Source organism: Salarias fasciatus, chromosome 6 (genome assembly GCF_902148845.1).
Source record: "Salarias fasciatus chromosome 6, fSalaFa1.1, whole genome shotgun sequence".
Taxonomy (NCBI): Eukaryota; Metazoa; Chordata; class Actinopteri; order Blenniiformes; family Blenniidae; genus Salarias; species Salarias fasciatus.
This window is the reverse complement of record NC_043750.1, coordinates 9,595,204-9,737,072: the sequence shown is the minus strand read 5'-3', so window position 1 is coordinate 9,737,072 and position 141,869 is coordinate 9,595,204. Positions and strand designations below refer to the sequence as shown.

The following is a 141,869-nucleotide window of genomic DNA, read 5'->3' as shown; positions in this document are numbered from 1 at the left end:
TCGGTTGACCTATGGCCCAGTTTGTGTGTGTAATGTATCCTCCTCCTGACCATTTCCAACGAATGGGATTTGTAGGATCTCGATAAAGACCGATCCAAGCGACTTTTCCCATTTGTCCCCCTCCAGCTTTCAGGATCTTCTCAGTATCGTTCTGGTCGTTCACAGAAGAAAGATCGGTGTAATATTTTCTACAGTGAGTCTGAGCATCTGTCCAGTTCATCACTACAGAGACATAACAGTGTGTTCCTACTTCTCCTTCAACTGCTGCACAAAAAACAGAAGCAAAAAAGAAGAAGAGTGTCTGTATTTCCATGACTATTACTCAAGACAACACGGTTCTCTGCTGTTGTTTCTGTAATGTTGTCACAGTGTCGGAGCTCTTAAAGGTTTGATTTTGCATGTGTTTTGACTGGTTCAAACAAACCAAACGTGTTTGTCAAACAAATGAGTAGAAAATTAAGTTGATCATTGAAAGAGTGGCTCTGAAACCAGAAGAACCAGTCACCAAGTTGTTGAAAATGAAGACATTTCCATTGCTAGTTACTTCTTTATAAAAAGCTGTAATACTACTTTATCATTCATTTATTTAGATTCAGATTCAGATTCAGAATATTTATTGTCATTGTCATAAAACAACGAAATTGCGCTTGGAGCATCCATACTTTTTATTGCTTTTGAAGCCCGCTCTTCAAGGATGCAGTTGCATGTTTTCTCCTCTCCTGTCTTCTTCTTCTCCAGCCGTCCGAAAAACGGCGGGGAACCTCCCTGGAGGTGAGGTTCCCCGCCGGCTCCATGGACTTGAGCTGACTACACATACCCCCCACCCCCATTAAAAACTTCTGAATACTGTTTTTTCACACCACACTTCAACCCAAACTTTTATTCACGAAGCAGGATGGCAATCATCAGCTTGACACCAGTTTACCGTTAGAGAGAAGTTTGACAATACTTTAATAATACTAATTTTAAAACAGTTCTGAAAAATGCAACCAAGTGTTACAAATCCGAAAGAGTGATCCCTCTGTCTGTTTTCCTCACTGATTCATCACTTCAGTGTGTCGTTATCCTCCTCTGTGTTCTCTCTCAGTTGATTGTGTCCTGTCAGCCTGTGTCCATCAGCCCCGCCTGTTGCCTGTGTTTAGCCCTGCACCCTATCTGGGTCTCCCATCCTCCCCTGCTGTCCGTGTCCCTCCCCGGTTCCCTCTGTCTCTCCTGTGTGTCATTAGCCTGATGTGTATCGCCTGTTGTCTTCTGCCTCGCCTCATGTTCCTTTCGCCTTCCTAAACCAGTCCTCTTTCCCCTGCGCGAGCACGTGTGTTTGTCGTGTACGTTCAAGGGGTGAGGAGCCATTCACGGCTCATAGATTCTGCTCCATCGCTGCTACTGCTGTGTAATGTCTGCTACTCTACACATTCTGATCCCTGTTGAATAAATTAGTAAAAGCAGCTGTCTTTGTACTTCAGTCACAATGCAAAGTCACCCTGTAGGCCCGATGTCTGAGACTCCTGGCACTGAGCATCAGCTGTGAGGCAGAAGGGTGCTGATATTCATTTTGTGTGTCAAGGTCAAGGTCGTGAAGAAATTGTGCCGTTACACCCAGATGCAGAGACCAGAGCAGGGTTGACATTTGAACAGGTTTATGCAGTTCAGGGGAAATCAAACAGGGCTGCTGCCTGGCAGCAGCGTCGCAGGTACTCAGTCCAGTTTGGATGGAGGAGTCTCCTGAACCCGTAGGTGTAGGTGGAAGCTGGAGCACGCAGGCCAGCTCTGAAACCAGCAACAGCAGTTAGCAGGTGATGAGGCTTATGTGCTGGAGACCGTCTGAGTATGGACTGTAGGTGGAGGGAGCTGGATGCAGGGTCTGGAGAACCAAGGCAAGGCAAAATCTCCTTTCTGGCTTGACAGCGCAGCAGAGGTACCTGGAGAAGATAACGATGCAGCAAGGAGCAGGTGGCAGGGGGAGGTTCTATAGGCAGGCAGAGTGGCAGTCCCCAGGTGAAGGCAATCAGCAATCAGAAGGACCCAGGGAGACTGGGACTGCCCGCTGCCTGCCTGAACAGAATCCTGACAAAGAGGACATCAGCCTGAAAACAGGAATAATGAATTTGGCTGTAACTTCAGAAAAAGCCCAGAGGGTTTCTGATTTAGTGGTCGAGGAGGATCTTAGTTTATTTGTCACCCATCACTCCAAGAATAGAGAAAACTGTGTTGTGAGAAAAAGGCTCACCTTCTCACTAATTTAACCTGTTAGTGATGTGAGTGAGTGAGATGTGTGTGATAAGACCAGTTACGTATATATATTGTATGACTCTCACTGTTATGATCTATGTCTGTCAATTTTCTGTGATTCAAAGAAGTGGCAAAAACCATTTCAGAAGGTTTTGAGCTGTTTGTTCAACAAACTACGTTCATCAGGACTGAGACAGTGTTCATACTCTTTGGAATAACTTGAAGATGCAGGAAAGAATCTTCAGACTTTCAAAAAAAGTCCAGAATTATGCTGTTTTTTTAAAAAAATGAAAAGTGCTCTACAAAGAAAGTTTGATTTGATTTGATTTGATTTGATTTGATTTGATTTGAATAAAATTCCTCAGAATAGGGTCTCATCCAAAACATTTGTCAAACTTCATCATTGTTGTACATGTCCTCATAATAAAATAATTGATCACTGATATAAATCCCAATCCCCTCATTCAAAATCTGCCATCCCTTTAATGCAAGATATTGCTGCCAAAATACAGTTTGTCTGGTATGTATGCACAAAGTGTTTTTGAATAAGTACAGTACTTATGAATAAAGTCATTAATTATTGTTATTATTGTTGTTGGTGTTGTTTTGTTGGTTAAGTTAACTAAAGAATATAAATGTAGCTGTATAATATGAAATAACAAAATCTGACTCCCCCATTATAGCAGAATGGCAGCGTCCAAACTGCCTCTGCAGGCACATCTGGATCTCTGCTGCCACTGTGCAAAGTATGAAGTATGAAGCCATTATCGGGGAGAAACCGTGTGGGGAGTCAGATTATGTTGACTGATTAACAAAATCTGAAAAGAGGAATAAGGAAGCTGTGCCATTCTTTTCTTTAATGAAAGTTCCAGGTTTTGCTTTTGTATTACTGACCAACAGCACCTGCTGGTTCAGGAGTCTGTTTTTGATGCATGAGGTCAATCAACTTGTGTTGAAAAATGTTTGGCAAACTGGGAATTGAGTTGGTTGGATGCTACATGGCCAGATTATTACTAAATGATGTTCCATTCAGGTCAAAATTCCCTTCCAGCCTATTTCTTGAGCCTGCAGAATGTTTGAGGTTATGTTATTCCGGACAGTATTTGATGCTATTCTGGATTGTGGCAACAACAATAAACATGCATTTACATAAAATAAACATATTTGTCCATGGCCATTTTCATGAGAGTATTCGGGAATTGAAAATTTTCCCTTTACTGTACATTTATTGTAGATTTAAAAAAAAAAAAGATGTGCGATGAATTTGCGATTAATCGAGAGTTAACTATGGACAATCATGCAAATAATCACGATTTAATTTTCATCGATTGACATCCCTTTAGTCATAACGCAATTAGTAAACATCCAATGAGCAGTGGAAGCACTCAGTAAGTAGTTTTTCCTCACCAGATAAGAAAAAAAGATATTTACCAACACAATAGATGAGTTATTTATTTTTAGGTTTAAACAGATTTGTGAAATAAGATCATCCATGTCAAGAGTACACGAGGATAAGAAAATCATTAGTTAGATATAAATGATCATATTAGATCAGAGTTTACACAAGTTATTGTGGTACTTTATCCTGAAAGAACATGTTTAAAATATTGAGGAGAAATTCACTGACACTCTTGAAAAGTGTTCAAATAAACAAGTCAAACCCTTCGGTCCCTGCCTGAGTTATCATTCACCACATAAGGGACCAAGAATATAAGACTGGAAATGATAAATTCCAATTTTATATTCATATACTTTCTATTTATTAAACATTTTAGGTGTTGTAACAACATTTTGTTGGAATGAGGAAAAATATTTTGAACTTGTTCTCCAGAATGTCTCATTTGCAGAGAAAGTAGCGTTTCTCCTCACAGTTATAGTTTCCCCACAGTCCCTCCACTGTCAGAGCTCCACACCGTCTCTACATTCAACCCTGTCTCCACAAAATTACGTTCTGAGAAAACTAAACTGCATTCTCAAATACGTTTCAGAGGAACCTATTATGTCCCTTATTATGTTTGTCTTCAACATATCTTTTTTTTATTTTTTCATTACGCTCCGCCTGAAGCTGATTTTTTTCCTGCTTTTTCTTCATCGTGTTGGTGGGTAAAAATGAGCCTGTATATTCATCTGGGATGCATTTTACTCTTCTGAAAAGACATTATGTTTATTTAGTCTTTTTTTAGTGATGTTTGAAGGTTCCATGCAGTCTTTTTCAACTTATTCTTGCCGGTAATTATATGCACGCACACCTAGCTCTCACATTGTGTAGTGACGAGGGCTGTTTTGGAGCTAATAATTACCTCCTGATGTATTTCTAACATACCTGTTTTGGGGTTGTTGTTTTTTAAGAGCAGCTCCAACAAGATCTGCCACCAGAGAAGACAGCTGGAGCTTCTCCCACGCTGCACTGCGGGTCTTGATCACCATGGAAACCAAGACGCGGTTCTGCGGTCATCTGAAAGTGATTACAACATTATCGTTCTTCACTGTTGTTTATTTCTGATAAAATAAACGTGTATTTACCCTTACAGCGGTCTGCATGCTCCTCGTTACTTCCACCTGACGACAAGTCCCAATATGAAACGACCGCATTGCTCATTTATGATACAAATATTAATTCATGATCCAAGTTATGACCAAGATCTATATTTTAAAATCAAGTATCTCCTATTGGTCATGTAAATATTATCACGGAGAATCACGGACTGAAAGAGTGTTTTTTTTTTTTTTTTTAACAGATCGCGTTGCTCCGAGAAGTTTGAGCACAAATACAATTCTCTGCATTAAATAATGACTTCAGGTAGACTTTCAAAACATAACAAAATCACTAAAATAGTTTCTGAAACAGATCAGAAGCCACAATATGAAACATTTAAAAAAATGACTATCGAACGGAGAAGTCTCTAAATTATAATTTACACAATGCTTCTCAAGCAATAAATGTACATTTTTATCTTCATAGTTTCCACTCGGTTTATGGATGTGATCTGCAGTGTTTTTGTTTAAATGCGCAATCTGTCTATTTTGTCTTCTAAAATGCCGCCCCGCTGGTTGCTAGGCTGTTGCTATGGACTCTGAACTCTGACCCGGAAGTACGTCACGGACTGATTTTTTTTTTAAACGGAGCGAGTTTTTGATCTTAAACTAATTATATTTGTCTACAAATACGCTTCTGTGCATTATATAACAAGTTCTGTTTAATTTTAAGAGTAATATTTATTTTGAATCAGATGTGTGTTTTCATCTTCATACATTTGCTGAAACAAGTTTGTTATAAATCAAGCAATCATTAAATCGATCACTCTGTCTGCATTTATGTGTTATAACATTAAGATCAAACGTTTTTAACTGTTTTAATAGTATTCCAGTAGATTATGAAGAATTGACGTAACGACAACAAAGAAGAAAAGGGTGACAAATCAACTCATTTCTTTAAGATAGATAGAACTTTATTCATACCTTTGGTGGGACCTGACGATAAAAGTCGATCTAAAAACAGCACAACACCAGCGTCACGTGCGTGTGTGCAGAGAAGAAGTAGCTCCATCATGAAAAATGGACTTTTATGAGCTGTTAACATGGTTAGTGTGTGATTACCTCACGAAAACTTCTTTTGGCTGATGTTTCTCTTCATTCATGCGTATTTGAGTATTCTGTAAGAATAATTAGTGCAAGCTCTAGCTCCCTTCACACGACTGATGTGCAGCATGGTGGCGTACTTCAGCACGAAGGAGAACCTCTCAACACAGAGGTGCTGCACTGGATCCACCAGACGGAGCTGCAGAGGCCTTCTCTCCAACTTCAGTGTAAAATACACACTGCAAGACCTGTTTCTTTCTTTCTTCATGCTGTGAGAGCTGGATTATTGTCAGACAGTCCTTTAGAGGTGCCCCACAAGGTCATTAAACCCTCTGAGGCCTCGCTGAGACATGAAGCCTGTTATGACCTTTGACCTCTGTTGCTCTATTGCTCTTATTTGACCTCCACAGCAGATACAGACCTAAAACTTGAACTGCGAGGCCTCTGGGAGCTATAAAATCATGACCTGTTGGACTTTTTTCATAAGCTCCTCCCAAACAGGAAGTAGCTTCAGGAAGGAAGTGGGGCTTCCAAATTCTACATATGACTTTCTGGCAGAGGTGTGAACACATCCCACAAATCTCAGCTTATTTGGAGCAAATCTGACCAAATGATGATGCTTTATTGATTCTTTTTACTGGACACTGCGGCGCCCTGTATGGGCAGCAGAAAGGACTTGATGGAGTTAAACCACCGCAGATGTGATCCTGAGGGAAGACAGAAGAACATACTAACATTTCAACTTCCTGAGTTGAATGGAAATGACGCTATCAGCTGATGACACTGGGGGAATCAGAGTCTGTGACCTTTACCCTCTCAGAGCCTTTGTGAGCAGTCTGGAGGATCAAATCCAGGTTCTGATATAAAATGTTGCCTTTCTACCCAGAAAATTGAAATTGTAGGAGGGGAGTTTAGGAGAACACTTTGCCAGGGTTTGAGGAGCTGCTTATTGGAGTTGGGGTTTGTCTGAGACAGCGCTCGGGCCTCTGATTTGATCCCGACTCCAGACTGCTTACAAAGGCTCTGACAGGCTTTATCATCAGCTGATGATAAAGCCTAAAGGTTTCGCCAAATAAAGCAAATCTGACCAAGTGATGATGCTTAATTGATTCTTTTAACTGGACACTGTGGCAAACATTTGGGATCAGAACCTGGATTTGATCCTCCAGACTGCTCACAAAGGCTCTGAGAGGGTAAAGGTCACAGACTCTGATTCCCCCAGTGTCATCAGCTGATAGCGTCATTTCCATTCAACTCAGGAAGTTGAAATGTTAGTATGTTCTTCTGTCTTCCCTCAGGATCACATCTGCGGTGGTTTAACTCCATCAAGTCCTTTCTGCTGCCCATACAGGGCGTCGCAGTGTCCAGTAAAAAGAATCAATAAAGCATCATCATTTGGTCAGATTTGCTCCAAATAAGCTGAGATTTGTGGGATGTGTTCACACCTCTGCCAGAAAGTCATATGTAGAATTTGGAAGCCCCACTTCCTTCCTGAAGCTACTTCCTGTTTGGGAGGAGCTTATGAAAAAAGTCCAATAGGTCATGATTTTATAGCTCCCAGAGGCCTCACAGTTCAAGTTTTAGGTCTGTATCTGCTGTGGAGGTCAAATAAGAGCAATAGAGCAACAGAGGTCAAAGGTCATAACAGGCTTCATGTCTCAGCGAGGCCTCAGAGGGTTTAATGACCTTGTGGGGCACCTCTAAAGGACTGTCTGACAATAATCCAGCTCTCACAGCATGAAGAAAGAAAGAAACAGGCCTTGTAGTGTATTTTACACTGAAGTTGGAGAGAAGGCCTCTGCAGCTCCGTCTGGTGGATCCAGTGCAGCACCTCTGTGTTGAGAGGTTCTCCTTCGTGCTGAAGTACGCCACCATGCTGCACATCAGTCGTGTGAAGGGAGCTGGAGCTTGCACTAATTATTCTTACAGAATACTCAAATACGCATGAATGAAGAGAAACATCAGCCAAAAGAAGTTTTCGTGAGGTAATCACACACTAACCATGTTAACAGCTCATAAAAGTCCATTTTTCATGATGGAGCTACTTCTTCTCTGCACACACGCACGTGACGCTGGTGTTGTGCTGTTTTTAGATCGACTTTTATCGTCAGGTCCCACCAAAGGTATGAATAAAGTTCTATCTATCTTAAAGAAATGAGTTGATTTGTCACCCTTTTCTTCTTTGTTGTCGTTACGTCAATTCTTCATAATCTACTGGAATACTATTAAAACAGTTAAAAACGTTTGATCTTAATGTTATAACACATAAATGCAGACAGAGTGATCGATTTAATGATTGCTTGATTTATAACAAACTTGTTTCAGCAAATGTATGAAGATGAAAACACACATCTGATTCAAAATAAATATTACTCTTAAAATTAAACAGAACTTGTTATATAATGCACAGAAGCGTATTTGTAGACAAATATAATTAGTTTAAGATCAAAAACTCGCTCCGTTTAAAAAAAAAATCAGTCCGTGACGTACTTCCGGGTCAGAGTTCAGAGTCCATAGCAACAGCCTAGCAACCGGCGGGGCGGCATTTTAGAAGACAAAATAGACAGATTGCGCATTTAAACAAAAACACTGCAGATCACATCCACAAACCGAGTGGAAACTATGAAGATAAAAATGTACATTTATTGCTTGAGAAGCATTGTGTAAATTATAATTTAGAGACTTCTCCGTTCGATAGTCATTTTTTTTTTTAAATGTTTCATATTGTGGCTTCTGATCTGTTTCAGAAACTATTTTAGTGATTTTGTTATGTTTTGAAAGTCTACCTGAAGTCATTATTTAATGCAGAGAATTGTATTTGTGCTCAAACTTCTCGGAGCAACGCGATCTGTTAAAAAAAAAAAAAAAAACACTCTTTCAGTCCGTGATTCTCCGTGATAATATTTACGTGACCAATAGGAGATACTTGATTTTAAAATATAGATCTTGGTCATAACTTGGATCATGAATTAATATTTGTATCATAAATGAGCAATGCGGTCGTTTCATATTGGGACTTGTCGTCAGGTGGAAGTAACGAGGAGCATGCAGACCGCTGTAAGGGTAAATACACGTTTATTTTATCAGAAATAAACAACAGTGAAGAACGATAATGTTGTAATCACTTTCAGATGACCGCAGAACCGCGTCTTGGTTTCCATGGTGATCAAGACCCGCAGTGCAGCGTGGGAGAAGCTCCAGCTGTCTTCTCTGGTGGCAGATCTTGTTGGAGCTGCTCTTTAAAAAACAACAACCCCAAAACAGGTATGTTAGAAATACATCAGGAGGTAATTATTAGCTCCAAAACAGCCCTTGTCACTACACAATGTGAGAGCTAGGTGTGCGTGCATATAATTACCGGCAAGAATAAGTTGAAAAAGACTGCATGGAACCTTCAAACATCACTAAAAAAAGACTAAATAAACATAATGTCTTTTCAGAAGAGTAAAATGCATCCCAGATGAATATACAGGCTCATTTTTACCCACCAACACGATGAAGAAAAAGCAGGAAAAAAATCAGCTTCAGACGGAGCGTAATGAAAAAATAAAAAAAAGATATGTTGAAGACGAACATAATAAGGGACATAATAGGTTCCTCTGAAACGTATTTGAGAATGCAGTTTAGTTTTCTCAGAACGTAATTTTGTGGAGACAGGGTTGCTACATTGGACACTGGTGGTCCTCGTCTCCTCCTTCGGGCCAGGCTTTGAACGCCATTGTCTTTCCGTCCACCCACAGCCACTGGTCAGCGAGGAAAAGCAGGCCGATCCACACAGGTTCAGTCAAGTCGTTGCGCTGACATTATTCGGTTGACCCTTGGCCCAGTTCGTGTGTGTAATGCATCCTCCTCCTGACCATTTCCAACGAATGGGATTTGTAGGATCTTGTTAAAGACCGATCCAAGTGACTCGTCCCATTTGTCCCCCTCCAGCTTTGAGGATGTTCTCAGTATCTTTCTGGTCGTTCGCAGAAGAAAGATCGGTGTAATATTTTCTAGAGTCTGAGTGTCTTTCCAGTTCATCGCATTGGAAACAAAATAGTGTGTCCCTACTTTCCCTTCAACTTCCACACAAAGAACAGAAGCAAAAAAGAAGAGTGTGTGCATTCCCATGATTATTCCTCTGAAATTCAAACTTCTTTAACAGTGTCATCACAGCGTAAGAGCTCTTAAAGGTTTGAGTTTGCATGTGTTTTGACTGGTCAGCAAACACCAAACGTGTTTGGCAAACAAATGAGTACAAAACAGAGAAGATCATTAGAGTGACAAGGCTCTGAAACCAGAAGAATCAGTCACTGAAGACATTTCAGTTGCTCGTTATTTCTTTACATAGCTGTAAAGTTACTTTATTATTCATTACAAATAAAAATTAACTCCTTAACTGAGATACTATAATTTTCAATATTGAGAAATGTCTTCATCAGGTCTGCCCTACTGAAACACATCACTCTGCCAACAGCTAAACTAATGTTACACATTTGCTTGTTCCCATTAATGAGATAAAGTGCAAAACCAAAAAGCAATCAGAGACGGATTTCATTATTTCAGGGTGCTCCTTCATGGCTGTACTGTATGTGCAGCCTTTCTGTCGGTGTTACTGACCGTCTAACATCTTTTCATTTCCGTCAGGATTGATTTGTGTAATGAAATTATAAATGAACTTCAGAGAGTGATATGGATCAAACTGTTGCTGCATGACAACTGTTTGCCGTGGCCAGTGTTAAACAAACTTAGTCCCAAAAAAGAAATCTGACTCTGGTGAAAAATGTCAACACCAAGTAAATAAAAAAGGTCATCAGTGACGGCCAAAACGCTGTGATGAATGGTTCCAAAATCAAAACAAATGAGGTATTCACAAATAAAGTCTGACCTCATGATGCGTTGACAGTTTTCTGCTGTATGCCAACTAAATGAATTTTATGTGAAAGATTTATGAGGTAAGTCTGTTATCAGGAACGGACATTATTCAAGAGCAACTTCTTCTAGTTTGACCAGTTATTTAAAGAAATACTCCGACAATTTTGGACCCACACCCTTTCCCTATCATTGACAAAGTGAGACAAGCTCATAAACCTTTTTTGTGTCTCTGCGTCCAGTGGCTGGTTCCCAGCTGTTAGTGTTATGGGCCCCAAGCTAGGTTGGGTACCGCACAGCAATAAGATTAAGTTGTTGGATTCAATGCCTGAAAAACAGGTGAAAAGTGCATGAAAATGAGGCACACTGAACCGCGTTGTTCTGCTGCAAAATCCATCTGATTTATTCACAAAATGCATCAATGCATCAATCAATTTATCATTCAATCACTCAATTAATAAGCAAACAAAACAATAAACATTTCCCAAAAACTGCAACAGTGTCTCTTGCATTCGTAAGTCCTTTTTCAGGTCGAAAGTGTGAATGTGTGTGTGTGCATGAATGTATAGGTAAGTATAACAGGTGTATGTGTAAGGTTAAATGTTTACAGTGTGCAGGTGAGTATGGCAAGTAGGTATGGTGTAGTGTGTGTGTGTGTCACAGTTCTTAAACATCTTCAAATGATCATCATCATCATGGATAACAACAGTATTATTGTGAAACACATAAGACAATTTATATCATCATACTGATCCCATGTATCTGCCATTAAGCAATGAAAGTGACTGTGCAATTGATACACTATAATATTCTTAACTCACAATCACAGTGCAGCATGAATCTGGATTCATTAATTTACCGTACTGTAGCTTAAAGCTAGTTTTAGGGCAAGGTTTTAACTGTCTGTCAAAAAAACATATGGAAGCATCATCACATTACAGGGAAATAATAACAATACAGCAGATCCAACAGGACTCAGGCACTTTAAACACAAACAAATGCACTTAAACAATAAATCATTGATTGTAATTTCTCCACATGAACATCACAGCACTTCAGACATATAAAGAATTTCAGAAGAAGACATTAGAAAATGGAATCAGGAATGTCCAGCTGCTCATCACACAATGCTGAAGAAAACTTAGGATCTCTATAAACTCAACAAACTCTTCAACAACGCTATAACTTTCAAGTGCTCAGGAAACAACATTCAGACAGGGATTAATTATAAATTCACACATTTCAAGATGTAGTGCAACAGGAGGCATAGTATGGCCGGCGCCATTACTGACGGTCACAAAACAGCTCCAAATTCGCGGACTTTTTCCATACTCTTAAAACTCGTCATAAAATGCTCAAAACCTTCTTTCAACCATAACACAGCATGCTCACATCGTCTCTACATGTCAGAGCATCTATATTTGTGTGTTTCGTTTCATACTGACCTGAAAAACAGGTGAAAAGTGCATGAAAATGAGGCACACTGAACCGCGTTGTTCTGCTGCAAAATCCATCTGAAGATGGAGGGGCGGTCTCACACCTTAAGAGGAGCATCCAGAAACAACGAACACACCCAAAGGTTCCTACCCTCAATTTAAATGCTACAGTGGCCCTCACTGTAATTCTTCTGGTTTTTAACCCTTTTAACAATTAACACTGGCAACAATAAGTGCAAATAATAAAGGTATTAAGGCATTTGCCTATTTTTAAAATATGAAATAATTCACATTTGTGAGGGGATCACATTAGCATCGTAGTTCGCTTAGCTCAGTTGCTTGAAGTCAATACGAATCAGAGCCGGACTGACGAAAGTGGACAAAATACTCCTTCCAGTGGTCCAGGGGACGGCGTATTAGCACATGAAGTAAATCGGAATGGTTATAAAACATTTTAAAAGACATGTTTTCTTTTCAACCCGTTAAAATAACGTTTCGATACACACAGACCTGCGCTTGCGCAGTGCTCCGCGGAAGGATATACCGGCGCACAGCAGTAGCAGCCGTAAGGAAGAGAAGTATATAAAAGTGCGCCCTGTGAATTTTGTAAACCGGTGACTTTATTGGTGAAAGGAAAAACATCATGCATGTTGGCACAATGCACCTCCGAGGCATGATGTTTTTCCTTTCTCCAAAAAAGTCACTGAAGAAGAAGGAAGAATGAACACAAAAATAATAATAATAAAGAAAATAGAGCCTTCTTTCTAAGCAAGCCATTTCACACTGTAATCGATTTGTGCATGATGTGAAATTGAGGAAGGCCTAACTCCCACCAAATTATTTTATCATCTGAGTGAAAGAAGTATCCTTCAACATCCTACATAGATGTAAAAGTTATCTAAAAAGATGAGTATTGTGCACTTTTTGTGAACGTTCTCCTGAAACAGGGACTCGTTTATTTTGGTCCTGTCCTCTCTCCATAATGTTCAGGCAATATTTCGGTCATTTCATCTGTTGTAAATTATCATCAATTTCAATCTATACTAAAAACGAGTTTTGCTTGGCCTCCACCAGTGGAACAACAACAATTCGACAGAATTCTTAGCTCACTTGCTACTCTCATTAGCTAAATTTCTAATTCATAAAAGCAATTTTTGAAAAATAAAACTCCTGTTTTTAACTTTTTCGGGTGGAGATAATTCATTATTTGGGCTCTATCATTTTGTCTGAAAGTCGGCAGGCCTTGAAATCTTGACAGATCTGTACCCAATATAACATCCTTTGATACTGATTTCCCTGATGTTTTGTGCAAATGAATAACAAAAAAACAAACAAAAAAACCCCCAAAAAAGATGGCATGATAAAGTCCACAAATCAGTCTCATTTGCCAACAAAAATAAGCACAACATATGAGCAAAGTGTTACCTTATAGTAAGAGATTCTCTTTGTGCATTGGGAGCATTGTTTTGTAAAACAGGCAGCACACATTTTATTTTGTTATTTTATTTAGTCACTTTTACAGAAGTTGTAGCATTTCTTTTATTGAAGCTCTGGTCTGAAATAAAACAAGATGAAAACTTTGAGCACTTTCTGTCACGTTGTCTGTTTGCTTATCATAGTGTAGCAGAGTGGAAGCGCGTCTGGTCAGTTTGGATGATAGTAATCTTCTCAGCTTCCCCAGTCACGCAGAAGGACACAGGTTCACCGGTTAACAAAAGGAGGTCAGTGGTTCCCAGTGAAAATAATTTATTCTGTTCTTAGTTGAGTTCGGTTAAATTATCATTTTGAAGTACACAGAGAGACAAGCGAAAAAAAAAACTTAATTTACGGACGAGCGCTCCATTTCAGTCATATGACAGCAGCTCCAGGACGGACAAAGACAAAGAACAAAGACAAAAATACAAAGAACAAAGACAAAAAAACAAAGAACAAAGACAACCGTGGTGTGTCTGCGCTGGAAACGGGGCTCGAACAGGGCAGAACCGCTTCCTACTTCCGTTAGCGGGGCAAATGCTCAGACCAGCACCGGACCATCGGGACCCATGCGCCCGATCTACAGCTGCTGCGGCATGCGCTTGACGCGCTCCCCCCGGAGCCATCGCGATGCTGCCCTCATGGAACACCGCTACCAACCAGCACCAACCCGGAAGTGCAAGAACCAGAGGACAACACAGATGTACAGGGGTTTTTATAGCGCCCCCCAGCCAATAGGTGGAGAACAACAATAAACACACCCATCCTACCACAATAGGAAGTCATGGTACAAAGAAGATTGAGTTACATGTGTCGAGGAGTCAGGGTGAGGTTTGATAGAACTCCACTTCTGGAGTTCTTGGTCTTGAATAAAACAACACACATTCTGAACATCTGGCACCATAATGTTTTTCTAAATTCATGGACTGTGAAGCGATCGCAAACACAACTGACTTTGTACATTTCAGAGTTCATTCATATATCATAAACTTTATGCTTTATAATGCTTTATTGAATAAAGCATTATTGTGTAAGTGGCTTTTAAGCAACGTGTGTGTGAGGAAGGCTGAACTCTAGCTTAGGTTTGAAGATAAACAGTGTCTTAATTACACAGAAAATAAAATCAAATGAGATAAAACAGTAAAAGCATAAAGCACAAAGTGAAGCTCACATTCAGTTTGTTGCTGGAAGACCTCACCATCCTCATGTAACTTTCCACCTTTTCGGAGGTAAACACAACAGGGGGTTGTGGTCCTTCAGGTCCGAGGTCCAGCTTGGCTTCGCACCAGTACAGAGAATTATCATCTGGAAGTTTGGGGACGAACAGCTTGAAGATCTCGGACGCTGACGTCCTGGAACTGTGTTTGGACTTAAGTTCCCCAAGGGTTTGAACAGTGTGGTTCTTCTCTTTATAGAAAGTCACCACGATGTTTTCAAGCGGCGCCACATCATTAACAAAACACCTCACTTCATACCGGGTTCGCTCAGGGGTGTCCTCAATCACTTCCGTCAAGTACAGAAAAATAAACCTTGGAGGCGCTGTGGAGGCAAGCAGGGAGAGATGGAGAGGAAATGAAAGGTTCACATCTGTGCTTTTCGATTGGAACTCAGTCATGATGTCCATTTCCAGCAGCGATGGGCGATTTCGGATCATTGAGGGGCAATGAAATAAAAAAAATCAATCTTTCAGTACTAAAGAGCCAATTTATGTGTCACTTCATGGTCATGGATTCCATGAAAGTTTCATTCCTTTTTTAACATCATGCTGTGATTACAGGGTTGATGAGGTTCAGAAATGAGGTTCTCCTCTTCTGATTACCTATAAAACCATTTTGGAGAGCACAATGAAACTAGTGGTTAGAATGATTTTCAGGCATTATGTGTGAGGGTGTGGATGATTGCTTCTCTGTGAAAACACATGTAGAGGTCAGTAAGTTTTCATTTAAATGCTATAAAGTTGACTGTGGTGTTCCACAAGGCTCTGTTTTAGGGCCTATCTTATTTGTCCTCTACACACTGCCATCAGGAGACACTGTCAGGAGGAACAGCATTAAGTTTCTCAGCTTCGCTGACAACATGCCGCTATATGACGCCATTTCCCTGATGACCCAGGGACAGATGAGCCTCGCTTTGACTGTATTTTACATCTCAGATCCTGGAAGCAAAACGTTTTTCCTACTGCTCAACCAGGGCAAAACAGAAGAAATGATCATCGGTCCAGTGTACCATTTGTTTAATTTCTTCGATATAATATTTTGAACTATAAAGTTACTCACTGTACACAGTTACAGACAGGTGGCTGCAACACCGGGTGCCGTTATGGTCGGTGTTGTAGCACGTTGCAGAAACATCCCATTCAAGCAGCTCCTCCGTTTTCCATAGCATCAGGTTTCCGTCTTTTTTGGGCTGACCGACTGATATATTCATACCGGTGTGTTCATGCTGGCAGGCCTGCTGGCAGGCAGTGCACCTGACGGAGGCCGAGTGACCGTACTGCACCACCAGACTGGGAGGACTGAACACTGGCTTATCTGCACAGTCTTCATCTGGAATGAAGGAAAACACACACAGCTGGTACAGCCGCCCTCTCACATTAAACAGTCTTTGTGCATAATGCTCTCATAATGCCAAATCACATTAGATTTGTTTTTCTTAAAAGTGATGATTCACTGAGTTTATCACTTATATTGTGTCTCTGTTTTGGTTTTGGATTTTCAACAGTTTTTGCATGTCAACTGTTGATATTGTGATTATTCCATAAATCACTAAAAATAATTAATAAAAAAGTTAGAATCTGCTGATTCTACACAAAGAAAACCATCTAAAATTTAAATGTCCAAAAAGATGCATTCGCACTGCAATAAAATATCTCATAAAATAACCAATAAGCATCAAATGAGAGGATTTTCACAGTTTCGTGACCCTCCAGTGTGGCTGCTTCTACACTGTTGATACAAGATGCTTAAAGGTGCATTAAGCAGTTTGCTCATTTTATGCGAAACACTGACCCCTGCATGCCTTGGGCGTCACTGCAGCTTAGTGAAACACTCGTGACTGTGCCTTGCGCCCATGTATGTGCACAGAAGAGGGGAACTCCTTCCTCGCTCTTTTAGTAGCGCTCGAGTAAAATTTAAGTGTCTTTTGCCTGGTGGGGTCTGTGCTGGAGTTGTGGCAGAGCTCGAAGCCGGTCTTTTCTTACTTTCTGGAAGATCCATCCTCAGTACTGCTCAGTTGTTGCTGCTGAGCATCTGGCGGAGTAATGGTGGACAAAACGAAACTTTTTTTTTTTTTTTTTTTTTTTTTTTTCCCTTGTCCTGTTCGGTAGCTGGGGCGTGCAATATTGTATGATTGTAGCCTTTTACTATCCGAACAGATTTTAATATTAGCAGCAGGATGAGACTGAGTCTCCTCCTGCTGCTGCCTTTATTTAAAGCTGGCATCCGGCATGGCTACCGGACAGGACCGGGACGGAAACGCTCAGAGAGCAGGGACAGAAAGAGAGAAAGATAAAGAGAGGGAGAACGGAGGGGGGGGGGGGGGGGGGGGGGGGGGGGGGGGCACACAACCTATGTACAAAGTCACAATACAAAACAGTGTTGTCGACGCACCACACGCAACCTAGAACAATCCCAAACCCCCAATCTAGACAACACCAAAACAGAGCCGACAACCAACACAGAAAATTACAGAACCATACATACAAAACGAAACTTAAAGATATCAGGCCAGCGGGAGCGCGCATTAAGTCAAGCTCAGAGCGATTTGTACCTGAATCACTCATATTGCTGTGTCTTCAGTGCCCTGCACAGGAAAATAGGAGTGACTGTGATCTTTCAGAAATAGCTCTTGCTGCCCATCAGGCAAAGGTGAAAACGTGTGTGGGTGTGAATAATTGATAATTTAACATTTAAAACTGTGCTATGCTCCTTTAAATACTATATATCATCTTCAGGTCACACTTAGAAATCAACATACTGAGAGAGAATCAAAGTATATCGAATCAAATCAACTCAATTTTTATTTATAAAGCACTTTCTATATCTAGAAAACTAAAAACAAAGAAACCAAAAAGACTTTAATTCAGGTAAACTAAACAAAATGAGTCCACAGTTCATAGAAGCAAGGTTTTACTGGGTTTTTTTTTTCTTTTAATTCTTGGTAATATTAAATATTTACTCACCACAGATGAATCCCCGGGATCCACTGATGAAAGTCATTGTAGTTAAACTCAGATGCGATAAAAAGAAAAAAATCATCTTCACTCTGGTATCAAAACAGTCCGGTGTCAAAGCTAGGAAACAGTGATGGGATAATGGGTGTGTGTAACAGACAACACTGTGGATTATATTCCCTTCCCTGTGGTGGTTGTGTAATTTGGGACATGGGGAGTCTCCTCTTGCAGGAAAACCCTCTGTCTGAAAAAAAAAAAAACAATATAAAAAAAAACAAAAAGACGGAAAAAACAATACACCAAATGAAATCCAGATGGATCAACAGAGGTCAGTTCCACTGCATCGGACCGGCTGTGGTGTGATGATGGGTCATGAGCAGCCCATCATTAAAACTCAATGTAAGGATAAAGTTAGGTAGTTTTGGTTCCAAATGATGCAGGATATCTAAATAAAATGCAAATACAAAATATAAAAAAATCTAATTATCTATGTTTGTTTATTTAATCCTGTACAGCAGTGTTTCCAAATCCTGGTCCTCAGGATGTTTTAAATGTTTCCCTCTTAACACATTCTGCAGAGCTTGATGAGGAGCAGATTATTCCATTCAGGTGTGTTGGAGGAAGGAAACATCTGAAACATGTTGGACATGTGACTGAAACTGACATTGGAGCTCTGTTTCAGTGACATGAAGTGTTTGGTTTTTCATTGAGCTTGCATAGACATGCTGTGTCTACCCTGCACTCCAGTCCATCCAGTGTGTGTAACCGATGTTTCATTAAACACACCTGAAGTGTACTTCCTGGACAAGGCGGCAGCTCGTCAGACAGATACAGGACTCATAACTTTCCTCTCAAGAGACGCGGCTGGTTTAGGTAGCGACAATAGATAGATAACGACAATAAACAGCAGTGAAAGCCTGTTTCCATCATCTCACTAAAATTCATGTAATCCTCACAGCACAGGATGGAGGAGTGCAGGGAAAACATGTCCTCCTCCAGCCGCTCACAGCTGCCTTTCTGTCCCCCGGTGGAGAACAGTGTTGATGCTGTGCCACTTTTTGAGGGACGGGTGGAGTCATTTTATCATCGCAGCAGCAGCTCATAGTGAAGCGCTGATTCTAAAAAGTAGAGTCACATTATTCAAAACTTGTTTTATTTTTTTATGGAGGACTAAAAGGGCAAAAATTAAATAAATAAATACATCATGAAATGCTCCTAAAGAGCTAAGGACGCTCCTTCACGGCTATACTGTATGTGCAGAGTTTCTGTCGATGTTACTTACGCCTAACATCTTTTCATTTCTGTCAGGATTGATTTGTTTAATGCAATTTTAAATGAACTTCAGAGAGTGGATATGGATCAAAGTGTTGCTGTATGACACTGTTTGCCATGGCCTGTGTTAAATAAACTTAGTCAATTTGAAGGAATCTGACTCTGGTGAAAAATCTCAACACCAAGTAAATAAAAAAAGTCATCAGTGACGGCCAAAACGCCGTGATGAATGGTTCCAAAATCAAAACAAATGAGGTATTCAAATATAAAGTCTGACCTCATGATGTGTTGACACAAGTTTAATAATAATAATAATAATAATAATAATAATAATAATAATACATTTTATTTCATAGTGCCTTTCTTGATGTGGCATTACGTGGTTGGAGGTGGGATTTCAATTGAGGGCCTGGGCCCTCATTGGCCGCTTGCGCCAGCTGGTGATCCATAAAAGTGCCGTTTCTTGGTCTGCCCCTTTGACGTCACGCATCTGCCCGCCTACCGGCGTTTCACTTCCGTGTTCTTCGGTGCCTCACGGCAGGTAAGAGGAGCTCCGCTCTTCTTGGAAATTTGTAAAAATCTCTTTCTAATTAGAGCATCTATTTGTAGCACGGACAGTCACGCACATAGACGCGGACCTATGCCTCTCGCGGCACGATCGCTGGTAAGCGTGTTTTTCATTTGTGGGGTGCAGGGCTCCTGCAGCTAAGTTAGCTTAGCTTTAGCCTAACTTAGCTTCTGTATTGTCATTAGGCAACCGGTGTAGCTCTCGGCTCGAGCCTCTCCCTTTTGAGGAGCTTCATTTCAGCTCAAAAGTGGTAAGGAATGTCTGTTATTGTGGTGGTTGAGCTCCAATATTCCAACCTAATATTTCTTCTCCACTTTTACTTCAGACGTGTTGCTGTTTTGCCCTGCCTCGATCCTCCGCGGCCAATTATCTGTTGCTTGTTGCTTTCGTACTCCGCTGTTGCTGCTTGCTGCTGTGCAGACTTGTCCTGTCGCAGCCTGAACTGCTCGTAACCTCTCCCTGCGCTCAGTGTGGCCGCCGCTAGGACAGCGCCTCGTTCAACTACAGGGAGGGTTTGACGTATGCTGCTGCAGTCTCGCCGAAGGAAGGCTGCGCGATCGGGACACTGTTTATCCCCCCCCCCTTCATTGTGGGAAGACTGAAATTCATTTTTCTTTATATAAATTGTAATATTTGTTTTGTTCTTTTCTAGGAGCTGGTGGTGGAGTCAAGTGGTGGTGGTGGTGGATTCCCCCTGGTGGTGGTCGTCCCGTTTAGTTTGTGGTGCACTTCCTTCTTTTGGTTTGCTGTGTTGAGTCTTTGTGTTTTTTTTCCCTTAGTTTAAGGTTTCTACCCCCCTTTGGTTCTCCCCCTCCCCAGTCACGGTTGAGCCCCAGCTCCTAGTCCCCTTTTTCACCGTAAGTGTGTGTGTGTGTGTGTGTGTGTGTGTGTGTGTGTGATAAGAAGCTTCATTATTTTAGATTCTTGGCCTTTTAAAAAGAGACTGTTATAATAAAGTATGGTCATACATATTTTTTTCGTTCTGTAAATAAAATTTCTTAAAACCAACTGACTAGTCTCCGCCTCTCAGTAAAGTTCCGAACCTGTGTGCTCTAAGTTAATTCTCCAGGTGCAATTCCTGGGGTGGCGTTGTTGGCTTTGTTTAGATAGAGGAATCGACAAACTCCATTACCACTCCGTGTCACATTTGGCGTTGTCGGCAGGACTTACTGTGTCGAGGTGGAGGCTTGTTTTGTTGAGTGTGTGCATTGTATTGTTACTGTGTGTCCCAAGCAGCATTAATAATTTTCTTCTGTCTTTTGTTATTGGAAGGGCAAAACAGCAGCCATCACTCTGAGCATCTCATTGTAAAGAGCGTCTGTAGCCATGGAGGACGAGCTACAGCAGCTAAGGGATTTGGTTGCTCAGCTTCAAGCCGACAATGAGAGGCTGCGCATGGATCGCGCCCCTGCTTCAGCCAGCTCCAGCGCCGGGACCTCGGCAGCCTCTGTTGCTCCTAACCCACCTGCCGCCCCAGTTACGGAAAGGTTAGTTTTTATACCTAGGGACCGTAAATGTCCCATGTTTAGGGGAAGGACCGGGATCAGCATCGGCGAGTGGGTAGAGGAGGCACAGGCCTGCATGAGGGCTCGGCACCTGTCACCCGCAGAACAGGCATTCTTTTTATTCGATCACTTGGAGGGAGAGGCACGGGATGAGATTAAATACCGTTCTACTACGGAAAGAGGGGACCCTGCCCAGATTGTTTCTATCCTCCAAGAGCTTTATGGCTGTACTGAGTCCTACGTTGCGTTGCAGGAGGCCTTCTTCTCCAGGAGACAGCAAGAAGGGGAGACTCTTGTGGAGTTTTCTCTCGCTTTGCTTGGTCTCATGGAGAGGGTTAAACAACAGGCCCCTGGGGATGTTCCAAACGCTGAAGCACTATTGCGCGATCAGTTCATTGAACATGTATTGGATGGTTCTTTGCGTCGCGAATTAAAAAAATATGCGCGCCAACACCCGCGGGCAACGATGCTTGAGGTCAGGGGGGAGGCAATGAGATGGGAACTGGAAGGGTTACCAGCTGGTATGCGGGGCCGGAGTAACTCGGTGCCCTCAGCACTTGGCATACAGTACGCTATGCGTAGTGGCCACCAGATGGAGACTACTCCCACACGATCGGAGGTAAGCGAGATGAAAGAGCTGCTGAAAAACCAACAGGAACAGTTGGACCTGTTAACTCGGAGCATTGCGCTCTTACAAACCTCTGCTCCGCAGCGCAGTCGCTCACCCCGTCGGGGTCCCATCATATGTCAGCGATGCCAGCAGCCTGGTCATTATGCCAGAGACTGTGATGGCCCTCGGGTTCCCCGCTCTGTGCAGGCCCGCCCCCAGCAGCCGCCGGAAAACTAGCACCCACCGCGCTTCAGAGCCAAAGCTCGGGTGGGGCACATTTGGGCTCAACCAACACTGTTCACGAACTAGTGGACGTCCCCAAATTGATTTCGTCCTGCCCACACGTTGATGTTGATATGGCAGGTGTAAAGGTGCAATGCCTGGTGGACACGGGATCAATGGTTTCCACTATTACGGAGAGTTTCTTTTACGCGCACTTTGAGCCTTGGGGAGAAGAACGCTTGAAAGCCTGTCATTGGCTACAGCTAAGAGCGGCCAATGGCCTGGCAATTCCTTATATTGGTTATTTGGAGCTGACGATTGAGCTTTGTGGCTCGGTGATGCCCCACTGTGGAGTGTTAGTCGTTAAAGACCCTCCCAGTGGTACTCCGCAGGTTCCTGGTGTTTTGGGGATGAATGTTCTCCGTAAGTGTTATCTACAGCTCTTTGGACAGTATGGGGCTGCGTTGTTCGATACAGCCCCTGTCACTGAGTCCCCTACCCCGTTATTGGATGCCTTCCAGAAATGTCATGCCGCTGACGTTCGACCTCTTCGAGAGGACCCAGGTAAAGTCAGGGTCAGAGGGAAAGGGGCAGTCCGGGTTCCAGCAGGTGCAATTAAAATAATACCAGCTACTTGCTCTGAACAGTACTCGGGGACTACTGTCCTGTTTGAACCGCTGGACTCGGGTTTGCCTGCTGGATTGTTGGCCTCGCCGGCCCTGGTTCAGGTGGTTCGAGGAACGGCTTTTGTTCCCGTAGTGAACGTCGGGGACAATGACGTCCTCCTTTATCCCCGTACCTTGGTGGGCACATTGGACACCGTGAATGTAGTTAGTCTCCCTGCCGGTGTAACTGAGCTTCCATCAGTCGCTGTCACGGTTGCTTCTCAGACATCGGCAGCTCCGGCACCTGATCCGATCGACACCTTAAACCTGTCTGCTCTATCCACCTGCGAACAGGAACAGGTGCGATCCTTGTTGAGGAAGCATATTTCCGTGTTTGCTACTCATGATCAGGATTTGGGGTGTACCAACCTGATCACTCATGACATCCCCCTTCTTGATGATGTGCCTGTGCGGCAGCGATACCGCCGCATCCCGCCTTCAGAGTATGAACTAGTGAAGGAACACATTAACCAGTTGCTCAGGGCACAGATCATCAGGGAGAGTTCAAGCCCGTACGCGTCCCCTATCGTGTTAGTCCGCAAGAAAGACGGCAGTTTGCGTCTCTGCGTTGACTATCGCCAGCTTAATGCCAAGACACGGAAGGACGCGTTTCCCCTTCCCCGAATCGAAGAGTCCCTTGATTCGCTGAGCGGAGCCTGCTGGTTTTCGACAATGGATTTGGCCAGTGGGTATAATCAAGTTCCAGTTACGGAGGCCGATCGCGCTAAGACAGCTTTTTGCACCCCATTCGGCCTTTTCGAATGGAATCGTATGCCATTTGGGCTATGCAATGCACCCAGCACCTTCCAAAGACTAATGCAAAGAATCTTTGGTGACCAACAGGGCCAGTCGTTGCTCCTTTACCTAGATGACATTGTGGTGTTTTCGTCTAGTATTGAACAGCATCTGGAGAGGCTAGATCAGGTGTTGGGTAGGCTACACAATGAAGGGCTGAAAGTTAAGCTTGCAAAGTGCAGCTTTTTCCAGCGTCAAGTTAGTTACTTGGGCCATGTAATTTCTTGCGAGGGCGTGGCCCCCGACCCTGGGAAAATTGAGGCGGTTGCAAACTGGCCAGTCCCCACCAATGTCTCTGAGCTTCGCTCGTTTCTGGGGTTTGCAAGCTATTACCGACGATTTGTTGATGGATTCGCGAAACTGGCTGCCCCATTGCACCGCAGGGTTGCTGAGCATTCTGGGAAGTCTAAAAAGAAATCCCCTCTGGGCAGTGTTGATTTCTGGGGTGATGACTGCCAGGAAAGCTTTGACGCCCTAAAGGCAAAGCTCATCAGCACCCCGGTCCTCGCGTATGCTGACTTTTCATTGCCCTTCATCTTGGAGGTAGACGCAAGTCACCTCGGCCTGGGGGCGGTGCTCTCTCAAGAGCAGGCAGGCAAGGTGAGACCCATTGCCTATGCCAGTCGTGGTCTCAGGCCCCCTGAGCGCAATATGTCCAACTATAGTTCTATGAAATTAGAACTGTTGGCCCTCAAGTGGGCCATGACAGACAAGTTTAGGGAATACTTGCTTGGTCAAAAGTGTGTTGTCTTCACTGATAATAATCCGTTAAGCCATCTGGCCACTGCAAAACTCGGGGCGGTTGAGCAACGCTGGGTGTCCCAGTTAGCTTCCTTTGATTTTGAGCTGAGATACAGATCAGGAAAGTCTAACAAGAATGCGGATGCCTTGTCCCGTCAACCCCGGCCCACTATCCAGGGTAGTACCCTCGATGTCCCAGGCACCCCTTTGCCCTTGTCGTTGCAGCAAGCGCTGCAAGCTACCAGGCTTCAGGTGACGCAGTCTGTGATGACTGTCTTCCCCGCACTTGCCCCAGCTGACCTTTATGCCTTACAGCAGGCTGATCCTGTTATTCAGGAGATCTGGCCCTTCTGGAAGCAGCAGCGGAAGCCCACTCCTGAGGAGCGGAAAACTCTTTCCCAACCCGCCCTTGTTCTGTTCAGTCAATGGGATCGGCTTGTTGAGTTTGGCCGGTTGTTGTATCGGCAGGTGTTTCGCCCTGATGGTGGTGGGGCCTTGTGTCAAGTGCTCCTGCCCAGGGCTCTGGTTGGGGAGGTCTTAAACCAGGTCCATCAGGAACACGGGCACCAAGGAGTGGAGAGGACTTTAGCTTTGTTGCGTTCCCGCTGTTATTGGCCGAGTATGACCCGTGAGGTCACCGAGTGGTGTAGGACGTGCGAACGGTGCCAGTTCAGTAAGGACAACAACCCCACTGCCCCTGCTTTTCTGGGCCATTTACTGGCTTCGAAGCCAAACGAGATTTTGGCGGTCGACTTTACCTTGCTGGAACCAACCCCAGCAGGCTTGGAGAATGTTCTGGTAATGACGGACGTCTTCAGCAAGTACACCTTGGCGGTCCCAACCCGCAACCAGCTGGCCTCCACTGTGGCACAGGTCCTGGTTACAGAGTGGTTCGCAAAGTTTGGCGTCCCTGCACGCCTCCATTCTGACCAGGGCCGTAACTTTGAGAGTGCACTCATCCAGCAGTTGTGCAACATGTATGGGATTGTGAAGTCTCGCACTACGCCGTATCATCCTGCTGGCAATGGCCAGTGCGAACGTTTCAACCGGACGCTTCATAATTTGCTGCGTGCACTGCCCACATCCCGTAAGAGGGACTGGTGTTCATGCCTGCCTCAGGTGCTCTACGCGTATAATACGACTCCTCACCAGTCAACAGGCGAGTCGCCATTTTTCCTAATGTTTGGGCAGGAACCACGTCTTCCGATTGACTTCCTGCTGGGTCAAGTGCCAGACCCGGTGGAGGGAAGCATTCATGAGTGGGTGCGGGAGCACCAAGCTCGCCTTCAAATGGCCTTTGACGGAGCGCAAGAGAAGTTGCGTTTAGCTGCTGCCCGCAGAAAGGCCAACCATGATCAGCATGTGCGAGAAGCCCCTCTTAAGGAGGGCCAGCTTGTGCTGTTGCGCAATTACGGCATCAGAGGCCGTCAAAAGACCCATGACCTGTGGTGTCCGGAGACCCATGTGGTTGTTCAAATCCCATCTGAGGATGGGACCGTGTACGCTGTGGCCCCAGTGGGTCAAGAGAACAAAGTTAAAAAGGTGCATCGTTCTCTGCTGAAGGCCCTGGTTTGCGACAAAGCACCAGCTTCAGCTCCGGTCGTATGTCCCTCAATCTTGCCCGCAGTTCCCGTAGTGGAGGATGAACCCCCTCTCGAGGGTGATTTGTTTTTGAGATTGCAGGCTCCACAGCCAACAGCTTCGGGTCCATCATCCCCGCCGGTCACTGTTGCTCCACCACCTGTTCAGGTGAGGCCGGAACCATCAGAGGGTGGCCCGAGTACCTCCTCTGCAGCGCCACCACTGGTGGAAGATCCTGCTGACACTTCTGCTCCTTCTGGCGGATCATTGCGTAGGTCTACACGGCCAACCGCTGGTCAACACCAAAATCCCTTTAATCTCCCGAGGCCGGTCGTCCAACCGCCATCACGTCAGGGCTCGTAAGCTCCTTTTCGTTGCTCGGAGGCATCGACGGGCCGCCGATGCAAAATGGGGGGGGATGGATGTGGCATTACGTGGTTGGAGGTGGGATTTCAATTGAGGGCCTGGGCCCTCATTGGCCGCTTGCGCCAGCTGGTGATCCATAAAAGTGCCGTTTCTTGGTCTGCCCCTTTGACGTCACGCATCTGCCCGCCTACCGGCGTTTCACTTCCGTGTTCTTCGGTGCCTCACGGCAGGTAAGAGGAGCTCCGCTCTTCTTGGAAATTTGTAAAAATCTCTTTCTAATTAGAGCATCTATTTGTAGCACGGACAGTCACGCACATAGACGCGGACCTATGCCTCTCGCGGCACGATCGCTGGTAAGCGTGTTTTTCATTTGTGGGGTGCAGGGCTCCTGCAGCTAAGTTAGCTTAGCTTTAGCCTAACTTAGCTTCTGTATTGTCATTAGGCAACCGGTGTAGCTCTCGGCTCGAGCCTCTCCCTTTTGAGGAGCTTCATTTCAGCTCAAAAGTGGTAAGGAATGTCTGTTATTGTGGTGGTTGAGCTCCAATATTCCAACCTAATATTTCTTCTCCACTTTTACTTCAGACGTGTTGCTGTTTTGCCCTGCCTCGATCCTCCGCGGCCAATTATCTGTTGCTTGTTGCTTTCGTACTCCGCTGTTGCTGCTTGCTGCTGTGCAGACTTGTCCTGTCGCAGCCTGAACTGCTCGTAACCTCTCCCTGCGCTCAGTGTGGCCGCCGCTAGGACAGCGCCTCGTTCAACTACAGGGAGGGTTTGACGTATGCTGCTGCAGTCTCGCCGAAGGAAGGCTGCGCGATCGGGACACTGTTTATCCCCCCCCCCCTTCATTGTGGGAAGACTGAAATTCATTTTTCTTTATATAAATTGTAATATTTGTTTTGTTCTTTTCTAGGAGCTGGTGGTGGAGTCAAGTGGTGGTGGTGGTGGATTCCCCCTGGTGGTGGTCGTCCCGTTTAGTTTGTGGTGCACTTCCTTCTTTTGGTTTGCTGTGTTGAGTCTTTGTGTTTTTTTCCCTTAGTTTAAGGTTTCTACCCCCCTTTGGTTCTCCCCCTCCCCAGTCACGGTTGAGCCCCAGCTCCTAGTCCCCTTTTTCACCGTAAGTGTGTGTGTGTGTGTGTGTGTGTGTGTGTGTGTGTGATAAGAAGCTTCATTATTTTAGATTCTTGGCCTTTTAAAAAGAGACTGTTATAATAAAGTATGGTCATACATATTTTTTTCGTTCTGTAAATAAAATTTCTTAAAACCAACTGACTAGTCTCCGCCTCTCAGTAAAGTTCCGAACCTGTGTGCTCTAAGTTAATTCTCCAGGTGCAATTCCTGGGGTGGCGTTGTTGGCTTTGTTTAGATAGAGGAATCGACAAACTCCATTACCACTCCGTGTCACATTGACACTCAAGGTCGCTTTACAAAAGGATTAAAAACACATTACAAATAAATAAAACAACAGATCAGATAACAAAACGAGTTAAAAGAAAAAAAAAGATTGAAGTTACAAATGATAGGCAGACTGAAACAGAAGGGTTTTGAGTCTGAATTTGAATTGAGAAAGAGATTCGATGTTGCGGATGTCAGGTGGGAGAGAGTTCCAGAGTTGGAGAGCAGAGCGGCTGAATGCTCTGCTCCCCATGGTGCTGAGGCGGGCGGCGGGCACAGAGAGGTGGAGAGAGGAGGAAGACCTGAGGGAATGTGAGGGGGTGGCAACATGTATGAGATCAGACAGATAGGGGAGGACGAGATTATGGATGGCTTTAAATGTAAACAGAAGTATCTTGAAAATGATCCGGACTTTGACAGGGAGCCAAAGGAGTTGCTGGAGGACGGGGGTGATGTGGTGAGAGGAAGGGGTTTTGGTGATGATGCGAGCTGCTGAGTTTTGGACCAGTTGGAGCTTATGGAGGGATTTGTGGGGGACACCAAAGATGAGTGAGTTGCAGTCATCGAGGCGGGAGGTGACGATTCTGTGTTCCAGGATGGCAGTGGTGTGAGGGGTGAGAGAGGGGCAGAGGTGGTTTATATTGCGTAGGTGGAAGCATGCAGACTGAGAGATGTTAGTAATGTGGGAGTGGAAAGAAAGTGAGCTGTCAAAGATGACACCCAGACTCTTAACCTGAGGGGAGGGGTACACTGTGGAGCTGTCAATAGTGAGGGAAAACCTGTTAGATTTGGAGAGTGAGGACTTGGTACCAACAACAAGGAGTTCAGTTTTATCGCTGTTTAATTTAAGGAAATTTGAGGTGAACCAGGATTTGATTTCAGAGATGCAGTGGGTGAGGGAGGAGGGTGGGAGAGTAGAGTCAGGTTTGCTGGAGAGACAGAGCTGGGTGTCATCCGCGTAGCAGTGAAAATGAATACCAAATTTCCGGAAAATGTTACAGAGGGGAAGGAGATATATGATGAAGAGGAGGGGCCCCAGGACGGAGCCCTGGGGCACGCCATTAGTGACAGGGGAGGGCTGAGAAATGAAACACATGAAATGGATGAACTGAGTGCGGCCAGTGAGGTAAGAGTGAAACCAGAGAAGGGGGTTGTGTGTGATGCCAATGGAGGAGAGTCCATTGAGCAGGATGGAGTGAGAAACAGTGTAGAAGGCCGCGCTCAGATCGAGGAGGATGAGAATGGAGATGAGACCGGAGTCAGCTGCCATTAGAAGGTCATCAGTGATCTTTATGAGTGCTGTTTCAGTGCTGTGGCGGGGACGGAAACCGGACTGGAATCGTTAATAAAGGCTGTTGTGGGTGAGATGGGAGTGGAGTTGAGAGACAACAATTTTCTCTTGGATTTTGGAGATGAAGGGAAGGTGAGAAATGGGGAGGAGGTTATTGAAGTTGTTGGGATCTGAACCAGGTTTCTTCAGGATAGGACTGACAGCTGCAGTTTTAAAAAGAGCGGGAACAGTTCCACAGGACAGCCAGAAGTGAATGATGGCTGATATGAGGGGGAGTAGAGAGGGGAGGCAGGTTTTAACTAGTTTCTACTGTATGCCTACTAAATGAAATTTATGTGAAAGATATACAACTAACCCAAACCCACTTCCACAGGAACAGGTGCAGGACCTGCTGGCGGGGCAACTGCAAGAGCAGGGGGCACTCTGGTGGCAGCTGATTTGAGGGGACGCCCCAGCCTCGGAGGCTGCACCACCTCCACCGGCTCCTCCATCAGAACGTGCACAGGCTTCAAGCGATCCACCAAAACCCGAACCTGCTTCGCTCCAATGTCCAAAAGAAAGTTCTTGGGCTGACCCAGGACGAGCTCTGCAGAGGATGCCTGCAGATCCTCCTTCTGGGGTGAACGCAGGCCCAGCATGACCCACGGCAGCCGGTCCACCCAGTTGCAGTCTTTGAGGGTGGCACAGAGGGCAGCCTTCATGGTGCGGTGGAAACGCTCGCACAGCCCATTAGCCTGAGGGTTGAACACCGTGGTGCGGTGCAGTTTCACCCCAAGGTTCATCACAGTCCAGAGCTCGGAGGTGAACTGGGGCCTCTGTCTGATGGCACATCCAGTGGCATGCCGAAACGGCCACCCAGGTGGATATGGAAGGCCCGTGCCACCTCTGCCGATGTCGTTGACACCAGCGGGACCATCTGTGGCCATCTGGTGGTCTGGTCCACCATCGTGAGGAGGTGAGTAAAGCCCTGGGAGGGGGGCACCGGACCAACCAAGTTCAGATGGATGTTGTCGAATCTCCGTTCAGAAACAAAAAAATGGCTCCGTCCCTCAAGCAGGAACCAAAAATGACACACGGCAAGGAAAAGGGTCAAAAGCTCTTGGTCAAACATGCTGTATTTCCTCTCGTTGTCACGCAGCTGCCCCACTGCATAGTCCGAGGCATCAGTCGTGAGCGCGACCGGCGCTGTCGGTGACGGGTGTGCCAACATGACAGTATTGGACAGCGCAGCCTTGGCCTTCTCAAATGCCAGGATCCTCTCTGGGGACTAGACCACACCCTGCTTAGCTTTTCTGCCATTCAAAGCTTTGTACAGGGGGCGCACCAGATGAGCTGGGTGCTCGATGAAGCGGTTGTAAAAGTTCACCATACCAAGAGACTCCTGCAGCGACCTGACGGTGCAAGGATGAGGAAAAGTAGTGATCGCCTCCACCTTAGCAGGGAAAGGAACCACCCCACGAGAAGAGATGCGGTGGCCCAGAAACTTGATCTCCGAGAGCCCAAACTGTCATTTGGCAACGTTAACAATCAGTCCATGCTTGTTAAGCCTCTCAAAGAGCTGTCACAGGTGTAACAGGTGCTCTTCAACTGAGACACTGGCCACTAGGATGTCATCTAGGTACACAAACAGGTAAGACAGTTCCTTCAACACCGAGTCCATTAACTGCTGGAACGTTTACGCCGCATCTTTAAGTCCAAACGGCATCCGCAAGAACTCAAATAATCCAAACGGCGTGATCAATGCAGTCTTAGCTATGTCCGGGGGGTGGACCGGGACCTAGTGGTAGCCCCTCACTAAATCTACCTTAGAAAAAAATAACTGTACCCGCCAGGTGGACCGAGAAGTCCAGGATATGAGTAATGGGAAATTGATCATGCTTGGTGACATCGTTAAGGTGCCAAAAATCAGCAAACGGGCTCCGTCTACCATCCGACTTCAGGACCATGCGCAGGGGTGAGGCCCACGGGCTGTGAGAGTGCCGCACAATCCCAGTCGCTCCATAGTGGCAAACTCCTCCTTGGTGATCGCCAGCTTTGCCACATCCAGCCAGAGAGGGAAGGCAAAAACTGGCAGCCCGACTGTGGGAATGTGGAGTTTCACCCTGTGTTTAACGAGAGAGGCTGAGAAGGTGGGGACTGTCAGATTGGGGAACTCTGTCAGAAGCCACTGATACACATCTCCAGTGGACAGAATGTCGTCGAGGGATAACGACCCCCCCTTGCCCAAGATGCACGAATACGTGGAAAAAGAGAGCTCGTCCACCATGTGGCGATTCACCATGTCCATCAATAATCCAAAGAAGGAATAGTGAATCAGCCCCAAGGATCGGCACAGATACAGCAGCCAATGGACTCCATGCACAACTTCACCACTTCCTGAACTTCAGGAGGCTCCCTGTTTCCTGTCTTTCATGATAGGACGAGCTGATTAATCCAGGTGTCCCTGACCTCTGTAATGACAACAGTAACGGTCAGACACACCTGCATTGATCAGCTTGTCCTATCATGAAAGGCAGGAAGCAAAGGAGCCTCCTGAAGTTCAGGAAGTGGTGAAGTTGTGCATAGAGCGAATACAAAGTCTCAACCAAATCGCCGACCTTCAATACACACAGTCACGAACCTGGTGCCGAATGTGCAGATCGGAGTTCCATTGGCAGCATCTAGCCGTGGGCCTTACTCACCGCTGGCTCTGTTGATGTTGGAAGCCGGTAGAATGCTTCGCTGTGCGCCAGTGTCCTCGAGGAAATGCCTCCTGGACACAGTGTCTTTATCAAACAGCAGCTTGTTACCGTCCCTAGCGCTCACAGCCGCTACTGAGCACTGGGTCTGCCTTTTCCCTGCCCCAGGAATGCGCATGGTGGTGTGCAGCGCCTCGCTTGGGAGCTGAATCGCTGGTGAAAAAAAACACAGCATGCTGCAGCAGGTGCGTCCTCTTCTTTTTTTTTTTTTTTTTTTTTTTTTTTTTTTCCCTTGTCCTGTTCGGCAGCTGGGGCGTGCAATATTGTATGATTGTAGCCTTTCACTATCCGAACAGATTTTAATATTAGCAGCAGGAGGAGACTGAGTCTCCTCCTGCTGCTGCCTTTATTTAAAGCTGGCATCCGGCATGGCTGCCGGACAGGACCGGGACGGAAATGCTCAGAGAGCAGGGACAGAAAGAGAGAAAGATAAAGAGAGGGAGAACGGAAGGGGGCACAACCTATGTACAAAGTCACAATACAAAACAGTGTTGTCGACGCACCACACGCAACCTAGAACAATCCCAAACCCCCAGTCTAGACAACACCAAAACAGAGCCGACAACCAACACAGAAAATTACAGAACCATACATACATTTTTTTTTTGTTTTGTTTTTTTTCCGAACCATATTAATGAACAGACCAGGGCACAAAAATAAAAGGAGGTGTAGGGGAGGAAGGAAATGCAAGGACACCACAAACCCTTTTTTTTTTTTTTTTTTTTTTGAATATAGCTAGTCGTAACTAGTAGTAAGTGCGCCAGTGTCCTCGAGGAAATGCCTCCTGGACACAGTGTCTTTATCAAACAGCAGCTTGTTAACGTCCCTAGCGCTCACAGCCGCTACTGAGCACTGGGTCTGCCTTTTCCCTGCCCCAGGAATGCGCATGGTGGTGTGCAGCGCCTCGCTTGGGAGCTGAATCGCTGGTGAAAAAAAACACAGCATGCTGCAGCAGGTGCGTCCTCTTCTGGCTGGTACTGTTGCTCCAGCGGCCATGCAGCATGGACACTGAGCTGGCATGAGGCGAGCAGGATCCTGTTGGCCTCCTCCTCCAGACCCCGACAGTCCTTTGTTCGAAACAGCGGCGAAGTGGCCAAAGCGGTGCGCACCGGGGCCGGCAGCTGATGCAGGAACAGGTGGACGAAGAGGAAAGATGTGTCACCTGATCCCAGCCAGCTCCTTCGGTTTGTTGTCTCCCAAGCTGTTAACGGATGACAGCCGTTCCCCCCGGTCCGCCCGCTCTGCATCCAACAGCTGAAACAGACGGAGGAGCTGTGCTTTCAGGGCAGTATACTTGTCCTGGGCCGGCAGATCCCGCAAGAACCCCATCACACGGCGGGTTGTGGACAAATCCAGAGCTGCCACCACGTAGTAGTACCGCGTGTCGTCATCCGTGATGCCTCTCAGCGAGAACTGGGCCTCAATGTGCTGAAACCAGGGCTCTCGATTGTATTGCCAAAAGTCCGGCAGCTTGAGCGCAGCGGTGTACACGGCGGCAGCAGCCTGCGCTCCCGCACCGTCACCCTACTCGACAGACATGACGCTCGAACGTCCAGGGTCACCAATGTGGAGATCGCAGAAGGCGGAGACAGACAAGGGAAACGGTTCAAGTGCATTTTATTCTTCACACACAGCAGCGACAGCTGTCATCCCAGGAACCTCCCCACGTCAGCAAGCCCCGCCCCTTCTAATGTGAAAATTTCCTGCTACACAGACACCACAATGTCATTTTCAGTGCTGACTAATTATGGTCACCCCCCACCCCCCCCCCCCCCCCACCAAAAAAAAAAAAAAAAAGAAAGAAATTAACAAACAAGCAACAAATCTTCAACCATTCGCAGCTCATAGATTCTGCTGCTTCGCTGCCTCTCTCGGCTTGAGTGTTACTGCTGTGTAATGTCGATCTGCTGCTCTACTAAACTTTCTGATCACTGTTGAATAAATTAGAAAAGTGGTTCTTTGTCTTTATGCTTCAATTGCCATGCAAAGTCACCGGCCTGATGTCTGAGATTCCTGGCATTGACTCATTTGTTTGGAATCAAGTTTAAATCTGAATGAAGCAGCTGGTTCATTTGCCTTTGGAAGTGGGCTTGCATGTAAGGCACGACATTTTCACTCTTGTTTTGTAAGAGAGCTTCTGAGCATCTGTTTATTCTATTAACGTAATGTGACCTGCAGACCAGAGGCACTCAGCCCGGGTCCTGCTGCGCTGCAGTCCTGCATGTTTAGGGTTGATTTTCCCCCTGTGAACGTATAATGATGTGACTGTGCTATGAAAGTGTTTATGAAGAACAAAATACGAGTTCAGGAAAAGAAGTTTGGGACGGAAACAGGCAGAGAAATAAGAATTTTTACCTCAGTGACTTACTGTTCTTGACCTTTCATGGTGACTGAAGAGTTTTCTCATGAAAGGCAGTTCAAAACTGGGAGGAATTAACAATTCAAGATGGACAAAACAGACTTGAAGAATAATGTTTAATATGAATAGATACGTTGATACACATTTATTTTGACTATGACTGAGTTAATACACTTCTGGAGTTCTTGGTCTTGAATAAAACAACACACATCCTGAACATCTGGCACCATAATGTTTTTCTAAATTCATGGATTGTCAAGCGATCGCAAACACAACTCATTTTGTTCACTTCAGAATTGCTCTGAAGTGCTTGAATATTCATATATCAAGAAAGTATTTTTGTGTAAGTGGTTTTTAGGTTTGAAGATAAACAGTGTCTTAATCACACAGAAAATAAAATCAAATGAGAGAAAACAGTAAAAGCATAAAGCACAAAGTGAAGCTCACATTCAGTTTGCTGCTGGAAGACATAGTCATCCTCATGTGACTATGCACCTTTTCGGAGGTAAACACAACAGGGGGTTGTGGTCCTTCAGGTCCGAGGTCCAGCTTGGCTTCGCACCAGTACAGAGAATTATCATCTGGAAGTTTGGGGACGAACAGCGTGAAGACCTCGGACGCTGGCGTCCTTGAACTGTGTTTGGACTTAAGTTCCCCAAGGGTTTGAACAGTGTGGTTCTTCTCTTTATAGAAAGTCACCACGGTGTTTTCAAGCGGCGCCGCATCAATGACAGAACACTCCACTTCATACCGGGTTCGCTCAGGGGTGTCCTCAATCACTTCCGTCAAGTACAGAAAAATAAACCTTGGAGATGCTGTGGAGGCAAGCAGGGAGAGATGGTGAGGAAACGAATTGTTCACACTCTTGAATCTGTGCTTTCTGATTGGAACTCAGTCATGATGTCCATTTCCAGCAGCGATGGGCGATTTCGGATCATTGAGGGGCAATGAAATAAAAAAAAAAATCAGTCTTTCAGTACTAAAGAGCCAATTTATGTGTCACTTCATGGTCATGGATTCCATGAAAGTTTCATTCCTTTTTTAACATCATGCTGTGATTACAGGGTTGATGAGGTTCAGAAATGAGGTTCTCCTCTTCTGATTACCTATAAAACCATTTTGGAGAGCACAATGAAACTAGTGGTTAGAATGATTTTCAGGCATTATGTGTGAGTGTGTGGATGCTTGCTTCTCTGTGAAAACACATGTAGGGGTCAGTAAGTTTACATTTAGATGCTATAAAGTTGACTGTGGTGTTCCACAGGGTTCTGTTTTAGTCCCCATATCTTATTTGTCCTCTACACACTGCCATCAGGAGACACCGTCAGGAGGAACAGCATTAAGTTTCTCAGCTTCGCTGAAAACATGCCGCTATATGACGCCATTTCCCTGATGACCCAGGGACAGATGAGCCTCACTTTGACTGTATTTTACATCTCAGATCCTGGAAGCAAAACGTTTTTCCTACTGCTCAACCAGGGCTAAACAGAAGAAATGATCATCGGTCCAGTGTACCATTTGTTTCATTTCTTTGATGTTATATTTTGAACTATAAAGTTACTCACTGTACACAGTTACAGGCAGGTGGCTGCAACACCGGGTGCCGTTATGGTCGGTGTTGTAGCACGTTGCAGAAACATCCCATTCAAGCAGCTCCTCGGTTTTCCATAGCATCAGGTTTCCGTCTTTTTTGGGCTGACCGACTGATATATTCATACCGGTGTGTTCATGCTGGCAGGCCTGCTGGCAGGCAGTGCACCTGACGGAGGCCGAGTGACCGTACTGCACCACCAGACTGGGAGGACTGAACACTGGCTTATCTGCACAGTCTTCATCTGGAATGAAGGAAAACACACACAGCTGGTACAGCCGCCCTCTCACATTAAACAGTCTTTGTGCATAATGCTCTCATAATGCCAAATCACATTAGATTTTTGGTAACACTTTATTTGAAGCCCCCCTGCATAACACATTATAAGTACATTTATAAAGCATTATAATGCCAACACGTGTAGCTATAGTTATAAACATTCATAGATGATCACAATGCCAGGACCTAACCCTAACCCTAATCCTATGCTGTATAGTGAGTTACAAAGCGTTGTGATCATTTATGAGTGCTTATAACTACTTATAAACACTTATAAAGTGTTATACCGGGTGCTTCAAGTAAAGCGTTACCAGATTTACAAGATTTACAAGACAAGATGCTTAAATACTGTATATCATGCTCAGGTCACAGAACTCAACATATTGAGAGAGAATCCAAGTAAATCAAATCATATCAACTCAGATTTTATTTATAAAGCACTTTTTATATCTAGAAAACTAAAAACAAACAAACCAAAAGGACTTTAAGTCAGGTAAACTAAACAAAATGAGTCCACAGTCCATAGAAGCAAGGTTTTACAGGTTTTTTTTTTTAATTGTTGGTAACATTAAATTTTTACTCACCACAGATGAATCCATTGGATCCACTGATGAAAGTCATTGCAGTTAAACTCAGAAGGGATAAGTAGAAAAAAATCATCTTCACTCTGGTATCAAAACGATCCAGTCAAAGCTGTGAAACAATGATGGGATAATGGGTGTGTGTAACAGACAACACTGTGGATTATATTCCCTTCCCTGTGGCGGTTGTGCAATTTGCTCTCAGTCTCAAAAAAAATAAAAAATAAAAGGGGGGGGGGGGGGGGGGGGGGGGGGCGGGGTCACGAGCAGCTCATCCTTAAAACTCAAAGAAAGGATGAAGTTAGGTAGTTTTGGTTCCAAATGATACAGCGAATCTAAATAAAATACAAACACAAAACACAAAAAAAATCTAATTATCTAGCATTGTTTCCATATCCTGGTCCTCAGGATGTTTCAGATGTTTCCCTCTTAACACATTCCGCAGCGCTTGATGAGGAGCAGATCATTCTGTTCAGGTGTGTTGGAAGAAGAAAACATCTGAAACATGTTGGACATGTGACTGAAACTGACAGAGGAGCTCTGTTTCAGTGGCATGAAGTGTTTGGTTTTTCATTGAGCTTGCATAGACATGCTGTGTCTACCCTGCACTCCAGTCCATCCAGTGTGTGGAACCGATGTTTCATTAAACACACCTGAAGTGTACTTCCTGGACAAGGCGGCAGCTCGTCAGACAGATACAGGAGACAGGGCTGGTTTGAGGAGCATTCATAAATAGTGACAGTAAACGACAATGAAAGCCTGTTTCCATCATCTCACTAAAATTCATGTAATCCTCACAGCACAGGATGGAGGAGTGCAGGGAAAACATGTCCTCCTCCAGCCGCTCACAGCTGCCTTTCTGTCCCCCGGTGGAGAACAGTGTTGATGCTGTGCCACTTTTTGAGGGACGGGTGGAGTCATTTTATCATCGCAGCAGCAGCTCATAGTGAAGCACTGATTCTAAAATGTAGAGTCACATTATTCAAAACTTGTTTTATTTTTGACAAAATAAATGAAAATCCTATTTTTTCCACATGAGATCTGCTGTCATTTTTGAGGAGGTGCCTCAGATATAAATCTAAACTCAGTGGGAGTTTCTGAACTATGCATTTATTTCTCAGATGTTCTTCCTTTTATTAAAATTAATGATATCACAGTCGTACAACACCGCAAACAGATTTGCACGTTTTTCCACAGGCTAAAAACAAAGCTAACCTGCAATGTGGCACACTCCTCTCCATGACAGTGTAACCAGGCCGATCACATTTTCTTAACTTCGTGTCTCTAATATCATCAAATCTGCCACCACCATGCTTTTTTGTGGCATAGTGAAATAAGCAAGCAGCAAGGAGGCTATTTAATTACCCTGAAGAGAAGAACGGCTTATCTAAGACTTATGGATTGCAGACATGTGGGAATTTAAACGTCTGCTGTTCCAACACACAGCTGCAGGAGGGACTTTTCCACTTGTGTGTCCTTTCATAACCTCTAACTTTTTATATTTCTGCTGGCATTTACAAATTGAAGTCATGTTTTCTCTTTCATTGCATATTTTTCCATTATTTCATGGTTTTCCTCTTAAAGACACTGAGAATATAAATTGAGCACCGCTAATTCAACTTTTGAATTTGAAATCTTCACTTTGAAGACATGCACACTAACCAGTATGTAGACTTTTTACAAGGAGGAATTAGGCATGGATGGATGCAGTGGGACAACGTTCATGTTTCTGTCATGAGCTCAGAAGCTCTAAATTTGGTAGACAGGAGTTTAATGAAATCGTGACGGGAATTGACCTTTCGTAAACCCCGCCCTCAAACGGGCTGTGACAGGCTACTGCCTTCGAAACCAAAAACTGAATGCAAGGTGGAAACGAAGTTTATTTATATGGTAATTCGCTTGGAAACACGAGGAACACATTGAAATAAAGTGAATAAGAAAGGTGCGAAAAAGAGAATCGAGCAATGTAATACTGATACGATTAGTAAAGTCGTGGCATAATGTCGTGTAATGAACTGCATGCGTTAAGATGCTGTTGTTGTATTTTTACATGAAGAATATAGAAGTTACTGACATGACAACTTTCAGTTATCCTTCTGTCATATTTGTAATTATACCGAAAACCACGATGCACAAATCTACCGGTCCCCTGAACTTTGGACTATGAAGGGTGGGGGGCGGTGATCCCTCCTGATTTTAGAGGCATATTTCAGAACGGTGGCCGGCCCTTCAGGCCCCAGACGGAGGTTGGCTTCACACCAGTACCCCGACCCATCGCTTTCCTCCAGCGACCGGACCGTCAACGTGTAGCTCCCGCTCTCTGGGCTCACGGACGAGTCGCTGAACTGGTGGTGAAAGACCGGCAGGAATGAGGAGTAGAAGATCAGCTGGACGTTTCCGATCGGAGCGACGTCCTCGACGCTGCACTGCACTTTGGACTCGTAGCCGCTGTAGTACTCCTCCTGCTTAAAGCTCAGCGACACTCGCGTCGGAGGCTCTGCGGAGAGAAACACACACGCAGAGCGATCAGTGCACCGTGGCTTCTTCACACTCCAGACAGATTCTGAATTCTAAACTCAAGGCCACTCACTGTACACAGTTATAGGCAGACGGCTGCAACACCGGCTCCCATCATCCTTTGCGTAGAAGCACGTGGCAGACAGATTGAACTCCGCCACGCTGTCGACCGTCCACAGAACGGCGGTGTCGTTCCTCGCCGTCTCTCCGGCAGATGCGTCCATGCCGGCCTGGTCCTGCCGGCAGCCGTGTTGGCAGGGCGTGCAGCTGACCGAGGCGGCGGCGCCGTACTCCACCACCAGCTGGGACGGCGTGAAGACCGGCTTGTCCGCACAGTCCTCGTCTGGTGGAGAAGAAACCAGCCACATTTACTGCACCCACTCTGCCTCTAACCCTGCCAGAGAATCTCCTTTTCCATATACTTCCTTTCTGATTGAGATCTTTTCATTGATTGTAAATATAACTTTCTACGCTGTGTGATAAAGATTTACAGTATGTGTGTGTGTCACAGGCTGGTTTGAAGCTGGTACATTTTTGAGGTTTTGGAGAATGAACTGATCAATAAATATGTAACTATACAAAGTAATCTGTTAGATTTAAAAGCACAGACTTTATACATTTACATGTTTCTTTACAGAAATAAACATGCTCTCTGTCACAGTTATAATTCTGTTTGTAATATTCAGGATTACTCACCACAGCTGGACTGGTGTGAACTGCAAGCAAAAGTAATCAGATTTGCACTCAAAAGTACCACGTGTAAAAAAATCATCTTGGCTTTGAGGTTTTCAGCAGACGTCCAGACTGGTCGTCACAGAGTTTGAGTTGGGATCACGAAGCCTTTCGCTCAGTAGAAGTCTGGTCCGGGACAGGAGGGAGGAGCGGCGGAGCCGAAAACATCTGGAGAGGCCTGAAGCTTCGCTCCACAGCTGCTGTGTTTTCACCCACAACTGCACGAAAACAAGGTTCTGCACATCCATCAGCCTGTTCCAAACTCCTTTTGCATCATCCTCACATCACATGCTGAAGAAATGTGACCGCCTCGGAAAACACACAGCTGCTCCTTCCAATGTTGCTCAAAATCCCAAAAAGACCTGCCAATTTATTCGAATATTTACCTTTTACAACCTCTAAATACTGACTGAAACGCCAGTATTACTCTGTGAGAGCAGAAGCTGACAGGAGTTTCAGATTGAATATAGACTGATTTACCTCTTATTTTCAAACATCTGAATAAAGAATACAGAGTTTAACATGTCATTAAAACACGTTTAATCAGTAAAAGCTACAAATTTACTGATTCTCATACAACAGATTTCTCATTTTTAAGTAAAAAAAAAAAAAAATGAAAATAACATTGTAGCTGAATGAAGTGACTATTTAGAGAATTAGGATTTTATATGTTGGTTAATATTTGCAATAATACAGACAACAGCAGAAGATGGGTTTCTTTAAATAGATCATTTTGTGGTTTAATCACATACTTTGTATATTTTTACAGTATGAACATGGCGATATTCAATTAGGAAAGAGTTATGACTTAGTATTACAAAGCTTAATTAAAAAACACAGTGACAGAGTCGGTGTTTGTCTGTCAGGGTTCTTATTGTTAAAGACAGAGAAATAAGATTATGAAATCAATAAATGGAGGTTTGCAGAAACTGAAACATGGAATCAAGCATTTATAAAACATTTCACATATGTGTGTGTATATATATATATATATATATATATATATATATATATATATATATATATATATATATATATATATATATATATATATATATATATGTATATTATCCATTTACTGAGCAGGAAATGGAGCAGGAAATGGATAAAACTTAAAGTTCTGAAAGCAAACAGCTTGGATCATTGCTTCTGAGCTCAGTTCAAAACAGACAGAAAAGGCAAAAAACACAGAACACACCAGTGAATTAATGCATACGAGGCGCCGCTGTTCGGCTCAGGCTTTGTGGTAGAGGCCTTGCCTGCAGTCGTTTCTTTTGGCGGCTGTTGAGTTGAAATCGACTCCAAACCTGTAAAAACAGATTATTCTGATTATTATCTCAGTATGAAGCCAAACATTTGAGGTAAAAGACATAAATTAAGTTCCATAGTGAGTTTAATCATCTTTAAATATCTTGTTTTCTTAAATTCCATACATTAATCTATTTATTTCTTCCTTTCTCTTCCTGTTCGTGGGATTTAGGAATCAACCACCACCTGCTCACAGTCGTTATCAGCCTCAGTTTGATTGTTTCATGTAAAAGTAGATTTCTTTTTTTTTTTTTTGTCTCACAGTTGGTTGGAGCAGCGATGCTGTAAGATGTGACCACTGGAGGGGGCCGCGGGCCCTCGGGGCCCAGCTGGAGCTCAGCCTCACACCGGATCAGGGCTCCGGAGTCGTCCCTGCTGTGGTTCACTTTCAGAGAGAAGGTCTCAGTGACCGGTTTCTTCTCTGTGCTGTTGGACGTGAGCCGGCCCAGAACCGTCTGACCTCTGTAGAAGGTCACGACGAGCCTGCCGATGGGAGCGACGTTGTGTGTGACGCAATGCAGAGTGTACTGGCCGCACGCCGCCGCCGGATCGGCGTCCTCTACCAGAACGAGGGACACGTCTTCTGGAGGCTCTGCGGAGACGGTGGAAAGACAAAGCTCCAGACTCCACCAACAACAAAAGAGAACATAGAAAGGAGTGTGTGCTCACGGTAGACGGTCACAGGCAGGACGGTGACACACTGCCCATCACTGCGATGGTTATAGTAGCACATGGCCGACGTTTCCCACTCAGTCATATTGTCCACCTCCCACTGCAGCGTGGTTCCGTATACTTTTTTCACTCCCAGAGGGATTTCCAACCCAAAGAGAGTGCCGTTGCATTCCGTCCTGCACACGGCGCATGCTGCCGAGGCGTTAGCCCCGTACTGCACCACCAGCGAGGACGGCGTGAACACGGGTGCGTCCGCACAGCTCTGGCCTGGATACGGGGAAAATAAGCCGCTGTGTCGTTACGAACCAAGCAGGAAGCGTCTAAAATGATCAAAACAGATATAAACTCACCAGAGCTGCACACGAAACGGACAAACAGAGCGGCGAGCAAAGGAACGGCCCGGAAACTGAAGTGGAACAGCATGGCTCGCAGGACGTCGGCTGGACTGACTCAGAATTTAGACATGGCATCGAGGGGCGGTCAGCGAGCGAACGCTTCCCCCCGTCTCCCCGTCTCAAGAGGAAGAACAATGTTGGCAACGCCATCCGTTTGCACAAATCACATCCTGTTTGCGTTCCACCGCTGCAACTTCCTCCAAAAGTGAAAGTGGGAACACCCAGGCAGATACTACCGTTAGAGACAGAACAGGGGTGTCAGGCACATTTCAGTCCAGGGAACACGCCGCTGAAGGCTGGACCGGTAAAATGATGCCATAGTAACATTTAAACTTTAAAAATTTTTCTTTCCTCCACATCTTACACGTGCCGCACAGCCAGCAGCTCAAACCACACTGAAATAAAACCATACAGAAACATCAACACACTGTCTGTCCTCTGGTTTCCTCCTCTGTTATTTCATTACTGCACTTTGGTCAAAGTTCAAACTACAGACTCAAACAAGATCTTCATCCTTGGTTTTGAGGATCACTGACTACGGAAAGTGTCGAGTTTTTTAACGGAGGTCATATTTGGGATGTTTTTCAATCTTGAGGCTAAACCTTCATGATACCTTGTAGCAGGCATCACAAAAATATAGTAACGGGCAATAAGGGAGTAAATATAGCCATTTTAAATACAATATTAACACATTTGACCCAAAATATTTTGCAATTATCTGTTAAGTTTGGCATGATTAAGAATACATATGAGGAAGCTTCCTCTTTTAAGTATGTTGGTAAGAAAATAAAGCTTTACTGGAAAATTGTTACTTTACTGTTTTTATCACGTTAACATTTGGAAAAATTATGACAACTGGTCAGTTTCTGCACTTTATATCCTCAGATTAGACAGTATGTTGCCTCTCTAAAATTTGGCAAAGATGAAAAGACGAACATGAGAAACTAAATTTGACTGGTGCAACATTTAATCCAGGGAATGCACCTTTTGTGAAGCTACAATATAATAATATATGTTGTAAATTAAATACAATAATGGTCATAAAATAAGACTTTTTCAGTTTTATTCAACATTTGTATTAAAGAACAGATCAGAAAAAGTAGCCAAAAACAAATGAATGCCTAAAAACAAAACAAAAAATGGTGTGTTTCAGTCTTTGAGGTTTCTGCAGAGAAAAGCCGGATCCCGAGCGTCCGGAGGATCCGGCTGAGAGCCGATCGGCTCACGGCACGCAGGAGTTCCAGTGTCGCTCGTTGGGCAGCACCCTGCAGAGCCGCAGGCCGCAGCTCAGGGTGGGCTCGTAGAAGACGGCGTCCGGTTCCTCCGGGTCCGTCTCCTCGGTCCGGCCTCCCGCCGGCGGCGTGGGGCGGCTGAACAGCGACGGCCTGCGACCTTTGACCAGCGTCCTCCTGGTGACGCTGCCCAGGTCGATGAGAACCTGCGGAAGCAACCAGACGGCGTGACATCGTCGTCACATCGGAGCGGAGCTACCGCCGACGTGTTGGCGACTCACCTGCACCAGCTCCAGCACCGCCACGGGCTGCAGCAGGTCTTTGTAGTGCTCCAGCAGCGCCCGCTGCGTGAGCCCGGGGCGGGACATGACGTGGCAGAGCACGGCCTCCAGCATGCCCTTGCAGACCTGGCGGTTGAGCTTGCCGTCCACCATGCGCCACGGCCGGCTGACGAAGCTCATGTTCTCGCTGCGCGGAGACGACGGAGAGGTCAGAGCGAGGAGAAAGGAAGGAGGAGGAGAGAGAGAGAGAGGCGGGACTTACTGCTCATCGGACGGGGGCGGGGAGGACGGCTCCGCGTTCAGACTGTCGTCTCCGTCCGGCTGCTCCGTCTTCTCGTCCTCCGTCATCGGACTTCCTGCTTCCTCCTCCTCCTCCGGGTGCGGGGGCTTCTCTGTCCTCGCCGTCCGGTCTTCCTCGCCGGACGCCGGGACTCCGTCCTCCTTATCGGAGCCGTCCTCTGCGTCCACGCGCTGCCGCTTGGCGGGGGGCTCCCTCGCCGCCGTGCCCCTCGGCCTCACGCTCTTCTTGCGCATGAAGGGGACGTTGTGCTGCCGGGTCATGTAGCTGAGGCGGCTGGACGTGAGGCGGGTGTGAGACCACTGCTTGGTGTTGAGGGTGAGCAGCCACGGCTCGGCGTGCTGCAGCAGCACCCAGCGGGGGCCCAGGCTCCCCACCAGGACCACCTGCTGCATCTCCTCCAGATCCTGAAGGGGAGGAGAGACGGCGGCGCTCAGACATGCGTGTCTGGAAGGAGAGGAAGCGTCGTCCTCCGCTCTACCTGCATGTACTGCTGCAGGCTGCGGGTGCGTCCGGGCCGCGGCCGCTGCAGGTCCGCGTGCGCCCGGCGGAAGTCGCGCGCGTCCACGCCGTTCCGCCCGGCTTCGTTCAGGCTCCTCCTCAGCGCGGCGCACGCCTCCACGTCCTGGCGGGTGTACCGCCTCTGCTCGGCCAGCCGCCCGTCGCACTCCTCCGCCGAGGCCACGGCGGAGGAGTGGATGCAGCGGGTGAGCGAGGGCGGCAGCAGGGAGGGGCCGCACTGGGTCAGGTCCAGCGGGGGCAGGTCTGCAACGGGTGAAGAGGAGAGCTGAATTTTAACGGCATTTCTGCGTGCATACAGAGCGTATCGACACTGACCTTCCTCGCTGAAGACGTGGTGCGCCGGCGTGTCGCGCAGCTGCAGCCGCATCCTGCACGGCTCCACCACGATGCTGTCGCTGGTGTTCAGGTTCCGCAGCTTGACTGCGAACAGGGAAGAAAACAGACGATATAACCATGAAACAGAAAGAAGGCGTAAAGGAGAAATGGATAGCACGTGTAATCATCAACCACTGCAGGAAAAGTATAACCACAGCTCTTATTAACATTAAGATCATCGAAATCATGTTAATAACAATAAAAACACTGCTGACATCTTCCTTTTCCTTCATATTTTTATTTCTATCTCCACTAACTAGAGTTTGAAACTAGTATCTGTCTGTAATAGAAGAAAAAAAATTTCACAACACAATAAAATGTCTTGTTTCCAACAAACGTGGCGAAACGTGAATCTGCAGCAGATTCGGGAGCAAAGCTTGATGCTTACCGATGCCCGGGGCGCAGTATCCTCTCATCATCAGGTACTTGGTGTGTGACGCCTTCTGCGTTTTCACTTCAAACTTCTTCTTCCTCTCGCACTCGTCTCCGTCTTCCTCATCGTCGTCGTCTTCGTCCAGGACGGTCATGCTGGAGAGAAAACAGCGTGAGGCTCTGAAGTCCAGCTGTCGGCTCAAAAATTAAAAATCTGCAGCTTTTAACAGACTAAAAACGTCTGATTATAGTTCATATGTGGAAGATTAGTGATTTATTTATTTATTTATTTTATTGTGGCAAATCAAACGGAGCTTCTTCGGCTGCGTCGGGTTCTAAAAGCCGACGGTTTGATTCCGCCTCACCTCCTCACCACCTCGCTGTCCACCATGTTGGTGTCCACCACCACCAGCTGCTTGGGGATGGACATGTGCACGCTGAGCAGGCCCAGAGACATGAGGCTGAGCGACACCATGCAGGCGCCCCCACCGAGTTCAGGGAGAACTGCAGCATGTCCAACACGTCCGGCAGCTCGTCCGGAGCCGCTGCAGCTTTGTCGGGAGTGACCGATGGCGCCTCAAGAGAAGCGTCCCGCGCCCCCCGTTCACGGTCCGTCTCCTCGGTGTTCTCACTGCTCCCTGCCACCTCCACCTCCTCCACCTCCTCCTTCCCTCCAGCTTTGTCTGCGTCCTTCCCGTCGGTCTGCTCCTCTGCTTCGATCACCGGACCACTATCGTCTTTCCCGGCACTTTGTTTTCTGTCTTTTTCGACGACCCTCTTCTCTCCAGCGGGTCCTCCCCGGTCACCGACCGGACTTCGGGCTCGTGGTAGAAAGCCGTGGCCGGCCGGCCGTCTCCGGTCGGGTTGTTGATCAGAGTCTTCAGGAAGCAGAAGGCGTCGGTGCAGAGCGAGTGAGGGAAACGCCACGAGAAGCACCTGCAGTGACGGGAGGGGGTGGGGGGGGGGGGGGGGGGGGGGGGGGGGGGGGGATGAGGCGAGGCCGTTAGCAACGATGACGTCTGACGGCGGGGAGGAGTGATCCGAGAGGCTCGCACCTGTAGTAGGACTGGGACAGCTGGTAGGACATGGGCAGCATGGGCAACGCGCGGTTCTTCTTGGGCCCGAACGACTTGCTGACGCGGCGGCGGTTGACCAGGCCCCGCTTCCTGCACTGGATGAAGACTTGGCACAGCAGCTCCTGGTCGTACTTACTGTATATATGGAAGGTCTGCGAGAGAAAGGTGATTAACAGCCACTTGACGAAGTGGGTCAAATAAAAGAATCCGGGAGTCCGTACCTGAAAGGACCTGGAGGACTTCATCTGGCTGTTGGTCATGGCCAGGGTGCTTTGGATGAAGTTGTGCAACACGATGGCGTGAATGTCTTCAGGGCTGTGAAGGAAACGGACACAAACCATAAAAAAAAAAAAAAAAAAAACTGCATTCAGCTAAAGCAACACTAGACGTGTTACCGTCACTCACCAGGTGAGCTTGTCTTCAAATGACATGTCTTTCGTACAGTCGATAGCTGCGACCTTAAATCTGTAAAGAGATGCAGAAGGAATAATTCGACCCTGAGCCGATCGGTCCGAGGTCAACAGATGAAATGGTCCCGTCGTCTCACCGCGAGAAGAGCTCCTGCCTGGAGTCGGGTATGACGGAGTCCCCGGGGCTCATGACGGAGCTGAACTTCTGTCTGAGCAGCCTGGTGTACTCAGAAAACGACTTGGCGCAGTCCTGGCGCAACACAGACAGAAACAGATGAACTGCACTGAGAGACGGGGCTGAAAGCGCTGCGGTCTGCAACGCTGAGCCGAGAAAAACCCAACCTCGGGGTTCTCCGGATCGGCCGGCTTGAGCTCCTCCAGCACCTTCATCAGGGCTTTGTCCTGGCAAACCTCGGCCACGCAGATCCTGCAGCACGGAGCAAAAAAACTTCCCCGGTGACTCGGGCGTCTGCCGCGGAGACGCTCTGACCGGAGCAAGGAGAACCGACCTGTAGTTGAGGAGCGTCTGGGGATTTTTCAGGATGTAGCGAGAGCGCCCGCCCGACCGACACGGACGTTTTGTCCACCGACACCTCGAACTCCGAATGGAGCAGGTCTCGCACCACACAGTGAGGCACAAACGGCCTTTTCAACTGCAGCGCGGGGAAAAGAAGCAGGTTTTATTCCAAAAGGGAGGCGCACGCGTCCGTACACACACACACTTCATTCATTTCAGAAAGCGCCACCTTGCTGTTGAGCAGGTGAGTGGCCACGCAGCACAGCATCATCAGAGAGTCTTCCTGCACAGACCAGTACACCCTCTGCCTGGTCATCATCTTCAGGGCCTTGTGGTCCTTCTCGTCGTGGGCTTTAGAGCGTTTCTTCGGTTCTGTGAAGCAAAAACACGCAAAAAAAAAAATAAAAAATAAAGTGAGTTTTCCATCCTGAATCCGTCGCCAACCAAGAAGCGTTTCGGGGTCATGATTACGAGCTTTCTTCCTCTTCTTTGGCACTTTGACAGCAGCTTCTTTTTTGGGCCTCCTTCTTTTCTGCTTCTTCCCGCCGACCACCTGCTGGTTCCTGGAAGCCGGTTCGATTCCCACCTGGCGTTAAAGAAGGGGAGGACAAAATGATACTAGAAACAATATTACACAGAACCTTCAGGTTTATTGAATCACAGCAGCCAAAATCGTTAAAGAAGTGAAATCCGCCTCTCGATTTCCCAGAACGACGACCATGTCACACTGATGGAGTGTGTATTCCATGAAGCAGGACGTGAGGAAGTCGTACCTCGACAGGGACTGATGACAGCGGTCGCTTTGTGGTCACATAATGTCTGGCCGACTCTGCTGTGGCAGAGGGACGGTGGCAGGTTACAGGAGGGTTTCAGAAAGAATGACGCTGGTCCTGGACATCAGAAGTGCCGAGGACTAAAGAACTGATTTAACTCGTGCAGCTTACCGGCCAGCGACACGTGAGAGCGTCTCGGGTGAGGAGGCTCTTCAGCCTGGTCTGGGTGGGCTGCGACTCCAAAGCATTTTGAGCTCTTGAAGAGAGAGAGAGAAACGTGTCAGAAACACGTTGGAGATGAATTCCCTCAGTGTGTGTGCGGCGTGATTACCCCTCCAACGCTGAGCAGGTGATTGGTCCACAGCCAGTTGCGTTTAAGATGGCCGAAGAATTCCGAGTGCAGACCTGCGGCTCCTTTCCCGTCTCCCGGTATCGAGCCGTCGTCACAGGCCTCCGCGCTGCCCCTGCGCGCGAGGGACGGGCGCACACACATTGTTTAATAAGAAGAAAAAAAGGAAGCAGAGAACTTTAAATTTTTATTTCTGAACATAAACTTGCAGAAAAATGTGTGAAAAAGTTTTTGATTTATGTGTTCGTATTTCCAGCCTGACGTGCGAGCACGCCGACTCCACTGAGAACGCTCCACGTACCTGAGGAGGTACGCCAACGCCACGAACAGGTAGCGCTCGGGCACGAAGGAAGGAGCCCCTTCGTCCTTGGAGCGTCTCTTACCACGAATCACACCTTCGGAAACACAAAGGGTCACGTCTTCAGATCGTGAAACTGGAGGCTGGACAGACAGTGAGCCGTGCGCGTGTGTGTGTGTGTGTGTGTGTGTACCCAGCGGCGTGTTGAGGCAGACACACATCAGGTCGAACCAGTAGCTCTCCACGTCGCTGTAGCTGCTGAACGTGTAGCGGCGGCGCTGGAACGGCTTGTCGGGCGACTCGGTGATCAGCCAGTAGTGCGGCTCTGCCGTGGTGGTGTCCACGATGGTGGCGTTTCGCTTCAGGTGTATGAACACCTGCCGGCGGGGAAAGATGAAGTCTGACTGTCCAGCACGAGGGCTTCGGAGCGGCGGGGTCAGAGGTCGCGGCGTACCTGCTCTTTATCCTGAAACTTCTCAACCGGGCCGAACTGCAGCAGACCCATGTAAGCCAGCTTCTGCAGGTTCTCATAAATAGCCGTGAAGTATTTCCTAAAAATAAAACAAGCCAGTTTAAATAGGAAATTAGAAAAATGATTAAAATTAAGGAAATTATGACGTGACTGAGTTCACCGTTTGAACAGCAGCTGCCGTTTGGTCCGCGCCGGCAGCATCCGGATGAGGTAGTGCTGCTTCACCGGGTCGTTGAGGAAGTCCTCCAGTCCGTCCACCTGCGGGACGAGTTTCCCATCAGCCCACACCGAACGTAGCGGCACCACTCTGAATTAACTGGAGGGTTCAGAGTGAGCCCAAAAAAACAAAACAAAACAAAAAAAAACTCACCTTGTACATGACCTGTATGACCTGAACGTAGATGGAGAGAGGCAGGCAGAGGAGCAGGTCGCCCACCATGGCCCAGCCCTGAGCGTAGTCCATGTGCACGTGCACGGGAGGGACGAACCTCTTCCACGACTCTTCGTCGACGTACACTGTAGGAAACACAAACTTATTTCAGACTCAACTTTCAAGAAATGGATCAAGCGAGGAAACAAGCCGACTTCCTCACCCTTCGGTTCACTCTGAGACTGAGAGTGCGCCGAGGCGTCCTTCGGCTCCTCCCCTTCGTCGTCGGACATCACATCCAGGTTGGACCGGCCGCCGTTTGCAGCTTTCTGCTCCGCTGTGGCGGCGTCGGACTTCGGATCCCACTTGATCTTGGGCTTGCCGCTCTCGTCGGCGGCGGCGGACGTCTGCAGCAGCGGGTGGCCGTAGATGATGTACCAGAGGAACTTGTGGACGGCGCTCAGGCGGTGCATCTTGGGCTGGAAGCCCAACGCCTTACTCAACCCGGGAACTTTGAAAACAGACACGCCGGTCAGAGGAGTGAGTGTGAAAATAGATGTGTAGTAAAAATAAATGAATAAATAAATAAAAAAATCAAGAAAAATTAACTTTTTATCGCTGCAAAGTGTAAAAATGAACCGATAAATCCAGCTTTCTGAGCGTGTGAGTGTGTTCACGGAATTAAAAAAAAATGACAAAATAAAATTGAAAGACATGAAATCGAGTGTTCTTCCTTGCGTTTCGACACCATACTGACCTGGCACGGGCTTGAAGTCGTCGTCTTTGAGAAACCGCCTCCTCCTCTCAGCTTTGCTCTTCAGTGCCTTGGTGGGCGCTCGTCTCCTGCTGGTCCTTCTGCAGCTCTCTCTCTCTTTCCTCAGCCTGCTGGTTGCTGAGGGACAGAAGAGGAGGAACGAAACGACTGAGCTCGCGAAATATGAGGAACAGAAGAACTTGACGTTAAACACAGGAGGCCATTTAAAGTTTCAGTTTAATTTCAACATTCAGTATTTTATTTTACTTAGCGAAGTGTCGTACTCACCGTGCAGTTATGTAAGAGTTGGACATCTTAAAGCGGACCTGCTCAATGACTTGATGCACAATTTTATCGTTGGGCTGAATGGACGATGGACGATCATGTCAACCTGCAAGAGGACAGCGGAGTGTGATTTTAACGGAGTCATCCTTTAGAGCATGGCGCTGCTTTTTCACAAAGTGTGTGTGCGCGCGCCTTCTTGGTGACCCCGTCCTGGACGACGGAGGTCGTGTAAAGCTTGAGCAAGCCTTTCTTCGACAGGCCCTGGACGAGACGGAGGACGGTTTTTCTTGCAGCACTTTGAACTGACGCCTTCCTGCTTCTCCTGCTCGATGATCATCTTCTGCAGCCTGGAGGAAAAGAAAAACAGCAGTTGGTGTTCTGATCACCCTCTTTCTGAGATTTATCTCTGATGGCTGAGGATGAACTGACGGGAAGAAACCCTCGATGATCCTGAGGTTGTTGATGGCCTCCACGATCAGGTTCTTCCTCTTCAGCAGGCGGTACGTCTCCCGAGACCGCTGCACGAATGAGGGACCTGCAGGAGGAGAGCCGTGAGCGCCGATCCTCCGACACGACGCCGAACGGCCGAGCGACCGGGCCTACCTCCAGCAGGCTAACGACGCTACAGCCGCTCACGGGTTCGTCTCTGCTGCCGGCGGCGTCCTCTGCTGCGCTCGAAGCCTCAGTGCGAGTTGGAGAGGAGGCGGGAGCTGAGCTGGACGGCTCCTCCGGAGCTGCGAACCACACAGAGGAAGATATAATTAGTAGAATTAACAGGAACCAACAGCCAGGGTGATTCTGAAATATTACAGTCTAAACGGCGATGGGAGGAAAACTTACAAACAAGAGAAAAAAAAAAATGTGTGAAAAGTAGAAAAATAGTTGCGTTTGGCTGATTAGTTCTGACTGAATAAAAGCAATAAATCTTTTGCATCTTGTGAAGTTTGATTGTATTCCTTTAAAACGGGATGATCAGAATATGTGAGCTGCAGAAGCTTTTTTTTTTTTTTTTTACATTAACAGACGCCTGCAGCTGCTCTCGGCCGTATTTTAGTTGTTTTTTTTGGTTTGTTTTGTATTTTCTGAGTAACCTCGCCAACTCTAACATGAAACCTGTGCCATGCGACAGAAAGGTAGACAGACACACTAGCTGGTGAAAAACTAACGACCGTGCACCTGATTAACAAAGTATTTAAGAAATTGACAATGAATGACAGTGACCAGCTGCAGTTGTTTTTTCTTTTAAACATGCAAAAAATCAATACAGACTTCAAACCTTGGGGAGCCAGTGAGGTGTCAGAGATAAAACTGGACATTCAGCAGAGTTTATTTGCATCGCTGAGGAGTTACCTGCTGCAGAAACCGTCTCCGCCTCAGGAGGCAGAGGTTCGTCGCAGGATGCAGCTTCGTCTGAGAAATGTGAAACAAGACCGCTGTAATTCAGCACAATCCGGTCTGAACATGCAGAGTTTTAATGATCTCTCACCTCCGGCTGGAGGCTGCGTGACAGGAGCTTCGGGTTCTCCGTCCTCTGCCGTCGGCTGTTTTTTTTCCTTTGGTCTTTTTGCTTCCTTTTGCTTTACATCCTTTGCCCTTTGACCTCTTGCCCCCTGTGCTCTCATCACCAGCCTGCCCTTCATCCTCCTCCTCCTCCTCTTCTTGGTTTCCTTTCCCCGTTTTCTTTTTCTTGGCAGGAGGAGTTTGCCGTCGTCTCGTGCCGTCGGTGTTTCGGAGGAGGGCCGCCGCTTTGGCGCCCGGCGTGGCAAGCAGCAGCTTGTTCTTTCCTTCTCTTTAGCAAACATCTGCAGCTGATCACTGACGCCCACACACCTGTTGGACCAGAGCAGAGCAACGCTCGAGCCAAGCGGAGCGACGCCACGCCAACTCAACTGCCTGTTCACATCTCTAGGTACAAACCGATGGCTGATGAACTTGGCGGTCCTCTGACGACCTTCGTCCTCCATGAACGCCTGCAAGAAGCGCGGCGGCACAACAACACCAGCTCAAAGTGAAACAACAGCCTCAAACTTAGATATTAGACATTAATCTGACAAGAGAAGCGACAACTGATAACAAAAACCACATCGAACATGAATTATGAAACAACATGAAAGGAAAGATGCAAATTAGAGTAACTAGAATGGAAACGACGACCAAATTCAAGGGAAATTCAATTTTTCATTAATTAAAAGGTAAATATCTACATTTGAAGGTTTCTTTTAAATGTAACTGCAGCTGCTCTGGGATCCTCAGCTCAGTATACTTCAGTGTATTTATGTTTTTTATGTGTTGTTGGGCGATTGTCACCGGTGATGGAAATGTACATAAAAAAACCTCCACATGCTCTGTTATTACACTTTACATACTACATCTGAGTTTTGTGCCAGTAAGTCACCATTAAATGCATTTATAGTTTCCTCTGGACCGTTTCCTCTGAATACCCTGCACACACTGAGCTCACTGACATTACTTGTGAATAAACACACAGTGTTGTTTTCAGTGTCTGTTGATGCGTTGTTGATTAATGTGGAACAGTGAGGTGAGATTCTGCTGCTTCTGGTTATTTCTGAAACAGACCTTCTATCAGGCTTCATGAGCATCCGCTGCTCATCGGAGAGGAAGTGTTGTCTGTGCAACGGCTGACCTCTGGCGGATGTCAGTGGGAGGGAAACCCAAACATCCCGGCTTCACTGTGTCTGCCTGCCTGTTACCAGCCCACAAACTGACTGCTCTGTGTTTTCAAACAAAACTTTTTCTTTTTAGAGGGAATAAACGTTTTGGTGGGTTAAAAACGGTGACCCTTACCGTGATCACGCCGTCGTTTCCAGCTTCTTGCACACCAGCCGCGAGTCCAGCTTCCCCACGTTCAATCTGACGCCTATAGCTCTCTGGAGATTCCCTTTGTGCCACAGGACAGCACTGCGTTGGGAGGAAGGAGACAAAAGCTCCAATTTATCCCAAACATCACAGTTTCCAAAGCTTGCAGATGTTGGTTTTTGCCTTTAAAAACATCAGAACAGATCCTCATGGTGCCATCATGCAATGAAGCTCCTGTAACTTTGAGGCGAGAGCTTCTGCGTTAAATCATTCTCAAATGTAGCTTTGTTTTCAGACTCACAGTGAGGATAGCGTAGGTTTGCAAAACAGTTAGGGCGGGTTCTGTGTCGAGTGAAACGTTACACATGGAGAAGACTTAAGTGTGAGTTAACTGTGTGTTAGTGTGTAGATTTCCCAGCAGACAGACAGCCGGAGGAATGATCAGACATACCGATGCCGTAGGCCTGTGAGAGGTAGTCCTTCTCCAAGAGCCGCCCCTCCGACGGCAAATCCCTGTTTCTGTCACAGTCTTCATCATCGTCGTCGTCGTCATCAGCATCAGTGAAGCCCTTCTTCACAAACGGCTTCAGCAGCTTTATACAACGTACATGCACTTTATTACCTGGAATAAAGAAAAAAAAACACGCAAAACAACAATCACAAAATTTAATTTCCTCTCTTCATAAAGACACAAATTGCTTGACTTTAATGTCTTTTTATGTGCGTATTAAGAAAATATGTCTGATGCGAAATTAATCTACAATTCATCAGAAGTGGGTTTGCTTGTTGTTTCTGATTTCAGTGTATCTGAACTTAATTTATTGTGGACTGAAGGCGTAGTTTTGAAGATACGTCACCCTTTTTGTTGAGACAGGGTTTGGTGCTGGGATCCAAGTCCTCCAGGGGATACTGGAAGAACTGCACCAGCTTGGCAACGTTCAAGTGCTTCAGTACACGCTTAAAGACGCACTCCTCATATTCTACCAAAAAAAAAAAAAAAAAAGCAAACGACTGGTTATAAAGAGAAAGGTGAAAAGACAAAGCAGCACAACGCACGATCACTGAAGGAATGCACACCATCGTGTTTCTGAGCTGCATCACAGAGCTGAACTGATCAGGCAACTGCTGCAGGAAGTTGGTCACAAACTCCATCATGGGTCGTACTGAGTCCTCCTGGAAGGGCACACGGAGGGAAGAGAAACGTATTCAGTCAGGAAATGTAAAACAAATGCATTATTACAGTGAAAAGTCAATGGAAAAGCCAACAGTAAAGGACAAGACACATCAGAAGACCACAGACCTGTAGACATGGAAGCGTTTGAGCATCAGTAGGATGGAGTGCTGCTGCAGCCCGGACGGCAGACGCTTGATATACGACTGCAGGGTGACCAGCTGATGTCTGACAAGAGATTTCCTCAAGTAGTGGAACTTCCGGGCATCTACCCTGTACGGACAGAGCAGAAGCTGTTTACTCAGAAGCAAACCGCCGCGTCACCGAGTTAGACCAGAGGCCACGCGTCTCCTACTTGAAGCGTTCTTGTGCAGATCGGTCCTGAATCTCCCCCTGCCACCGCCCACGGGCCACTTTTTCCAGCACGCAGTAAGAGTCATCGCTGAGTTTCAAATCCGGATCGCTCTCGCTGCCGATCAGTGCTCTGAATCGGCTCACTTGGGAAGCCACAACCACCAGTTTTTCGGCCATATCTGAGACGAAGAGAAACTGTGAGAAAAACACTGATTCATTGTAACTGTAAAAATCAACATAACATCAAAGCATCTGAACAGACCTTTCCATGGCCTCCTCCAAAGTAAGCAACAAAGTGAGGGTTTTTAGAGCGAACACTGCTTCGTGATGTCGTTCCTCTGCTTAAAAAAAGCACAGGACCCTGAATGTCCATCCGTGTTTTCGAAATGACATGGAGGGGGTAGACATCTTCGCTTGGCCCAGCAAACGAGTCAGTTAATTGCATGCCAGACTCTGGATCAACTTCCTCAAAACCTGGAAACACACAAAAACAGCACAAAATCTGAGAACATATGGAGAAAGAAAACAAAACTGACAGGTCTTCTGGGATTCATGGACAATATTAAAAACAAAGCTATTATCTGGGAAAAAGGATTGCTTGTTAAATGTGTTGTTGTTGGTTTAATTCTTTGGCAATTAACTTATATTTGGTACTTCTCCATTTCTTTCTGTTTCTTTGAGGACACTCATGAACAAGCATGATCTTCTCATAGTGAGGCCAGAGCACAACCACTGCTCCACTGAGCCCTCCAGTCGGTCCATTTAATTCATAATTCAGCACTGAACTTAAAAACATAGTTAACAAACTACAAAAAAACTGGACTTCAGTAAAAACTGCGCACACAGTCAGTATAAATCCTACTTTCCTTGAATTATGTTTCGATTATATTAGAAAACAACGAGTGCACTGTCAATCTGTTTCATAAATCAGATGATAAATATATCACATTTAAGTGTTTTAAAAGCTAGAAAATTAAAATACCTTTGATATTGATCGAACAATATTTCTCACTTCATTTCATTATGCGGAAACGACACACAAAAGCTTTTTAAAATTGACTAAACTACAACACTCATGTGTGGGACGTTTCAACGACTTTTTAAAAAGAATAAGAAAGTTGTCTTTTCATGACCCCAGCCAGATAAAGAGCTCACCTGTCGACCAGCACCACGTCCTGTCTCTCCACGGGCAGCTCGTAGAAGCGAAGTCTTCATTGCAGGCTACAGACGCCCAGATGTGACCCTTGGTGCAGTCGTCGATTTTGAGGGGGAACTTGGGCTTTGTGCTCTCGAGTCGTATCCAGAGAGTAGGGAGCGTGATCCCGTCCCAAACCTCCAGAGCGACTTTCATCTGCCACGATTGCTCAGAGGATCCATGGCATGAGTCCTCTGACTGCGGCTAGCGCTGTCGGCTAGCTAGCATGCTAATACTTTAACGGCCACAATTTCATTTAACGCTCATAAACTAACCACATTAGAGTGTACGAGAGTTGCTTTCAAACGCGCTTTGATCTTAGACCCTCACACCAAAAGTATTCTTCAAATTTTGAGGCTAAAAAAAAGACAATTTGTGAAGCCTTTCCAAAGTTTAGATGCGGAGCTGCTGTTTGTTTTAGCCCTGTGCGTCATGACGTCATATTTCATCATGAACCCCACGTTTTGCGTCAATGTCAAAAATCCACCAGCAGGTGGCGGTCAAGACCAGAAACCGCAACTGTTCAATTACTAACAAGGTTTAGATTCTTCTTCATGAATACAATCTTAGGATAAAAACAAGTTTATGCAAATAGAGATTTAATATAATTAATATGAAAACTGTATTCATATAATTGATGCAAGTATTTTATTAAATAGGGAAAAGGTCTGCCAGTCATGTCACTGTTACGTAAAATGCACTGAAATGCAAGTAAATGATGTTTCCTGATTTATTTTTGTGGAATGTTTTCATTACTTAGGGCCACTTTGCTAAGATACAGTTTTACAATTTATTATGTACAAAATACAATGCTTCAGGATGTTTCTGCAGTTACACCTGCCCAAACAAACTTCTTTATGATTACACAAAAACAGTGTATTGTATCTGTGAAACTACAATTGCTGCAGTTGATTCTGATGCGGGACAACATCCATCCATCCATCCATCTCATCCACCGACTGGTGGACGAGGGGTGTTCAACACATTATTTTAGTTTATGAGGGCCACATTCAGCCAATTTTCATCTTGAGAGGACAAGATTGGTAAAATACTTCCATAATAGCCTTTAAATTTAACTTGACAGTTTTTCTTTGCAGTGTAGATTATACGTGATGGAAGTGTCATATTTGCACAAAAACCAAACAATTACAAGGGAAAATGACTATTTTGTCCATACAAAGCCATTGTAAATGGTACAATCTTGTTCACAATACAGTGAAATATTTAAATACTTCCCCTCAAGCTCTTGCATTATATTTTCTCAAATTCTCACACATCACAGCTTCGAGGCTAGCCTGATAGTAACCATGTAGTTTATCTTCATGGCAGCATCCTCAGTGTCTCAGCTTGGGTCTCAGTGTTGTGTTGTCGATAATGTGTGAGAAAACTTTGACAGTTTGCTTGGTGGGCCAGATTCGAGCCTCTTGCGTACCAGTTTTGGTCCACGGGCCTTATGTTTGAGACCCCTGCCAAATGAGTTTGGGCTCGCGCTGGGCATTTTGTCTTTTCTAACCACGGAGCACCAAGGAGCCATTGTATAGATATTAAACACAACTTTCAGACTAAAAAAAAAGGCTAAACGGTAGCAGGCAGTGTTCTATTTATGCAAGCTTTGTTTATTGAGCATAAATTAAAAAAAATAATAAAAACAAGCAGAACAAGCCTTTATTCAACATCTTTATTATGAAGTACCTTTTTAAAAGAAATGTACAAGTGGAACCAGCACAGTGACATCTTGGCGTTGGAAAACAGAAACACCATGGACATGTGGTGCAGGTCTGAAGACACGTATGAAATGATAATGTACATATTTACAGCAGAGGGTGATCAGAACAGACGTGAGAAGAAAATAATAAAACGTGGCTGCAGGCTAAAAAAAAAAAAAAAAAAAAAAAAAAAAAAGACAACGGGGACCGACTGGAAACACAACCGTACATTAGAAAGCATGGGATTGGTTCAATAACATTTCAAAAGGATAACATGATAAAGGCACTGTGTTTCACACAAATCGACGACGCATACGGGACGCACTCGTTCGCTTTGTCCATCAAAACCACAATAAAGACGACTCGAAAACAAACGCCGTCATTCAAACTGTCCCTGGGTGTTCGTTCCAAACCGAAACAGACAGCGTGTGATCAGCGGGCCGCGGCGGTTCTCACAGACATTACAACAAAATAGATAATTCAACTCATCTGGAGAGAGAGAAAAAAAAAAAAACATTCCTTATAAAGAACATGCTCCGTGATTTTAAAATTACAATTTATTCTTTTTATAAACAAATACATATCTAAAATTTAAAATTTCATACTGAAGGCATAATGGGTTGGAGTAAGGATGTTTTCTCTGATCCTACGCAGGACATTCCTGAAGACCTCTTAGTTTGATGAACACATTCAATGTGACGACCAGCATGAGATGACACGCAGCGCTCCACGGGCACCGGAGACGGGACTCGGGTTTGATTCCCCGCCGAGTCGCGACAGAAGGTGAAGGAAAAGCAGGATTACATTCGGCTCACGTGGACGCTGTGGCTTCAAGGCCTTCGCTGCAGTGAGGGACTGTGAAAAAAAAACTAGATCAACGCGGTGGAAAACGGTCTGTGACATTCCTGTACAATAAATATGAAGCGGCAGCTGGACCCGCTCCTCCACCGAGCCTGCTTTTCTGACACGTAGGTCCGTTTTCTCAGGCTAAAGCAGAAACACCTCAGTCTGGTTCGAGCCCAAAGACTCCCGTTTTTCACAACATGAGATCCGACTGAGCGTCGGCACGGACCCTTCATCAGGAGCAGCTCTTATTGTGCTCCTTAGAAGTTCTTAATTTAAAAAAATATCGAAACATTGCCTTTTAATCAATCATTAATTTGTTTCTATTAGTTAAAATCAATCATATTAATTTGCGTTTCATTAAATTCTGTTATCACAATTTCAACGTGTGCCCACACTGACGTAAACTATCGTAATTTTTTTTTTAACTGCATTTAAAATTTGGAATAACGTCTGAAAATTAACGTCCATGTTGGCCTCCATGAGCTTGAGCAGTTAAATAGATAAAACGTGAAATTTTGACAGCAGAAGGGATTTTCTTTTTCCAGCAAGGAGACGGAGGTTGGAGGCCGAGACCTCCGGTTCATTTGAATCACATCTGACGCGTCGCGTGTAAGTGAACACATCCCGCCTTCCTCCCCAGCAGCGCAGAGCACGTCCAGCCGCCATCACTCCTCAAGCACAGACACCCAACGCGCTCAGCTGTCCAAGCGTGACTTTTCACAGAATTACGGAGGAAATAAGCATCTCGGATGATCCCCGCCTCGATCAGAAAGGGAGCTGGACCGGAGTCGGGGCTCCTGAAGCAAAGCGAGCAGCGCCGGGATTAGCTTCATGATTCACGTTCAGATCTGACAAGTCGCTACAAAGTTCGAGGTGTGGAAGCGGCACACAGAACGGCATTCCCTTCAGCTCCTGATGAAAAAACAATCTGACACTTGTGGACTGCACGGACACACACACACACTCAATGCTCTTTGGCTGAGTTCACGCACACATGACAAAACACAAACGCGGGCTTGCACGCTTCAGAACACGGACCGGAGGATGTAATGGCACTGGCGCACTCAGGCTTCAGACAGAGCAGGCGAGCTCAGAGTGACGCAGAGGGACAGTGCTGCCTGTTAGAAAACATCAGTGTGGTCTCCCCCCCCTTTACCCCAAAGTGTGACAAAACTTATTCCTCTACTTTAAAATCCATTTTGCGTGAGAACAAGTGCACGCTCAAACGTAAACAGCACAGAACGGAGGTGCAGTGACGTGGTATCGTGAAAAGGAAAACAAAAGAAAAAGAAAGGAAAGACTGCCCTGAAATGACATAATGAGCTAGCTTCAAAACATACACGATATACGACGTTAAGTTGAGATATGACGAAATTAGGCTGCAATAATAAGTAATAGTACCTGCCTTGTACATACACAATTCAATAAAATGAAAAACAAGTAGCTAGGATACTTGTCGTTATCAAAATATGTAGCTTTGGTAAACGAGTGATGCAGAGAACTGTTCTGAACGTGTTGATGTGAGAGATCACGACGTGACGTCTGGAAATCGGGGGTGAGCACGTTTCTCTGTCTTGAGGATATGAAGTCAACGAGAGGAGAAGCAGGCCGACGAGTTCCGCTCCCCGAAAAAATCCTCCGTCCTCTCCTCTTGTCGCCAGCTGATGAGGAACACAGACGAGGAGGGGGGGGGATACTTAAAAAAAAAAAAAAAAAAAAAGGCAGCTCGACTCCCGACGGGAACAAAACTGCTTCCTTTGTCCCGAGCACCGATTGAAGAGTTTCCGTGGTAATGTAGCAGCATCGTAATGGTCTGCGGAGGACAGACTCCCTCCAGAGCAGAAGTGGAAGACTACTTGATCCTCCCTCACTCCAGCAGTCCCCCTCCTTCCCTCTCTCGCCCTTTTCCGTCCAGCGCAGTAGAAGTGGAAGACTGGTCAGACATCATATTTAAAACAGCTTTCTTGAATATCCACAGTGGAGACAGGACAGGTGAAAAAAAAAAAAAAAAGTATGCTTCCTCTGCTCCTGCAACATCTGGCCGAGCTTCTTTGCTTTATGTGGGTTTGATCCTGGTGTTGACGCAGACATCCTCTAATAATCTCCGCCTTCTGATCTGCAGCTCGATCTCCCTCCTGTCACACATGGCTCCGTCCCTCTTTCTACTTTCGGTCAGTCTTTCCGCGCAGGCGAACTTCCTCGTCCAACCCGATTCCTCTTCTTGCCGACGGTCTTTCCTGTCTCGTTCTCCTTTGTTCCCACGCTTCAGTCAACCTTTTCCACCTTCCCGACGATCTTCTCCTCAAAGATGGGCAGGATGGCGTCGTCGTCGCGGACCTCCTCGAACACCACGCCGCAGTCGAACTCGTCACTCACCTTCTTGAAATAAAATCTGCAAACCGGAACAAGTCAGAGTCACACGTAAGGAGCATAAAGCAGAACGCATCAATGAATATTTAGATTCTATATAGTTGACAGATCAATGTTTAAATCAGACAACTCATCTAAATTTCACTGCATTTTTTTTCTTCCATAAATGTAGTCAGTTTTGACAGTGATACTAAACATCTCTTTTATTCAGAGTGAACCAAAAGTCACTGGTTCCTCCTGCTCTCTCACCTGTAGTGGCCCTTTTTGGTAAGCAGCTCCTTGAACTGGCCCAAGGTCACAACGCGACCTTTGACTGATGTTCGGTATGGGATCGGCTCTCCACAGAAGTAGTAAGCGACCGTCATGTTCTCGCACGCCTGACGCTTCCCGGACTTGTGCCTTTGAAAGGAGGGTCGAGGTCAAAAAGACGAGCAACAGAGGAGGGAAAACAGGCGGGGGCGTGGCCCGGCGTACCTCTGCTTGGCCTGCTGTAGTGCGGTCCTCCTCCTCTCCTCCTCCAGCCGCCGCCTGGCCTCCTCCAGCTGGGTGAGCGGGTTGGGGGCCGGGTTGGGGGGCATGGCCGGGTCCTGGATGAACGGGTGCGAGGGCTGGACCTGCGCGGACGACGAGCCGGGGATGGCGCCGGACATGGACGACGGGTTGTTGCGGAGCTGCGCCGACACCCAGGGGTGCACGGCGCCCGGCCGCTCCACCGAGGTGGGCCGCGGCGACTCGCTGCTGGCCCCCGTCCGCCTGGAGCTGCTGGTGCTGCCGCTGGACAACAATGGCGGACTTTTAAACACAATCACAAGGTGGAGAACTGAGGATTTCCTGACATGAGGAGTCAGTGAGTATGATCACCTGCATCCAGGAAGCTGTCAGGTCATTGGGAGCGTGCATTAGTGCTAAACCTGCTGTGACTCACCCGTGGGAGCTCTTCCTCTGTCGGTCTCCCTCCATCATCCACTGGAAGATCTTCTGGTTCCTCTCCAAGTCCTCCAGCGGTACCTGCGCCTCCATGCCGCGCCCGCTCTCGTCGCCCTTCCCTGACGTCTCCGGCGTCTTCTTACAGCCTCGCCGCGACAGCGTGCTGCCTTTACTGCTGCAGAGCGCGGCGGCGGCAGAGATGGGGTGAGGACGGGAATCCGCGGTGGCGTTTTTCCCGCCGACTCCATGTTTCAGGCGCTTACCTGTAGCCCATCCCCTCCAGCGTACTGGCTCCGGCGCCGTCGGCGTAGTTACGACTCCTGCCCGAGAACTGGCTCGCCGGGTCGCCGTTCCAGAGGAAGTTGGACTGAGACCGACCGCCCGCCTCCTCCTGGCCCTCTCTTGGCCGGTGGTGGTACAGCTGCTTGTGGTGGTGCATGCCTGGGAGCGAGACCAGGGAGAAACTCAGCACTGACAAACTGGCTTCATTTAACTTTAAAATCCCCCCCAAAAGGAGATCAGCCACACAAGCAACATGTTTATGACCACCGATGGTTTGGATTCAAAGTCCTAAAACAACGAAACATTGAAACAACATTCCCAATTAACGTCTTTTTGCTCAATTTAGCCGCTTTTCACTCCAAAATCAGCCGAGTTGTTTACATCCATTGTTTTCCTACCACAACGGTCATTAGCACATCAAACTCACATTCCTAACAGATGAAACCTGCGGCAGTTAAAGTAATTATTTCCAGGTCTATTGGGTAAAAAAACTGCATGATCAGACTGATGGAGAGGAACAAAATGTCTTTGCGACTTTACCACTTATTTCTAAACAGCGTTATACTCAGTCTAGTGCTGATTCTTATTATTCTGATTACAGCAGGAACATACATTGAAGACATGGAAGACAGAAATCCCGAGAGCGGTTTAAATTTGATGACAGTTACTAACAGAAGTTAAGTTGGCTCAAACCACAAAAAAGCGGCGACGTGAACAGCAGCTCTGACGTGAGGCCGGCCTCTGGGCCGTGTTGTTGTGGCTGGCGAGGTTTTGGAAACATCCCTCCGTCTGATCCCATCATGCATTCTGTCAATCCCCCCCATCAGCCACTCACCTTTGACCCCGGCAGCGGGCAGGCTGTGACCTCCCCCTCGGTGCGGCGGGTAGTGAGGCGGCGCGATCCCCCCATCGGGCGAGCGCGATGATTTGGGAGGAGTGTGTCGGCCCCCCCCTCCTAAGGTGCTGTTGGTTGCCCCCGGCGACTGGCAGCCCGGTGTCTTCATCACCCGCTGTACGTGCTCGTCCAAGATAGACTCGGGGTCGTCGTCGTGGGAGTCCTCCATGGCGACCAGGCCGCCGTAGGTGTTACCAGTGGCGTTAGCAGTGGTCTCTGAGTAACGGGCGCCGTAAAGAGGTGAAAACGATGAGGGGAGGGGGAGTGGTATGCTGTGAGAAGACATGGAGGTCGCCACAGAGATGTCAGCATCATCCCCTCTTCTTCCTGTTTCACAAAACACAACAGGCACGTTACTGACGACAGACCAGGACTCAGATCCCCGCGTTTATAGGGCCGCGTTTAGAAAGCCCAAAGCATTTCACACGGCTCAGCGGTTAATACCGTGAACTGTGTGACATGGAAAGCACGTGCGCAGCTGGACGCTCACCAGTCGTACTCTCTTCAGCCTCTCTTCAAGTCTTTCCTGAGCCTCTCTCTCTCTGAGAACCGTCTCCAGCCTGCTGATCAGCTCTGCTGCGAACCTCTCAGGCTCTACGTGGATGTCCTTTGGCATGCGATACGTGCGCTGTGTACAGACGATTCATAAAGCATTACGACACACCAATCACACGCTGCAGGGAGAAACGGCAGTGGCACATACGTATGTTACAATGAAGCCAAGATCGTTCAAACTGTGAAAGCACAAATACAGAAAAACACAAATCAGAAGATGACAGAATGAGCCTCACTCCATCGGAATTATAATTCTTCACGAGGACTTTTCATTTAAAATAGTTTTCACTCCAGCAAATTAAGACGGCTAATTTAATCAACGGTGTACGAGCACTGGGTGGCTTCAGTTTTACACATCACCCATGAGGACTCCCAGTCAGCTTCCATTAAAACTGAGCTCGTCTTCGTGCAGTTGTTTCAGTCAAGACAGCAGAATGAATTTTGGTGGGAATATATACCTCATATGTCAACTGTCACAGGTTCACATCGTGGACTGTAATTCTCAAAGAAAACCTTGCTGGTGTACGATCGGTAAGATACAGCCTAGATTTTTCTTTTACATTGATACCATGTCATGCTAGCGGCAGAATCGTATTAAAAACAAAAAATATTTTCAAGAAAGCCAAGGTGAGACTCTTCTGACTCCACCACGACCAAAGTGACTTGGTGAGAAATCTCTCCACAGCTCTCTCTCCCTCCTCTGCTTTAACAGTTCAGCACCAGTTCTGCTAAAAATTTTCTCCCATGATCTCCTCACTCCTCAGTATTGGCCTTCTTTCAACTGACAATGGGTGTGTGAGCGCTATGACAGACGTGATCAGGCCTTGTCAACATACTCAGGGTCGGACTTGCTACCAGCTGAGAGTGTGTTGTGTGTGTGTGTGTGTGTGTGTGGTGTGTACTCACAGGTATATGAAGGTAGGGGCACACGTCCATTGGCTTTGGCACTTTCATGCATCTCTTTACGATGCTGCTTTCGATATCTGTACGGAGGAATACCATCTCTGCAAAGACACGCGACCAACAATCAGGTTCAAACCCGAGAGCAGCGCACTGCGTATTTCACAGCTGCCGTGCTGAAAACCACCGGTGGTACTTACACACTGCTGTCGGTCAGTGACAGTGTGTCTGCGTCACTCGACATGCTCTGCTGCTCACTGTCATTGGCACTGGTTGCTGGCGCTCGAGCGTAGCCCATGTTTGCGTAGTAAGGGTTTACCGGCTCCCTCCACGGTCTGAGAGGGAACAAAGGAAATCCAGACCACTGTCATTCAATCACTTGTTGCAATCAATAAATAATTAGACTGGTTAATATGACAGAACTCACACATGGTGAACATATACACAACAAAAAAAACAAAAAACAGGACTTTAACAAACATTTCATCTCAACCTTTACGCTGCATGCTGGGCTGAACTGCCTGGGATGATTGGTATTTTTATCAGCTTAGAGCTCATGGCAGCTTCTAAATGTAAGAAGTGATTATAACCAGTGACGATATGCTGCGGGGGACACCGTTCCCGACTCCTGTCACATCCGCTTCGGTTCGTTTAGATGTCGGCTGCGATCACTCTTCAAATTGAGAAGCAAACCAATTTATCATGAAGCCTCCATCATCCGGTGAGCATGAGAGCTGTTCCAGGCACCGGCGTTGTAAAGTTTAAGTATGTTGGCAGGCCCAACATGGTCCATTCATCTCTTTAAGAACAGTTAGATTTACCAAAACTCGTAAATAACAGGGGATTCGTTCATCTCTCGTGTTTAAAACAAGACCAGCGTCAACAGAAAACAGTCTGCTTGAAATCGATTAAAATTACATCAAAATGTGAAAAGGATTTGTTTCACATGTTAAAAATACATGACTGACTACATGTCACCTCTTTCATCAACGCCAGAGTGAACCAGACATATCAACGGGGAAAAAAATGATTTCAGCTGAAAGTTCTGTGGGCCTCTGGGCCAACAGGACCCCGAAAGCTGAAGGTTTTAAAGCGATTTCTTTATTTTGTACTAAAACAACATAATAAGGAGACCTGGAATAAATCTTACATATTTAAAGAAAATAACTTATACCGTCTTTCTGACTGATGCCGAAGCTTCTTGGTCTCGTGCTGTAAAATTTATATTTCCTCTGTGCGGAAAACATAGATAACAATCTCCAGTCTACCAAGCTGTGCGCTATATGACTAACGAAGAGTGAAATGAAACGGGCATTCTCAGCCAATCACTCACTGTTTACTAATTCTGTGAATAAGATACGATTCATTTGCTATTTCTAGCGAGACAGTAGCAGAACATCTGGATCTGCTTCGATCCAACGCTAATCTAACCTCATCCTTGATTGCAATAAAAATCCCAGCACCTCACCACCTGTAAACATTTCTCCAATGGAGTGGCGACTTCACAATAATGACCAATTTGAATTCCAACTCCGCGTAAAATTGTCATCCTTGGTGAACAGACGTCTGCACAGCTGTTAGACACAGAGACGTTTCTGCTTTAGAAACATTTTTACAAAGCAAATCGGACTATTATTTGGTACATACCAAGCTCACAAACCACTGGTCTTATTTGTAATAACTGGTCTCAAGTGTTTCATTTCATTCCGTTTCCTCTGATCGCCGATAAACACTGAAACCATTAGAACCCGAGGTAAGATTTCCGCTGATTCCTTTGTGATCTAATCCAATCAGGGACGGCGAAGACGTGTTTTCACCCCACGCATGTTTCCACAAATGAATTTCGTCCAAGGACTCTAAAACCATGACAACGTCACTGGAAACCACTTGAAAGGAAGGTTGTGCATATAACGCTCCGGGTGTAAACAGGTTATTATATTTGTTATCTCGGGGAAGTGAACAGCAATCATAACAACATGGTATGCCTTGTGAATGCAAGGCAGTGTGAGCGCACACACAAACACACACACACACACACACACACACACAGACCTGTACTCCCTGCTGTCCTGCCTCCTCCTGCTGGCTGTGGCTCTCTGAGGCGCCGTCTGCATCAGCAGGCTTTGAGTCAGCCGACCAGCTGGTGTATCTCCACACTCCTCGTCTTTCTCCTCCTCGACTTCCCTCGCGACTCCTCCTCCACACCTAACATCAGATTTGCACATTTTAATAAAAATCAAACACATTTTCTCGCTGCTGAACGCTGGTAATCAGCCCTTGCCGTAAGAAATGCTCATTTAAAACCACGTCGAAGAAACGCAGCATGAAATGAAGCTGATCTTACCTCCACTCCTCATCCTCAGCGAGGGTAGGTAAATACCCAGGCACTGGCTTCGCCGACCCGGACGACGGGCTCTGATCGCTCGGGTTGGGTTTGGGACTCTCTCCTCCTGTCCGAGTGTACTCCAAGTACAGATCTGACTTGAGGAACAGAGGGTACGTGTTCTCCTCCATCATAGCCTGTATTTCTGTCTGAGCCTGGAACACAAACACACGACAGTCACCTGCAAGTTAAACGATGCATTTTCACAACTGAGTTAAGACAAACTGACAAAACCCAAAGAGGTGTGATAAAGCTTTTCTAGATAAACTGAGCTCATCATTTAAAAACACCGACACTCTTAGGCAAAAAATAAGAAAGAAAAAAAAAACTATAGACAGTGTACAAATGTTGGCTCTCCCCTCTCAAAGAAAAAACTTCATTTAGTTCATTACAGTAATGAAGTAACCTCAATCTATGTCATTTTACTGCTTCGTGGTTTAGTCGGAGCCTCGAGTTTTCTGCACGAAGGCTGGCAATCTCAGACGATGTAGTTGTGGTCTGAACACATATTTGCTAAGGCCTGGTGAAACAAAAATGTTAGGGGGCGAGAGTTAAAGAGGGAATTTGGATAAACAGCACTAATCCTTAGTCATATAACTTTTTTTTAAGTTAATAGCAACAACAAAAAAAAAACCCACGTAAATAAAATGACAAATTTATCATACAAATATTGATATTCTATTAGACATCTTCTATTACGGATTAAAGCTCTTTGACAGTTCTGAGTAAACTCAAGTACAAGGAGTTGCTTTCAGATCGATAAAATGACTTCATAATAAAATTCAGTGAATAAATAAGAGAAAACGGAGACTGATTCTCCAACTGGACTCCACCACCGCTTACTAACATCTTTCAGTGAGGCTGATTCAGCCTATTTCTGCACCCAGCTTGACAGTGTTACATCCAAATCCCCTCAACACTCAATGAGAAATCAATATACGACCACTTTCAAGACTCGAACGTAAAATTTTCAAAGCGGTGTCGGCTGTCAAGTTTTTACGGACCCGGAACAACCCTGGAGGAGGAACTTTGCTTTGAAGGAGAATGTAACTGTCACTCATTGACAAAGTGCAATATTGCAATACACTCTTGAATGACAAGTAAATGGAACCTTAAAAGAAACAGCGACTAAAATTTCACCGTGGTCAATAGTTAAAGTGGTTTGGTATTGTTCATAGTTTCAACTGCAGGAACTTCGGCCCACTTGTAAATCCCTTCCCAGTTACTTCACCCGAAAAAAGAAGGAAAAAAAAAAACATCCCTTCAGTCATTGAAGCAGCACTGAATGTTCCTGACAAATCTATCACATGCCTCCAGCCTGCAACAGCTGCTGTGCACTGTGTATCCTGACTGAAAATAAGACTAATCTTCCAACTGATGATGAGATTTAACCTCAACAGACACCAAATACATGCAGTGTGTTTTTAAAGAAACGCACACTTTAAAGCTTTAGGTGTGATTAAAGGCAGCAGTGATGCCAGGTTTCCATGAAAGCACTGACACTTAACTAATATGGTTATATCGATTGCATGAACATCTTGCATTTGAAAGGCCAGAGAGAGGAAAAACTTATCAGCATTGGACATTCGCTGGTTTTAACAGAGTCGACTTTTTGATTCATATATACTCTTGCTGTCAGTCGAAACCATGTGTCTATTTAATGTGATTTTACCTTTACCAGTCCATGCAGTTAATCACACCTTTACAAGAAACATGAAATGGGTTCTGCAATCACCTGTTCGAACATGGCAGGGTCTGGATGCTGCTTTCCCACACAGTCTCTGATGAAGCTCTTGGTGGCTGCCTTGATCTGCCTGGAGACAATCCCACTTCCATCCACAATGTACTTCCTGTAGATGGCCTTGGCCAGCTTTGCCCTCTTCTCCTGGCTGGTCTTCCTGAACCCAGAGCAGGCGAACCAGAAGTCGAGAAGGTCTGCACACCCTTCCTGACAGAGGAAGTTTCTGAACAGCTGGATGCCTTCCTGGTCGTCAAGGAGAGAGTGAAGCGACTCGGCCCACTTCAGGTAAGGTGGAGTCGGTGAAGCTGAGCCCTCGGGTTCATATCCCAAGTCCAGGTCAGGGCGACGTGGGGTTGCAGACGACGAGGAGGGCGTGTAACTCGATGGATCCCCCATTTTAGATGACGAGGACGATGGGGGATAGCCCAGCGTTTGAGAAAGGGTGCTGGGACGGGCGTTGATCGACTGGACCGGGGGGTCCACGTCAGATCCCTCCTCGCCAGGAACAGGGGGCCGCGGAGCATCCTCAGTAAAATGCGTTGGGCCGCTCAGAGATGACACAACCCCGCCACCGCCGCCCCTGTACCCAATCCCATGTAATTCTCTGACAACACTCATGTCTCTGATTGCACAAGGCAGAGGTCAGATCTTCCCCTGTAGCAATGATTTTGCTGTCAAACAAGTCACCCTGAAGAAAAGAGGAGAGAAGAAAAAATTAGCTGTAGCAGTGAAAGATGGCAGAAAATACGAGGAATATGACTGATCCACACGAACAACCACACACAGAGAAGCGTGCAACAATCCACAAATCCAGATGGGGATCAAATACATGGTACAAAGGGGTGCCTAAGGAAGTCTCGTATTTCCAATGTTGTTAAAACTCTTACCTGGCACATTATATGGTAACAACATCATTTTCTACAGTGTTCATTACCAACACTGACGGCCACTTCCAGCGAGCTAGGGCTTCGGTCTGACTGGGAAACAACTGAAAACAGTGCATCCTGAAGTTCAACAACTTTTCCTCGTCTTTATTATTAGTTAGCTTCAAAGCTAACGCTAACAGCTGTACAATCTCGCTCCCCGGTGGAAATCGACGCGATTTTTCCCCCAACCATCAACAAATGTTACCGAGCTAGAACAGCTAGCTAGCCTCGTAGCAATGCCAGCACCGATGCCAGTGCTTTGAAGTGAGAATCTCATTCATCTTGGCCTGCAAAGACGGTGGGGGATGGGTACAGAAACAAACTCTACAACCACACAAGACGGGCCTGCACGCAGAAACACTTCCAACACCAGCAAAGTGGAAATCCACCCGTGTCGGGAAAACTCCGACGGAAGCGACGCAAACTTTCTCTGGAACTAATGTGGATAAATCCGCCCCTGTTAGTTGAAACGAAACAAGAAAGCGAGGGCACGTTTTCCACTCTGCTGGCTGCAGCCTTGCTAGCTCGCTAGCTAGCTAGTTCTGGTTAGCGGGCTAGCCTTTAGCTCGCTCCGTGAACGTCCCGTGTTTTCCCCCACTAAAGTGTGCGACCTACCGTCTCTGGAAGCCCGTTCCCCGTGTTCCGCTGCATTGGGGATACTGGCGCAAACAGTGTATTCCAAAACGCAGCATATGGATAGCTTTCAGACATTAAATATTAACGTAAATAACCCGTCGTCTTGCCCTTAACTCCCCATGGTGGCTGGTCTCAGAGCAATAATACAGAGCGAGAGGATACGTGCGTGCACGCCGGAGCGGAGAACGGCCGTAGAACTGCGACACATAGAAACAAAATACAAACATTATTTTGTTTCTGAAACTAAATTAAACAAACTAAACATTAAGAAACACGTTAAAAGTTTTCAAAATGTTTAAATTACACTCATACAAAAGTGTTAATATGTAATAATATAGTAACACCGGTAAGTATATAATGTAATGAAAGCATTCAGATGTTGTAAATGATTGAAATAAAGGTATTTTTGCTCCATTTATATATATAAAGATTTAATTATTTCAAATAATATTTACAATTGAAGTGGAATAAACATATTAAATCTTCAAGTCAATATTGTTAAAGTCAAATTGTTTTCCCAGTTTTCCTTGTAAAACAACATAATATTTGCCAGATATTTCCCAAGCACATGAAAGTATTGTAAGAGTGTGTTTTTATGGAGGTATAAATGAAAGTTGTACAAGTTTTGCATTCAAGGCAGCAATGATCGTTTTGAAAAAGGTATTATTAAAAAGACTCTTTTAACTTAAGATTTTATGCAATGAATAGCAAGAGTTAAAAAGCTGCGGATGAATGTAATTAAACTAAAAACCCGTACTTGAATACAGTGGATTCTACATGATTTCCGCTCACTTGCATTTAATGAGTTATCCATGGATTTTTGTTTAGGTTCTATTTGTTTCAGCTCTACATCACGCCGGCGAAAACGTGCTCAGCAGCGCCCCCGACGACAGAAAAGTGTCATTACACATAATGGTAAAATGTAAGGGATCAATATAAACGATGGTCTTCTTTACTGGATATCAACTAAAAGTTAGAGCATCATTCAAGGCACGATATGTGTCTCGCGGAGACCGGAAGAATCGGGATGTGTTTGAATTACTGGAATAAAACAGCACCAGTGCAGTAGAGGCAGGATGAGCAGCAGGTATTCACATCACTTTGCTCCGGGCATCGAGACTGATGAGAGCAGACGTGACAGAAAGAAGCGGGAGAATCACTCACCTCCCGGACGGATCCTCACCTCTGGACAGGTGCGCACTTTTCAGCGCCGCAGACACTCCGCTGGAAGAGTGACAGGGAGGACAGAGGGAGCACAGCGCCACCTGAGCAGCGAGCATCCCCCGCGTGTCACTCCTCTCAGCCGGCTGTCAGTCATCCAGAAGCTCCGCGAGCTGCCGGAGAGAGAGAGAGAGAGAGAGAGAGAGAGAGAGAGAGAGAGAGAGAGAGAGAGAGAGAGAGAGAGAGAGAGAGAGAGAGAGAGAGAGAGAGAGGAGATGAGAGAGAGAGAGGTGAGGGGTGGAGGGGGTGGGGGTGGAGAGAGAGGGAGGGAAGGATGGAGGGAGGGAGGGGGTGGAGAGAGTGGAGAGAGAGAGAGAGAGAGAGAAGGATGGAGGGAGAGAGAAGAAATGGAAAGAGGAAGGGGAGAGAATGATGAGAAAGAGAATGAAGAGATGGAAAGAAGGATGGAGAGAGGGAGGGAAGAGATGGAAATAGGGAAGGAGGGAGAGAGAGGGAAAGAATGAGGGAGTGGGGTGGAAAGGTTAGATCGTGTATTTGGAGTTCTTCCAGAAATCAATGTATGTGCATTACATGAATATTTTAGAACAACATTTATTTACATACTTGAATTCACACTGGTTTCCATGTTCTAAAATCCTCCGCCTTTTCAAGCGGCCTGCAGGAGTTTTAAAAATGAACGATTTGGAAAGTTTTGGTTGAATGACAAGACTTCATGTTTGGGTTTTTTATTTTTCCACATGAAAGGATTTTGCTGTCACTGGCTTTTTGGATAACAGATTAGAAATATGCTCAGTTGGATACATTTATTTTCAAATTTCTGTTCAGTTGTAATCTGTCCTGAAAGCTGCACGGGTTTGTAGAGCACACAGCATCTCTGAATATCTTAAAGTGCTCAAATCAAGGTTTCGGGACGGTTCTGTTACTGTTAAGCTTTTGTGTCATTTTGTTAAATTTGTTTTAGTCCAGGGGAACACACTGCTCCGTTTTAACTCAATTGAATCCAGTGAAATTACTGTATTTTAGAAAAGTCATAAATTTAACCTCTTCTAAGTTTTTTTTTTTCAACAAAATCTTTTGAGAATAACAGGAAATTCTTACAGACAACAAGAAGACGCTCAGAGAGCGCATATCTCCACCTCGCAGGACGGAATCTCCCTTCCAGCTGTCCCCTCCTCACTTCACCGTACATCTGGATCACATTAAGGATCTCAATGTGCTGTTACGGATTTAAGATCCAAAATAGGATCCATATTTCTCTCAAAGTGTAATCTCTTCTGCCCTGGCACTTAATCCACAGATTATATTTGACTTTAAAACATCCCTCCATCATTTCCATATAATCTTAAGAGCTGATCATTTTCTCCCTGATCATGGGTCCAGAAAATGATCTAGATCTTGCTCTAAATAAAATAATTTTTTCTTTGCATCAATGTGTGCAAAAGCATGCTTCTCACTTTTTTCTTTTTTTTTGTATGTATGTATTTATATGTATATTTTTTGTGAGTCACCCTCTTGGTATGGCTGATGCTCTCAATGCTCTCCTCCTCCGATGCAGGAAGAACTGCCACCCCCAGTGGACAAACCAGGAACAGCAGCTACTTTTTAGTTGAAAAATTGATTTTGTTGTCTTATTTGTCACATCTTGCAGTCTATTATCCAGCCAGATGTTCTCCACACTAATGTGGGTCCGTTTCGGTCCACAAGCCTTATATTTGACACCGCTGCTCTCTGTGATTTTCTTTACGCTGAGCAACATTTGCCAAGTGCTGTTAAAGTCTTCTTTTATTGCTTCTGTGCCAGTATTGTCATATTGTCCAGACACCAGTCAGCCATAACATTATGACCCCTGACAGCTGAAGAGACCAGCGGCACGGCTTATCCTTTATTCCGACAGCTGTCAGAGGCAGCGAGGGAACATTCTGTCCTTGAGGACGATGTGTCAGAGCAGAAAAATGGGTAAATGGAAGGATTTCAGTGAGTTTGGAGGATTGTGATGGTGAGACGGATGTGGTCACAGCATAAGTGTAATAATTGATCTGTGTTATTTAATTGGTCTGCACACGATTGCTCTCAGTGTTGACGGGATTATTACCATGTTCTCTGAGCTCCTGTCAGGCCGGCTGTCCAGCGGAGCGCAGTGCCGGGTCCGGAGGCTCCGGTGAGGTCCGGACGTCCGTCCTCATCTGTGACCACATCTGGATGGACTGCTGCGCCATGACACCTCGAAGCTGGTAAATGAAGGTTATGGTAAACACAGAGAGACATGGAGGATCAGGCACACGGAGGTCATAATCCTGGGACAAAATAAGAGGGCTAAAAATGAAACCATTGTGCATGTGAATGCAAACTGTGGGCTGAACGAGTGATTTGGTTTTATGTTTTAGCTCAAGCAGCAGAAGTTCAGGAGGTGCGCCTCTCTTTGGGGAAAAATGAAGAGAAGTTTGTCACCATGGAAACCTGAAAAAGCTGTCTGTGCCCAGGTGAGGGTAGTTTAGTTAATTAACAGCTTCTCTGCTCTGCTCACACTGCGGCGACACACGGTTTTACATTTCAGCCAGAAAAACAAAAACAAAAACAATTCCACACACAGCTTTAGTCCTGTCTGTTGCCCATTACAATTGCAAAATACATTCAAATTCTGTTGACTTCCAGTCGAAAAATACCATAAAATATGCTACTCTGCCACCTTTAAACTCTATTTTCCTGATGCATTTGAAGGTTTATGAGTCTGTAAACACATGTAATAATCAGTGTTTGGTGGGAGACCTGCAGTGTTTGGAAAATGACTTATTGGCAGGATTTGCAGCCCAGCTAAACAAGCTTCATTATGGAAATGTATTCACATTACTTTGGCCTATATCCTTAACAGTCAGCGCACACACACACGCACACACAGAGACACGCACGCTGCACCTGCTGCATCCAGGTTCCTACTGGCAACAGGCTGGTGTTTGTTAGGGCTGCTGCGGCGCCCCCGGAGACAATGAGGAGACGGGGAAGGAGGCGAAGGGAGAATACTGACGAAGATGAACTTGACCTTTACGATGTCTTGGTGAGGAGGGGTTGGGGGCATGTCAGTGCTTATGAATCTGTAATGATCCTCCGCTATGTATGTGTGTGAGCATTATGGAGGTCTGCAGAAAGGTCATCACACGAGGGGGGCGCCGATGCACCTGGCCTCCCTCATACTTGTGTATCCTATGGCGCTGTATTGTGTCTTCTCCGTTTTTGTTTTGTTGCAGAAGTTGTATTTTTCATATGTCTCATCTTATAAAGGAGCAAACTTTCCCCACATGCTCCATTTATTTTTGTGTTTCTTTATTGTTAAGTTGCACACTCGATTATCGACACTTCAGCTACATTACAGTGTTTGATGAAGCTGAATTTGATAGGAAATCTTGGAAAAAAAACAGCTCAGCAGATGTTAACACTGAACGCGCCACATGGATTTCAGTGATCATTTCTTGTGATCTGTGAAGTGGTAAAGCCGGAACTTCATATATTCCATATTCCTGAGGGGGCAATTCTCCGTAAAATCAATTTTTGCAAAATATAACTAGGCCCTGCTCTGAGATGACAGTTTCTGCCTCCAGTGAGTGGAGTTCATCAGAGACCACCGACATATCAAACCCATTGAACACTGCTGAAATCAGCTGTTTGCACATGATGTGTGCATCTTTCTTATCATGTTTGATCTGTTTTGTAAGATAATCAGGTATGATGAATTCAAAGTGTGTGTTCTTATTTTTTATTTTCCTCCATCAGAATACTATTCAAGTGATGTGAAACACCAGATCAGCTAAATCAAATTGTTTGATGATATAGTTCATGGATAGTCTTGGCAACAGCAGCAGCTGCGCTGAGGCAGACAGTAACGATGTGAACATGGATTTTGCCTGGGGGGGGGTTCTGTCTTTCTGGAGTTGACAATCATATTAGGAGATTAAGTAAACTTTCTTGTGATTTATCTTATAACCAGTATTAGATCATGAAAACAACCAAAAAGCGACCTTCACCAGAAAGCTTCTGGTTGCATTTATCCATCAATATTTTCTCCATAGTTTCTCCATCAGCTCTGTTGTTCCTGTCATAATTAAGATGACCACTAGAGGTCATGCTCTCACCCGCTGGTGGAATAAATTAAACAGTTGGTCAAAAAAACTTTCAAGCATTAAATGCATCCATGGTTATAAAAAATTTACAACACCAACATTGTTTTCCTGCGGGCTGGGCTGTGAATGCATCATTTCGGTTACCTATTTACTATTATTTGGTAGCCACTTTAGGAGGTGCATGAACTATCAAGACCATTCCTCACAGAAATGCTTGATCATTTCATAACTGTTTTTTTTTTTTTTCGCAGAATAGCCCAACGTACCTCAATGTCTTACATGGTGCAGGATGACCTGAATTAATTCATTTTATAATTCCATTGATGAGAAAAGGCTGATACAAAAATCCAAGTCTATGCATGAGTGTTGGTTGTTTAACTTTTCATGAACAAACCAGCACACTATATATTTCTGCTTGTCTCACTCTTCAGTCCAAAAATAATGTCTAAGTGGAATATAACCATAGTTAAAACTATGGTTGTGTTTTGACTTTTTCTCTGCAGAGGACAGGCTTTAATAATGCAATGTGAATTGACTAGAAAGACATTCTTGAGCTCATCTTCTTCTCATTACTCCCGGTGTGAGAGACAAAGTGTTGTGATCGAGCAGCTGTGTGAGTGGGAGGAACAAGAAAGACATCAGGTATCTATCATCATGGCGCTGATCAAACACACTCTGTCTTTTTCAGAAGCGTCACACAGCTGTTCTGCCTGGATGCTCTGCTCCATTTAGCCCACAGACTCAGCAAAATCGATCACGTCCCATGGGAAAAGCTGATCTGACATCCTTATTTTGAAATTGGGTCAGTGCAGTGTTGAGATTGGACAATACCAGAAATAAAGAAAATTAAGCCTGTTGTCTCACATATCTATGTCCTGTGTTTTTTATAATGGTTACAATGAAGAGATCAGCATCAATAGATTATAATAAGCTTTAGGAATTACAGCAACATTTGATTTAGTGTATAAAATCTAAATTTTTTGGTTGAATCTTGCAAAGTATGCGGAGTCAACACAATCCATCACCACGCGGAGTATTTTCAATGTTTTATTTCCTTCCTGTGTGTTGAAAGCTTGAGCAATAAAACCAGAAATTGATGAACTGAAAACTGAAAACTGGTGCTGAATTTACTGCATCGCTGATCCAGCGTCTTCTATAATCTCCTGGAAGGCTAATATTCTTATTTAGCGCTATTTCAGTAAAAACACAAAGAGCTCCACGAGTCTCTGTCAAGAGTTTAATATAATCGACAATTTCCAGTGAAGACAAGAGTTGATTATTAATTGTTAAATTGAGGCAGTTCCCTCGGACTACCGAGACGGAGCTTTTTGTCAGCGTGCTGGTCCAGCTCAGGGGTCCCCTTTGTTGCAGCTGCCACAGCAGATTTAGGCGTCTGTACGGGGGCCTGTCAGAAACAGGCTTATCTCTTGGGGGCCTCCCGGCACAAAGACCTATTTAGATACTCACAGAGAGTGAAATCTTCATTATATACCTCTTGAAAGAGAAACAGATCGCGGCTCTTTAAGAAAATTAATTGGAGACAAGTATTCTGTTTGGTTATGATAAAAGCTCCAAAATAAAGGATAGGAACGATCTGATATCGTGAGACCTGCTATTCGTGATGCGCGATGTTTTGGGAAAAATTAATGTTTAAAGATGGACTGTGCAAAGATTTTTCAAATAAAATTAAACATAACTGTCATCAGAGAGATGCTGACAGGTGAAACATACGTCCATCACTCTAATGATGCAGGTCTAAATTAGACAGTTTTCCTTTTCTATTGAAATAACTCAATCAGGTCGGACAAGAGGACTGAAAAAATAAAAGAAATAAAGAGTATGGTATCAATATCAGTCCATCTCTCGATCATTCATCCTCCCATCCATCCATCTGCTGGCCTTTCCCAGCCATGCCCGTGGTAGGAGTGTCAGTATATCTGCCATGGCGTCCTGCTGATGTGTATTGTGGTGGGCTTGAATACTCGAGCTACCAATATGGCCTGCACCAATACTGGATTAGCCACAGTGGATTAGCTGGCTGCCCTCCTGCTGCTTATTCAAATATTGTTTCACGTATTGTCATCATCGGGGCAGAGCTGTGGCCCTGCAGCCTGCGAGCTGCAGAAAATTCTCAAAGAAAAAAAAAAAACAGAAAAGAAAAAAATGTCTCCGCTTCCATTTCTCATCCTCACAAAAGCGTCCGATTTCATCTTTAAGCGAACGAGGAATTTGGACCTGCGAGGTTTAATTTTTTTTTATTTTTTCCCCCTTTCCTTTTTTTGGGGAGAAATCGTGGACGGGCTTCCGAGAGCATCTGCATCCCCCAGCGCGGGGAGAAAAAAGGAACGATGCAAGATGATGGGAAGCAAAAACCCAACTCAGGCCAAAAACAAGCATGAAAGCGAGCCTTGATCTTTGATACATGGTGTTCTTCTTTTTTTCTCCTCTCTCCCTTTCTCTCTTTCACCCTCACACATACACTTGGGAGTCAAAGCAATTGATGTGCTGCCTTTGATGGCAAAGAGAGGCCTATATTAACAGCCAAAAGACCATGATGAAAGAGCTGAGACTCAGAAGGAAAATGGGAAGAAAATGTGTTATTAGAAAGAATGGCAACTCCTGATAAATATTTGGGACGGAGTGACGGGAACCGCACGTCGCGGCGTTGAGGGTTCTGACGGTTTGACGGCAGCGGAGGAGAGGCTAAGGTAGACGGAGAGCTTACCGTGCTAGCCCGGCGGTGGGGATGGCGGCGGTCGGCTTGGTGCTTCCAGCTCGTCGTGCCGGCGGTCGTCCCGTTAAGGCGAGGGATGAAATGGCGCCGGCCGGCAGGCCCCGGTTCCCGTCGGCGGGCCGGAGGTCCGGGCGCCGGTGGACGTCCCATTGCAGGAGCAGTCGCCATCTTTGTCCCGTTGTTGTCTTGGATATCCTCTCCTGCGTCTTCATCCCTCCCTCTCTTCTTTGATCTGGCCTCCCTCCCTCGCTCCCCGCCGTATGACATCATCTCGCAGCGGTATCGACGAGCATCAAAGGACCTCTGGGCTGGACTGTGTATCTGTCGGCCGGTGCGTTTGAAAGGGGCGTAAATATGGAGCATAAAGAGTGCTGTAAGCCCCCCCACCACCCCACCCCGCCCCGCGCTCCCCACAACCACTGCTAGCCTCTCCCCGCAGACGGAAGGTTTATTAGGCCAATACAAAACTCTACGCACACGCATGCACACACCCACACCCACACCGCCGGGTGTATCCCAGGGCCCCCTGCTGAGCCCCGCAGCGTTTGATGATGTGTTTAACAGCTTCATTCACTCCCGGAGCTTCGCTTCCTTTTCTCCGGCGCCCGTTTCATCCTGCCTCTCCACCTCTCCGAGGCGTCGCGGCAAACCGCAGACGCTTTGTCGGTCAACTTTGCGGCGAAACAACAGTTAATTCCTCGCTCGGACTTGACGGGACGATTCTCCTCCTTGTCGGGTCTGCCGCCCCTCCTTCCTCCCACTTCGACTCTCATCCCTTTACCTCTTACAGCTGGTCGGGTACCATTTCCAATCCTGTTAAAAGTTGTATGTCCTCTTTGGGGAGCCCTTCTGTCCGACTGTCATCCGCCCGAGGATCACATATACACGTTTCTCCGTGGCACTCTCAATCCTCTGTGGCAGCTGGGATCCAATCCACGATGATCTCCCACCAAAAAACACACATAATTAGCAAGAGAAAGAGCCGCGTTCATCCGACACGAATGAACCAGCAAACACAGCCAAGCCGCTCAGCTTTGTACGGCCGCAAACTGGTTTTTAACATACAGTTTACCACATTTACATATCAGTCGCTTTGTTGCTTTGCGGGAGAAAATGTAGACACAGAGACGGTGAAGTTTAGGGAAAACAAAAAACAAAGGTTGAAGTCCAGTGGTATTTATGTAGTAAATTCACACTAACAGAGAAAACTACTCAGGAAAAAGAAGCCCGGTTTCATTCCTGAGAAAACATTCAGACAAAAATCACGGCTTTTACAGTTTTAAAGTGATTTTCTATTCAATACCAATAAGACACAATGCATCATTTTAAAAGTCATCCCTGTCAAAACTAATGTCTAATAAGTTCAAATTTGCTTTAGAAACAAATAAAAAAACGGTTCCAACTTATGAGGGCTTTATATAGTTTTTATTCATTGTAACCCAATTCTGTATTCTTAAACTGGCTGAGAGAGGCATAATTCAAATTAAAAATGTTCTTAAACCATTTAGGACAGTCCAAGGGAAAAATGCTTTCAAGTGAAGACTGGACTTTTTTGGGCAATGCAGGACTAGAGGTTAGAGAAGTGGATTCATGATTGGGAGTTTGCGGGTTTGAATCCCACAGCTGATGGGTCACTACTGTGAGTCCCTGAGCAAGACCCTGGACTCCCATCAGCTCCCAGGAGCACCATGTGTCACCTCCGCATCCTGGAAATAGGATGGATCAACGCAGGAAAAAACAAATTTCCACAAGGGGGATTAATACAGCTTGATCAGTTTAAGAAAAATAAGTTTTTAATGGAACCAGTGTGTTGTGATCCACATACGACTCAATCAGAAACTTTCTTTTAATGTAAAAAATAGTATTATTCATGATTGGTGTAGGGCTAGGGTTAGGGTTAGGTCCTGGCATCGTGATCATCTTTGAATGTTTATAACTATAGCTACACGTGTTATAATGGCATTATAATGCTTTATAAATGTAATTATAATGTGTTATACAGGGGGCCTTCAAATAAAGTGTTACCAAACATTTAAATTAGCTCCTAATTATTTGTAAATATTATTAACATTCGGCTCATTTTCTACCTTTGGAGTGTCTGGTTAAGTGTATTTGATGCTTAGTGCCATCAGTAATACATATTTTTAGCTGTTACTGTGATTGGTGGAGAAGAGTTTACCACCATCCGTCCATTCTGAATTAGCAATTTACTTAATTTACAAATCACAGTTACTGTGAATGCTCTAGTCTAATTACCAAAAGGTCCAAGTGACTGTCGGCAGAATAAGTTTTCCTTTGCAAATGGTTGAATGTGTTTACTCTCTCCTTTTGGATTTATTATGTTCTCTGTACTGTTATTTTCATTCTCTTTCATTCACTCCACCTCTCTGGAGTGCCATATAACTTGATTTCTTGAAAGGTTTCAGCCACAAATACACATCTCTGCAAAACCCAGTGCACGTGGCTCTACAGAGAAACTGTAAAAACTGGAGTCTTTAAATTGACGGAGCAGCGGTGAATAAAATGGACGAGCTGTGTAGTTTGCTGCTTGCGGGTGAAATTTCTACACACTGAGTCTTTCTGTGACTGACTGGAGGCAAACTAGTAAGACTCATTAACGAAACTCGGCTTGATCCATGTCCTGTTGAGCACAGATTACTAAGAGAAGAAAAGAGAGGTAAATGTAATTAAATCTTTTCAAGTCACACTGCTAATGTCCAGCTCATGCCTCCCGTTCTTCTTTTCTCCCGGATTTCTTTTCACATCTCCTGTCTGCCCGCTGCCCTGCCGCCTCTCTGCCCTCACACAGCCGCCGCTGTCCAACTAATTGTCAAGGTTCTTGTTGGCATTATGCTCAGACGCGTCGCTCCACAGCGAGAGCGACCCAGTGATATGGAAAGCACCCTCGGCGAGGATTATGCAACTGATGAGAACTGCAGAGTAAATGTCAGTGTGTGTGTGTGTGTGTGTGTGTGTGTGTGTGTGTGTGGAGGGGAGTCGCTGCTCCTAAATTTGCTGTTCAGTCACACTTTCACTCCTCTCTCCTTCCCTCCTGTTTGTCGAGCCTTCCTTCTGTTATCCACGCCCATAAGCACTCATTTACATTCAAACAACAACTCCACAGCAGGTATTAGGAAAACTCATTTCCCAACATTAATAGATTCCTTATAAAAAAAAAAAAAAAAAAAAAAGCCTCCTCCCTCCCTCCCTCCCTCTTGGCCCAATCAGCTCAATCCGCCTGCTGATTGCTCCTCTTCTGGGGACACAGAGAAAGTAGTTGGAATCAACATGAGGACTCTCGGTCTACCTGTAGGATTGGTGGAGCGACTGCTAATGGCAGCGAGCTGCCGGGCTGTCGAGGGTTGATAAGCATTTCTCATTACTGAACGCCTATTCACACGGCCGGCAAACACACGCGTATGACACACGCCGCACAAACACAATCTCTCAGGGAAATAGATGTCCTCCAGAGTCAGCGTGACAATGCGCATAAATAAATAAACAAATAAATAAGCAAATCGTTGGATGCATCCACTGACAATACGCACACATGACAAAAGACAAGGAGGAGCTCTGAACTGACACACACCTACAGGGGTGGGCAGAATAGAGTCTTTATGGAATAGCTGTGTGGTGAACTATCACTTTGGCTCATAATTGCTTTCCCTCGCAGCAAGCCATGCACGCTGGTTCGAGTCTGCGGTCACTTTCTCAGGCCGCAGTTTCCTAATCTGCTCTCTCAACCACGTGCCAATCACATAAACACTCATTAAAATTCAAACAACTTCATCCCAGGTATTAGGAAACCTAATTTCACATGAACGGGAAACACAGTGTAACCTCCTCTGCAAATTGCCTCAGGGAAACTTGGAGAAGTGCCACGAGTGTGTGTCCACTGTTTGGTGGATGTCTTCTTCATTAGCTCTTGTCACTTTAGCCTGAATACAGCGGAGAGGAAATCACAATTAACATGCATGGAAAAGGACACAAAAGAAACCCCCGAGAGGTATGACAGTCACACAAACAGCAGCACAGTGTTTGGACACACTTCATCCAGCCCCGGCTAACAATGTGGACGGTGACAGTGTGCCAGCAGGAAACAATATAGAATTAAACTAACTAGCTCATAATGCAGCTATTGTGTGGCACAGCGGTGGGCGCATACACAAGTTTCTGGTTCAGATCTACAAGCTGGCATGGCCTGTCTGTGAGGAGCTTGCATGTTCTCCCTGTGCATGTGGGTTTTTTTAGAGTATGGTAGTATTATTCCATAATCCAAAGACAAGTGTGTTATAGTAAATAGTGACTCCAAATTGCTCGTAGGTAAGCATGCTTTTGAGCGTGTGTGTGTGTGTGTGTGTGTGTGTGTGTGTGTGTGTGTGTGTGTGTGTTCTTGTATTTCTATCCTTGTCGGGGCCAAATGTCCCCACAAGGATAGCAAAACGTGGAACGACGTGCCTTGTGGGGACCTTTTTCCGGTCCTAAGTAGGAGAAACAGTGTTTTCTTGACCATGTTGTTGTTACTGAAAAAAGTAAAAGTGCAAAAACATTTCTTTAGGGTTAGGCTTTGTTGTGGTGTGGGTTAGGGTTAGGGTAAGGGTCAGGGTTAGGGGCTAGACATGAATGGGAGTCAATGGACGGTCCCCACAAGGATAGAAATACAAGACTGTGTGTGTGTGTGTGTGTGTGTGTGTGTGTGTGTGTGTGTGTGTGTGTGTGCGCGCGCTCTGTGATGGAGCAGCAGGTATTGAAGATAGATAGATAGATAGATAGATTTATTTCCACATTGACAAAAGCAAGTTGTTTAGTGGCTGCATTAAAAGACATTTGCATGGCATCTTTTCAAAAACACAAACAAGCGGTTTTAACGACTAAACCTAGAAAACAACAGTCTCTATCCTGTTCCCCTAAAATTGCAATATATACAGAAAATTCCCATAATTTCATTCAAGCAAAGAAACTTACAGCTGAAATCACACAAACTAAAATATATTATTTAAAGTCTATTTTCACCCTTATAATTTAGTTTAAAATTATGAAAATCTATGTCGTTTTTTTTTAAATTCATTCTTCAAATTTCATTTTTAAAATGTCATTATTTACACTTAAAACCCAGAGCACAGTTTGGGCTCCTCACTGCTTTGCATTTTATTTTTGTCTTTTTCTCCAACAACCAGCCTTTTATACAGTGCACATTTACCACAACATCATCTTTTTGACATAAACGGAACCCCACAAATACGGGCATTATTTTTTTTTCTTCCTTTTTCCAAACAAATGTTTTCAAAAACGTCCGAACGTGAAACTTTGGTGCCATTTGCAGCTGATCTTCTTCTTAAATTCCCCATACATAGAATGTGTGTTTTAGTGGCTGCTTCCCAGTTTTTTGCCCTGTGACGGGCTGGTGCTCCTAAAAGAGCAATCATCCGACTGCTGCTTTCATTTCTGTCGATTGCTTCATGATATTTGGTAAAATGTCGTGTTCAAGCGTCAACACCTACATTTTGGAGACGTTTTCTCGGCTGTGCTGCGGACGTGCACGGGTTAGAAAGGCGGACCGCGGCGTGCTCGACACTTCGAGCCTCGTGCGTCTTCATTCTGCAGTGAGAGCCAGAAGAAAGCGGCGGCGGCGGCGCGGGAGCTGCTGGGGCCATTGTTCGGTTAAAGTGAGACAAATGAGGCCCCGGAGAGCGCTCCTTAGCCACTCATAAAGGTCAGATATGGAGCCGCGGCGCTGGATGCTAATCCTGACCCGGGGGACCGTGTGCACGTGCGGCCTGTGGATGTGATTGTTTCGCGGGCCCGTGACATTTCAACCTGAGCGCGTGTACAGTCCTGAGCGCGCTCTGTGTGGAAAGCAGCGGGCTGTGGAGCACACCGGGGTTTAATTAAACATGGCCTTGGGGGCAATTAAAACATCACAGGCTATTTTTTATTTTCCAGTGGAGACAACATCATGTAGTTCTGACTGGGAGTTTTCTCGAGATTGTAATTTGGCTGTTTATCACTAAACATTCATCACTGTGGGAAGAATTTTTAATAACGTTTGGGTGCAAAAAAAAAAAAAAAATCTTGTGGTAATATAAAAAAAATAAGTATATCTGCTGCAAATGAGAATTTCACCTGACACAGAGAGCCATTATGTGGACTATTTGCACAGCCTAATTGGAATTGTCCTAATAAAATCCATACAGACTGAAGAGTTCCAGTCATCCTCCTCCTCCTCCTCCTCCTCCTCTTCGTCCTCCTCCTCCTCCTCCTCGTCTCCCCCCGGAGCTACAAGCCTGTCAGCAGGTCTGGCAGACTGGGGCATCTGGGAGCCTGTGGCAACACAATTTGTGAGTTTTAGCAGAATGCGGCGGAGATAACGACCGATGGGTCACAGCAGCAGTTCAGCTCAAGTGTAATGAGCAGAGACAGAAATCACTTAATGCATATGTGTGTGTGTGTGTGTGTGTGTGTGTGTGTGTGTGTGTGTGTGTGTGTGCGTGTGCGTGTGTGTGTGTGTGTGTGTGTGTGCGTGACAGAGATGGAGAACATGAACTGCAGCTCCTTATTATGATTAATTACCATCTCTGCACTGCATCCAAACTCCTTGTTACACTGCAGCAGTTTTTGTTCTGTTGTGTCAAACCACAAATCGAGAAACAAGACCAGACTCTCCTGGTAAAAGCTTTGAAAGGCAGCCGTGAAACCATTCCTGCGCTTTAGAGGAAGGCTCGAGAACACATTCAGGAGGATTTTTATGGACTTCTGTTAGTGTCTTCTGAGATGAGAAAATGTTTTCTTTGCTGTCAGAACACCTGATTGATGCATTTATCTTGAAAATATATGAAATCTGATGAAGAGAAAATAAATTAATAGAAATGTTAAAGATAAAATAACATTTGCACATAAGTTATATTTTATGACAGAAGGATTAACTATAAAATCTTCATTGTTGTCATGGTCTCTGGTTTAAATCCATGTCAGATTTGCTTGTAGAATATCTGACCATCCAGTCATCAGAAGGGGTTTACTCAGCATTTCCAAAGCAGATTCCAGCTCCAACACTCCTCACAAACTTCCTGTTGACACACTCACTTCTTTTAAATCAGGACTTCTAACATTATTTGCTCAGGCTTTCCAAGAAATCCAATTTTACTGATTACCTTATCTTAATAAAGCTCTTCCTGCACTCTGCTCCTGCCTTCCTTACTCACCTTGTTTTAATGTATTTCTTCTACTTTCTGGTAAAGCACTGTGAATTGTCTTGTGTCTGAATGCTGCTATAGAAATAAACTTGCCTTGTTTTGCACAAGTTAAAGAGTGACAAGTCTATAAAAAGCAAATAATTTACACAAAGAAAGAGCAGCAATGAAAGAAAACAATTTAAAATACTACTCACACTAGAGGACAGACATGGATGCATATATACAAAATTTTCTTTAAAAGAAATATCAGCATAAATGCTGCAAGAAAAACACTTAACTGAAAAGCTTCTATTAGATATTTAGGGATTATAAAAAACATCTGCACCTACTGTTTGCACTTCTGTATTATTATAATACAATTTTTGAAATAATAGAAAACCTGTGAAAATGAATGTGCATTTATTTGTACTGCTGGGAAACAGATGGCAGCAGAAGCACGGGAGCATAATCAACATTACAATAGCTATATAGAAATAAAATAACACCTCATTCCTGCAATGTCAAGAATGTTGAGGAAATAAATGTGGTTTTGTTTTCCTGAAGCACATCAACTTTATCACTTATATTGTCATCACAGGCTGTAATGGTCACAATTATTCCCCTTCTGTTTGATGTGATGAAGGAGTTTAATGGCCGATGGCGTCCGCACATCATTTAAATGATTTTTATTTAAAAGCTTACACAGTTAAACACTGATTGGATGCTGCAATTGTTTAAGTAGTGGAAGTAAAATGTCACTCCAAGAGTTGCAAAACCATATTACTGACTCTTTAAATACTTTATCTCCATCTTGTGGAGAATAAGTAGAATTGACAAATAAGTGACCACATTTGCTTGTGCTTGAGATTACTCAAAAACATGTTTCCCAGGTTGTGCCAATCATAGAACTCTAAAACTGACCAAAGGAAAAACTAAATGACTGAAATCAAGTCAAACACAGGAGTTTTATTTTAGGAAGTAGTTCAGGAAGGAGTTATAAGAAACAAAGTTATTGAATGTGACAAATCTGTTCATCTGAGCAAAATTCCACTTGATTTTGAGGAAAACGGTAAAAAAAAGGGAATTAAAATTCTAATTTTTAAAAACAAAAAGGTCAAGACTGCACAATGCTGAAGCGTAGAGTTCACTTCCAAAACCAACTGGCATGCAGCACTGAATGTAAAAAACAGAATGCAATGCAGTGATATGTAAGTAAACCTCATAAAACCACATTTTATTCTCAGTATCACATTTGAGATGCCTCCCGCCTGGACAAAGGAGAATAAGCAAAGACAAACTGCTCGTGATCTTCAGCACTGCGTTAAAAACAGGCTCCCTGCAAGCATCTCTTTCAGTAGAAACACACACTGCACCGCAGAAGAGCCTGGTTTGTTCATGTTCTACTGGGAATAAAATATGAGTTTGTGAGGTTTTGTATTCTATTTTTGTTAAAGTTGCTGGGTACTGGGGTTGGATGTATTATTCTATATATAAAAAAGAAAGAATTCTAGTTTACTGAATTCTGACACGTTAATTTATCTGTTAAGTTACAACAAAATCACCACAATAAAAAGCAACTTAAAAAGACATAAAGGACATTGCTTTGCTGAAACTTGTGCTCCTATTCCCCCGCATTCTCACTCTTCTCAGCCTCCTTCTCCTCATGTGGGACAGCTTTGTCCCCACTGTCTTCCTCCTTCCCTCCTTCACCGTTTCCCGCGTCGTCTTTCTGCTTCTGCTCCGTCGTCCCTGCGTCAGTCTTTGTTTGGGGAACGTCCTCCTTCACCACCTCCTGAACGTTGTACTTTCGGTACAGCGTGTAGTCCTTCACCACGCTGAGGCAGCACACCGCCTTGATGACCTCCACGATGATGGTCAGCTCCGGGTTCGTCAGGTCCACTTTGTTTTTGGGGTTCAGCTTCCCCACCAGGCCTGGAATCAAAAGGACGGGTCAGGTTTCAGGTTTCTCCAGTGAGGGGTCCGGACGCCGAGGCATCCGGCGGCGTCGCACAGATCTACCTGCGACTGCTTTGATGATTTCGTCCCTCTTGTTGTGGCTGCTGTTGCGCGCCTTGAAAGCGATCTGGTAGGTCGCACAGTTTGGCGCTTTGAACCAAGGCTCCAGGAACGTGGTCAGGTACTTGACGATGTCCTCCTGGAAGGCTTTACACGTTCCAGTTACCTGAATGAAGACGCGCAACGTCAGTCTTCAAACTGAAATGCATGAAATAGGCACAAGTAGTGTATTTGTGGAGGGTTCCTCACCGGCAGCATGCGAAGGATCACGCGGGACTTCTTCTTCTTGGTCGTGTGGAGATCAGACAGGATGTGATGAACCAGTTTGTCAGATTCTAAGGAAAAAAAACAGAAGGAAAAGGAGTCTTTACCAGTAACAACAGAGATGACAAGACACTGAAGAGCACAAAAAGCCAGGACTGCGGTTAAAAATCCTAACCCAGGTTCAGAGTTCTGATGAAGATGACGTTGTTGGCGCCGCTCTCCAGAGCCTGGAAGCGCCGCTCCTGTTTGGCTCCCGACGCTTGCAGCTGCGCCACCTCCTTCTTCAACGCAACATCAACGTCTTCTTCTTCAGCGTCCTCTTCTTCGCTGCTGCTCCCGTCATTGTCCTGCAGCTGTGAGTTACACACCGTTACTACTAACCTGGGCCGACAACAGGCGAGTCGCACGAGGGGGTCCAGAATCCGCTTGCTGAGCAGACTGAGGGCGTTTGGTGTCGGAGGAAATCCACCAGAGACATTCTGAGACACTGTGGGGGCGTCAGTGATCTTCTACACAGTGGTCTTCTCGGGGGACAGACAGGGACGAACAGACTGGTTAAAACGGTCCTGGAGGTCCAGCTGGAGTCCATCGATGATGGGGGGTCAGAAGAGGATCTGAGCCCGGCTGAGATCCATCATGGAAAACCTGTGTCACCAGCTCTAACCAGCTCCCCTTCAGTGGCCGACCGTGCCGCCTCCACGCACGAGGGAGCACTACCACAGGTCATCCAGACCTGCTGAATCTGCTGTATAAGACTGAATACTGCGTTTTAATATCTTCACATCGGCACCTGGCATGTGGATTATGGAGCCGATTTGAAAACTGTATTTTTAGTCTTGTCTGTGCTAGCTGGGTCCACTCTGGAGCAAAAGAAAGTTTTTATTTCATTAATGCAGTTTTGCACATGTGGGTACAAGTAAAAAGCAAAGCGGCTCCACTGTGGTGCGTCATGTGGTTTGTCAATGTGCATTGATAAGAAAGCAAGATTGTACTAAAATACCTATCCTCCAGAAATGTTTTCTTCTTTTGGCGCTTTCCCATGGTTGCCATTGTGGATCATCTTCTTCTTGCAACACCTTCTGTCTCCAGTCTCCTCCTTCCTCACAGTCTTACCTCTTCTCTTGACTGGCAGGTCCATCCTCAGCACCCTTTTTCCTCACAAAGCTCTCATTTCACCTTCATACACGACCGAACCATCTCAGCTCTCCCGCTTTCCCACCAATTACGCGCCCTTCTAGTGAAACCTTTAGTAATTTCGGCTTCTTGAACATTACAAATGTGGGTCCTGAGCATGACCTTTGACCCACATCAGCTGCCAAGAGGATCTTTGTGTGGCTCAAGGTGATTAATAAAGCATGATTAGTTATAGTTTATCATAAAGATCGATGTGATTGTTCTCTCCATTGTGTTTGAGGCAGTCTGCTGTTCAGTCAGCTGCTTCGTGTCGAGCACGAGCAGACACACCAGACCGCCTGCTGCAGTGTGATTTAGCAGAGCTGAAGCCACCGGGTTACGCTCACCTTCTCGGGCCCGTACAGCCCGTCTGCGTACTCATTGAGCAGGTTGAAGGCCTCCGCGGTGCATTTCCTCTCGTTCATGTTGCACGTGATGAGGATTCCCTCCATGCCGACCTCCAGCTCCCGGGAGCCCTTCCACCGCTTGTGCTGGCCGGCCACGTAGCGCTTCTTGCCCCGTTTCCTGGACTCGTTCGTCGCAGCTGACATGTTCTCGGCGGGCTTTGCAGCAGACGCAGCACCAGACCCGGGAGATGAGGCTCAGGCTCAGAGAGGTCCGCCTGCTTGTTTTGGTCTCCTCCCACCGCTCCCCGCGTGCTAGCCGCTAGCTAAACAATCAGGAGCTAACACGTGCCGTGGCTCTAAGGCTGCTGCAAACGCTGCGCTGCAGAGTTATTGAGCAAACTTCTAGAGAATGAAGCGGCCTCCTGCAGCAACTCGCCTCTGAAGTGATAAGCGTGAAGGAGAAGTTTAGAAGACACAAATAGAGCTATTTAGACACGCTTTACTTGCCCGTGCTTTCGTTCTCGCGAGTTTGTGAGACGTCATCGCGTACACATCTGGGCACGTTCACTCCAGAAACCCGGAAGTAAATACATCCCGCCCACTTTGTGCCCATGCAAATAAAGCCAATTACATTGAAATGCTTTCATATTTTAAAAGAAAACTGTTGATGCTATTTTGCTCTGATGAACATTCAGTTCTCCTGCATGAGGAAAACTACTGTGCAATTAGCTTTCACTCCTCATATAACATATGCCTACAATGACAAAAAGAACTTCAAGAATTCATTTTATCATTCTTATTTTCACAGTGGAACCTACATAAAATTCCTTGCTTCTATAAGCAAGGTTCACCAATAAATCGAAATAAATTTACTTCAAAATTAGTTCAGATGTAGAGGTAATAAATACACACAACCCATTGTCAGTCCAATGCCGAGTTTAGTTTTGATAACTATCGATCTGTCCATCTATCCAAAGAAGACAGAACTCACATTTATACATACATTAGTTTCATCCCCCACAAACTTTTCTACATTTTGTCACATTACAACCATGAATGTGTGTGTTTTTTTTTTTTATCAATGGGGATATTATACAAAAAACCAACTTAATGTGTCACATAGCTGTGAAGTGGAAGAAAATTATATCACTAATACATCTTCTATACCACTTATCTCTGTTCAGGGTGGTGAGGCACAGGAGCCAATTCCGGCTTACTACATATGGGTGAGGGCAGGATTTACCCTGGACAGGTTCGCAGTACTTCACGGGGCAAAGACGCAGAGAGCGACAACCACACACACCCACATTCACAGCTAGGAGCAACAAGGAGTTTGAATACTTCAGCAAGCCACTGTATGTTTCAGAAAGCTTTAATATATAAAATTCTCGAAGAGAGAATCCTCAATTATGAAGGTTGAACAATACAGATCATCTTCAGTGACCATCAATCTCTTGTTTGTCTTGTGCAAAATGCTGTGGTGTGTATGTGATTGTGTTCCCAGGCCCTCGGTGTCTGTTTGAACTGCATATAACTGAATAATGATGATTGTCTGTGATTGCTGTTCTTTCACCGATGCCAGCGCTTTATCGCTGCTATTTAGGTCCTATATGTTTGTCACACAGCAGCAGTACAAATTTGACAACAAATCTGATATTGGTGAACCTCTCATCATTCACCACATTGAAAAAAATATTTTTGATATGTACCCAGGCATATTTGATACATATTAAAATTATGAGGGATGTTAGAGTCTCTCAGCCCACAACAAGAGGGTGGTCAGTCTATTCTGTGCAGAGTTTACATGTTCTCCCTGTGCATAAGTGTTGCCTCTCGGTTCTCTGATTTCCTCTCACAGTCCAAAAGTATGTGAGGTTAACCCTAAATTGCCCCAGAGTGCAAATCTGAGTGTTTGTGTGGTTTCCTGTCCCTGTGTTTTCCCCATCATGCACTGGCAGCCTGTCCAGGGTGCATTCTGCTCCCACCAGGAGTCAGCTGGGATTGAAGATGGATGGATGGATGCATGCCTAACGAGGGGCCCACAGTGCGGATCTTGCCCAGGGCCCCCCTGTAGCCTTGTGCCGACCCTGTAGCTACTGGATTCCCGGTGGTTTGTGCTGCTCGGTCTGCCGCTTCGCCCTCCTGAACAGAGGTGCGCAGTAATGGACCAACATGCTGGGAAATAAAGAGGAGGAAGAAGATAAAGGAGGCGTCGCAGCTGAAGAGGAAATAAAAATCACAGAAGAAGTGGCGCAGCCTGTGGGGCTAGTGGGTGGAATGGCAGCTGGCACACATGATGGATAAGACAGCGGTTTTCTAGCGCTGTTTGCGGTCATGTCTCCTTCGAAGCGGGCACGCGCCTCGCATTATGTTTGAGGTAACGTGGAGCTCCGTCCGCCCGCTGTTTGATGTGGATGTAGCAGAACGGCTCCGGCTCACAATTAGCACGGTAGACGCAGCTCGTTAGGTTGGTAAGCAGACAGACACTTCATCGCCCTCGGCTGACGAGCAGGACACGAGTTTACACATAAAACAGCACATATAAACCTCTCCGCGCTCCTGCGTGCAGCCGCTGTTGTCATCGCTGTTTTAGCGCTAGCACGCTAGCGCGCGACGGACGGCTGTCAGTAAAGTGAGCTAAACATTAGCGTGTGTATTTATTATTTCTATCAGTGTCGCAGCCAAACGGGGAAGCAAAGCAACTTATTTTGTGGTAATCGGTTGATTTTGAGGAACATATCCCACTGACAGCCCGGGGATTGCTCGTAATGTTGACGGACGCTCCAGCTGCCGGTAGCGGGTTCGAGTCTGGTGTTACGGAAGAACTCGTTCTCGTGTTAACCGGTGCTTTAGAGTCTGTTGTTGCTGCTGATAACATAAAATATAAACGTATTTCCATTCGTAGAGCAAACCAGATTGGAGTGCAACGTTATTATCAGTAATTGTGTGCCAATCTATTTCTGTAAACATTGTATAGTTCGACATTAACTCACTCAAATGCATTCAAATCCTCCTGCAGTAGTGCTTGTTCTCACTGGATCAAGTCAAGTTTCAAGTCTATCCACGGAGGTAATTCAGGAAATGCTACTGTAATCTGCACAATCACAGTAACGTCTATCAGAGAGAACCAGCAGACGTCTCGGGTTCATCTTTCTATTTACTGTGGTTTCCAAACTAAAGTCTTGCTGTTCTCTCGTCATTTTTCTCAGTGGTGTTCTTTTGAAGATTTTCTTAAAACTTAAATCACAAAGAACATTCTGGCTGATTTCCATGTAGGTGATGGGGACAGTTCTCAACAACTACTTTTATCTCACCATAAGGAGAGCTCTTCTTTTGGAATATTCCACTGAACTTCTGTTTCTGTCTTCATAGGATCCTGAAATTCACAACCCATTGCCACTGAGTCTTTGCGAAAACTGTGATGAGCAGACTTTACAACATCAGACTCCAGGAAAAGTGGCATCAAGCCCCGAGGCTCCCGATATCCAGGTGATCATCAAAGAGGAAGAGGAAGGCTGGACTGTGAGTGAAACCTGTGAGTGGAAAAAATCGTCAATACCAGCCCCAATTCAATAGGTTGATGTGTGTACTTGGTCCTGATCTGTCCTGTGTTTGTCTTATCCTGCAACGTTGATCACAGATGAGAGCCTCACTGCAGAGGGAGAAAAACAGGACACTCCTGCAGACGTTTGTCTTTCCCACCTGGAAGCATGCAGGAAGGAGAGCTCTGCTTCAGTGAGGAGATGGCAGGCGCTGTGCTGTGAGGACGGCGGCGGCTCGCTTCGGTGTGGCCTCAGCTCCGCGTCGAGAGAGGAGCGTCGCAGAGACACGCCGGCGAGCTCCGGCGAGAAACCCCAGACTTCCCGTCGACGTGGAAATGTGACTGAGCATCGGCTCAGTAGCGCAGGGGAGAAAACCTCCTCCTGCCTGGAAGATGACGCGAGCCCCGAGGACAAAATCATCATGAAATCCCATCAGAGCTCTCCAGCAGAGGAGCGGCTCGCACACGACCCGAGCACGTCTTTACTCCCACAAGCAGAACCGTGTCACAGGAAAAGACCAGCACCCTGCCAAACAGTATGTTCACATGACGTCGAGATATTTCTACCAACCCTGAAAGGCATAAACTGTTTTTACTATGTTCATCATGTTGATTTCGTTTCGACATCTCTCTTCTGTTTTGCACTGTGACCAGCAGGTTCTGTGGTATCATGAGCACATTGATCGATTCCCGTTTCACCAAGTTCCTTCTTCACTTCCTCTTGACAGGTTAGAAAACCCCAAAGATGCCTTTCAGCTCTGTCTTATGCATTTAGGACTCCAGTGAACGGAAACGCCCGAGGTCACACGGACTCAAGGTGGCGTCTCCAAACTTAGACGACCAAACGCTCCATTTGACCGTCAGGCTGCAGGCCGGCGAGGAGGGAGGTGAGGAGGAGGAGGAGAGTCGAGATGAAGAGGGAATTGGAGGTTTTATCAACTCAGATGGAGAAGTGGTTGAGTGGGATGCCAGTAAGTAATTGAGAAAACTTTTTTTTCCTTTTCTTTTTTAAAACTGCACCTTTAGTATGTTATGCATCACATATTTGTCTAATTACTTGCTTTTTTTAATATAACAGGAGACAGTCCAGATCGAAGCTCTGATTGCACAGAAGGTCCTCAGCTCCGTAAGGTAAATATATATATATATAACATAAATAAAGACATGCTTTTCAAAATGCTGATCACAACAAAGAAAGCTCTTTCCATTACAGACCAAGTGCATTTGAGTTTGAGCAAATATTCAGCAGTCCTACATACGTCTTGTTGCGTTTCGCCCCGCACGCAGCATTCCTTTAAAGCTGTATTGCAGGATATCATATTTGGAATCTGGACTCATGATTTAATGCCTGTGGACTGTAAGAACTGTACAAGACACAAATCAAACAGCGTGTTAGTTCACTCATTGTACTTTAAGAATTGCCATCTGGTGAAAAAAAACAAATATTTATACACACTTTAACATTACTTTGTAGTATTTTATCTACATGCTTTGGTCCAGTGCTACAAATCCAGGTGTGAGCACAGAGCCAATTGAACCGGTTTGTGAACTTTCTCTCCGTAATTTAACTTTTTTCCTGTCAATATTGTGACTCCGGAGCTGTGAAAGTGCCTAAAACCCTCCAGAAGCTCCTTGGTTGTCGCCGCATTGTTTTGTAAATCCTGACAGTGACCAGCAGAACGTTGCTGTTTCCGTCTTACCTTTTGATCGTACCTCAGAATCTCTGCGACTCAGTGACGGGCGGGTGTGTTTAAAGTCATTTCTGATTTCCCATCACAGGGCGCCGTCCTGCCTGAGTCTCAGCTGCAAGGCCAAAGCCAGAGGGATGGCGGCAGTCCGGCGCTCACCATGGAGGTGGTGTCGGTGGGGGAAGATGGAGAAAGGGAGGAGGAGGGGGAAACGCAGGCAGAGGGAAAGACTGCGGCCGTCTCTTCTTCACACCGTGGTAAACTCAGTCAAAGAGGAAAAATAAAACCAGCTTGTGATGATTGCGGTCCAATTCTGACGCTGTGTTTATGTGTGAGCAGGAAAGAGACAGAGAAGAAAGAAAAACGTTCCAGTGGGTTCTTCGGTCAGCTCAGACGCAGAGAGAGACGTTCCTGCAAACGCTGGTGGGTGACTGGAAGTTTATATGTGTGGAAGTTTATATATTCTGTTGCTGTCAAGATGATATTTTCTCTTGTTTATTCGATTCGAAAGCGAAGAGAAGAGACAGAAGGAAGAAATGTGAAGCGGCACCGGTGTCAGATGAAGACTTGGATGCAGAACCAGGAAGTGAGTGTTCCTCGCTCCATTCATTAAACGTCCGGTGAAGCTTTTCTGTATATTTCACTATATTCTGTGTTTTGTAGTATCAAGGCGAACTCGAAGAAAGAGAACTTTACGGACCGTAGTCGAACCCGAGGAATTCACCTCCAAACCGGCGCGCCGAGTTCCTGGTAAGACGACTCGCTTCTGTGTTTACTACGACTGAAATGAACCCAAAGACGATATTATAAGTAAGAGTTTCGTTTATCGAGCAATTTTTAAGAATCCCCTCAACTTTTTCTCGAAGAAGTCAATAAACTTCCATAAAAATGCTTCAAAACAACCTGAAAATGTCTGACTCACAGTCATGTGACAGCTGGATCTTTTAATTGGTTTTACAATTGTTCTTTTTTGACAGCAAAGCGATCCTATAAAAAACGAAAACCCACCACACCATCTGCTGAAGAGACAGGAGAAAGCACAGGTCTTTGCCCGGGTGAGAGCAAAAAAGGCATGTCTCTTTCTTAAGCTTTCACACTTTCATAAGTTTTAGTCTATTAGTATTAATATACTGTTAGATTGTAAGTCCACATGCTCATCATTGAACTGAACAAGCCGTCTAAATTCCCTTTATGTTCTCAGGAAAGAAGCGCCCCGGCAGGAAGATGGTCCGCGTCCCGATAGAAATACCTCCCGAGCTCCTGAAGAAGCCCAAAGAGAAGATCGAGTACCACTGCTCGGTGTGCGGCAAAGAGTTCCCTCACGCCTACAAACTGGAGAGACACGAGCTGATCCACACGGGCGAGAAGCCGTACTGCTGCTCCATCTGTGGCCGCGGCTTCAACCAGAAGGGAAATCTCAAAACGCACTACAAAGTTCACTTGGGTCAGTGCTGAAATTCGCAGATGAATACCGCCAGACTGAGGCTTCAGAATCAGTTCTTGTTGAAATGGTGCTTCCTTCTAAAAGTGTATTTCCTCCGTAACGCGTGAGCGGTTGTGTCCTTGCAGGTCGTAAAGGCGCCGTGGACTTGGACGACGAGGTGGATCCCGTAGCGTCAGAACTCTCCCAATACTTGAAGTCTCTGCCCGGGGAGTCCAGGATCCGCTCGTCCCTCCGCTGCCTGGACTGTGGAACAGAGTGCGAGAGCCAGTCGGCGCTCCAGGCGCACCACGTCACGACTCACGCTCAGGCGGCCGCGGACCCGGACGAGACCGAGAGCGGCGCGTCGGAGCTCCTCTTCTGCCGCCGCTGCGGAGTCCAGTTCGACCAGAAGGACAAGCTCGAGGAGCACATGAAGACCCACGTCAAGGAGAAGCCCTTCTCCTGCCCCGACTGCGGGAAGAGGTTCATCAACGAGAGCTACATCCAGATCCATCAGCGCATCCACACCGGGGAGAAGCCCTTCCTCTGCTCGCAGTGCGGCAGGGGCTTCCACACGGCGTCCTCCCTCAAGCTGCACGAGATGCAGCACTCTGGCGAGAGGCCCTTCGCCTGCGCCGTCTGCGGCAAGACGTTCCGCATCAACTCCTACCTGACGGCGCACTACCAGACGCACATCAAGGACCGGCCCTTCGTCTGCGGCGTCTGCGGCAAAGGCTACTCCCGGGCGGAGGAGCTGAAGGTCCACCACAGGCTTCACACCGGCGAGAGGCCCTACCGCTGCGGCGAGTGCGGCAAGAGCTTCATCTACCGCCAGGGTCTGCGGCAGCATCAGCGCACGCACGCCGGCAGACGCATCGGGCCCACCAGGCAGCTCGGGCGACCCAAACAGCAGCAGGCCAGGCTGGACGTCCTGGCACCCGCAGGGACGATCTGCTGAAGCGCCCTCCCGGTAGAAAGCGCTCGCAGGAGATTGTGCCTCTTCCCTCTACTTCCTCCATACTGCAGAGAAGATTACTGTGTCTGAAAACATGTACTACAGATCCAGTGGGTAGCCAAGAACCGTCGAGAAGCTTACCGTGTCGTCTCTCTTGTAATCACGTTTTGTACCCATGTTTTCATGTTTACTCTTCTCTAGTAGCCCATCTGTACAATTTGAGTGCCTTTGTATCCTGCATGCCAAATAACTGATACGTAATGTTTAAAGTATATGCACTATATCGCTCTTTTCAAATCCATGTGGATGGAATACAGACATTTTTCAGTAACACTGGCTGTTGTTTTTTTGCATTTCGAAGCACCTTTCTCCAGTTTTATCAACACTCTGCCTGCGTCGTCTCGTTCGAGGTTGCAACAGGGGATTATATTCTTTCAGTACACCCTGTTTCCCAGCATTAAATGATCACAGCTGAGCACAACATAGTTATCATTACTACAGTTCTGTTTCTGGAATAACTTCAATTCATTGACCCATATCAGCCAGTCTTTTGCCATCCAGTTCAGACAAACAAAAGGTTAGTTAGAGCGTAGATCAGGTTATGTCAGTCCTCTGCTGGTATTTGGTCATTATGAAATATACTGTTGTAACAGACTGATAGAAAGTCACTGTGTCAGAGGAAAATCCGAACTGTTCTGCTTTAGCTTGAAATTTCTCATACTTATAGTTTGAATTTATGAGTTATGGCCTTACAAATAAATTCTAATTTCATCAAGATTATACATACCTTGAATACTGACCAGTGCAATCAGTTCATCATTTCTTGTCTTCCTATGAGTATATGCTCATCAACTCTGAAAACACAAAGTTACAGGAGAAGAGACAGGTGTTGTTAACTCATGTGTCACCATCCATATACACAGTAATTCACAAAGAGAAAGAAACTCATAAAATTACATTAACATCATAGCAGTGCAACAGAAAACAAAAAATCAAAAAGACTAAATTCAAGCAATACAGACAAAGGCATGGATGGATGGAGCTCTTTTAATGAGGGAGCATTTTGAAGCAGTTTTTTTTTTTTTGATATAAAAGAAAAACCACAAACAAATGAATTAGCAGCTCTGACAGGAGATGACTGAGACTGAATCAGTGTGGCGATGCTGTTGGCTGGAAGGGAAATGTGGAAAAATAACACAGAGTAATGTTCAAGGTGACACCCAGACTTTAAAACTGTGATCAGCTCCACTTTGTCATTGTTTAGTTTGAGAAAGTTGTGTAAGATCCAGGATTTGATGTTCTATACAATCACAGGAGGAGGTGGATGGAAATGAAGTCTTGAATATCATCTGCTGTTCCAGTGAAACTGCATGCAATATTTATAGAAAATCTAATTTACGTTATTCAGTAAAGTGAAAACATGGTTTAATAGTATTATCAATTCAGTTAAATTCCGCTTTATTTAAGTGTCAATTACAACATAGACACATTACATTTACAGACACTTTTACAGAGCAAACCCAACAGATTTAGTCAAGCTGAAATAATTTTACAAGACCTTTCTTTATTCTTGCTAGAAGCAAAAAAGTTTATCATAAAATATAGTCATATAATCCCATTAGATGAAAAACATGCAAGAAAAAAATGCATTTGTAGCTCTAAAAAGTGATATTTTTCATGTAAAAAGTTTCACATTGTGAGAATGGAACTAGATTATATTTGATACACGGTTTCTTTTTAATGTCTTTATTTAGTTTATTTGTATTTTCTATTATAAATCTCCAAATGTCCCCCTATTTTATTTTATTTTATTTTATTTTACTTTATTTTATTTTTTTATTTTATTTTATTTTATTTTATTTTATTTTATTTTATTAGTTGCTTATTGCTTTATTCATGTCTTTATTTTTGATGAAATCTTAAGGAAACTACAAAATGTTTATTCTGGTGAAAGCTGACTGGTGTTTCAGATTAACTGGTTTCCCTGTTAACTGGTGATCGAGTTCCTTTAGCAGCAGTTGTGGCTGTGATTGTTTGTATCAGTAGATGTTAAAAACACGACATAAAATCCGTATCTGTCCTGGTGGATTCCATTTAACCCGTGCTCTTAAAAAAAATGTTTCGAAGTGTCGCAAATTTTGTGAATTTCAGTGTAGCGTCTGCTGTTACCAGCGGCAACGACTGACGCTAAGGGAGGCCGGTCACCAGTTAACGGGGAAACCAGTTGATCCGTAACACCGGAAGTCCTGGCAGGCTAGCTGCTAATAGAGAGGTTGTCACCAGATCCAAACGCTACTTTAACTTTATTAGATAATATGACAGCGATGTGACACTTTGCCTCGGCGCACAGGGCAGAGCCATGTGAGGGAGACAGAAGTGTCGCTTGGCGGGTTTGTTTCATTAAACTTCAGCGGAGCGGCTACTTTGTTAACCTGAGGGGGAATCTATGCCGAGGTTGGTTCAAATGTCTTTTGTCTGTTGTGTTAGCTAGCGGAGTTAGCCTCTGTTACTATGACACTGGCGGCTCGGTGGTCGTCATTAAACCGGCTTTAAAACACGAGTGAGACGGAGCTGCGGTTTGCAGCTGGAGGAGGCGAGCGGCTGGAGCTCTTGCTCGCTAATCTTTCGCGGGTAGTGAGCGGAGGCCAGCGCTGGCGGAGCGGGGTCCCGGTGGAGGGAGGTGGAGGTGGTCGCTGACCACAGCGCTGGTCACCGCTGCAGCGTCCCCGCAGAGCCGCCTCCTCCAGAGGTCAAGCTGCCCGGGCTGCAGCCTGCCGCTGCTCCCCCGGGGCGAGGGGCTCATCTCGGGCTGCACCAACAGGTTAGTCAGGGCGCTCCCCGGATTAAAGGACAGTCCGTGTGGCTGAACTGGATGGAGCTAAATGACTCCCACCCGCCCGCCCCCTCAAGCTAGCGCTACCGCGGAGCTAGCCGAGCCGCTCCGTGCAGATCCATGACCGTTTCCCCGAAAGGTTTCTAAATCAGCCCCCTGAATCTGCACAGGAGGTGAATTCGACACTGTTGTGCGGCTTCACAAGTTTCACCGTGTTGCGGCTCAATTTGAAGGAGAGCTGTCCTTCAGCTGTGAAAGGCCCGGCCGGGTCCACCGCCCCCTCATAACAAAGCATCCGCCTACTGAAGTGTCCTTGAGCAGGACAGCGTGTGTCCTCCACACACAGCGGCGCTGGAGGCTAAACCTCCATTTAAAACCCAACCAGCATCCCCGGGGATTATCTGTGGGAGTGACCCTGCGGTGAAACAGAAACAGCCTGAAAGTGTGTTCTCCTCTCCCACATCATGAACTGAACTCAGATGCAGTAATCTGTTTGTTTACAATCATTTCACATCAATTTCAACTCTTGATTTAAAGCCGAAAGCCTGATAAAGCTTATGAATAAAGAGCCACAAATGTTTTAATATTTTGATTACTGAATGATCTCTGTGGTAATCAGTCTAAACACTTTCAGCTGTTATTGATAGACTGTGAATAGAATTATTTCGTATTTGAAAATAATTATTAAAACTGTGGAAAAAAAGATTCATGAAACTGTGATTAAAAAATACATACACATAGATTATTGAGTTATTGTGGATTAACGACAATGTGAAAATTAAACCGAAATATAAAGAAACTAGTATTTTTAATTAAATGTTGTTTTTTGGGAGTTTTGCACCAAAATAATTGTCACCTGGATTACAGATGACATTCATCCCACTCTGAGTGTAATATCAATTACTCACTGTCATATAAATATGCCAGAATGGAAAGGATTTCTTTCAGACTAGCAACAGTTACGAAGCTAAACACAGACAGATTAATGTGGGAGAGATTAGAGTCTGATGGAAACTTTTGTCATGATTGAATATGATAGGTAGAATAATGGGCATAACTCTCATCTTTTCTGTAGTTTTGCCCCTGTATATTTATGTCTTTACATGTATTGTTGATTGTATGAAAGTCTGTTCACTCACGCTCCATTTCTCACACTCGGCAAGGTGGTATATTTGAGCGATGGGCTCTGAAAACCCAGAAGGCTTCGGACCGGCCGTGATCCTCGTGGAGGAAGATCAGCAAGAAATCGGAGGTCTGATCAACTCTGACGGGGAGGAAGTGGACCTCTCAGATCTCAGTGAGTAAACAAACACAGCCAGAAGAGAAACAGTCTTATCAGACTCATGCAAAGACGAACAGTGACACGTTTGCCAGAGAATGGGGAAACATCTCAAACATACATTTATGTTTAAGATAGCCAAGGTTCCTGTTTTAGGGAGAATTGGTGTCATTTCCATCTGTGTTTGATCTCGTCTTGTGTCTGTTCCTGCAGGAGTGGGTGCTATCCCCGGCCTGCTGTCTCCTGACGGCCCCACAAAGCCTTGTGGCCACAGTGAAAATGAGAAGCTGCCGTCCCTCCACAGCTGCTCCGTGTGCGGCAAAGACTTCCCCTACGCCTCCAAGCTGCAGCGCCACCTCCGCACCCACTCGGGAGAGCGGCCCTTCCCCTGCTCCATGTGCGAGAAGAGGTTCCCCGAGAAGGGGCTCCTCATGATCCACGAGAGGGTCCACACCGGGGAGAAGCCCTTCCCGTGCACTTTCTGCGAGAAGCGGTTCGCCAGCCAGGGCGAGCTGCGGCTGCACCGGCGCACGCACACCGGCGAGCGGCCGTACCACTGCTCCATCTGCCTCAAGAGCTTCTCCCGCCACTGGCACCTGAAGACGCACTTGGAGGCGATGCACTGCGAGGTGGTGGCGGGCTTCAGCAGGAAGAAGTTCCCCTGCTCGGACTGCGAGAAGAGCTGCAACTCGGCGGCCGAGCTGAGGGACCACCAGAGGACTCACACCGGGGAGAGACCCTTTCAGTGCTCCTTCTGCGACAAGCGCTTCGCCCTGTCGGGCACGCTGGTCCGACACGAGCGCCTCCACACCGGCATCACGCCCTACCACTGCTCCGACTGCGGCAAGACGTTCGCGCAGCAGTGGACCCTGACCACGCACATGCGCACGCACACGGGGGAGAAGCCGTACAGCTGCACGCAGTGCAGCAAGTCCTTCGTGGCTCCCGGAGAGCTCCGGCGCCACACCCGCATCCACACCGGAGAGAAGCCGTACACCTGCGCCGACTGCGGGAGGCACTTCTCGCTCGCAGGGACTCTCAGAAACCACAAGCGGTCGTGCACGCAGACCAAGACCGAGCCGGCCGCGGACGCCGCCGCAGACCTCGTCCAGGAGGGAGCCGGCGGATCGCCCGAGCAGGAGGCGCTCGCCGACGTCCTGCCCGAGGTAGTGCCCGAACGCCGCCGTGTGTCTTTATCTGCTGCCACTCCTGATGGATTTGTGTTTTGCAGGAGTCCAACAGCCGGAGCCTGCCGAGCGAAGCTGAGCCTCGGCCCTCCGACAGTCCCAGCTGTGTCAGAGCGGCTCCTCTGGAAACGGAAAAACGCCCAAAAGAAGCAGCGGACCAGCCGGAAGACGCGGCGTCCAGTCCGCATGTGAATGTAATCGTGAAAGAAGAGGAAGAGGAGGAGCCTCTGTTTGGTACAAAAAAAAAAAACTCAAGCAACCATCATTTTTACACAGGAGTGTGAACTTTTCTGATGTTTTGTTGTGTGTTCTTCAGCAGAGGAGGCTCCACACCAGCCGTCTGGCGATGATCTGAACAACACGCCGCAGAGCCCTGAAGAGCGGCTTCAAGAGAGCGTCACGGAGATCAGGATCAGAGTGAAGGAGGAGGAAGACGAGCCTGTGAAAAGTAAGAACAAAGATCACACTTTACTAATGAACTTTGTCTTTATATTTCATATCTGTGGCACTTTTTAACGTCTTCATCTTCAGAGACACGTTTTGATTTTAATTAAAGTTAGACTTTAGATTAGTGTGCAACACAGCACCCAAATCTGAGAGATTATATTTTTTCCCACTTGAACTGTGGCCGACTGTGATTGTTTGTTTGTCCTGTTTTGCACCGGGGGGGGGGGTGAAGCGTGCCTACACGGGGCGTCGGAGCAGCATAGTGCAGAGCGGTGCTCACAGGGCGCCTATGCCTGATTGCACTAATAATAAAAAAAAATTAAACAAAACAAAACAAAAAACAGTGCAGGCAGGTAAAACAACACTTCTTTTTTTTCCTACACACTGAAACAGACTGGAACAAAGTGTCGGTAACTCTAAACATCAAACAAATGTTGTATAGTTCAAATGACCAGAACCAAACCCTCTTCTAACAAACGGGCTAAATCATGTTATTTAATTACATCTAAAAGCTCTGCAGATAAGCTCACATTTTTTCGCTAAACAATTTCTCACATTATCTGCTCAAATTAAATGAAATAGGCTTAATTGGGGCGACAGTAGCTCAGTTGGTAGAGCCAGAAGGTTGGCGGTTCGATCCCCGCTCCCGCAGGCGTAAAACTGTCGTTGTGTCCTTGGGCAAGACACTTCACCCATCTTGCCTAGCATGAAAGTTGTGAGAGTGAATGGTTGGTGGTGGTCGGAGGGGCCGATGGCGCAGATTGGCAGCCTCGCTTCTGTCAGTCTGCCCCAGGGCAGCTGTGGCTACAGCAGTAGCTTACCACCACCCAGTATGGAGAGAATGAATAATGCAGTGTAAAGCGTCTTTGAGTGTCCTGAAAAGCGCTGTATAAAACCAATGCATTATTATTAATTGCACTGTGTAGGGTCCATTCAACATCGCAACATCCATGCAAAAACAAACACTAAATTAAATAGAATTAGCCTTTTAGATGAATAAAAATAATAATATAATAATAACCTAAAATATTACAATTAAACGAAATAAAAGTCAGCATTAAAAATGAGAATTGAGTAACAGAACCGTCTTTTAATAGCTCAATTATCTGGCTACTTACTCGTTTAAGGTGGAAAGCCATGTTGTTGTGGAGTGATATGAAAGGACACAACTTGCATTTGACTTTTTTTTGGATCATCTTTGCCTTGTCTGAAGTTCTGTTTTTTTTCCCAACATTGTGAGCCTTTTAAAGTTAAGTCAAATCACCACAGAGACGCTGCTCTGTGAAGGAGCTCTGCACAGAATCGGATTGTGCCACTCACCATGGTGGTTCATTCACAAACACTAAATAGATAGAATATTGAATAAAAGTACAAGTAAATTTTTCCACAGTATATTTGATAGGCTAACATGTATATCAAATAGGCTTTATATCATGTTTATTTTGAAAAAAAACAAGCAATTCTATGTAAAATCAGTCATTCAGCACCCCCATACAGCTGGAATGGAATGGTCCTTGTTTAATAACCACATTTTTTCGATGCTTCTAATGCGTGATTGGCAGTCGATTCAGACCCCTTCGAACAATCATCCAATCGTAGACTATGTGAGGACACCCCTACTAAAAATAACAATCTATAGTTTTACCCAAAACCAGTTGTTGCGTTTATGTAATGTATACATTTTTTTCAATAACACACTTTATGTCATAGAATAGAAAAAGGAAAAAATCCTAGAATTAAATTCTTAACATCATTGCTTTGCTAGTTGCTGATTTAAACTCAATCAAATAAATGATAAATGAGCAAATACAGTTTGTACATGTTGAAGCTTCACAGGAGATAAATAAAATTATTTTATTTCTGTCTTTTCACCTCATTTGGTTTTGCAACATATGCGTTTGTGTTGTTACATTTTTTCATGTAGTTTTATTGGCAGGTTTGGTCTCTAACATCCGAACTGGGAGCTGTCGTTTCTTCTCACCACTGCTGTTACTTGGATCATTTTTTCCTGTCCTGATTTTTGGTAAACCTTTTATATTTAACCCATTGTTGTCGTTTTAATCTCCCTTCAGTCTCTGCAGAACGTCCGGATCCCGTGGCTGACAGTAAGAAACGCAGCCCGCCAGCCCCCGCCGTGCCCGAGCCCGTCAAGAATAAAGTGAAAAAAAACTCCTACTGCTGTGGCCTCTGCGGGAGAGACTGCCACAAGATGTCGGCTCTCCAGATCCACATGCGAATTCACTCGGGAGAGAAACCGTACAAGTGCGCGGTGTGCGGGAAGCAGTTCACCCAGAAAGGTCAGCTCAAAGGTCACCTCAAAGTGCACACGGGCGAGAAGCCCTTCTCCTGCCCCGACTGCGGGAAGAGCTTCGCCCACTCCGGGGCCATGAACAGACACCGGCTCACGCACACCGGCGAGCGGCCGTACCACTGCTCCGTGTGCGACCGCAGCTTCAACCAGTCCGGCCGGCTCCGAGAACACGAAAAAATCCACTTCGGGGAGAAGTTTGACTGTCCCGAGTGCGACAAGAGCTTCACCCGCGCGTCCAGCCTGAAGAACCACTTCAGGCTGCACACGGGCGAGCGGCCGTACGGCTGCAGCGTCTGCGGCCGAGGCTTCAGCCGCTCGCAGAGCCTGAGGCTCCACAAACGCAAGCACGAGCAGGACCAGACTGACGGCGAGTCGGCGTTCAGCGCCAAGAACGACGACTTCTTCCAGAGCGACGACGACTCTCCCATCAACATGTGCATAACGGACAAAAATGACTGATGTATTTATGTATGTATTAATGTTCCAGTTGCAATATTTCGACACTTCAGAGAGTAAAACGTGAAGCTATTAAAGGGGAAAGAGACTACTTCTGTGACTTGACCACCTTTTCTTCTCACTGAATTGTCCAACTTTTAAATTAAGTGTGAAACTCCCAGAACAGCCGAGACGGGTGAGGAGCAGACTCATGTCAGGCCACCTCCAGCAGCTCGACGCGCAGCGCCACGCTAACTTATCACACCAATATTTAACGAAACCTTTGTAAAAATTGCTAAGTAGTGAATTTTCGAAGTCATACTCTGATTTATCACTCTGTGTTCGATGCATTGGAGTATTAAACCCACGTTTAGAGTGTTACGGTAGTATAAATGACTCTTTAAAATCTGTGATTTCATTTGTCATCGGACTAATTGTGTGTGTGGAAACTGGACTGAAGATTCGTTTTTATGCTCGTCGGTCAGTTTAGGAAACAAGTCAAACTGGAGTTTCTCATCTAGTCACGATAGACACACATCGAACCACAGGACTCTTGTCCACATAGCAGCGTTTTTGAAGCATCACAACTGATTTTAATCGTTTTCAGTGTTGCTTTTTCTCTTTTTGGATAAGCTAGACATTTCGTGCTTTACAGGTGCCTTTTTTTTTTTTTTACAATCAACCAATGACTAAACTATAGTGAATAAGAATATATGACTAGATGTGTTACTGGTGTGTGTAGAGAACAGATGGAGTCGTTGCTGGTAGACATTATCGGTTGTTTGCTTGTATCACACGGGGTGTTGACAGCTCGCCGTCAGCTCGCCATGGAGTTAAATGTTTACTTTGGAGTGCAGTTACTGAGATTTCTTGTCTGATGGGTGTACTGTTGTTGGGCTTACTTCTGAGGCCTTGCCAGAAAAACAAAAAAACAAAACCTGCTATGTGGACACGGACAGTGGTGAATACGTTTTAACACTGCTAGTTAGTGAAAGTGGATCCAATATGCTGCACAGTTCACTGCTTCGAAACTTTAAGCTCTGCTGTCGTGCAGCCTGTCTACTCTAATCTGCAGACATGCCGTTTGAAATACTTGTCATTTGACACCAGCATCATTGAATGCAGCAGTATATGGTTTTAACCCACTTCATCACAGATGATCTGATGTGGTCTCTGGACTCCAACCGAAACTCCAGTGAAGCATATTGGATCTACCACATCTTGAGTTGGGTTCACCAGGTTCCGACTCCTCCTGGAAGTTCAGTAGCCGTCCTGAAGGAAGGAATGTGTTTTTCATGCTGTGTTGCAGATGGCAATAAATTGAAGCAAAGTAGATGGTAACTTTTTCCCAGTGCTGCTTCTGTCTAATTGTATTGGACATGTGATATACTGAAAAATAAAAGTGAAAGTGCTGAAGACTCATTCATTTGAAGTTTTATCAATATGGAGGCATGGATTTCTGCTGAGTGATTTATTTAATTTGATCGTTGACTTTTGCAGAAAGCTTAGTTTATGTTTTCTAGTTTATAAGAGTGTGTATCTGCATCCAGAGGGGAAGAGAATGACATGCAGCTGGCCTTTTTTGTACTTGATGGAAATATCTGGAAAGGAGGATAGTGATCTGTGCATGTTTCTGTATGCATCCTCACCACCTGCTGCAGCTCCTCCATGTTCTCTGTACAGCTGGAGATCGCAGCAGTAGGTCAGGAAGCACTCTGTCTTTTTCTCTTTTACCAAAGAAGCTAAATCAAGCATAAAATTAATATGCGTCTAAAAGAAACATTCAGATTAATAAAATGTTCTCCTGCTCTCAAAAGCAGCATAAATTACAGGGAAAAAAATTCTGAGCTTTCCACAAACCATTTTCTTTTGACTGATCTTAATTTCCAATCAGTATTTTTTTCTTGAACATGTTGAAATTCTTTGAGTCGGACTCTTAAAAAAAAATTCAGTGATGTTAGTCTAGAAATTTGCTATCTTAACCAAGCACCCGAAGGTTAAAAAAGAAAAGTTGTTGAAAGCATTCTCTCTTTTATTCATTATTATCGAGTGACTTAAAACATTTCGTGGTTGTATATATATTTTTTAATTTATTAATGTCACGTGGTTCCCTCTCGTTCTCGGTTTTGTTTACATTCACATGTGACGCACAGAGCGTGAGTCAGACGTGAGGCGGAAGTTGTATAAATTCCGAGGCGTCCTGAATGCGTCGCAGAGGTAAACAGAAGCTGCTTGAGGTCGGCTACGTTGTGCGACACGCTGCGCTCTGAGCGTTTCTTCTGGGGTTTTACGGTGGCCCTGTGCTCTGTAGCCGCTGTGCACGTGCGCGTGAAGCTGACAGGACACGCGGGGTAAGTGCTGCAGACCCGCACACTGCTGCCAATGGACGCTAGCTGAAGTTAAGCTGCTGCTAAAGTTAGCCTTATTTACATCGCATTTCTCCGCGTTTAGTTTCCGTATCGGCTGTTTGCCGTGTGTGTTTTTATCTATTTAGTAATCAATGTGTGAGCAACCACTCATTTCAACCTAGAATTCTTCCAGAAACCAAATGTGTCCTCTGTTGAACTTTGACATTCATGTTTGTTTTTTTTTCTGCGCTGGGCTAGCTAAAGTTAGCTTCAACTACTGTTCATTTGAAGTGATGCCCCCTACAGCAAGGCAGTGAAGCGTCGCATTGTTGATTACCAACAAGGCATTAAATACAAATGTATTTTAATTTTTCTTCAGAGAACGGGATGTGTGCTCCTGCAATTTTTGTGTTTAGGCTAAAGTAAAAGGCTGCAGCAGAGCTCAGCAGCTGAACTCGTCTCTTTGTGTCTTCAGAGTTAATCTTATTTAAAGTTCCTGCTTTAAAATGAGTATTTCTCAATCTGCTCATAATTCAAAGGAATCCGATTGATTTCACTTCCCTTTTCTTCTACCAACTGCAACAAGTGACTATGTTGAAATCTGACCTCTGTCTTTAACTTTTACCTCTGTTTGCCTCTCTCTGTTTGTCTCTCCATTTCTCTCGCTCTCTCTTTGTTTCTCTCTCACACACACACAGATTCACTCCAATTCATTCACCATGGTGTCGTACAAGCGCCTGAATCCAGAAGATGTCCATTTTTCCACCTCGGTTTTGTCCGAGGAGCGTCGTCCAACTCCAGAGGAACTTCCTGTGAGTTCATGTCTGCTCACATGGTTGTAATCATAGATACGTACAGTATATAGCTGTAATGCTGCTGATCTGTCTCTCTGTATGCACTGCTGTCGAGTCTATGCTCTCTCCCACATTGAGTGATCCACAGTCAGATTGTACTTTCCCCACGATAATCCTTCTGTATTCGTGTGGTATTGTAGGATATAAACTACATGTATAATAAAAGGTGATTTAAAATACAAACATAGAACTACCACATTTATAAACTGTAACTCACTGATACCGCCCTGGTGTTGTAATCCACCCAGTGTAATGGCAGTGAGTGTGACCTGGCATAACATCAACTAATAAAACTGACAATAAAGCAATATAGTGCCAAGTTATAAAACTGCAGTGATATGAAAAAAAAAACCACTGTGATAATGCAGGGCTGCTCAATAATGGCTTGAACCTGGTGCTGTAAACTGGAGTTTCACTGCATTTTTCACTCCTGTATTAGAGAGCAGTTTGCAAAAGTGAGGAGGAGTCGGGTCTTACGTTTTAGCTGGTGCATAGGATGATGTCCTGGCAGGAATGCAAATAGGGTATTTTTAGCTTTCTCTTCATGTGTGCAGAAGACATTTATGTAATGGGGTTTGTAGTTGACATGAGGACATTGTCATAACCGGAAGCACATCAGGGGATTCAAACCTTCAACTCGTGGACCAAAACCAGCCAGCAGAGAGGCCAATGTGGCCTGCAGGATAAATAGGATAGCATTAAAATAACAGACATTAGTGCAATCATTCAATAAAAGTAACCATTCATAAGGATGCAGAGCCGTGCAGAAGACTTATAGCATGATCAAATCAAATCAAATCAAATTTTATTTCTAAAGCGCCTTCCAACTGCCAAACGGAGCACAAGGCGCTTAACAGAGTAAAACAAAATAAATAAGTAAAAACACTTTAAGACACAAAGTACTAAAAGGGGCTAAACATCAAACGCTAAATGAAAAAGGTGCGTTTTGATGATGAGAGGGGAAGTGAAAGCTCGCTAGCCTGCTGTGAGTTAACTAGCATTAGCATGAAAGCCATACCCTGATGGGCTTGTGAAAATGTTCACAAAATGTAGTCTACAGGCAAAAACTGTGCAGATGAGATTTCAGAATGTACTTTCTCTCACTGAGAAATTATTCATGTTACATTTTGTATGATTAATGATGTTATAATTTTTATGCTTAGCCGTGCAGGCAAAGGTTTCCTCAGCCTTATGCACCAGAAAATGCATAGTGGACAAATTCATAATAGGAGGAAAAACATCTGTTTTATGAGCACTATCTTCACAAATATTTACTTAATTGATAAATGTAATTGACTTTTGAGCGATCAAAGAGTTTGTGCAACTTGGTTATTGAGGAACTTAACTGCTTCATGATTTGGGAGAGTAGTTTATCAGACCGTCTTTTCAGTTGCTCGTCCTGCTCGGGGCTGATCTCAGGAGACATCGTGGACGTATCACAGAGCAAATGTAAAAAAGACGCATTCACACCTGCATGCAGTTTAGTGTCCAGTTAATGTTTTTGGACAGTAGGAGGACCAACAACCGGGAAACCCAAACCAGACTAGGACTTTGGACATTTTCAGTTCAGTCTTTCCAATAGAAAACATTGAACAAAGGGCTTTTTTTACTGCTTTTGTAACAGTGCTGTCAGTCAATCCCACCTCTTTTTGAGCAGCTTCAACCAAAACGGTATCACTGTCTTTGAGTGTGTGATATTTTAAAATCAATACGGGCCTGAGCACAGCCCCTTACACAGATAATGCCTCTAATCTTCATGATGAGGTGAGAATACTAACCGCTGCACTTTTTGTGTGCATGCTTTAGTCTTTCTTTCTCTCTCTGCTCTGTCATTGTAGCTTCAGCAGATGATCTTTTGATATAACATGGCTATAATAATGTTGTTTCTCTGACTGACAGATGCTCCTTATCTTGGATCTCCTGTGGTTTTCAGGTCCTGGAGCCTGAAGGGGCCTCGCTGCTCCCTCGCCAGCTGCCATGCTCGGTCACCACAGGCCTGCTGGTGATCGGCTGCCTGCTGCTGCTCCTCTGCGGCGGCTGGCTGCTGGGCACCATGTTCTGGCTTCACGGGCCGTCCAGCCAGCAGCCGCACAGGCCTCCGCCGCCGGTTCCCGGACGAGCGGCGAACTCCACAGCGCAAACGCCCGTCAACGACTCTGCGGCCGCCTCCCGCAGGGAGGCCTGCGGCAGGACCCCCGAGGCGTGGAGGTTCGACTGCTACCCCGAGCGAACGGTGGTGGTGACCCGAGAGCTCTGCGAGGCGAGGAACTGCTGCTTCATCCCCGCCGCCGCTCCGCCCGCCTCCAAGAAGCGCCACCAGAACGGGATCCCGTGGTGCTTCTATCCCGCTGACTTTCCCTCGTACTCTCTGGCCTCGCTGGACAAAACGCTGCTGGGGCAGAAAGGGAGTCTTGTGAAGGAGGTGAAGACCTATTACCCCGGAGACATCCTCACGGTGGAGGTGGAGACTCGCTATGAGACAGACTCACGGCTGCACGTCAGGGTGAGTCCGATCCCACAGGTTCAGTCTTCCTCTGTGACTTCTTAGACAAAAAATTAGCCACTAACCGTTGAAATCTTCTGCTTTTTATAAACATTGAGGTCAGATTTTTTTTGAATTATGTAGCAATAATCAAACGATACCCATAATTTCTCCCAGCATCATTTTAGTAATCGGTTCCTGATGTTATTGAAGATGATCATAATAATGAAGAGAAGGGCTCAGGCAGCTTTTTCTCATTTGTTTTATACAATAATCTTTGGAAACACACCAGGGCAATGAAGCTGGTGTCAAATTACAAGCGTGTGATGTTGCATGTTGGCGGTGCTGCGGAGTTTTGAGAATACTGTTGTACAGCTGCCCTCTAAGCCCTTGTTGTGTGAATGTGCTGATCTCTCCTCCAGATAACCGACCCATCCAGTTCCCGCTTTGAGGTCCCCATCCCGGTCCCCGCCGCCACCAAGAAGGCTGAAAACCCCGACTACGCCGTGGAGTTTTCCAAGCAGCCGTTCGGCCTCATCGTGACACGGCGCTCTACGGGAACAGTGATGTGAGGCCCGCTTGAATCAGACGCAGCTCTAGATAGTATGAAATAATGGGGGAAAAAAACGGAACCAGAAATGTTAAATTATCAGGACAACGTCCCCAAAAAAATAATTTGAAGTTGCATTCATTGTCATTGTTAAATGTTTGGCTGCAGGTTAACCAGATCCTGTGTTTATTTTGATTGCAGCATGTGTGATTTCTGTTTCTCAAATGACATTTGTGAGTGTGTGTGTGCAGACTAATGTGTGTAATTTAGGTTTAATGATTACAGAATATGAGTCCTAAGGTTTCTCTTCAGTGATGTCAGTCTTCGCCTCAGACGGCCTCGTAGTCACCTGCTGTTTATACGTCTGAGTCGGTATTTTATTGCCCTCAGTGTAGACTGGCAGGCTGTGTGACAAAGTGATCATCCATGGTAACGTCCTGTAAAGCGTCTGAGCTGCGCTGAAGCCGCCCGGCTCTGTTCTCTCCCGTCAGCCTGAACACCACCGTGGCTCCTCTCTTCTACGCCGACCAGTTCCTGCAGTTCTCCACCTCGCTGCCCTCGCCGTTCATCTACGGCCTGGGCGAGCACCGCTCCACCTTCCTGCACGACGTCCAGTGGAACACGCTCACCATGTGGGCGCGAGACGTGCCCCCCATGGTAACCCCGCCTCCTCTGATTCACCGCCCTCTCTCCTCTGAGCCTGACTTTAACGCCCGTGTTGCTCGCGGAAATGCAGGAAGAGACGAACCTGTACGGGGTTCACCCGTTCTACCTGAGCATGGAGGAGGGAGGAACTGCTCACGGCTTCTTCCTGCTGAACAGCAACGCCATGGGTCAGTCCGCCTCACATCCTCATTAAATCTCACTACGTGTCTGATCTGACCGGCGGGTCAAGAAAAATAGCAGACGCTCGTCTTTTGTACGGTTTCACATGTCCTCAGCTGACATTTGAAAAGCAGAAGTCTTTAGAATGGGGTTTCATTATTGATTGTCTGTTTAACGAGAGAGATCGGTCATCACGCTCTTCCCACTGATCACATGAAGCACTGCTGATCTTAATCATTTTGACCGCTTAACCTTTTTTTTTAATTCCATCAGCAACTGCGGTCTGAGGTTTTGATGTTCTTCCTCCTCCCGGTTGTGTTTCTGTTGATCTCTCTCCCAGTCAGACGGCACATCAACCAAGATGACGCTCTATAAATGTGAATATACGTTTGATCTCTGCGTTTTCTCGTTGCTTTCTTTCAGACGTGGCCCTGCAGCCCGCCCCGGCGCTCACCTGGCGCACCATCGGGGGGATTCTGGACTTTTACGTCTTCGTCGGTCCCGATCCTGGTTCAGTGATCCAACAGTACCTGGAGGTTATCGGTGAGTAGTAGTCAGAAAACCGATAACATAGATATCTCTGCAGCCTTATGTTTTCACTCAGTCACTCTGCTCCTCGCATCTTTTCGTCACTGTCACCGCAGGAAACCCCGCCATGCCCATCTACTGGGCTCTGGGCTACCATCTGTGTCGCTGGGGCTACAACACCAGCAACTCCACCTGGGAGGTTGTGAAGAGCTTGAGGAATTCTGGGATACCTCAGGTAGCGTTTGGGGGATTGAACGGCGTCACAGTTTTAACGAGCGAGCCTCCAGCTGCTGCTCGCTCTGACCGTGTGTGTGTGTTGGTAGGATGCTCAGTGGAACGACATCGACTACATGGAGCATTTTATGGACTTCACCTTTGATTCTGCAAAGTTTGGAACGCTGCCCGACATGGTCCAGGACCTGCACGCTCACGGCCAGCGCTACGTCATGATCCTGGTACTCACACACACGAGGAGAAGCTGTCCTGGACTCGGTGTGTGTGTGTCTAAGTACTGCGTGTTTTGCAGGATCCGGGCATCAGCAGCACACAGCCTGAAGGATCATACTGGCCGTTTGACGAAGGACTGAAGCGAGGGGTTTTTATTAAAGACGCAGAGGGAAAAACACTGATTGGAAAGGTGAGGCGTGAGTCGCAGCAACACACAGAATCAGAGCGTTGAATTCATCCAGCTTAGCTGTGCTGCTGAAACCTGTACTTCCATCCATCCATCCATTCTGTAACACACACACTCTTGCTGTCTCCGCCCAGGTGTGGCCCGGCCTGACGGCGTACCCCGACTTCTCGGACGAGGTGACTCACGAGTGGTGGTACGACAACCTGCGGCGCTTCCACGACAAGGTGCCGTTCGACGGGCTGTGGATCGTAAGTTTGAGCTCGCCGCACATTTTTAATGAAAGCTCCTCGCTGTAGCTCCTCCCTGACTTTGCCTCGTTTGGTTTCAGGACATGAACGAACCGTCCAACTTCCTCGATGGCTCCACTAACGGCTGTCCGGAAAACAGCATCGAACATCCTCCGTACACTCCGGGTGAGCGGCGTCTCACAGAGAATCGCCCAGGGAGTGAGTTTGAAGTCGTCTGACTGTTAAAAGATGTTTCCTCTTTTCTCTTCAGGCGTTTTGGGAGATTTGCTGCGAGCCAAAACCGTGTGTGCCACGGCGCAGCAGAAACTCTCCCTTCATTATAATGTTCATAGTCTCTACGGACTCATGGAGGCTCAGGCTTCTGCAAGGTTTGGATCTGTAACACACACACACACGGTGAGAAAATCCTGGTGATCTGTGGGAAGTTTGATCTGTTTTCTGTCTTGTTTTTCTTTTGGGTGCAGCGCTCTGAAGCGGATTGTGGCGAAGAGGCCTTTCGTGATCTCTCGCTCCACCTTCCCCAGTCAGGGGATGTACTCCGGCCACTGGCTGGGAGATAACAGGAGCCAGTGGAAGGACCTTTACACCTCCATCGCAGGTTGGAAGTGCTACACAGCAACAATACTGGAACACACTATTATTAGTTAAAAAAAAAAAAAAAAAAATGGACAAAACCCAGTTTTTGTGACGTTTCGTCCAGTTTTAGACGCTTTTATTTTGATAGCTTAACGTCGGTTTTGTCATCTCCACTATCCTCCGTTCTCCAAGGCATCCTGACCTTTAACCTTCTGGGCATCCCGTTGGTGGGAGCGGACATCTGCGGCTTCAGCGAGGAGCCGCAGGAGGAGCTGTGCGTCCGCTGGACGCAGCTGGGCGCTTTTTATCCCTTCACACGGAACCACAACGCCATCGACATGCAGGTGAGGCTGGACGGCCGGGAATCGACCGGCGGCGTGTTCCCCACGTCATCCTGCTTTACAAAAAACGATCGGTTTCACAGGCGATGTGAGGATGATGGACATTTAAAGCAGTATAAACTGAAATAACTTCAAATTACTGTATTTTAAATATTTAGCTAAGAATTTTTACCTCCTATTTTTATTATTACATAAAATGAAAACATCTGTTAATGAGCAGAGAGGATTGTACTATATAGCATTCAAATCAATATACATAATACAGTAACACATTTCCTGTCCTACACATAAACAGAACGAATGAAGCACTCAGTAAATACATTAACTTGAACAGTTTAAAATCTTAAAAGTTAAAGTTATTTTAAAGGTTTTCCTGATTATCAGGTGAACTTTAGATCAAATATGATGACATGTGGGAGTTTAATCATCACAGATGAATTGATTAATAGTTGTGGTTGATATAATGTTTCTATTTGTCAATATTACAGACCTCACTTTGAATGATCTATTTCTGTCTGTCCAGCCTCAAGACCCGACGGCCTTCAGCCCGCTGGCCCGGACGGCCATGAAACAGGCTCTGCTGCTGCGGTATTCCCTCTTCCCCGTCCTCTACACGCTCTTTCATCACGCACACCTCCACGGACACACTGTAGCGCGACCGCTCATGTTTGAGTGAGTAACTCTGAAGACACAACCTTTAACTCTGTTATTATTCTTTTACGTTAAGGATCAGCTTCGTGTGTGACCTTGATTTTTTTTTTTCCAAGATTTCCAAAGGACGTCCAAACTTATGCGATCGACAAGCAGTTCCTCTGGGGGAAGAGTTTACTGGTGACGCCGGTTGTGGATCCTGGAGTGGACCAGGTGGTCGGGTACTTCCCGGAGAGTCTGTGGTACGACTTCTACACGGTGAGGCCCGACTTTCCTGTGCTCCTGTTAATGTAACGCTCCGTGAATCTCCCTGTTGCTGAATGGTGGAGGCAGTGTTTCCTTGAACGACGGTGTTCTTGAACCTCTCAGGGCGATTCTGTGAGGAGTAAAGGGGAGAAGCTACAACTCGCAGCTCCTCTGGATAAGATCAACCTGCATTTGCGTGAGGGTTCGGTTATAGCAACACAGGTGAAGTGAAATCAGGACTTCATTTGTTTTTCAAGGCAAATTTCTGAAGTCAGAACTCGGCAGCTCACACCTCCTCTGCTTTTATCAACGATGCCATTCTGAGCAGACTCCCAACCTGACGCTGTGGGTCAGCAGCGGTCAGCCCCTCCACCTGCTGTCGGCTCTGTCCGACGACGGCTCGGCCGGCGGCGATCTGTTCTGGGACGATGGGGAGAGCATCGACACCTACGAGAGCGAGCAGTACGCCTACATCGTCTTCAACGTGGCTCAGGTGATCAGCTGAAGAGTGCTCAAGCTCCGGATCATCTCACTGCACAACACTTAGAATCCTATCAATTTTTTTTTTTTTTTTGACAGACTGTGGTGGCAAATTTTCTGTTGTGACGTAAATTGTAGCGAAAATGAACCGTTTGCAGGTTAAAAGATGCTCTAACGTCATGAATTCAGAGGTTCTCTTCTCCTCGCCTGTAACCTGGAGCTGGCTGTGTCTCCGCAGAAGGTCATGACCTCTCAGGTGCTCCATAACCACACGGAGGCCACGTTCATCCCGGTGGCGTCGGCCTCCTTCTACGGCGTGAAGGAGAAGCCGAGCCAGGTGCTGGTGAACTCCCAGGACGCAACGTTCAACTACAGCGACAACCAGGTGAGTTTAGGGCGGATTGAGTCGCCTCAAAATGGAAATACCGAGGGTAAAGCGGTTCGCACAAAATGTTTTAAGGGTTAAAGCAGCAGGAACGACCTGGGGTCAGTGGTTCCAGTCCATCCTCTGATCTTTTCTCCCGTTTCCTCTCTGCAGGTTTTGACTGTTGCAGATCTCGGTTTGAAGCTCAGTGAGAACTTCACCATCAGCTGGAGCTAAAACTCTCCGTCCTCACTTCTGTTTCCTGCTGAAACGAGAGACGAGTGCAGTCAGGATGGAAACGCTTCTCATCGTTTGGACTCTTTGCTCCACGGCGCCGGCGAGGAGACTGGAGTTGGACTTCCTGGAGAACAGAGAGGAGAAGTCGGGACACTGGGACGCATGCTCACAGATTCCGACCGAGCTCAGCTTGACCCTTAGGACTTTTATTCTAATCTTTGATTCAATCCATCCAGAAAGATGAGGTGCAATAAATGAATGAGAGGACGATGTAGAATCTGGAGGCAGTTCAAGTTTTTTCTTTGGTTTTGTTTTTTCCATGCTTGAAAGTTGTTTACAGTGTATTTTGCACTTTTTGGATGTAGACAGAGGTGCCTTACGATTCCTTTCTTGCGTGTTTGTGAGCAGATTTTAGATTTTTTTTTTTCTTCTTCGTCTGTGTTCAGCTTTAAATCCGGCATGTTTCCATGTCCGCAGACGGCGGTACTGATGTGCATGAGGCGTGCTGAAACTGCAAAGCTAAATGTTGTTCTATCCTTTTAACTGTGGTGTTTTTAAGTTTGGAATCTTAACACAGATGCTGTAAAATGCTTCTCCGAATTTTTAGGGCTTTTTTTTTTTTTGCTTTTTAAAAAAAGACTGAATACCAGCTGGGACAAATCTGCACCTTAGCCACATCTGAGAAGCAGCTCGCTGTGAATTAACGCCGCAAAACTGTGCAAAATGGCCGATTGTATTAAGTAAACTGTGAAACCAAAAATGAGAAGTATTTTGTGACGCTCTGCGTTTTCATTTTTTGTAAATGCTGAAATATAATTAAATGAAACAACTAGAAGTCTGTTTGTTTCCCCTCGTCATAATAAACTGAAATAGTATTTTCCAGAGTAATTCTTTTTACAAGTTTACTCTGCGCCACAACTGAAAAGCTTTCAAGTCCACATTGAAAGGTTATTTTGGCAATGTCCTATCGATCTGGCCCTCTGAAGATGAACTTTGACTGTATGTAGCCCTTGAACAATCAAATCCCTTTTAGTAGAAAATGTGTTTGATTCTGATTTAATGAATTTCCAGGTTTCTTGAAAGAAAAAAAAAAAGGCAGTGAAGTCCAACGACCAGTAGATGTCAGACTTTCTCAATCCTGTGATCATTCACAGGACTCACATGTTCAGAAAATTACAAAAAAGGACCTGATGCTGTATTTTGATGTCATAGAGTTTCATGGAGAAAAAGAATAAACTCCTTGCCAACATCCATCCATCTTCCACCGCTTATCCGGTACCGGGTCACTTGGGCAGCAGTCTCAACAGGGATGCCCAGACTTCCCTGTCCCCAGACTCTTCCTCCAGCTCTTCCAGGAGGATACCAGCCGAGAGACGGTCTCTCCAGCATGTCTCAGGTCTTCCCCGGGGTCTCCTCCCGGTGGGACATGCCCGGAAAACCTCCCCAGGGAGGCGTCCCGGATTCATCCTGAAGAGGTGGCCGAGCCACCTCACCTAGCTCCTCTCAATGTGGAGGAGTAGCAGCTCTACTCCGAGCTCATCCTTGGTGACTGAGCTCCTCACCCTATCTCTAAGGGAGCGCCCAGCCACCCTACGGAGGAAGCTCATTTCAGCTGCTTGTATCCGGGATCTTGTCCTTTCGGTCATGACCCAAAGCTCATGACCATAGAGGATGGGAACGTAGATTGACCGGTAAATCGAGAGCTTCGCCTTTCGGCTCAGCTCCCTCTTCACCACAACGGACCAATACGACTGCATCAATGCAGACGCTGCACCGATCGGCCTGTCAGTCTCACGCTCCATCCGTCTCCCACTCGTGAACAAGACCCCAAGATATTTAAACTCCCCCACTTGGGCTAAGGTCTCTCCACCAACCTGGAGGTCGCAAACCACTTTATTCCGGTCGAGGACCATGGCCTCGGATTTGGAGGTGCTGATCCTCCTACCCGTCACTTCACACTCGGCTGCAAACCGCCCCAGTGCATGCTGTAGGTCCAGGTTCGATGGAGCCAACAGGACATCATCATCTGCATAAAGCAAAGATGAAATCCTGTGGTCCCCAAACCGGACCCCCTCCGGCCCCTGGCTGTTCCTAGAAATTCTGTCCATAAAAATGATGAACAGAACCAGAGACAAAGGGCAGTCCTGCCGGAGTCCAACATACACCGGGAACAGGTCCGACTTACTGCCGGCAATGCGGACCAAACTCCTACTCCGGTCATACAAAGACCGGACGGCCCTTAACAAGGGGCCCCGAACTTATTCCCGTAGCACCCCCCACAAGACACCACGAGGGACGCGGTCGAATGCCTTCTCCAATCCACAAAACACATGTGAACTGGTTGGGCGAACTCTCACGAACCCTCGAGCACCCTATGGAGGGTGTAGAGCTGGTTCAGTGTTCCGCGGCCAGGACGAAAATCGCATTGTTCCTCCTGAATCCGAGGTTCGACTATCGGCCGGATCCTCCTCTCCAGTACCCTGGCATAGACTTTCCCAGGGAGACTGACGAGTGTGATCCCCCTATAGTTGGAGCACACCCTCGGGCCCCCTTTTTAAGCAGGGGGACCACCACCCCAGTCTGCCAATCCAGAGGCACCGTCCCCAACCGCCAAGCGATGTTACAGAGACATGTCAACCAAGACAGTCCCTGCACATCCAGAGACTTAAGGTACTCGGGGTGACTCTTGTCCACCCATGATGCCTTGCCACCGAGGAGCTTACCAACCACCTCGGTGACTTCGGCTTGGGTGATGGACGTGTCCACCTCCGAGACCTCAGTCTCCACTTCCTCCATGGAAGACGTGGGCGACGGGATTAAGGAGGTCCTCGAAGTATTCCTTCCACCATCCAACAACATCCCCAGTTGAGGTCAGCAACTGAACACCTCCACTATAAACAGTGTTAGTGGAGACCTGCTTTCCCCTCCTGTGGCGCCGGACGGTTTGCCAGAATTTCTTCAAGTCCGACCGACAGTCCTCCTCCATGGCCTCCTCGAACTCCTCCCAGACCCGAGTTTTTGCCTCCACAACCACTCGGGCTGCAGTTCGCTTGGCCTGCCGGTACCTGTCAGCTGCTTCGGGAAACCCATGAGTCAACAAGGCTCAATAGGACTCCTTCAGCTTGACAGCCGCCCTTTCTTCCGGTGACCACCACTGGGTTCGGGGGTTGCCGCCGCATCAGGCACTGGAGACCTTACGACCACAGCTCTGAGCGGCTGCTTCGACAATGGAGGTGGAGAACATGGTCCACTCGGACTCAATGTAACCAGCCTCCCTCAGGACATGAGAGACGCTCTCCCAGAGGTGGGAGTTGAAAACCCTGCTGACAGAGGGTTCCACCAGACGTTCCCAGCAGACCCTCGCAGCACGTTTGGGTCTGCCAAGTCTGTCCGGTTTCCTCCCCCACCAGCGAATCCAACTCACCACCAGGTGGTGATCGGTCGACAGCTCTGCTCCTCTCTTCACTCGAGTGTCCAAAACAAGCGGCCGGAGGTCAGATGACACGACAATAAAGTCGATCATCAACCTCCGACTTAGGGTATCCTGGTGCCAAGTGCACTTATGGACCCCCCCTGTGCTCAAACATGGTGTTTGTTAAGGACAAACTGTGACTAGCACAGAAGTCCAATAACAGAACATCACTCGGGTTCAGATCAGAGAGGCCGTGCGATCCAGTCACCCCCTTCCAGGTCTCACTGTCGCTGCCCACGTGGGTGTTGAAGTCTCCCAGTAGAACAATGGAGTCCCCAGTCGGAGCACTGTCCAGCACCCCTCCCAGGGACTCCAAGAAGGCCGGGTACTCAGCACTGCTGTTCGGCCCATAAGCTGAGAAAACAGTGAGGCACCTCCTTGCCAACATCTCCAATCAAAACACCTTCAAAAAACTTTTTCTTTAAATCATTTTTATTTCTGCTGAATAAAGATGAACATAGCAAACAAAAACTTTTTTTCCATGCATAAATGGAATTTAAATACTATAGCTTTACACTGAATGAATGAAACTTTCTTCCAGTGAAGGATTCGCAGCGTGTCACTGTGACCCCGGTTAATCCTCACACTCACTGCAGTTAGTATGTATATTTTTTAACAGCTTGAGTATACCTAAAATATCAAACATCACAAATCATTCTTATGTCTAAACAAACAAAGCATTAAGGGTTTATCAAACAAATAAATACAAAGCAAGAGTCCTGTTGTGTCAATTCTGAGCTATAAAGTGCATAAAAATACATTACTGTAGAAAACACATCTGGCATGAAGCACACGAACTCTCGCGATAACAGTCAACACTCGCGAGACTACCGGTGCAGCGCAGCTCCACAAACTCACAAAAAAGTCACATTAACTTCCATAAAGCAACACAAATTTGCTTTACATCATCATCAGAAGTCAAAGGAAGCTTAAAGCTTCCATCTGAAGTAAGTTTAATTAATTACTGACCTGTGAAACGGAGGAAGCGCATGAGGAATAGAATCACAGATCCACTTGTGCCGTTCCCAAATCACGTCTGAGGCCGAGACCGGAAGACCGTCCCCAAGGCGCATCGGGGCAGGCACAGTGCCAAAGGCTCCGCATTCAATCCCTCAATTACTCAACCACAATTTCACAAGACCACCTTTTATAAACATAAAATACTTGTTCCATCACACTAGATTTAAAGACTATAAAGAATAATACCATGACTTCTGGTCATAAGATGAATAAAAAAAAATATCAAAATGTGGTTGCACATTTGGGTGCACAGTTTGGTGCACCGCTGTGTTCCTGAGGTTTACTTTAATTTAAATTTACAGGTATAATTGTATTATATGGGATTATGGTGTCGCAGTTTGTTTTTATCTGAAGGGCACAAAAGTAAAGTATGATCTTAATTTTGTTATCCGTGCTGTGTAATAACAGTTTATTAGCTGTGTTTAAAGTCTAGAATTCTTTAACGCACTTTGGTCCGTTGCTGTGACAGCAGCAGCATTCCACTGATGGCCAACAAAGACGCACTCCTTGAATATGCCCGCTTATTTCCTGCTATGGTGGCGGCAATAGCAGGAAACTAGACAACAGACCGCGATGCAGAAGGTGGTCAGGTGGTGGGCTTCGGCACTGGAAGTACCAGCTGAAATGTCAAGCCTGTGGAGAGAGGCTGACGGGCAGCGGTCTTTATAAGACTGTACGCAAAGTGCTGGACGTTGATGGCTGGTACTACATGGGCACAGAGTACCTGGAGTGCAGGTACTGAGGAGTTTTTAAAACCGACTGCTGTGACTGCTACAAGTGTCACACCTCAGAAGACCGAGTTCAATGGCTGGACGAGTGAATCCAAAGAAATGTCTCCAGGGCCACTCAGTGGTGGTGGAAGGCACGTGCAAAGCAGGGCGGCAAACCCAAGGTGAAGAAGCCTCGTAAACTGAAGACCTGCAGCCGCTGTCAGAGGACGCTGTGCGAGACAGGACACAGCAACCACAATGAGTCCAAGCAGACATTTTGTCAGAGCACTGACCCTCTTGGGAGGACAGTGGAGCAGTGGCTGACGGAGATCAGGGGTGGGGAAACCAAGGAAGACCTCTACAAGAGGAACTTACAAACGTGGGCCCGCAAAAGGAAGGACAAGAGGGCAGAAAAAGGGGGGGACTCTGCCCCCGAGACCCACCATACCTCCACCGGTTCATCCCAGGTAACTCCAGTCTCTCAGCCTGCCACACAGAAACACTGCGTAGTCCGTGTTTGACGTGTACTGCTGCTGTACACTTCATGTCTTGATTTAAAATCTGCTTTGTCAGGTACAAGTGCGAGCGCCGAATACTTCCAGGCGTTCCTGGTTGATGGACTGGTGAGGTGGAACGAGGAGAGAGCAGCAGCAGCTGCACCACCAGCTGCAGCTGAGGAGCGAGTGGCGTCTCTGCGCTCGTACTGTGGCCACCTCAAGCACATCCTGGACCAGAAGAGCCAACGGGTGCTTGGCCTTCAAATGGTTCAGGACTGATGCTATCCAGGCGCCGGAGGAGGCGGACGAGGGCTTTGCGGACGACCTTGAGGACCCCACAGTCTTTGAGCTGGAGCCCCCGTCAGCAGCCCGGTCAGGTGGTCCAGCTGACACACCCAGGTCTGAGCCATCCAGTCCGGCCGCCCCTTACCAGGATGCTCCTCCTGAGGCCCCTGAAGGTCCGACTCGGAACTCCTCCAACTCTGAGATAACTTCAGCAACCACTAACCCCTAATAATGTACCATCAGACAGGCAGTGCTGGCGAGCCCACGTTTGATGGCTCAGACCACCATCCAGCTCTTCGAGCTTAACCAGAGAACCCTGTCCCAGTGGTAAGAGCTGATAAGAAGCTGTCGTTATCCAAGATTGATTATTTAATGAAAACCCAGCAGCCTAAAGTGTCTGTGTGTTCCAGGTTCTGCCGTCGTCAGAGGGCCCCGGAGAGGACTGTGCTGGAGCAGGGAATTGGCATCATCCCTGCTCCAGCAGTAGCAGTCCGGCCTCTCCCTGCTGCCAAAGAGTAGTCCGTGGTACAAGTGGGACAGGGACAGCCATTTATGTACCCCGGACCTTCATCCAGCTGCTGCTTCTGCTGCCACTGCAGTTTTTGTTGCTGCTGCTGCTGCTACTCGTTCTCCACAGCCAGGGACCTCCAGGGACAAAACTGCTGCCTCAGTGTGCACAGCTTGTGGAAAGGCCACCTCTGTCTCTGGGCACTTTGTCCACAGGGACAAAACATACTGCAGGTCCACATCCGGTGGGCTCACCCTGGAGGACTGGATGAAGAGCAATGTGCCCAGAACCACCAGGTGGCGGTGGAAAGTTCAGCACAAGGCCAGCCACCTCCAGGTCCCAACGCCTCGCAACCAGAGGACCTGCAGGTCCTCTGGTTGCGACCAGCGTATGCTGAGGGCGACAGGCCACAGCATGCACAAAGAAACAAAGAAGACATTTTGCCAGGAAACCGATCCCTGGGGGAGGACAGTGGAGCAGTGGCTCACTGAGGGCCGTGGGGGGGTCACAACCGAGGACATTTGAAAAGATAGGGCCTTTAACCTGTATTTCAGAGGGAAGCATTGTACTCTGTACTGCGTTTGTGTGTCAGCTGTAGTTTGTTTCCAGCAGAGTGGAAATATAACAGCTGATCATAATGAATGAAATGAAACCCAGTGAGTTCCACAGTAAAGACAGAAGGACTCCAGTCAGCTGAACCTCAGTCACATGCCATCAGATTTAAGATTTAGTGAATCAGTAATATATAATAATATAAAGATAACTGAGTGTTTCATATCTTGTCTTTTAGCATGTTCGAGCCCAACTTCATATTTCTGACTGGGTCCACCACCCAGCTGCAGCTGCAGGCCAGCAGTGAAGCTGTCAGGGTGGCCCAGGAGACCAGGCAGCAGGCCGGACGGCAGAAATTCGCCGTCCAGACGGCCAAGAGGGCAGAAGCCGACGCTCGGGCGCAGGTCAGAGCCCTGGGGGGTGACCTAGCTGACCGGCGGCACATCCTCAGCAGGATGGAGCTGCAGCTGGGTCAGTACCGGGGTCAGACCTTCCAGTGGCTGCTGACCCACAACGTCGGCTATGCAGCGAGTCTGCTGGCTGGTCATGAGGCAGAGCGTGAGCGGGGAGACAGCAGCAGCACCCACCTCATGGCCAATAAAGACGCCCTCCTGGAATATGCCCGCCTCTTTCCTGCTATGGTGGCAGCAATAGCAGGAAAGAAGACCACAGGCATCGATGCAGAAGGTGGTCAGGTGGTGGGCTTCGGCGCATACAGCTTCCTGACCTACAGGGAGCTGTATGAGAATGGACGCAGAGATCAGCAGGTACAGACTCACCTTCTGCTTTTTATCAGCCGTCTCGGTCTGCGTCTCCTCAGATGACTTTTAATCTGAAGAGCTGTTTGAACTTGTTAAAATCAGTGTTGTCATTTGACTGTTTTACTTTGTTCAACTGCAGCTACAGGAAGTGGATGCGACAGCTGCCTGTGAAGAAGGCAAACTCACGACTTGCTCGGTTCCAGCTAGGGCTGTCGCGGTAAACCGGTATTGACGATAATCGTGGCAATAAAAAATGAAATTTCAATATCGTGCTCAAAATGCGCACATGATAATATCGTAAAGAGGATCTAGTGCCACTTGAAACGTGTATTTTCAAAATCTGCTCCTGTTCTTCCGCCCTGCCTCGTCTCCCTCCTGCAGCACCCCCACCTTTCCCCCTCTCCTCAAATGTAAACACAGCAGAGCAGCGGTAGCGGCTCGGCTCCAAGCTAGCATGGCTCCCAGTTAGCGAGCGTCACGAGTGAACTAAACATGTCGGCGGTGGCCGACAACGACAGTGAGACGCTCTATCCTAACCCGAAAAAAGTGTGTTTAGCTACACTGACTGCACGTTGATGCAAGCCGGGTAGTAGTGGGGCCCCATTAGGTAGGTTCCAGACGTGTCATTGTAATGTGTCCGGGGGATTTCAAGCTGTGTCGCCGATATTCGCCGTCTTCTCCGCCGGCCCCCTTCTAGCAACTAACCGGTGAGTACTCGGAAAAGGGCCCCATGCGGGGGATTTTCGACACGTTGTCGTTGCAGCGTCTAGTGTAGCGCCTTAAATCTGTCATTGAAATTGACCGATGTCAGCCGTCCCTTGGGGCCCCCTTCAGCTCGGGGCCCTAGCCAGTAGCGGCGCCTCTGGCTGGAGAGAAGCAGCTGCTGCGCGCATTCTGCCTCGGATTTAAACAAACAAAAGTTCTCGGCAGTGTGGTGGTGGTACAGGATTTCACCCCAACAGGGCCCATGGGTTTTCATAACCCACCAACCCTACGTAAATGATGCCTCTGCTGTGGATCCTCTGTCAATCAGTTCAACAGATTTTAATTAGTTGAGTGTAACTACACTTTTTGTGTGCAGTTGTACAGTCACTGTTCTCATATTGTTTCAACACCTCATTTGACAGGTATTCTGAATGTAATTCATCTGGGAAAAGAAAGAAAACCAACAAAAATAAAATTAAAGATGAATCTAAATGTTTGTACCATTATTAGTTAAATTATTGCTGATATCGTGATATCGTTATCGTGATATTTTTTACCCACGATAATCGTCAAGAGAAAATTTGATATCGTGACAGCCCTAGTTCCAGCAGGACTGGATCAGGAAGACTGTTCAGGGCCAACGCGAAAACAGGGAAGGCAGAGCTGATGCCACAGCCAAACTTTTGGTGGTACCCTCCCCAGCCTCTGACCGTCTTCACGCAGCCTCCTGCCTCTCCTGACATCTTCTTCTGCTGCCCTCTGTTCCTCTGGATGCCGCTGAAGGTGTGGTCCATCCCACTGGTCTGTGTCCAGCCGGCCTGCAATAACCACAAGCTGACAGCGGCTGGCCTGTACCGCACTGTCCGCAAGGTCCTGGACATAGACAGGTGGTATGACATGGCCACAGAGTATCTGGAGTGCAAGGGATGCAAGAAGAAGTATCCAGCCTGGTCTGAGGACATCCTGGGACAGCTGGACATTGGGCACCGGCGGAAATTCCCCGCCATTCTGACCTACAGGTATGACACATTGACAATCAGAGCAGTGTGCTATAACATGTTTGTACTGTATAAAATATACAGTAATAGATTACTTTACTGACATTATCAAAATACCAGTATGTGACATTCAGCACAGTGCAGCATTTTGAGTCCTTCACCGCCTCCTCCATCATCCAGCCCCCGGTGTTCAGAGCTCCCCCGCCCCTCCCGAAACCCAAGTGGCTGCTGTCGGTCTACGCCAGGGACGTCCTTTCACGACTCCCTGAGATGAAAGCCAAGATCACCTCTGTCTTTGGCGCTGTCCTCAAGATGGACTCCACCAAGAAGGTAAAGAAAAGTGGTGTTTGAATAGCTGTGTGAGTGTACATGTTGTTGATATTTGTTACATTTGTTTATCTATACCCCCCCCCACCCTTTTTTTTTTTTTTTAACTTCCAGGCGTATCTCCTGGAAGGCCTGATGCGCTGGAATGAAGACTGGATGGAGGAGGCGGTGAAGGGCAAGTCTGACATGAGGACTTACAGCAGCACAGAGGGAAGCTCTGGACCGCCTCAGCCGCAAAGTCCTCAAGGAGTCCTCGGATGAGCGCTACCGGCCTCCTGGGACCGACACAGGCGTGGATGATTCTTTATTATCAACTCATATATTTAATCAAATACTTTAAAAGCTGAAAACATAATACAGTATATGTATTATACAGGTTAATCCTGAGACATGAATGGGATTCTTATGTCAAGTAACACTGATTATGCCACTGACGGGAAGTATTGGAAAGTGTATCTGCAATCTGCAAAAGGACTGCAAACTGACCGAACTCGTTCCCTTCAGTTCTTTCAAAACAAGATTGAGAGAAGTCGAGACAGCATCTTTTATGTGCAACTGCTTTTCCTAATTGTACTCGTAATTTATAATGTATATGTGTAACCCCAGTCCCATGAAGCTAATGAATTTGGACTGCAAAATAATAGGGGTGTTGTAGTACAGTGGGACGGGGCCGAGGTTCGTCTGGCACAACCTGTGATGATACAAAATAATTTGACGGTGCCTCCAATAAATCTCAAGAAGTAAACAAAAGTGGGGACTTTCCTTTTAAAATAACGCTCACTGTAATCTGTTTTACACTTATCCCAAAGTATACTTTTGTAATTACAACACAGGATTTAGTCAAACAATAATAATTTACTATAAAACTAAGAACTGGAAAAAAAAAAAGTTCACTTTTGACCTAAGTTTCACAGGTAATGCTCAAAAAACCCTCAAATAATACTGATAAGTTTGATCCACAAATGATCCCTGATAACCTGAATAAAATATATAATATATATAATAACTCAAAATGACCAAGAACTCAAATGTCCACAGCCCACAATCACACACTCATTCACACTGGGCTAAAATAAACGTTGTAGGCCCTGTCCAAGTTGGGAAAAGTTGGCAAGATATTCACAGATTCGGACTTCGACCATCAGTAACTCAAGAGACATAAGTTACAGAAACAAACGATACCTCATTCAAATCGCTGTAAGCTTGACTATGTACGACAAGGCCAGTTTGATCAAAAGTCGCTGCCTTTCATGCTGCAGAAATAACATTGGTGGCAATATGAAGCCGGCTGTGCAGAGAACGTGCAGGGACCGTCTGCAAATAGCAAAACCGCTCCAACAGCGAAAAATGACACTGACCAAATATTCAGTAACTTGACTCCTGTGTACTGTAGTGTCACCAAAATCACTGGAGCCATCAACTGGTTCATGGTGGTCATACTACAACTCTTGGTTTGATATTAAATATACATTTTGAATTTTAAAGAATTTAATATTTTATTCATATTTTATTATTGATAAAATTCAATATCTTCACTATTAGACACTGTTGTGTCACCAAAATCACTGGAGCTGTCAACTGGCTCCTGCTGGTCATACAACTCTTGATTTGATATATATATATATTTTTTTTTTAAAATTATAACGTGAATGATTGAAATGACCAGGTGAAGACAATTGAAGGCTCCAGGAATTTTGATGACACGACAGTGCATGACAGTGAAGATATTTAATTTCATTATTGGTAAATTATTTAAAAAATGAAAATTCCTTAAAATTCTTTTTTTTATATCCAATATCAAACCAAGAGTTGTAGTATGACCAGGAAGAGTCAGTTGATAGTTCCAGTGATTTTAGTGACACTACAGTTGTCAAGTCCTCTGAATTTCTGTGCTGCTTCGACTTGAACAGAGCTTCTCTTCATATGGATGTCGTGCAGGATTCCACTCAAAGAAGAAGTCTGAGGGTTCTTCTCCCAACTCTTTTATTATTGACAAATTTTTAGATCCTTAAGTTCCTTTAGGATCCTTCAATTTTATTTTGGCTTTCTTTTGAAGTTGTAAACCTTCAGCTGGTTCTTAGTTCCTTGGGCTCCTCATCAGGCTTCTCATTAGGTAAAAAACATCAAGGAAACTAAACATGCCCAATTACTCATTTAGTTTTTTTTTTGTTTTTTTTTACAAAGGTTGATTTTAAATAATTACAACGAATGTTTTGACCATAAAGCATCAAGTAATTTTAACTTGAACTTTGTCAACATCTTAAATAAATATTAATTCTTGCTGAATGACAAACTAATCACTTTAATGAAAAAAAAATTTAACTTAAAGTTCTCCTTTGCAGCTGGAAAGTCCCAGGCGCTCCATGCAAACATTTCTCCCTGAAGCCAGTGGAGATATTCAAACAGCCACTGTTCCGCGACCGCAGCTCTTACCGGCTGTCCATCCAGGTTGAAGTGTTCTTTTGCACAGGTTAAATCCAGGAAGGAACACTTTTCTGAACATGACCAGAGTTAGAGCTGTGTCCTCCCCTGCGCTGTCTCCTGCTCCATGCAGGAAGGCTGCAAGACAGGTCTCTCCTTCACACCCAGCTGGCCAGGAGCATCAATCAGGTGATTGAATTCACCTGGTCTTTCTCCCTCCTGAGGGGGGATGGGAGGCAGAGCCAGCTCACTGCCAGTTCTGACAGAACAACAGTGTCTAATAGTGGAGGTATTGAATTTTATCAATAATAAAATGTGAATAAAATAAAAATTCTTTAAAATTCAAAATGTATATTTAATATCAAACCAAGAGTTGTAGTATGACCAGGAAGGGTCAGTTGATGGCTCCTGTGATTTTGGCGACACTACAATGCATGAGAGATAAGTTATTGAACATTATCATTAGTAAATTATTAAAAAATATATGCACTCCTTAAAATTATCAAGAAAAAAGTTCTATCAAAGTAAGAAAAGTAGTATGACCAGTTGGAGACAACTGAAGGCTCCAGTAACTTTGCTGACACTACAGTGCACAAGAGATAAGTGATTGAATTTTATTGCTAATAAAATACTAATCATTCACATTCTAATAAAAAAAAAAATTGATATCAAACCAAGAGTTGTAGTATGACCAGCAGGAGCCAGTTGACAGCTCCAGTGATTTTGGTGACACTCCAGTGCATGACAGTGAAGTTGTTGAATTTTAATATTTATAAAATATTAATTAAAAATAACTTAAAATTACTGTTTCCCATTTAACATCAAACCAAGTGCTGTAGTATGACCAGCAGGAGACAAATGATGGCTCCAGTGATTTTGGTGACCGTACAGTTCACAGGAGTGAAGTTATTGGATATTTGGTCAGCGTCTCTTTCCGCCGTTGAAGCGGTTTTGTTATTTGCAGACGGTCCCTGCGCGTTCTTCACACAGCGGGCTTCACATTGACCCCAATGTTATTTCTGCAGCATGAAAGGCAGCGACTTTTGATCAAACTGGCATTGTAGTACATAGTCAAGCTTAAAGCGATTTGAATGAGGTGTCGTTTATGTTTTGGTAACTTGTATCTCTTGAGTTATTGATGCCGGAAGTCCGAATCTGTGAATATCTTGCTAACTTTACCCAACTCCCAGCCGATGCTTGTGAGCGGGGAGGCCAGAAACAAATGGCTGCCTCACTGACAGAAGTCAGCATAAACTAAAAGGCGCGTGCAAAGCGTTAAGAGTACTCACGAATCCGCAGTCGGAGAAGTAGAAGGAGTAAGAAGGGGCAAGTTGCAGTGGCGAGGGGATGAAGCGTGCAGCAGTCCGGAGCAGCAAACCAGGTTTAATTACAGCAGCTACAATCTTTCCCACGGTCCAGGGCCCTCTCGGTCCTCGCTCTCTCCATTGTATGGAAAAAGTCCAGTCCTGAATCACACAATCCCTCTTAATAATAAATCAACTACATGTTAATCCATGTAGAATAACCTGCTAAAGGTTTACACAAATTAGCATCCGCTAACAACAACAACGTAGAACAACCAGCATGAAGGCCTACGACGAGGCTAAGCTAACGGCAGTTAGTATTTCAGCTCATTCTGTACATGTTAGAGTTAAACAGCGGCACCAAACTCATCAAAACAACTGAATTTACCTCTGACAGCTTCACAGAGTTCACCAACATCCACCACAGGACGACTCTTCGTCAGTCTTGGAAGTTAGGAGGGCTTTCACAACGCGTTTACAGCTTCCTGCAGTCGCAGTCCTACTCCGACGCTGACAAACAGCCTCGTGTTCTTCACTAGGCGATGCTAAGTCCCGCCTACCTGAATCAAGTTCGGACAGGATTGGTTAATTAATTAGGATACGCATACAAAGATTAGAGGACAACAAGATGCTATGCTTAACTCTCCCACAATAAAAGTGGTCTCATATCTTTTGTGCCCCTCAAAAAGCTCCATATGAATGGATTTTAAAACAAAACCCTTTAATCTCTGACATTTGAACTGTATATGACATGACGGGTTTTTAACCTTTTTAACTTTCATAATCCAACAGTCTCAACACATTAACTCTTCATGAACTATTATTTATTACACAAACATGTTAATATTTACACAAATGAAAGAAAAGAATAGCCACAGGGCTACATATGTTTATAATGTGTTTGGGATTGTAACTTTGTAACGCCCAGGACTCCCTCGAAAAAGAGGTTCTTAATCTCAATGGGACCTTCCTGGTTAAGTTAAAGTTAAACAGAAATAATATTTTAAAAATTTTATTGACTTCACTTTAATAATGTGTGTTGTGCTTTACATGTGTGTTATTTTACAGGGGGAGCTGCTTGGAATGGAGTACCTGTCCTGTACAGTCGGTCTGGTAAATCCCTGACTGTCATGGACAATCCAGAGGAGGATCGGCTGGTGGAACAGATGGATGATGAGGAGGTGCAGGATGAAGGCTTCCTGGAGGAGGAACCGGAGAACCTCACAGTGCCCGTCCTCTCTGACCCCTCCGAGGCCATCACACAGCAGGAGAGCCCAGGCCGTCAACCTCTCCTCCTCTGTATCAGGACCGCCCTCTCCACAGCCGTCTACACCCAGCCAGGGAGCTTCTCCTCAGCAGCGCCCAGCCCAGCCTCCTCTCAGCCTTCTGCCCAGCTGAGTGCAGCCTCTGGTCCTGCAACATCAGCTGGCTGTGTTGTTGCAGACCAGGCTCCTGTAGACTACTCATGATTAGTTTTTATTTGTTTGTACACTGAGATTTAACATGCCGTCTGTTGTATTTTAACACTTCCTTTTGCAGGCTCCAGTTCTTGGGCCTGATGGTGCGGCTGGCTGTGACAAGGTCCAGAATTTGGCTGAGTACCTGGTGTCCATCCGTCAGGCTCTCTACCTGGATGAACAGCAGGTGGCAGAAGTCATCCGTCTGTGGACGGCTCTTCCTGATGGGGACAAGAGGAGGATCCACTACCAGCCCAGACACCAGTCCAAGCTGGCCCACGGACGCTTCAAGACCCCGAGGAACACAGGCGTGACAGCGGGTGTGGACAGCGTGAAGAGGTGCCTGATTGGCCATCCAGGGGGGCCGGCTCAGTGGTCCAGCACCAGTCGTCTTGTTGAGGCCAAGTGCGTCAAACTGTGCGCACTGCACAAGTCCCCAACCAAGAAGGGTGGAGTCCGCCTTCCCCGGTGGACTAAAGTACTGACTGACTACCACCACGACCGAGACCTGGTGCTGAACTGCCACACCCTGATGGAGGCCACCTCTCTCCAGCTTTTAGTGCTGAATCAGAGGAGTCTCACTAAGTGGTAAGAACAATAGTTTTTTTCATTAATATTTGACAAAAAACAAAACAAAACAAAGATTGAACAGTTTACCATACGGATTATATTGTGTGACTGCAGGTTTAATCACCGCAAGAACATTCAGGAACTGACTGGCTGAAGCTCCCTCTACATCCGGGCCCCGACATCAGTTTGTCCCCCCACCCAGCAGAGCAGGACAGGCTCCAAAGTTGCTGCCGGGCAGACGTCCTGCGAGTGGCACAGCTGTGTGGCCCGTTGCTCCAGCCGCTCCTCTTCCACATGTTCCAGCTCTGCTGCCCCGGTTCATCCTGGTGAACCCTGTGCCGGTGGTGATGGCAGCAGGTGCAGGTCGCTCCTCGGCGGCTCCTGCTGTGGCTCCAGCTGTGGCTCCAGCTCCAGTGCTTCCTGTTGCAGAGGTGGATCCTGCTCCCGCTGCCCCGTCTCTGTGTCCCGCTTCACTCAGCAGAACAGGCGGCGCAGGGCAGAGGAGGATGAAACTGGAGCCCACAAACGGAAATATGTCCGCAAGGTGGCGTTCAATAAATGTGAAACAAACAAAAAAACAAATGTGGGCTGCCTTAGACTTCAGCCACAGCCGCTTCGGCAGCGCCACTTTTTGCCCCACTTCCTCGGGTGGCAAGTCTTTCGAAGAGTGACTGGCAGCACAGGAGACAAGAACACCCACCCCCTTAAATCTAGGGACACACGCACACACACACACACACCTGCAAATATTTCAACTGTGTAAATATGTAAATATATCTTTTTCATCTGTTGTAAATACCCTATCTGTGTAACTACTACTTTTGTTTTGGTTTGTTTATATCTTTGTATATCATGTTTATTTGTTTTACATTTCTATATATACTCTTTTATATTTCATTATTGTTAGCTATTTGTTGCTGTTTATTGATGGGAGTGAGTGCGTTGTGTTTTTGTAAATAAATGCTGTTCCCAAACACACTCTACTTCATTGTACTGCTTTTAATTGCCACCAGACTGAAGTCAGCCATGTTTACTCAGCTGAAGACAGGGGGGCTGTAAATCACTCACATCAGCTGGTCCTTGAACACTGGGCTCCTGGGGGGTCAGAGGGATCTGAGGGAAGGTGCTTGTCTCATGAATACTGTGTGAACCCTTTTATGACCCCTATTTACACCAATTGCTACCAGGTTCCTACTCGTGTTCTGACACAAACACACTTACAGTATTGATACATTAATAACAAATATAAGCTTCAGTACGCACGTACTTTGTCTGGACAAATATATATTAATAAACAGTAAAGAAATCTTATTTAAAAATTAGCATTTTATACAGTTTACACTCGTGCAGTCACAGTAGAACAAATACACATTTTAAAGACTAATAACTGACAAATAACTAACAAACTGCATATATTTATTGGCAACTCAATAAAAATGTGGGTACCACATTGTCAAAAAAATTGTAATAATATTAAACAACACAGGATGCAAATATATTTCACGTAGCTTTAATTTTATAGATGAAGTCAGCATTTCTATACGGGACTATTTAATGTCGCGGAAGAATGGAGCGAGCGGCCAGTGGAGCGGAAGATCGCAGGTTCGAGACTACCTCTGATAAACACGGTGTTCATAATCCCCGAACCACAACCCGCCAACACATCGTCCCAGTGTCCTCTGCTCCTCGACCCGCGACAGCTCGCCTCCTCTCACGTCCATTGCGTCACTTTCGCCTGTGTGTGCGTGTGTGTGGTTGGGGGGGGGGGGACTGTCCCTCTGGATTCCCAATCTTTTCTGTTCCAAATGTTCCAATTTCCCCCGGCCCGCCTCTCCCTCCGAATCGGCCAATCACGTCGCTCGCTTGTTCCAAATTCTTCTGTCGAGTTTTTGGCAACCAATGGGAGAGCCCCGATTGTTCCAATTAGGTCACGTGACTCGGGATTTGTTCCAATTTCCCCCAGCCCGCCTTTCCCGCCGAATCGGCCAATCACGTCGCTCGCTTGTTCCAAAATCTTCTGTCGAGTTTTTGGCAACCAATGGGAGAGCCGCGATTGTTCCAATAAGGTCACATGACTCGGGATTTCCCGAGCACCATTGCGCCGAATTTGCATGATGCCGAATACCTCGACGCCGCCATTGGTTGTCACGGAGTCTACTGTGAGTACCGCAGCAACTTCTTTCTGTCATTCGAAAGAAATAATTTTGCAAAACTGCTTTAAAAGTCAGGAGTTTGATTGTTTTCAATCACACTGAGGTACCGTCGTGTTTTTTTAACTGGACGTGTCGAAATAATTGTGGAAAAGGTGCTGCTTTGTGTCAGACGCTGATGTACAGTTTTCCGCTATGTGTGTTAATCGCTTGGCATCATAGCGTGTTCTCTATGTGGTGTGATAGCAGGCTAACATTCATGCTGGTACGTTAATGCTCGACATTAAACCGCTTTATGGCTCTAATAAATAAGCATGTTTATATGCTTATGATTAGATGTTCACGTACAGGTACAGGTACGTATGTATGCTACATGTATGTGTGTGTGTGTGTATTCATGTGTATAATTTGGGTTTCCATATACATTTGTGTGACTGTGTACACACAGATCTATACACGTGTGTATATATAGAATGAGAGAATGTTGATCTGTAAGGCTGTCACTAATTAAAACAGACGAGTGACAAACAGGTTGAATAGTTTTCTGTTCTTTACAGGAACTGAGATCACAGTATTCTGCCGCTACAGTAAGTTCTCCTCACCGGTGTCCTCCATGGACCTTCTGTTCTCAGTCCTCTTCCAGTGCTGCTGCAGTCCTCTGCTCATTATCATTTTTTCTGCTCAGATGGAACATCCAACATTTAGGAGGGCCCCTAATGGGACCCTTCTCCAGAAGGCCTCTGCTGAGGCTCAGGCTCTGGGGCCCCAGAAGGCCGCTACAGGGCCAGACCAGCAGAGGAGGTGGAGGAGGCGGCCCGGGCCCACGTCGACGCCGAGGGTGGAGATGTCACCAACGCCACCCCGGTGTTCAGCCGGTGGAGGGTCCAGTTCGGCCGGTACCGGGGCCAGACCTTCCACTGGCTGCTGGAGAACGACGTGGGCTCCGCAGTGAACCTGGTTTCCTCCCACCAGATGGATCGAGAGAGAACATGGTCTCAGTCCCCACTGATGGCCAACAAGGTGAATGACTGGACCCGATTGATTCCGACATCCAGTCTGACTGCAGCAGCTCTGACTCTGTTTTGTGGACCTGCAGGACGCCCTCACCCGGTACTCCTCAGCATACCCGGACTTTGGGGAGGCCGTCAGGTTCCACAAAGCCTTTGAGGAGGCCCGGGTGAAGTCCCTCCAGCCGGGACAGGAGGGACAGGCCCTTGTTGGCTTCGGGGATTTCAAGTTGGAGACCCTGCAGAGCCTGTACGAGTCTGAGGACCCCAAGAAGATCCGGTATGTTTTCACTGTGATACATTTCAAAAAACTGACATGATCGAACATCTGCTGGATGATCAGTAAAGATCTCGGTCGCCTGAGGACCTGCATCATCTGCAGATTCGTCAACTACCTGCGACGGAAGGCACCAGCTCCAGGCACGCAGATGGAGAACGCCGTCCGCTACGTTAGAAGCCGAGACAGGCAGAGGAGGAACCCTGCTGCTGCTGCCAGGACCTCCTCCTCCTCCTCCTCCTCCTCCTCCTCCTCCTCCTCCTCCTCCTCCTCCACTGTGAGCAGCAGCTCTGCTTCTGTCTCGGCTTCAACGCAGGCTCCCAGAGCTGCATCCCAGTATGTGTTTCATTGTGCCGATGTCTGTATATACTTGTTGTTATCACTCTTGACGTCATGTTTCTGTATTTCCATTCCAGCCTCCTGCAGACCAGCTCTTACCTCAAAACAACCCACAGATGAAGAGCTGGTCCAGGCGGTAGTTGACGCAGAAGAGTGCAAGTATTTGTCAAAGACAGACTGACACATGGAACATGTTGATAACAGAAACCTTGAATACGTGCTGACTTGTCTTTTCCTTCTGCTTTATAAATGTTTCTGAATGACTGCGGATCAGCAGGAGGGAGGTGGCGCTGCATTGCCGTAAGAGGACCCGAGGAGTGGAGGAGACCAGCAGGAGGATTAAGGCGCTCATCGAGGAGATGGACAGTGGGAAGGGGAATAGGGAAATCTGGGAGTACCGCTGCTGGACCACGAGCGCATCCAACAGGTCTGGATAGACCAGCAGAAGCACACGGCCTGTATTCAGGACCCCGAGGGCTTCCCTCTGTACGTAAAGACGGGTCCACTGAAGAAGGGTGGTGCGGAGCTCTGCTGCTGCCGCTGTGCTCGTGGCTCCACCTCCCTGGAGTCCTTCCACCTCCATTTAAACCGCTTCATCCCAGGTGGGCTATTACTTTTCAGGCAAACTGCTGTTTGAATTATTTTTGTTGTTCCAAATGCATAGAATTCATATTTTCCTGCCCTCCAGGGACCAGTGCCAGTGATGCACACTTCCAGGCGTACCTCCTGGAAGGCCTGATGCGCTGGAATGAAGACCGGATGGAGGAGGCAGGGAAGGGCAAGTCTGACATGAGGACTTACAGCAGCACTGAGAGGGAAGCTCTGGACCGCCTCAGCCGCAAAGCCCTCAAGGCGTCCTCGGATGAGCGCTACCGGCCTCCTGGGGCTTACACAGGCGTGGATGATTCTTTATTATCAACTCATATATTTAATTAAATACTTTAAAAGCTTAAAACTTAACACAATGTATGTATTATACAGGTTGATCCCGAAAGACATGAATGGGATTCTTATGTCTAGTAACGGTGATTATGCCACTGATAGGAAGTATTGGAGAGTATATTTTAGAAACTTTATTGACTTGACTTTCATAATGTGTGTTGTGCTTTACATGTGTGTTATTTTCCAGGGGAGCTGCTTGGAATGGAGTGCCTGTCCTGTACAGTCGGTCTGGTAAATCCCTGACTGTCATGGACAATCCAGAAGAGGATCGGCTGGTGGAACAGATGGATGATGAGGAGGTGCGGGATGAAGGCTTCGTGGAGGAGGAACCGGAGGACCTCACAGTGCCCGTCCTCTCTGACCCCTCCGAGGCCGTCAACCTCTCCTCCTCTGCATCGGGACCGCCCTCTCCACAGCCGTCTACATCCAGCCAGGAAGCCTCTCCTCAGCAGCGCCCAGCCCAGCCTCCTCTCAGCCTTCTGCCCAGCTGAGTGCAGCCTCTGGTCCTGCAACATCAGCTGGCTGTGTTGTTGCAGACCAGGCTCCTGTAGACTATTTGTGATTAGTTTTTATTTGTTTGTACACTCTGAGATTTAACATGCCGTCTGTTGTATTTTAACACTTCCTTTTGCAGGCTCCAGTTCTTGGGCCTGATCAGGGGTCAGCAACCCCAAGTGTTCAAAGAGTGTTGAGAAAGTCTTGTATAAGCCTTATATGAAGGCAACTCAGGCTCTAAGTGTTTATTAGCCTACTATCGAAATGAGTAAGTTAGCTAAAAATACATAATGAGCATCATGATGAAATGTTTATTTTCCCTGCAGCACATCCTGGAGAGAATGAAACGCCACGTGACTACCCTGCTGTACGATTTTTGGTGCTTTGAGTTTCACTGCCATTACAGTATTAATGTATTGTGTTTTGTCGCATTGATGAAATTATAGAAATACAGTAAAGAAATCGGATTTTTGGTGTCCTTTGTATTTTGAGGATTTGAAAAAACAAAAACAGAATGGAACGCGCATAATCGGCCTCCTGTAGTGTCAGACCTTCCCATGGAAATAAAGTGCAATCCTCTTCAAACTTCAATAATACAATCCTCTTGTCTTTTTCCATTATCTGGGGCAACTGTACAAATAGAACAGCAGCCTTTTGAAAAGGTAAATAGGTTATATAAAATGAAAATAAGCAGTTTCATTTTGATTTCGGTGTATTTCTGTGCATTCTGCAAATGTCAATAGTAGCCTAAGTCAGTGCAAATGAATTAAATGCAGAACAATTCTTTTGTTTTCCCACTTATGGCGGCAACAGACACAAACGAAAAGGCCACAATTGCAAACGAGAAATAAAACAGCCTGCGATTAAAAGGCAGCTCGCTTGCTTTTCGAAAATGTAAATCATAAAATTAAGATAAGGGCTTAATTTATCTCCCACAGTGTGGTCGGACTGAGGCTGCAGAGAGCTGGTTTCTGGTCTGTGGAGGTTTTTCCAGGGACCATGCTGGTCTGGGATCAGTGGAGTCACGAGACGAGCACGCTGCACCTGCGTGTCACCTGCAGCTCCGGAGACACGGGACGGAGACCACGTGCATTGTAACGGGATAAAAACGGATTCAGACAATTGAGAGGTATGGCAATTCAACGTTTGATTATGTCGTAGTTTGCTCTGAATGTGTCGGAAAACTTTATTCAGCAAACTTTATGTAAGTATCAGAAGCTAAAAGACGAGAGACTGCACTGAGTTAGCTTGTGTAGCTAGCAGCAGCCCGCAAACCGAGTCATTATTAACGTCAGCTGGTTTTTTTGTGGTTGTTAATCGGATAAATTGAATATGACACGGTCCCAGACTCAACACCGGGGTTATTTTGCGGATGTGCGTGTTCAATATCTGGAACATATTTGTTACAAAAGGTAAATGTCTTGCTGTAAGGATTCCAGCACAATTTGTTATTATGAAGGCCTCAAGTCAAAGAATGTGTCGGCATCCCTTCGTGAATATTTCCGTGTGTAATGTTTTGGGCTCCATGCTCCAGTTTGCAGTGTTGATTGATCCACTGGCGGCTCCTCCAGCTGCGCCCTGAGAGCGGGCCAGTCAGCCTGCAGTTCCTCTGCTCTCCTGAGGCGGCGGGGGGCGCTGTTTGTACTGAGATCACTGAAATGAATATTTGATGAAAAGTTTTGATATTTATGAAAATGAAAAATGAAAATGAGGAACGCTTCACGAATTTGCGTGTCATCCTTGCGCAGGGGCCATGCTAATCTTCTCTGTATCGTTCCAATTTTAGTATATGCACGACCGAAGTCGCACGACTGCACCCAACGCCAGAGTGGGTTTTATGAATGAGAGATGTGACGCCCCTCAGACTCACGGTGGGATCAGAGCGGAAACGGGACCAGACCAGGACGTTTACTTCACGGGACCTTGTCACACAAAGTTGTGGGAGGGGACCGGGTGGGTCTGGGGGGGTCTGTAAGACCCTGGTTCGGTTCTAGTCCCTCTGGTCCGGATTCTTTCTGACTTTTTCTGGTGCATGATGGGAAATATGCAGTGACGTCATAGGAAGCTGGTTGGAGGGTTTGCAGGAAGAACTGAGTTTCGGCTCATCACCACGCTTCAAAGGGAGTTGGACCATAGACCTGATCCCGCAGTGTCTCTACAACCCCACACTCCACCCCCTGTTGATAAGAAAATGAAATTGGAAGTGGGGAGCATTCTTGTCGTTCTTGTCATTGATCTGCATGCAGTGAGCAGGGAGCGTCTCAGGGCCATGGAGGTCGGTGCACGGGGCAGCAGCACCATCTACTGGCAGTCTGACGCACTGCACCAGGGCTGAGCGCTTCATTCGTCCAAGGGGGCCTTTGAAAAACCAGAACCATAAATCCTCTTTATTTTTTGTGTGTGTCAATCAGAGATGATACAATAGACATGTAAATATTAACGATGAGGGCTTTGATGAGTTCGGCTTAGAGCAAGTGGACTCATTAGTGCAACCTCCTCCTCTGAACCTCCTCCTCTGCAGCCTCCCCCTCCTCCCAGTCCACCCCTGGTGATCAGGAAGCTGCTGCCAGCAGCTCTGCGGTTTGTACTCTTCTTCATGTGATCTGATTGATGCTGCATTCTCTGATCAGGCTGTTTGATCCTGAGCTCAGGAGCTCTTCTCTCCGTGTGTTTCAGGTCAGTGTTGGAGCTGACGGAGCTCCTGGTTACCAGCCGGTGGTGTTGCTGGCTCGGTGTCTGGTGGAGCGCTGCAGGAAGGGCTACGTCACCCAGGCTGAGGTGGAGGAGATTGTGGGTCTGTGGCAGAACCTCCCTGATGGAGACAAGGCTCCTGTAGTTTATTCACCTCGCTGCAGGAGCCAGTTGACAAAAGGGAGGTTCAAGAAGGCCAAGACCGACGCTCCCGGCGCTGCACCCGTGTTGGGGGTGGAGAGCGTGAAACGGTGCGTGTCTGCAGAGACCTGCTGCGTCCTGTCCTGCTGTCCCAGAGCGTTTTCACACCACTCGTCTCTCTCCTTTGTCTTCTAACAGCCGCATGGTGGGAACCGGCAGCGGGCCGGCCACGTGGCCCGACGCCAGCCGGCTGGTGGAGACCGTCTTCATCCAGCTGTGCCTCCTCCACCCCGGCAGCAGGAGGACGATGGGGCACCTCCAGAGCCGCTGGACCCTGGTTTTGAGGGACTACAACACCATCAAGACTGTGGTCTGCACCCACCCGGCCCTCAAAACTGCTGCTGCTCTATGCGCTGCTGCTATCTGTGACCGAAAAGGAGGAGCCCACTGCTGGACCATCCTGGGCTTTTCCTGCCACCACCCCCACCCCACCTGCTCCTTCCACCTCTGCTCCCTGCACCTCAGCAGCCTCCATGACCCCAAAGGCCACCGCCTGGCATCGCAGGAGGCTGCAGGAGATGCAGGCAGAAGCAGCTCAGAGGGGAGAGTTTCTGACAGTGAGGAGGCCCTCCATCATCTGCTGTGGTCAGTGGTCAGTGTGGGCAGAGGAAAATCAAAGAGACTGGACACAGAGTGCTGAGGAAGGAGAGCGGGGAGAGGGTGACCTGTTGCCCTGTGGCAGCCAAAGGACAGAGTCCAGAGGAGTGGCTGTCCTCCCTAACATGACACTGAAGGCTGCCGGTCAGCCTCATGCGCAGTGGACGCATCTTGTGTACGCAGTTGTGTATATATAAATGTAAATAGTGTCATGATAATAAATGGACAGTTTGTGTACTGTTTGTGACGGGCCACAAAGAAACTAAAAAGACATTTTGCCAGGCAACCGAGCCCTCGGGGAGGACAGTGGAGCAGTGGCTCACCGAGGTCCGTGGGGGGGTCGCAACCGAGGACCTCTACGAAGAAAACTAAGATGGGGCCAGTACAAACAAAAGCCAGAGGTTAGGGAACGCTATAGACAGCAGAGGAGGGAGAAGAGGGAAGCTAATTAAAAAAAAGCTTTTTGTGTTTGAGTTGTTTCCATTTCCTTGTGTGTGTTTTTGTTTGTTTGCTTAAGTTGTTTCAAATTGTTCATACCCATTTCCTTTAAAAAAAAAAAAAAAAACTAAATAAAAGTGACTGTTTCAACAACAATTGTGATGTATGCCTGCATGCAGGGGGGAGGGAGTTGGGGCCCTGGGCCCACCAGGGATGCAGGCAGAGGCAGAGGCACGAGCCTAGGGCCGCCCCCATTTTGGCCACTAGGGGGCCCCAGAAGATTGGGTCATCCAAATTCGCAGCCATGAAACGATACTGGTTGGTTTAATTTCATATCATTCATTTTTATTAATTAGTGATTGGTGGATGATGATCAAGATGTTGATTTGTTTTCTTTATTTCAGTTTATTTATGATACCTTTTCTGGGCCCGATAAATTTCAGGCATTTAACATCTTCTACTCCTTTAGTAATGTGATGAGGATATGTTGACTATTATGATTATTGTTTTTCTGACTTGAATATTCACTGGTCTTCACAATGTTAAAATGAATCATTCAGTCTCATTCAGATGGTGAATATGGCATAGTAAAATGTCATATTAATGATAAATGTGAACTTGCTGCTGTCAAGACAGTGTGGTGGTACAATATAAACAAAAATGAAAATATTT

The 141,869-nt window shown here is 46.1% G+C and overlaps 6 protein-coding genes, 1 non-coding gene and 1 pseudogene across 7 annotated transcripts; 2 read left to right on the top strand and 6 right to left on the bottom strand.

Moving 5' to 3' along the window:
- Positions 1-38,170: 38,170 nt before the first annotated feature.
- On the bottom strand, positions 38,171-39,968 carry LOC115389734 (uncharacterized). Its single transcript, XM_030093273.1, has 3 exons — positions 39,512-39,968; positions 38,889-39,158; positions 38,171-38,795 (listed from the first exon to the last, which is right to left on the bottom strand). Exons 1-3 carry the CDS (start codon positions 39,585-39,587, stop codon positions 38,437-38,439), a joined length of 705 nt encoding a protein of 234 aa, XP_029949133.1. The 5' UTR covers positions 39,588-39,968; the 3' UTR covers positions 38,171-38,436.
- A 102-nt stretch (positions 39,969-40,070) lies between these two features.
- Positions 40,071-42,059, bottom strand: LOC115389732 (uncharacterized). Its single transcript, XM_030093272.1, has 4 exons — positions 41,878-42,059; positions 41,525-41,794; positions 41,118-41,447; positions 40,071-40,854 (listed from the first exon to the last, which is right to left on the bottom strand). Exons 1-4 carry the CDS (start codon positions 41,948-41,950, stop codon positions 40,703-40,705), a joined length of 825 nt encoding a protein of 274 aa, XP_029949132.1. The 5' UTR covers positions 41,951-42,059; the 3' UTR covers positions 40,071-40,702.
- Positions 42,060-42,974: 915 nt separating this feature from the next.
- Positions 42,975-56,255, bottom strand: gtf3c1 (general transcription factor IIIC subunit 1). Its single transcript, XM_030092905.1, is given in 53 exon segments — positions 42,975-43,360; positions 43,436-43,622; positions 43,698-44,140; positions 44,215-44,498; positions 44,571-44,675; positions 45,019-45,158; positions 45,368-45,491; positions 45,494-45,716; positions 45,719-45,938; positions 46,058-46,230; positions 46,300-46,393; positions 46,484-46,543; positions 46,626-46,738; positions 46,831-46,915; positions 46,998-47,044; positions 47,046-47,141; positions 47,235-47,377; positions 47,477-47,591; positions 47,779-47,837; positions 47,950-48,034; positions 48,110-48,242; positions 48,429-48,522; positions 48,619-48,802; positions 48,880-48,976; positions 49,058-49,155; positions 49,268-49,413; positions 49,491-49,778; positions 50,025-50,159; positions 50,310-50,315; positions 50,317-50,394; positions 50,397-50,412; positions 50,499-50,591; positions 50,593-50,653; positions 50,736-50,841; positions 50,933-51,040; positions 51,657-51,739; positions 51,793-52,076; positions 52,079-52,136; positions 52,224-52,276; positions 53,112-53,128; positions 53,131-53,199; positions 53,202-53,225; positions 53,575-53,745; positions 53,981-54,095; positions 54,201-54,293; positions 54,420-54,567; positions 54,650-54,816; positions 54,818-54,827; positions 54,911-54,963; positions 54,966-55,033; positions 55,036-55,120; positions 55,803-55,852; positions 55,855-56,255. Coding segments are annotated over 53 exon segments (6,348 nt in total). The 5' UTR covers positions 56,000-56,255; the 3' UTR covers positions 42,975-43,144.
- Positions 56,256-60,567: 4,312 nt separating this feature from the next.
- LOC115389505 (axin-1-like) lies at positions 60,568-70,220 on the bottom strand (annotated as a pseudogene).
- Positions 70,221-86,156: 15,936 nt separating this feature from the next.
- On the bottom strand, positions 86,157-89,551 carry thumpd1 (THUMP domain containing 1). Its single transcript, XM_030093466.1, has 5 exons — positions 89,011-89,551; positions 87,666-87,843; positions 87,476-87,561; positions 87,230-87,392; positions 86,157-87,142 (listed from the first exon to the last, which is right to left on the bottom strand). The coding sequence occupies exons 1-5, from the start codon at positions 89,212-89,214 to the stop codon at positions 86,832-86,834; spliced, it is 942 nt and encodes a 313-aa protein (XP_029949326.1). The 5' UTR covers positions 89,215-89,551; the 3' UTR covers positions 86,157-86,831.
- A 1,854-nt stretch (positions 89,552-91,405) lies between these two features.
- Positions 91,406-106,527, top strand: LOC115389504 (zinc finger protein Xfin-like). The gene is made up of 18 exons (XM_030092904.1): positions 91,406-92,079; positions 92,383-92,545; positions 92,651-93,087; positions 93,327-93,522; positions 93,630-93,682; positions 94,331-94,496; positions 94,579-94,662; positions 94,751-94,825; positions 94,903-94,989; positions 95,217-95,309; positions 95,441-95,683; positions 95,809-96,615; positions 99,339-99,438; positions 100,626-100,748; positions 100,944-101,895; positions 101,961-102,150; positions 102,233-102,364; positions 104,436-106,527. Exons 1-18 carry the CDS (start codon positions 92,008-92,010, stop codon positions 105,131-105,133), a joined length of 4,671 nt encoding a protein of 1,556 aa, XP_029948764.1. The 5' UTR covers positions 91,406-92,007; the 3' UTR covers positions 105,134-106,527.
- Positions 106,528-107,314: 787 nt separating this feature from the next.
- gaa2 (alpha glucosidase 2) lies at positions 107,315-117,311 on the top strand. Its single transcript, XM_030093465.1, has 21 exons — positions 107,315-107,460; positions 108,156-108,269; positions 110,245-110,814; positions 111,216-111,361; positions 111,835-112,000; positions 112,080-112,176; positions 112,592-112,711; positions 112,813-112,931; positions 113,020-113,151; positions 113,223-113,333; positions 113,465-113,578; positions 113,659-113,743; positions 113,829-113,946; positions 114,043-114,176; positions 114,347-114,498; positions 115,019-115,167; positions 115,263-115,404; positions 115,516-115,614; positions 115,721-115,885; positions 116,111-116,257; positions 116,411-117,311. Exons 2-21 carry the CDS (start codon positions 108,177-108,179, stop codon positions 116,471-116,473), a joined length of 2,922 nt encoding a protein of 973 aa, XP_029949325.1. The 5' UTR covers positions 107,315-107,460; positions 108,156-108,176; the 3' UTR covers positions 116,474-117,311.
- Positions 117,312-138,973: 21,662 nt separating this feature from the next.
- On the bottom strand, positions 138,974-139,079 carry LOC115391179 (U6 spliceosomal RNA). The gene has a single exon (XR_003931740.1). It is a non-coding gene; the product is annotated as a U6 spliceosomal RNA (small nuclear RNA).
- Between the last annotated feature and the right edge of the window lie 2,790 nt (positions 139,080-141,869).

What these genes read in the sequence shown, in the direction of transcription:
- thumpd1 (XM_030093466.1), bottom strand. Translation starts at nt 89,214, where the DNA reads ATGTCAGCTGCGACGAACGAGTCCAGGAAACGGGGCAAGAAGCGCTAC. An exon ending in CATCAGAACTCTGAACCTGG is followed by an intron (nt 87,562 to 87,665) that starts GTTAGGATTTTT and finishes TTTTTTCCTTAG; the next exon opens with AATCTGACAAACTGGTTCAT. An exon ending in TGATCCTTCGCATGCTGCCG is followed by an intron (nt 87,393 to 87,475) that starts GTGAGGAACCCT and finishes GTCTTCATTCAG; the next exon opens with GTAACTGGAACGTGTAAAGC.
- LOC115389734 (XM_030093273.1), bottom strand. Translation starts at nt 39,587, where the DNA reads ATGATTTTTTTACACGTGGTACTTTTGAGTGCAAATCTGATTACTTTT. An exon ending in TTCACACCAGTCCAGCTGTG is followed by an intron (nt 39,159 to 39,511) that starts GTGAGTAATCCT and finishes CTTCTCCACCAG; the next exon opens with ACGAGGACTGTGCGGACAAG. An exon ending in TCTGCCTATAACTGTGTACA is followed by an intron (nt 38,796 to 38,888) that starts GTGAGTGGCCTT and finishes TTCTCTCCGCAG; the next exon opens with AGCCTCCGACGCGAGTGTCG.
- LOC115389504 (XM_030092904.1), top strand. Translation starts at nt 92,008, where the DNA reads ATGCATTCAAATCCTCCTGCAGTAGTGCTTGTTCTCACTGGATCAAGT. An exon ending in AAGGTCCTCAGCTCCGTAAG is followed by an intron (nt 93,683 to 94,330) that starts GTAAATATATAT and finishes TTCCCATCACAG; the next exon opens with GGCGCCGTCCTGCCTGAGTC. An exon ending in CGTCTCTTCTTCACACCGTG is followed by an intron (nt 94,497 to 94,578) that starts GTAAACTCAGTC and finishes ATGTGTGAGCAG; the next exon opens with GAAAGAGACAGAGAAGAAAG.
- LOC115389732 (XM_030093272.1), bottom strand. Translation starts at nt 41,950, where the DNA reads ATGCTGTTCCACTTCAGTTTCCGGGCCGTTCCTTTGCTCGCCGCTCTG. An exon ending in CCTGCCTGTGACCGTCTACC is followed by an intron (nt 41,448 to 41,524) that starts GTGAGCACACAC and finishes CCGTCTCCGCAG; the next exon opens with AGCCTCCAGAAGACGTGTCC. An exon ending in CATCGCTGCTCCAACCAACT is followed by an intron (nt 40,855 to 41,117) that starts GTGAGACAAAAA and finishes CTGTTTTTACAG; the next exon opens with GTTTGGAGTCGATTTCAACT.
- gaa2 (XM_030093465.1), top strand. Translation starts at nt 108,177, where the DNA reads ATGGTGTCGTACAAGCGCCTGAATCCAGAAGATGTCCATTTTTCCACC. An exon ending in CGCGAGACGTGCCCCCCATG is followed by an intron (nt 112,001 to 112,079) that starts GTAACCCCGCCT and finishes GCGGAAATGCAG; the next exon opens with GAAGAGACGAACCTGTACGG. An exon ending in GCGCGACCGCTCATGTTTGA is followed by an intron (nt 115,168 to 115,262) that starts GTGAGTAACTCT and finishes TTTTTTTCCAAG; the next exon opens with ATTTCCAAAGGACGTCCAAA.